The sequence below is a fragment of the Lonchura striata genome, chromosome 11 (assembly GCF_046129695.1).
Source record: "Lonchura striata isolate bLonStr1 chromosome 11, bLonStr1.mat, whole genome shotgun sequence".
Lineage (NCBI taxonomy): Eukaryota > Metazoa > Chordata > Aves > Passeriformes > Estrildidae > Lonchura > Lonchura striata.
The window spans coordinates 21879361-22010208 of record NC_134613.1 but is presented as its reverse complement, the minus strand read 5'-3'; the positions used below and the strand labels follow the sequence as shown (position 1 = coordinate 22010208).

Genomic DNA, 130848 nt, shown 5'->3' with positions numbered 1-130848 from the left:
TGTTGCTGGGCAAGAGGAGACATGTGTATGAGCAATGTTGTATCTGTTCTTTCCCACTCAGCAAAAAGTGGATGAAGACAATTTTCAGTAGATTAAAGACACTTTCCTACTTATTCAAGGCTTGCCAGAAAACCAACACACCTTCAAGGTCTGCCTCCCATCACCACCATAAACAAAGAGACCAAAGGAGTGTCTGATGAATAAATAGTTATCCCTACTGCAAGCCATTTCCACCACCTTACAAGAAGCCCTTTTTTTTGCCATTCTGGCATCAGGCACCCCCTGCTCTGTTAGCACTGGGTAATTAACATTGGGCAGAATGAGCCCAGGAAAGCCAAACTACAATTACGCATCTCATTGGAGTTTGGATGCTTCCTAAATGGCTCACACTAGTCCCCACCAGTTGGTCTGGGCTCCTGCAGTTCTAATTGATTTTTTTTTTCTCCCTGGGCTACATGTTTAGCATAAATAATAATTAGTACCAGAAGGGCAAAGGCTGGATACCCACGTGCAGCTCAACATCACTCTGAGTGCTGTGGCTTCCTGTGTTCTTATTGCCCAGCCCCAGCCAGCCTGCAAGGGCTGCTTTCCACCCCTCCAATTTCAATAATTTGTTAGCTGGTGAACTGGGAGACCAGAGCAGATCCTTTCTGGCTGATGGGGAGCCAACACCTCTTGGAAACAGGGTTGAGAAAAGGCCCCCTCAGTGCCCAAAGGAGATTTGTTTTCTTGAGGGGAAGACATCTCCCAGCTCCCTACACACGCAACCGCAGCAAGACAAGAGCTGTTTTTAAAACAAAGCTCTTTCATCCTGATAAAGTCCAGATGCTCATTCAAAGCTGCTGTTGGCCATAAAAATAGCCAAGGAACTGCCTCCTGCCAAGTCCAGAGCTCATGAGCTGTCCAAAGATTTAACTAAACTAAGAAAACAACAACCCACCTGGCTTAAAAGTAAATTTCTCTTCAAAAGCAAACCCCACATTTAATAACAATCATCAGAGAATGAAAAAAAGAAATAATCCACTATTTCTAATTACCTGGAAAGGACAACACAGTTAAATAAATTCATCTCTTCAACCCACACCCAGAGACTTCTGCCTTCACAAGTAGCTTTTGGCACAATGGTAGAAAGCAAACAGTCCACATTACTCACCACAGCTCAGGTGATCCCTCCAGAAGCCTTCATTTACCTCCATCTGGCACTAAAGGTCCTGATGGACCCTTCTCAGCTGCATCCCATCACTTCAGTCATTGGGACACCTCGAACAACCCCTGTGGGGTGGCTGCACCTGCTCTGCTGGGCAGAGCCGAGGGGCTGGTGTTGCATAGGGCAAAGCAAATGTGTCCATTGTGTGGCCTGCAACCTGCCAGCCTGTGCTCTGGGACATGGGGACAGAAAGGTCAGGGGGGCTGGGCAGTGTCGGGTCGGGTTCTCATTACCACAAATACTCTCTCTCCTGGTTTGCCCTGTGTCCCATAGAGCTGCTGTGTAATGATACGTCTGTCTGTACATCCCCTTCACACCAGAAAACAGTAGAAGGGACTGTTTTCTCTTCTGGCTCTCTTCAAAAGAGAAAAGAAACCTCACCCCACCCCACTGTGGTTCTTTGCACTGCTCTTGCCCGAGTCCCTCCCTCCCCACAGCACTCCCTGCCCACCATGCCTGGGGATGAATGACCCTGCATTAGTCAACCTCCAAATATTTAGATATTTCCCAGGGCTTGTCACATATCCAGGGAGAACCAGACAGGTTCTGAGTCAGGAGATCTGAAATTTCCAGAGAGCTTTTCCTACAATGGCTGGAGAAAACGGAGTAAAAGCCTGTGATCACACCTTTGCAGGGTGTGATCATCCATGCAGCTCTACAGCTGGGTGACACCATCCATGCAGCTCTACAGCTGGTGACACCATCCATGCAGCTCTACAGCTGGGTGTAGGTGCAAAGGGCACTTGAAGACCAGCCACTCCAGAGATGTGACCCTGGACCACAGAGGAGATGGTAAATTTCCTCCCAGACATTGATTCTGGAAGTGTGGTGAAGCTTGATTCCAGAATCAGAGCTGGAGCATGTTTCAGGTACAAAAAGGATGTTTTCTAGTTTTCACAGCACTGCCAGAATAGAGCAGAATGACCAGAAATACCCCCAATTTTTTTCACCCTGGGTACAGGGAGGAGACACATTCTCAGTTTCTGGTCAGAAACCCTCCCCCACAACAGCTGAGTAGGGAACCTCATCATGACAGTTTCCAAAATGGTCCTACAGGACAAAACAGTCCCAAAGCTGTGCCTGCCATCCCCTTGTGGGTACATCTCTTCATCAGACTGTGCTGACAGTTGTCCCATTGGAGCCCCCTGATGCCACCCCACCATTTGCAGCACCATCCTTTGTGTTCTTCTCTGAGGCTGAGATGGGTTTGTGTCTCTTTTGCCTGGTGATGGCTGTTTCAATGCCCCTGAGACACAGCTGCACGTCCTCCCGAAAGGAAGGGGTGTACAGTCCATAAATGATAGGGTCAGTGCAGGTGTGCAGCAGGCCAAAGAGGAAGAAGCTGTGGTTGACATACTCTGGCATCTTCTGGATCATGGCTGGCTGGAACCAGTACCACAAGCCCAGGAGATAGTAAGGGGTCCAGCAGATGATGAAGGTGGCAACAATCACTATGGTCATCTTGATAGTCTTCATGCGTGCCTTGGAGATGTGGTCGTTTTGATTTCTTGTCAAACCTGCCAAGGAGAGTCAAGAAGATAGTTGACAATAGGAGAAAACCAAGACAACATAACCATCCATGACTCTGCTTCTGCCACAGATGGAAGAATCTCATAATCTGCTCCATGTCCCACAGGAAGCAAAAGACAGCAAGGACTGGTGTCAATAAATTTGTGCGAAACCTCTCAGTTGTTTTATGCAAAACTGCTTAGCTTTCAAAGGATGTTGTGACACACTCAACAACAATTCCAGGATGGAGTTCAGTCATGGAAGACATTAAAGGGCTGGGATCTACTTACCTTTATTGACCTTTAGCTGCTTACTGATCTCCCAAAGGATCCGGATGTAGCAGACGATCATGACACTCAGGGGGGTGATGTAGAGGGTGGTGAAGGTGAACATGTTGTAGACAGTTTCCTCCCAGTGTGCTCGGAAGCTCCCATGAGTAACACACTGGGTGAAATTCCCTCCTGGGATTGTGTTCAGGTGGAAGAGGAAAAGCTGAAATGGAGAACCAAATAATAACTCAGAGAAGATTTGAAATAGAGCACCATATCCTGGAGATGCTGCTGGCTGTGCATGGAGAGCACCTCCCTGCTGGTGTCAGAATGGGAGATAGGCTCTGGGCACCTAACTCATGCCTTATTCTGGTGCTCGTGGAGTCCATGGATTGGGATGGACTTGTTGGGGATTTTGGCATGGAGAAGCGCTTTTCCAAAACCACCCCTGCTAGGCAAACTCCATGGGGAGGACACTGAACTTTACCTGGGGCAAAGCCAGGAGCACGCTGCCAGCCCAGGCAGCACGGAGCAGCATCCCATTGCGGTGGTGAGCACGGGAGAAGGGATGGAGGATGGCTGCGTGCCGGTCCAGGCTGATGACCACCAGTACCAGGGCAGCTGCATACATAGCAAAGAGCTTGAGGAAGTTGAGGATCTTGCAGGAGATGTCCCCTCCGTACCACTGCACTGTCACGTTCCATGCTGCATCCAGGGGCATCACCATCACTGTCACCAGCAGGTCAGCCAGCGCCAGGCTGAGGATCAGCGGCTGCACGTGGGATTTCCTCCTCTTCCTCAGCAGGCTGCCCAGCACCGCCGCATTGCTGCCCGCTGCCAGCAGGAAGAAGATGGCTGTGATGATCACACGGACCTTCGCTGCTTGAGTGAACCGGGGCTCCACCCAGTACTGGGGGTACACAGAGGCTGAGGCATTGGTGTCCTCCCGCGTGGTGGGGCAGTGGGGAGATGCAGGGAGCTGCTCCTCACTCATCCCCTGCTGAAACATAAGCAGAAAAGTGAATTCCTTCTTAAGGGCTGTGTAGAATGCTGCAGCTTCAACAAATGGACAAGTGGGGAGATGGTGGGATCTGCATTGGAGGTACCAGCAGCAGTCTCCCATTCTGTCTTGTCCCAGCCTGTCCCTGCCTGTCCCCTCTGCGTAGCCCATTTTGCGAAGTCACCGTGTTCCCCCCACCACAGTGACCCAGCCTGGCCACCCTCTCTGGCTCGCCCCCACTGTAACTACAGTGACTGCTCACACAGACATATATTTTTAGCTCTTTGTGAGGTGGCCAAGCAGCTGGGAAAGCAGGAATGGTGGCCAGGACCATGGAACCAATCACTGTCTGCCAGCATCCTGCTGGGAATGGGTCATACCAGAGCTGGCTGAGCCTGTGCTGGGGCAGCTGTGCTTGGTTCAAGGACTTGTCCTTCCAAAGGGGGCTTGTAGGCAGGGCTCAGCTTTTTAGAAACCCCACAGCCCTTTCCATTAGTGTGTTAATGATCCATCTCCAGTGCCAGATCCAGATCTGAGGTCATGGACAGAAGCAGCTGGGGGTGACCAGGCAGGAGAAGGGGCATCCCACACTGTCCAGAGTCTTACAGTGGCTCCTAGGAGAGGATCACAGTGGCATCTAGGAGCCTGGACCTTCCCAGGACCCAAGTAGCACCAGCACAACACCCCTGTCCCTTTCCCTTCTGGAAGAAAAGCAGGAGGAGGAGGGAAAGGTAGAACCCTCCGTAAACCAGGGGTGGCTGGGGAGTGATGAGCAGTGTGGTTGTCCCCCACGCTTGATTTCATTGCCCTTTTTACCTGAGCAGAACTCACAGGGGACACACACTTCTAACTCCTGCGGCCACGAGTTGTTTATAGTCCCAGCTGCAGGTACAGCACATCTCCTACTGTTTCAAGCACCTTCCTGTTTGCCGATTCCAAAATAAAGCATTCCTTACCCTTGTACAAATAACAGGAACAGCAGAGATCAAATCTGTCTCCCCAGCTCTGCAGGAAGGAGATGCCAACACCGTGCAGCAATGCGCCCTCCTCCAGCCCCACCACCTGCACCCCGAGATCCCTTCTCCTTGTTTCCTTCACCCCTCCCTCCCCAAAGACCAACAGAACAAACAAGCAGCAAAAAGAAAGAACAGCTAAAAAGTACCAAATTGCTTGTCTGGAATAAACGAGAAATCTGTGTGCAGGTCAGGATTTATCCCGGCTGATGGGAACATACCTGGCATACGCATGCCCTGATGCTGAGAGAAGATGCTCCGTGCCTTTCCCACGGGTCCCTCACCGCTGCGGTGCTGAGTCAGGATGCTCCAATGTTTCCTTGCATCAGATCCCTGCAACAAACCTTGAAGCAGTAAAATTTCCCCTTGCCAGCAGGCAAGCCAGGAGCGACGCTGCTGTTAGCACAGGCATATGCAGGCATCTGGAGATGGGAATGCTGCTGCAAACACCCCCTGCACCGGCAAACCAGGAACGGGGCACACCGAGGCTGGCACCCATGGGCAGCCTGGCTCAGGCAGCCACCATCACCCCTGCCCTTGTTAGCTTAATGAGCTGCCCACTTAATGAGCAGGCAGCAGGGATGATGACAAAGCTGCCGTAATGCAAGAAACAGCCAAAATTCAAAACGTTGTGGCCAAATGTGGCTCCATCAGGGATAAGTGCCAACAGTCCCTGTACTGGTTTGCTGTAAATACAGGAAAATGAGTTAATTATCCTGGGAGCTAGTGATGAATGTCCCGTTGCTCAGACAACCGAGAGACTCGCAGACACGCGCACACATGCACCTCAGAGATGCTCCTGGACCACATAGGTCCATGGAAGCATCACAGGTACATGCCTGGACTAGAAATGCTGTAAGGAGGGAATTAAGAAGGAGAAACGTGGTTCATTTTGCCATTTTAATGGATACACTTTTTTCCTTGCAGTCTATTAGTTCCCATCTTGTTCTTTCTGTATTTCTTGCAGCGTAGCACAGTGAGAGGGAAGGACCTTGGGAGGGACAAAGAACTCAAAAGAGCTTAGAAAATATGAAGTGCAATGCAAGGACAGGGAGGGAAACTGAGGACATCCTTATCTTCTGGCCAGCAAAGGAGCTGTGGGGGTGAAAGAGGGACAGCCCCAAGCCCTGCGGGGGCCAGCAGTGGCAAACACACTCCCAGGGGCTTTTCTGAGACTTTAATGACATGCAGATAGACCTTCACATTTTCCAGGCTATTAAATTAAAGAGTATGTGGTATACAGGTCCCTGCAGATCCTGGGCTGGCAATGTGGCCCTGCATTGTTCTTCAAGAGGAGGAGATTCCCTTTCTGGAATAGGTTTTCCATTATTAAAACTACTCCCACTTATTTCAGGAGGAAATGCCTGAGTTCTGAATGTAGTTGCACCATCTCTGAGGCTGCTGTGCTGGCAGGAGTGATGCTGGGCACAAGCAGAAAAGGTATTTTCCCCATTTCCAATTTGACTCTTAAACCTTTGTGGGTTTAAGAGTCAACTTGTGTGGCAAAGGGACCAGATCCTGAGACCCAGGAGATGCTACAGACACTGGACCATGTTTGCCCTGGAATACCCTAAACTTTCCATCACTTCTTCATGGAGCTGCCAAAAGGAATCGGGATGGAAACTCTCTGCTCAGAGCCACAGAGGGCAAGTCCTGCATCTGAAGTGTTTTCCATACAGGGGGAAAGAGGAAAGCAGACCCTGCTGGCATTGCCAGCGAGCACCAGCCAGCCCTGCCACATGGGATAGGACTGTCCCCATCACCTCCTTACATGATAGGGGCATCACCCACCAGTGCCTTGGAAATGAGCCTGGCCCTTGGGGGACAAATAGCACAAAATCTTCATAGAAGTTGGGTGGAAGCCTGTTTGTTCCAGCAGCCACCTCCTCCTGATATTAGGTTCCTGCTTAAAGCTGAGATTAATTCAGCCACACGCACTCATCCTTATTTTCCCTTTCATTTAGCCCTTTGCACCTGCACAAAAGCAATTAAGTAGCAAGTAAGGAATGTATTCCCTGTTTGTCCTTCATCCTGGCTGATGGCCTTTTCGTCTAGAAATGTCCTCTCCATCCCTGGCTGTATGATGCAAAAGAGGGACAGGATTTTTCTTGGGAAGTGTAAGCCTTGTTCATGTCACAACAAAGCCTTTAGTCCCAGTTTGGAGGGGATTTTTTTAGCATACCATCACACAGAAATGTCCTGGGCATGCATTAGCAATATGTCTTATTTTAAGGGTGGGGTCCCTTATTGAAATTACTGCTTTTCTCCAGCATTTGCACAGTAACCCCCTTGTGTTTTCTTCTCTTTTTTTCTTTTGCTCATCTCCTCAAAGGTCAGTTTGGATGTTGTCTGCATGGCAGCTTTCAGCCGAATCTCTGAACACTGGTTTAACGATCAGAGGACTTTGGTGTCCAGGATTAGGAAACAGTGCTGGCAGGCAGGGCTTGTTTCCATACATCCCAGCTTGGCTCTTCCCGAAATCTCCTCCTCTTGGGATGCTGCCCCAGTACATCCCCAGAGCTGCAGTCCAGTGCTGGGTCATGAGGGGACAGAGCATCCCTCAGCATCCCCAAATAGGACTGATCTCCCCAAATCCATATGGATCATCCTGGATGCTGGAGAAAACAGAACTCAGGAACCACACTGGGTAATACAGTCTGAATAAAAATGCAAGCACTGTGTTTTTCCATCAGACACCCTGTATATACTGGGATCTATCTCATCAAGGGAGAGCAGAGTGGGATATAATTTCCATTAACCTATAGAAAACATGGGGCAGGGAACCTGCTGCTGCTTGTCCTGATAAATCACTGCTGGGGGCTTGGCTTCCCAAAGAGAAAAACTTGTATTTTCCTCTCTGAGAGAAACTCCAGCTGCTGGTTGTTGTGGCGGGTAAGGATGGGTGATTCTTCTGCTGGATTCATCACCTGAACCCTCCCCTCAGACAGGTGCTTCTGCCAGGCTGGGTGCCCAAAAATTTCCCTTTATTCAGAAAAACCTCATGATTTCAGAGTGTTTTTAATGCTGATTCTTTTTTTCCCCCCTGCAATTCTTCTCCTCCTTCTCCAAACTTTGAATTGTCTTAGGAGCAGCTCATCCAAGGAAATTTTTGTCTCATACTGGACTCGAAACAGAAAGTCTAGTCAGGGACATCTGACATGCAATGTTTTTGTGAGTAAATACCAGCGTCCATGAAGTCATTTCCCGGGGTTAGAAATGAGCTCACCTCTGGAACAGCTTCTCTTCTTACCCAAAGTTCACAAGTCAAGCAATTGGGAAGCTCCCAGTTTTCAGCCTTTTCATTAAATAACAGCATCATAAAAATTAGCATGGTGCCACTGAGTTTACAAACAGGTCTGAAACAGGGCATCACCCAAAATTTCCCAAACTCTCTGCAGCAAAAGACAGAGACACAAAGCCCAGTGATCACCGGGGATAAACCAGCACCTTATTCTGCCTGCTCAGCCAGCCCTGGCCACTCTGATCAACCTGCCAAGGAGGGATGGTAATTGCTGCCCCTCCTAGGGATAATCTGCGTCACCCCATCCCCCTCCTAAAAACCTGTGTTTAAAGCAGAGGAAGACATCTGTTCTGCCTTCCAGGCTGTTACTTGGTAAACTGTGCCTTTAGACCATTTCTTGGTGAGAGACAATGCTCTGTTTCTGATTCATCTTTGTATATTAAAACCTCACTGATAAAAACCCTTCTCAGGGGTATCACACTGTTGGACAGAGATACTGGGGAAAACATGCTCAAACCTGCTGCAATTCCCACCTTTTAATACCCTAGGCTAGTGTCCCTGATGCTGCTGAGCTCAGATGTCCAGAGCATCATTCCCAGTGATTCCCCAAATTTACACTTTCCCATGCAGAGCAGCAGCTCTCAGGGTCTTTCCTCCAACTTTCATCAGGAAATGTCAATCTGAGTGACACCCCCCTCCTCATCTCTAAACTGGAAAAGAAAGAGGATGGAATAGACCAAATCCTGAGGTCATGCCCCAAGAAACATGGTGAGATCTGGTGCTGAGCCCTTTCTGTTCACCACCAAGCGATAAAACCTGACGTGTGTGCATCACTGCCCCACTCAGCTGAGCTTCCCCACAGCAGCTTTGCTTTCCTGCCCAGGCTGGAATTTATTTAGGGGGGAAATTATTTGGGAACTTTCACCTGGAACCTCAGTCCCCAGTAAAGCAAGAAAATCACCCACAGGGACAGTGGAGGGTCCATAGGTCCCCTTCAGCTTCAGCACGCACTGACCCAGTCAGGGCTCTCACTGCCCTAACGGGGTATTTTTTTTGAGCTGGAAGAAGTTATGAAATGCCAATGTTTTCGTTGTGACTAACCATGGAAGTGAACAATTTTGCCCTTGTTTTGGGACAGGGTTTAGTTGCTCTCCTTGCCTTTGCCTTCTGTGCCCTCTTTTATCCTCTGCTTTTTAAATTCCCTGTGGGACCTGTCCATCATGTTGCTCCAAATATCCTCCTCCCTCCAAGCCCTCAAATAGGATTGTGCATCCCAAGGCCATATTTTGGTGCTCCCTTTGGATGCGCCTTCCCAAACATTGGCCAAATTCAAGGGCTGCTCTCCTTTGTTGCAGTGGGGGAGAGGTGAGATGTGGGGAAAGCTGATATCCCTGTGGGACCCTTGGCAGTTACACAGCGCTTTCAGGAGCAAAAAGCAGTGAACACATCCCCTGACTCCTCTTTTCCATGAGCTTCATATCTCCAAGCAGTTTTCAAAGCTTAAAGATACTCCTGGGTGAACGTTATGCAAGCACATGATCCTTCTCTATGCTTTTAGGAAAGGATCAGGGGTGAGGCATCATCAATGCTGAATTTGATGAGACAGAGGGGTATAATTTATCTCCCCAACCCTGCTTTTACCCTCCTACAAGAAATCTGCTCTGAGCCAAGCTATGGGGCTGCAGGAATCCAGTGACTATCCCTTAGGATGAGTATCAGTGCTGACATCTCCCCCATCCAGATTTGGCTTCCCAGGGAGGTGTTTATGGAAGCCAACATCCAAGTTGCTCCTGCTGTTTCTCTGCAGAAGTGCTCATCTCCCAGGCTGCCTTTGCAATCTGCTCCCAGCAGTTTTTGTCTCAGATGGGACAAGAGGCTCACACTAGGAGCTGCCAGGCCTTCCTTCAGCAGCTCTTGGCCCCACCAAACCCTCTGGTGTGCTCCCGGCAAACACACATTTACCCTCCAGTGAAAGCTGATCTGGCCACGTATTCCAAGGGGAATCCCAGCAGTGCTGGAATTAGCTCGGCAGAGACCGGCTTTTCCAAGCATGTCCTTGGCATAGAGCATGAGGTCATGAGATATTTTACATCTCCGGTCGCCCCCATGACCACAGGCACTCCAGGAAGGGGAGGCATTTCCATGCTCTCTTTTGCCAGTGGGAATGCTGGAAAACCCTTTTGGAGCTGAAACCTGGGGGTGGATCAACCCTGATTACCCCAGCCCAGGCACGGCTCCACATTGCTCAGTGCAAAAATTAACCTGATGGAAATTCCCACATGGTTCAACAAGGAGTGCCCACTACCCTCAGGGCTCCATCTCTCTGTCCATTCCATGTAGAGGCTTGTCTGAACACTAAACAATACTTTTTAACTCAAAGCTTCACTTTCACTGCCATCACTGTTGCCTCTGTTCTGACTTACACAGCCTACACCTCTCCAATGTGCTGCCAGTGCAATCCCTGCAAAATAGGACAAAAACAAACCGGAAGAACCAAGCCTGCCCCTGCACATTCATGGATCAGGCAGGATTTTGCTGGTTTTTAGGGAAAACTGGCTGACGTTTTGCTGGTGTAAATCACTGCAAACCTGCCCACTTCAACTTGGTTTATAGCAAGAATATGGAAGGCACAAATGAGACCAGGGATTGCCATCCCATGTGTGGGAGGCTGCTCCCCATGCTAACATGGATGCACTGCCTGGATTGCATCCCAGCCCAAAGCCAATACCCATAAACAGGAGCAATAAATCAAGGAGCTCTTCAGAAGCAATTAATTGCCCAAATCAACATGGACTTTGACACAGGATGGTCTTTGTCCATCCAACCTTGTCCAGAGCTAAAGCAAACAGCTGGTGGACTGTGGGTTGGAGCTCAGCTCCTGCCCTTCCTTTGCAGTGTAAATGTCCCCATTGAGGTGCTGTCCTGGCTTGGACCTGGCCACATTCCCATCACGCCTGTTCCCATCCTGTGACCGCTTTTACATCATTGATCAGAGGTTGTGCAATAGCTCAGGCCCTGCCACATCTGTGGGCAGGATGTTCCCCACACCATGGTGCTGCTCGGTCAGTGTCCCTGAGCAGTTAATGCTCCAGGTAGAGGCTGGGATATCCATTATTCATGAAGAGCTTGAAAATAATGGCCTTCTCCATCTCAAAGAAAGTTTCTAAATGAGTCAGTATTCTTATCTTAATTTCCCCAACTCAGACACTTAATTAAAAAGGGATTCGCTATTGAGGCACTTCTGGTGCTCTCACAGCATCATGGTTTCTGCCTCTCCAAGCTCTGACAGGAAGGAGAGATGGTAGATATAGCCATGGCACCTAGAAGGGAAATACCAGTGGGACCCTTCTGCAGTCCAGGACATCACAGTGAGCAGTGAATCCCTCCCCAGGATACGTGGGTCTATGTGTGTGCAGCAGGGTGGAAGGTGACAGTCCCTGGGCTCTCCAATAGCAAACATGCCCTGCAAAAGCACTAGCAAAAGCCCTTTTCCTTTACAGATGGAATAATGGAACAGAGGGCACCCTCTTTTGCATGTCAGGAGTCAGTTGTGTTGTGCTGGTGCCAGCAGACATTTAAGGGCTTACCCTGTGGAACAGACCCCACAAACAGCACAGACACTTACCGTCTCCTCATTCCTGGCTCTTTCACCACTGCAGAAAAATCCTTCCTGATCTCCAGAGCTAAAATCAGTCTTTTCCTGGATCCTGGCTCTCCTGGTGTCCCCACTGTGTGCTGCCTTTTGTGTTTGTTCCATAAATGATGTTTATGGAGCTGAACATTACTGAGTCCCCATAGAAGTTTTAGCTCCCAAGCAAATACTTCCAGAGGGGAAATAGGTCCACTCGCTCCTTTTCTCCCAGTCATAGCCTGTAAATCCTCATCCACACAATGAAAACAAATTCCAGTAATTCATTTTTCTGGCTCTTTTCCAAAGATTTTAGGCAGCTGGAGTGCAATTTTGTGCTGATGAAGCGGTGGAGGAGGGGCTTAAGTGAAACAATATTGAGGTTTGCTAGTGTTTCAGAGCTCAGAGGGAACCTCAGGGACCTGCTACATCTCCAAGTTCTCCTACAAACCATGGAAATCGCCACTCCGGCTCCTGGGATAGCAAAACAGGATTTTAAAAAAACAACATTAGCCACCCCTGGAGCATGGCTGGAGAAGTGCTGGGAGCCAAGTGCTTAATGAAATCCCAGCTCCCAACTCTCCCTTCTAAACCACGCAAACTTCCCCAAAGTGTTTGGGATGGAACAAAGTCATCAATCAGTTATTTTAACTCCCATCTCCGTAAACAGAAGCAAGCCCAGAAACATGCAGCAGGGGAAAAATAACCGTCAGCTCCCTTTGGCGGAGTGGAGAGGGCACAGGGAGGGAGGACGAGGGCAGCCGGCAGGGAATTATGCATGGCCTTGGCCCAAAAGGGGATTTATGGGCCCCACAGAGCATTTTGCAGACCCCACAGCCTGTAAATTCCACATGCAGCCCTGAGAACAGCCCCTCCAACCCTACTATCCTTCTGGCATGGTGCAGTTGGCTTTTGGAGATGGCCACACAGCCACTCTGTACTAGAAATGGTGGGAGGCATGAAGAACCAGGATGAGCATTATCAGCCAGTTTTCCCCTGGATTTATTAGATGAACATCAGAAAAGTTATGGATACAACCACAAAGAAGTGTGGGGAGGGAGATACTGCTGGCACCATCTGCTGTCACATTCCCCTGACACTGCCCCAGCCTCAGCATTAAGCATGGCAGTATTCACATAAATACCTTATAGCTTTGTAATTACACATCAGTGATGAAACCATGGAAAAAAACTATGAGATTTGGGTAGGCTCCCCAGCATTAATCCAGAAGGGGAATGAGTCCAAGAGGCTGTGGATCTGCTGCTTTCTGATGGGAAGGAGCAGCCTTAGGCAGCTGAAGCCACTGGTTATGGGCAGAAAGACAGGAGCAGTTTGGTCTGGGATGTGTCCTTGTCACTGACCACAGGTACTACAGCCCTGCAGAATACGCCAGACATGGGGCAGCCCCTGACTTGTCCTCTCCACCCCATGGGTTGGGGCATTGTTCACCTCCAGGCAGCTGGAAAACCTCTCCCAGAGCTGGTGGTGCTCAGCATTGGGAGCATCTGTGGCTCTTCTCATGCTGTTCCCTCCAAGGTCAGCCACATGTCAGAGCTGCAGCAAGGGATGGTCAAGCCAAGAGAAACTGTGCAATGAATTGTTCTAGAGACTTGGGGTTTGCATGAACTCACATGTCCCAAACGTGCTCCTAAAGCCACACACATGTCTCCAGAGCTTGTCTTGAAGGAGACATGCTAGAGAGAAAACAGACATGCTGAGGAGGCTGCAAAATCCCCTGCAGAAATGCCTGCACCTGCACTGGGTTAGAACTACCATCCCACTTCCATAATGTAAGGAATAATAGTTTATTCCCTTTGTAGAACAGCACATTTCCTTACCCAGCAGTGCGACCCACAGGAATTGATGCTAGGATGTGGGCAAGCAGCCAGTGGGACTGGAGATGTCTTGCCAAGGCACTGGTGCTGTGCTTAGTGTGGGTCAGCCATGGTGGGAGGTAGGTTCCATCTGGGGAAGACAAATTCCTTGCTCTGCCACAGCACCTTTCCCACATCTCATCTTCATCACAGAGGGGAAACAGAGATTATCTCCATGTTTATGTCAGAGGTCTGCAGCTTCCAGCTCACTGTGCACTCCTTGCCCACCAGATAAACATTCTACCATTTTTGGCAGATCTCAGGTGTTTTTTCCTTTTCCCTCGTAAACATAAACAGGAGCCAGTGTAGGTCATCACTGACTATTTTTTATGTGACATCTTGATCTGTGTTCCTCCTGCACCACTCCCTCTGGCAGCAGGGCTGACAAGGATTACTGGGAGGTGGCTTGGGACGCTACTGACCCCCCACTGGCTGCCCCAACACCCATCCCCTTCTGTTGGGGGTTGCTCCTACAGCACGTGCTTTCACACCACATTCCTGCAGCAACCATCTGCACAGTCCAGTGGCGCCAGGGCTGCATGCATGGGTGGCAGTCACTTGCACAAGGCCACATGCCTTGTCAACACCCAGGAGCCCTATGTCCACAGACCATTTGCCACAAGTTATATGAGAAAAATGTGGCTGCAGAGGGGGGGAAAGCCTGGAAGGCTGAAGCCAGACTGGGGCAAGCAGGAAACTCTGGTGAGGGTCGTTGCTAGATCTCCCCACGGTTCAAGATGCAGTCACATTTATTTACAACGGTCCTGCCTCTGCAGCTATGAGCTACCACGGGTGCTCAAACCAATCCCACTGGCTTTGTCCCACATCCTCACATCCCCACAGCATCCTCATCTGACCTCTGCCCATAGCACAGGGGCAGAGGTGGACAGGCAGTGCAGGGAACAGTGCTCAGCTGAGCCCACACCTGCAAAATGGGGCAAATCCACGTGCACTGCTGGGTGGGCACCACGTTTGTCCCAAACCGGGTAAAGCCGAAAAAGCATCCCCAAAACTCATTGCCTGTTCGCTGTATCTCCACCTTCAACACTCAGCAGCATCTATTTCAGATCCAGACCCTGGCTGAACCCCTAACAGTGACGATGCTGTGCTGGGATGTGGTGCCCACACCAGGACGTGGTACCCACACCGTGCCCTGTCCCACCACCAGCAGCAGCCGCCACGCCGTGGCATCGCCACAGGTTTCTGTTTACCATCACCTTATTAAGGGATTATTCAGGCTGCGGTTTCCTCGCGCGTCCGATCTGTTTGTGCTCGCGGCCGGTGGCTCGCTGCCATCCCCTAAGCTACACGCCGGGCTATATAAGCGACCTCGCCGCCTCGGCGGCGGGAGGCTCGCACACAGCCCGGCTCCGCTCGGCGCAGGGGAGGTTTCGGTAAGCCGCAGTTCTCTCTTCTTCCCTACCGGCTGCAAATCCCTGAACACGCAGCTGAAAAGCCCTCGTCTCGCCCGCGGATCTCAGCTCGGCTGGCGGCTCCGCGGCGGGAAGACGGGACTCGCCTTAAGTGGGGCTTTTATGGATTTTTAGGTAAGAGGAAAAAACCCAACTCAATCCTGCTTTTTTTCCTATCTGCGGCAGATAGTGGTTATAGAATTCTGTTGTGTTAAGGCGGCGTAATTAAGAGCGGCTGTGATTTAAGGTGAGGTGGAAATTAACTAATGGGCAGATGACGGCACAGAGGCTGGAAAACATCGATGGGGATGCGGTTCCCTGCGTCCCGCTCCTCCGTTCCTCGTCCCAGCTAGTGGGCTTGGGGAAGAAGGGCTGTGGGACAGCTGGAGCGGGGGTCTGAGGGGCTTTGCTCAAGTGGGGCGATTTCATCTCCCGCGGCTCTATCCAGCGCTGGCTCGCACAGCCCCCTGCCAGACAGGGGACACAGGCAGCTCCAAACCTTCCCTGCTGCAAGATCCGGCCGCCGGAACCCCCCTTTCCTAGCATCGCGTGTCTGGGTACAGAGGCATGTATCCCAATACCAAACCCAGTGCTGAACAAGTTGCAGTCAGATCCAAAAATAGTTGCCAAGTAGGAAACAGGGTTAATTTTTTCCTGGTTATTGTCTGGCTGCGAGTTCACAACCCCACCGTAAGCCCACAAAATACCGCTCATGTGTTGCTTGTTATTTTTGCTTGACTGGGATTTGCTGAGCCATAATCAAAGTATTTCCTAGTCCCACATTCCCTGGTCTCAGAGGGGATGGTTAGTACCACTTACAAATAACAAAGTGTTCTCGCCAGTGACTGCTCTTTGTCAGCCCCATTTTATGGGTAAACTGAAGCACCAAACAGCTGGGGTAATACTCTTCCCTCCTCCCAGTTCATTAATTTTGGGTGCATAAAATAAAGCACCTGGAATTCCAGCTGATGGTCACTAGGGATAGCATCAACTCCACAAGTACTTTCAGAAATTAAATACCTAAATGCTTGATGCTCTAGGGCAAAGGTACTCACTGAAAACAAAATCTGAAGTGGCTGAGCTGGTGAAGAGTGACACAAAGCCTCAGTCCCACATCCATGCCTGCAGGAAAAAGAAAATATTGAGCTTCTTGCTACATTTGCAGGAAAGACTTGGCTTGCACATGGGTTTTTCTGTTTTCAGAAGTGCTCCAGAGCCCTCCCTCTCCTCACACTCTGGGATGTACTGGGATAAGATGCTCACACTATGCCCAGTTTGCAGGCAGAGGGATGGAGGCATGGGGCTGTCCTTGCTCCTGTGGGGAGAAGAGCTAGGTGCTGGGGGACCTGCAGAGCTGCGTGGGTTGTGAGAGATCCCTGCAGAAGTATTTAAGCTGTTCCAAGGCACGTTAAGGAGATTCTGTTACAATGTAGTATTCTGCAGAATAGATTTGGGCTCAGATTTGGGCACAGATGAGAAGCAGGGGGAATGCGAGCACAGATGTGGAGCCCCTGCTGCTTCCCCCTGGGGGAGTAAATGAAGAGCTGCTGGGGATGGGTGAACAGGGGATATAAATGCCCCTGTGTCATGTTTTGGAGTGGCTCAGCCTGGGAGAAGCTCCCCAAAAGCAGCAGGATCTGGGTGAGCTTTGACACGGTCGGGTTTGTCTCTGCAGGACTGGGGAAGGCGTGGGACGGCTGCAGAAACTCCAGGAATCCCCTGGTCACCTCTGGAGACAGCGATGGTCACCATGAAAGGCTGGATCCTCCTCCTCCTCTGGGGTGCCACTTCTGTTTTAGGTGAAGGTTAAACGTTTCCATTCTGGTCACTGTGCTGTCCCCTGCCCGTGCCAGTGCAGGCACGTCCGTTGGCAGCTGCTGAGCCAGCAGACACAGCCCGACATCGATGCCGGGTGCTGGTCTGGGTCACTGCGGCGCTTGCCCGGCCAGACAACTCCCACACAAGGACTGGCTCCCATCCAGCCCCCAGAGTTCGAGCAAAGCCTGTCTGAGAGTCAATAAGCCTCTGGTTGACCAGGGATGAGCTCCCCGGCCCACTGGTCATGCTAGGACCATCCCTGCCTGCTGTCTCTGAGATCCCAGTGTCTAGTCTGCACCCAGAAGAGCACAGGGGCAGAGTTGGGCACAGGGGAGAGCTGGTGCTGAGGCACAGCTCTCCAGTTTATATGGGACTGTTCCCAGCAAGCAAACCAGGAACCAGCCACGGCCATCAGCTCCCATCAGGCACGCAGGTGGCCAGCAAGTTCAGAAACCAGCTCCTGTCCCATAGAAACAACAAATATTAATCCACCTTGGATTAATATTTCCTTGCACATGGACAGGAAGGACATATTTTATCTCTCCAGCTATAAAAAGATGAGTTGGTCTGAGCTGCTCCAATACAGAAAATATAAAAAAGTTTTTCTTGGGTGATAAAGAGAAATAGAAAACTTGTATCATACTTGAGCTGCAGTGATGCTGTGGGACATATCCATTGTGTCCTTCTCTTGGCATCTCCTGCACTGCATCCTACAGGAGCTCTAACCAGCCACAGTCCAATGGGAAAGCTGTAATATTGAGCCTAAGGATGTCAAATTCCTTGAATCTAATTTATTCTTTCATTCACTGACCCTTAGGACAAAGGATTCTGAAACCAGCCCTCACCAGGGTCCAGATAGGACAGAGAACCTTCAGCCCGCTGGTAATGCTCAGCTTGGAGAGTAAGTTAATTCCCACCTTGGGTGGATTTTCCTTACTGGACAATTTTCCCAACAACTTACAACTCACCAGTATTATTTGAGTAGAAGAGGACATTAAGGGTTAGAATCATTCTATGATTCTATTATTTAGGCAATGGAATAAATGTTAATCATCCACGACCTCCTGTAGGGTTTTGGCTATCACTGACAAATGCTGTTGGCTCCTCTCCTGGAAAAGGGAAGGTCAACGTGTGACCACAGCCCCAGCTCCTGCGGGAGGCACGCGCGGGCTGGGAGGGTGAGAAGAGCCCAGGGATGGGCCAGCACATGCTCTGACCTGCCTTTACCCTGCCCAGCCTGCCCCACACCCTGGGCAGTTTGTGACACCATTCCTTCAGAATTAAAGTCTGTGGGGAATTAATTAACCTGCAGAGACCACTCTGCTCATTAATCCCCAGGAAATGCCCTGACCTCTCATCTTCACTGTCCAGGGCTTAGAATTTAAATTCCAGCAAGCACTGAAAGGGCTGGCCATGCTGAAGGATTTGTGGATTTTCCCAGCCTTTTCCCCAGCTCCCAGCAGCCCTCTTAGCCACTGAGAAGAATCAAAGCACTGAGAGGTCCCCTCCACTTACTGAGGGGTATTTTTTTGAGAACCACGGGTAAAATAGTTTCCCCTTGAAAGTGGATGGCACAAGGCAGTGATACTGGGGCTGGCTCCCTGGCTGGCAAACCCTGCCTGAATCTCCCCTCTGCCCACAGGTACAAGGAGCAGCTCTCGCCGGGGAGACCCAACCTTCACCTACGTCAGACGCAGTACGTTCCTGCCAGCCAGTGCCACGGGGCAGCCCTGTCCTTTTCCATGTCCCACCAATGCTCGATCCCTCAGCTTCTCCCTCATCCTCCACGTTCTGCTTTTTCTGCTGTCAAAATGCTACCTGGAGCCATATAATGCCATTTTCCTCCACAGGATTCCCCTGTTCATTTTCTATAATCACCAGCCCTGCAGATTAAAGCAGCTGATCCCAAACAAGCTTAGGATCTTGCTGAGATCCCACTTTAATTTGTTGCACATCCAGTTTTTGCTTGGGGCAAGCAAAAATAGGCATTTACCCATAGGATGTGACCTCATCCCCAAGCCCACCTCCTCCTGCATGCCTCAAATTACTAAATAATAAGTCATGGATCCCACTACTTGGGATGCTGAACTAGAGATGCTGATGTGCCAACAGATTAAAACCCTGCCCATTTACGCCAAGTGGTCGCTCCAAGCCAGACATGACACTTCCATATCTGCTCTCATTTCAAGGGTCTTTCCCACCCACCTGCTTTTATGAGCCAGGATTGGTTTCAACCACCCATTCACAATTTGAACAGTCCAGCCCTGTGCCTGTCTGCCTTTCTAGGAAACAAATCAACCTGCTCTATTACAAGTTGGGTGGAAGAATAGGTATGGGAGATGACATAGCACACGTCTCCAAGAAACTTCATTTTTAGAAACTTTAGTCACTAGTCCATCCTCATAAACATTATTAGAACACTGTCATTTTTTTAAAAGCCCAAACCACAGACTTGGAGTGGATCTCATCCATTCAAAGTAGCTTAAATTAATAACATCTAGTAGCCCGATTAAAGAAAATACTTTAAAAATATAACCTCATATTAAACTCCCAATGTGTTTTGCAAATTTTCTGTTTTACCAATCAGCTGGCTCCTGACATGTTCAACATGCTTGGTAGCATCTTAAGCTTCTGGTTTGCACTCAGTAAAAATGGTGCTCACAATAGGACACACACTGCCCCTATAGAAAACATATGTTGAAATTTGGTTAAAGACATTTAACATGATCATACCAACAATTTTACCCTTTTTTGGTAACTATTTAACCATTCTAGCTTTTATTTAAACTATTTACCACATTTGAAACAGACAAGCATTGCCCCGCAAACAACATTTAAATGAGAATGTGTGTTTGATTTCCTTAAGCCAAAGTTATTCAACACTAAGCATGAGCTGCCTGCACTTTGCTCCCCTTGGGTTTATCTTAATCATCCTGAATTTGGCAGCCTGAGAGGAATTAAGTCAGAAGCCTTCAGACGCCTTCTCATGCTTTAATTTCCAGCTCCCTGAACATGCTTTGACTTTGTTTAATCCATGTGGTACGTAATATCCAAATGTATAGTCTGAGCTCTATAGAAGCTGCTAAAACCCAACTGGCCGTTTTTGGGCAGCTGTATGTGTAATGTGCGTCTCAGTAACACATCACTGATGTTATTCAAGGTCCACTGGTGCAAGATTCAAAAAGGTTTTTGTCTCCATGGTCAAAATGGAGCGAGTGCTCAGCAAAGTGTGGCCAAACCGGGGTGCAGAAGCGTACCAGATCCTGCCTAGCTGAGAGCCTCTGGGGCGTGCACTGTAATGAAGCAACTGAGGAAGGGCGGCTCTGCATTGGACATGTTTGCTCAGGTGCTCCTATAAACTCACTTATGGGCAGGGGAAGATGTCGTGGTCTTACCACTGCCCAGGTGTTGAACTCCCTTTGCTGTCATTTTATCGTCTTTCTCTCCTTTGACAGAATTTAGTGATTCCCAAGCAGGGCTGGAGATCACAAAGAGCAGAGGAGGGCGAGTTTATAAACAAACAGAAAGATAACAGGGATTCACAATATCTTGGGGATATAGAAAAAAAACCTCATTAATCTTTTTATAACAGCAGCACTCAAGGTGGAGTCAGTGACTGCAGACAGCTGCCTCCATAAAACCTCCAGGAAAGAGATGATTTGGGAATATCAAATTGCCATAGTCACTGCTGAAGGGGCTTGTAATTAATTATATTATTCTTGTAATCCCCTTTTAACCAAATAATTCTGAAAAAAATCTGAAAATACATTTTGTGCAGAAAAGTTGTTTCAGGTTTTCCCTGATTTCTTACATTTATTTTCATCTTTGAAATATCAGATAGCTCCTGTACAGTGATGCTCTGTGATTGTAAAAGGAATGGCCTAAGTCTTGAGAAAAGACAGATTATTATTTAGGATTAATCACTCTAGGTAAATGAGAACAGAATAGTATTTGTGAGCCCAAATGTTAAACCCATTGGTAATGCTAACTTGGAAATTACCCCACATCCTGCCCAAGCCAGGATACCATTGAAAAAGGGGAGACAGCTTTTGGGACAGACCAAAGTCAAAACTTCTGGGCATGCACTGGTAACAGAAACCTAGAAATTTTATGACATTGAATTTGTAATTTTGCCAGGGTTGAGCTAAGAGCTCACATGCTAATCAAATTCCCCTGAAATTCAGCCCTTTGGGGAAGGTAAATAACAGTTCCTAGCTGTAATTATATCCACGTGGCTGCTTTCTACTAATTGTCAGGTTCAAAATGACATCGCCCTGACTTTCTAATGCACAGCTGTGGGTAATCAGGAAAAATATGTTTTGGATACAATTTACTCCTTATGCAGTATTTGCCTTATTGCATCTAAATGAAAAGCAGATGCAAGAACATGCTGTGAGTGTTGTGGGGACTTGTGGCTATTTTTTGACCTGTCTGCTTTTCCTCCAGCCTGCAACATCACCTGTCCCATGGGCCATGTCAACGCCGACTGTGACACTTGCATGTGTGAGGATGCCACCCTGCACGGGAAGGTGTCTCTTGAGGATGGGTCACCTGCTGCTGATGCTCGGGTCTACCTGCAAGCCAAGAAACTCAAGCTGTTGACAATGGCTGATAACAGAGGCATGTTTAGGATCCCAGGGGTTTGTCCTGATGGGAAAAACACCCTTAAAATAAAGAAAGCCAAATATGCAACAGCAACTGTCACCGTGCCTGAGAGCAACCGGAGAAACCTGGCAATCCAAGTGCAGCTGCACCGATCAGGTAGCCCCAAAGAGGGGGGGGTCTAAGAAGCTTTATGCAGACATCAGAAATAAACTGTGGTTTTATGAGAGGAAAAGTAATGAGATGGCCTTTTCCTTCTCCTGCAGGCAAACCCTATGTTTTCAGGAGCCCTGAGGACAAAGCCAGGAGAGTGGGACAGAGCGTGTCACTCTGCTGCGATGCCCGAGGGAGCCCAGCTCCTGACCGCTACCTCTGGTAAGGAGCTTGAATTTGATCTGCCAGAAGTCTTAGCTGTCCCAAGGATGCCAGTTTTATCTCCTTACCATCTCCATAAATGGGGGCTTAGTTATAAAACAGTTAAATGCGCTGAGAACTGATGGCTGCAAGCGATGGCTTCCTCAAGATGGCACAGCAGTGTCATCTGCTGAAGGATTCACTGGAAAAATACACAAAGAGTTAAAAAACCTCATCAGACACAACTGGCAGCTCTGTCTGCCTGCAAGCTGTCCAGCAGCCACATCACAGTACTGCCTGGAATAGGGGAAAAATGTTTAGGTGATGCCACTTAACCAAACTAAAACTTCAGGGAAACAGGGGCAGGAAATCTGGCAAAATCCACATAGTAGGATGCAGGATTAGGCCATTGCTGTGCTCCAGCCAGATGGTGAGTCTCTGTCCCTTAACTGTTCCTGGCAGGTACCACAATGGCTCACTGCTGGATCCCTCCTTGTACAAATATAAAAACAACCTGATTCTGAAGAACCTGAAGAGAGAGCAGTCAGGAGAGTATTTCTGCAAGGCCAGCAGTGCTGGGGGGTCAGCAAAGTCCCAGGTTGCCAAGCTGGCTGTCATAGGTAAGAGAAAATGTGCCTGATGTTCTCCAAGTAACTGGGGAGGTGTTGGTGTGCAGGAACCAGAAACTGTTATACATCTGGTAAAGGAAAGTCACAGGAAAAATTCTTGAGGTTTATGTTATTCATCTGTTTGCAGACAAGCTTTAGTGAGCTGGTTATGAACCAGATGCTCCCTACAAACGAGAGCTCTGGATTGCAGGTGGCCTATCAACCTCAACCTGCTGCTGTCAGGAGATTTCTCACTGACTTGCTGCCTGACATGGGAGTATTTCTGCTTGTTTAGGGTTGTCTTTAAAGTCTTGGGACATAGTCTTGCCATAGTCAAAAAGCCAGGCAGTAGCAGAGCATCTAGCTGAGGGTGGGCTGGATGACCATAGTGGATAAGCAGGAGCAGGGAGGATCCTGCAAGCAGCTCTTAATCAGGGTCCTAAAGCTAAAGCTGAGCTACTTGCTTCACTGAAATGAGCTAACCAGCTCACCACTCCTGCGAAAACCTCACTACTTTTAGGAGCAATGTTTAGCTCGGAGGTTTCAGACAACATAGCAATAACTGTACAATTATTTCATGCTGCTCATTAAGAAATCTATTCAACAGGAAGACAAGAGGCAGCCTGTGATTCCCAACCCCAAAGCCACCTCATCCGACTTCCTCACGATTGCTTCCAAAAAACAACAAACTCCTTCTATTACGACGTGGGCAAGTGCCCAGCAAAGACCTGTGTGGGGAAGCTGGATAAGGGACTTAGGTGTAAGGACAATGTCTCCTACTGCTGTGGGGTATCCAAGATGGAAACCAGGGACATCTCCTGCGATGGCTACACGCTCCCCACTAAAGTCATTGTTGAATGTGGTTGCAAAATATGCACTGAGACTAAAATATTGGTTCGAGGCAGAGCCACAGCAGCAGATAATGGTGAGCCACTGAGGTTTGGCCACATCTACATGGGGAACAAGAGAGTGAGCATGACTGGCTACAAAGGAACCTTCTCCATCCACGTCCCAGCAGATATGGAGAGACTGGTTCTAACTTTCGTGGACCGGCTGCAGAAGTTTGTGAACACAACAAAAGTTCTACCCTTCAAAGAAAATGGAGGTGCTGTATTTCATGACATCAAGCTACTAAGAAAGAAAGCCCCTGTTACATTGGAATCAACCGAAACCAACATGATTTCTTTGGGGGAAATGGAAGAAGATGATCCAATTGCTGAATTAGAAATTCCTCCCAATGCATTTTATAGGAAAAATGGAGAGGTATACAGTGGCAAAGTGAAAGCCAGCGTGACATTTCTGGACCCAAGAAACATCTCCACAGCCCCTGTGACACAAAGTGACCTGAACTTTGTAGATGAGGAAGGAGATGTATTTCCACTCCGCACTTATGGCATGTTTTCTGTGGACTTCACGGATGAACAGGGCACTGAGTCCCTCAATGCAGAAAAGGTGAAGGTTCATTTGGATGCTGCTCAGGTCAAGATGCCAGAGCATGTGCAAGAGATGAAGCTTTGGTCCCTGAACCCAGAGACAGGGTTATGGGAGGAAGAAGGGGACTTTAACCTCGAGAGAAGCACACGGCGCAAAAGGGAGGAGAGAACCTTTTTGGTTGGGAACATGGAGATCAAAGAGAGGCGTCTTTTCAACCTGGATGTCCCTGAGAGCAGACGGTGCTACGTCAAAGTCCGAGCCTACAGAAGCGAGCGATTTCTGCAAAGCGAGCAGATCCAAGGGGTTGTGATTTCTATTATAAACATGGAGCCAGAACCAGGGTTCTCCTCCAACCCCAGAGCATGGGGCCGTTTTGACAGTGTAGTCACTGGTCCCAATGGTGCCTGTGTGCCTGCCTTCTGCGATGAACAAAACCCTGAAGCCTATGGAGCTTATATCTTAGCAAGCATGGGAGGTGAAGAGCTCGAAGCTGTGCCCTCTGCTCCCAAACTCAACCCTACTGCTATTGGGGTCCCACAGCCATACCTCAACAAGCTTAACTACAGGAGAACAGACCATGAGGACTCCAACATCAAGAAAACAGCATTCAGCATTAACATGGCCAAGCCAAGCCCTAATTCACCAGAAGAGAACAATGGCCCTATTTATGCCTATGAAAACCTCAGTGAATGTGAGGAAGCTCCATACACTGCTGCTCACTTCAGGTTTTACAGGATAGAAGGAGACCGGTATGACTACAACACTGTTCCCTTCAGTGAAGATGACCTCATGAGTTGGACCGATGACTACCTGGCATGGTGGCCCAAGCCCATGGAATTCAGAGCCTGCTACATTAAAGTAAAAATAAATGGACCCCAAGAAGTGAATGTAAGATCTCGTAACATGGGTGGGACACACCCACGCACCATCGGCAAGCTCTACGGCATCAGGGACGTGCGCAGCATCCGTGACCCCCAGCAGCGGGACGTGTCAGCAGCCTGCCTGGAGTTCAAGTGCAGCGGAATGCTCTTCGACCAGGACCGTGTGGATCGCACGCTCGTCAAAGTGATCCCACAAGGTAACTGCCGTCGAGTGAGCGTCAACAGCATGCTCCACGAGTACCTGGTGAACCACCTCCCCATGGCCACCAACAATGACACCAGTGAGTACACAATGCTGGCACCTCTTGACCCGCTGGGACACAACTACGGCATCTACACAGTCACTGATCAAGACCCAAGGATCGCCAAGGAAATTGCCCTGGGGAGGTGTTTTGATGGCACATCTGATGGCACATCCAGAATCATGAAGAGCGATGTCGGCGTTGGGTTGACTTTCACCTGTTCAGAGAGAAGCACAACAGAGCAAAGCATCTTCCAGTCTCAGAGGAACTTGGGCCAGCAGTCTCCCAGGGAATCGGGCCGGCAGCCTCCGAGGGACTCGGGCCGGCAATCTCCAAGGGACTCAGGCCGGCAGTCTCCGGGAGACTTGGGTCAGCAGTCTCCAAGGGACTCGGGCTGGCAGTCTCCAAGGGACTCAGTCCGGCAGTCTCCAAGGGACTCGAGCCGGCAGTCTCCAGGGGACTTGGGCCAGCAGTCCATCCTGGTTATGCCAGGGCAAAGCCCTGTGTATCGAAGGCCACCAGCAAGCCGCCATAACAACCAAGCCAGGATCCCAATGACAGGTCAACGTCCCACCTACTAGAGCTGTATAGGAGCATTGGTAAAGTCACTCATGCTCAATTCAATATAATTTGAAAGTAACATCAACCTGCTAAATAACGTAATTGAAAGCTGGTAGGTGTCATTATTTATGAGACATAATTAAGGTGCCATTTTTTTTTCCCCCACCAGAAAGGAAAGACGTAAGGCGAGAACTGGGGGCCAGCAGAGGTAGTGAGTTTGTGTCTTATTAAATGCATCCATAAAAATCTTCTTTCTGCCTGACATTAAACAGCTTCACATGATAGCCTAAAGGGAAGACTAAATACAATTCAATTAAGTGATGTACATAAAACATTCTTCTGTTCTGCATCTGCAGACTTTGCCAGCCCAAGTACTTGTACAGTAGTTGGTTAACATGAAAAGGAATAAACTGATTTCCTCATACTGAATTCAACTGCAAGGTTTCGTACTTGAAATGTAAGTATTTTATTTATTTCTAGCTTGTTTTAGAATTACTGTATTCAAGCTAAACTACTGGCAGCTGCATTTCTAAGAACTCACATGCTCAACAACACAGAGAAGCCATGTGGATTTGTAGGCTCCACGTAGATACAGCTAGAGTTTGCTCTTGCTTCTTGCATTATTTGACAAGAAAATCTATGCTCTATGATAGGGTAGGTTAATAAAAAAAGTAATTTTGTAACTTTGACAATGTGTGTCACTTTTGTGTTTGAAATGCCCAAGTAAATAAATCACATGTAGAGCTGATCAAAGAATAATCTGCAGGATTTCATCTTTCTGTTCACAAACAGGTCACAACTTTATTGGTGAGACTGATCCTGGATATGGGTGAGGGCATTTGTGGATGCTCTGGCTCTCCTGCAGCTCCAGGGTTTGGCCATGGCATGCTGCAGTCAGGGAATCTCTCCGCAGCTTGACATGTGAAAGTCAGCAATGGTTCTGGGAGAATCAGAGCAGCAAGTCTGGGCAGGGGTGAATTAAGGAGTGGCACAAGATGGAGGGAAAAGAGAGCTGGGAATTTGTGCTTTAATGATGGTCAGCAACCAGGCAATGTTGATGCACCAGTGCTGGGTGGAGACAGGGAGAAGATGGGCTCCCCTCCACACTCAGCAGCAGTGAGCATAAGCAGCTGGCAACAAGGTGCTCTTAGCTAAAGGCACAGCAGACCACAGAAGGGGTCAGTGATCCCTCTCCAAGTGACCTGTTAAATTGTCCTTTCAACTCCCCACCCTTCCTAGAGTGAAATCAAGGACCTCACAGCACAGAAGACATTGCAAATACTGGCAATAAACTTTTGGGGTGCAGACAAACCAGCAAGTCTCTGACACCAAAACTCCCACCAAGAGAAATCATAAAAAGGTGGGCAGTGCAATTGGTTGCAAACTGGAATTCAAACACATGCTCCAACATGGGTTTCCCTCTCCTACCTAATCCCCCCACTATGGATAAGAAGCCAGTTCTAGGCCAATGCTGCCATACCCACTGCCCATCAAGGGCATAGGGAATCTTTCAATAGCGTTTAGCAAGGTTGTTCTCCAGTCTGACAAAGGGCAGGCTGAATTATGCCTTAACAGGTAAAAAAACCCTTAAAAATCCACTTTTTAATGCAAATTGACAGTTATCAAAGAAAAGCAGAAAAGGAAGAGCTGTGGAATACTCTGGCACATCCTCTTCATACCAATGAATTTAGACTCAGTGTGTTTTCTTTTGTGTCTAGTCTGCTGCAAGGGCTTGGCAGGAGCTGGAGCCAAGGCGGCCAGTGGGGAGCATTAGCTTGGACCTTCCCACAGAGCTCTTGGCTTACGCAGAGAAATGTCTCTTCCCTCTGCTCCCCTCCTCCTCTGCAGACAGACAGCCAAATCCCAAACTTAGTTTCATCACTTTGAGAGTGAAGTAACACAAATGACTTCTACAGACTAACCCAGGAGATAGATGGATGAAAGCAGGCTCAGGATCTGATCCCTGTGCTGCATGTGGGCTCGCCAGTCAAACACAGCAGACTACAGGGCTCTTCCTTCTGGGGAGAAATGTGTGTTTAACAGCACTGAAATAGTCACGGCCCTACAGCCTGGAACAGCCAGAAGCTCTCCAAGTTTCCCCGAACTGTCCCCCTCTGCAGCTTAGCACTGACTTGGAGGAACAAACTAATCTGTGCACTCACTGAGTCCCTGAGCTCTCCCAGGAGGCTTCTGGCAGACTGTGCTGGACGCAGAGCAAGACACAGGTTTCAAACACGGGTGCTTAAGCACTACCAACAGAAAACAACCATGACATAACCACCACTCAGCGCTAACACTTCACCGTTACTGATGAGCCACCATCCCAAATACATTAAGAAAAGTTTATATAGGAGCAAAGGTACAGCAGGGTCCTGGCATCTGCTACTCACACAAATTTTATGCTACAGTTCAATGTCAGTTCTGACTCCTCCAACTTGTTTATGGTCGGTGTATGGCAGTGTCCCTTTTGCAGCCTGAAACCCAACACACACTCCCACATAACAGAGAGCATCAGCTGGAGGAATGCGGGAAGGCTGGGACTCAGCTCCTCCCTTGGCCTTAGCCTTTGGACCACCAACCTTGAGGAACAGGCTGAAGGAGACCTGGCTCCTAAACATCGGCAGGTTTGTGGCTAATGGCAAAGCATCTCCCATTAAGGTCACTTTGTTTCCAGTCCACAGATAAATCCAGTGACCTATCCCTCCTGTTTTTGAAGGAAACTATTGCTTCCCAGAAGCTATCACGACGCTAACAGATAGGATAAACAAAAGGAGAGATATTCTTGTCTGGCCTCAACCAGCAAATTATTGGGGGATTTTGCAAACAACTTTATAAAAAGGCTCAAGTACTTCTCTGATTACTCACTCATACTTTTTATTTATTTGTAATGTATTCATAAAACAAAAATAAAGAGGTTTCCTAGGAAGCAGGGGGAGTAGTAAGGTTGCAGAACATGAAACAGATGCATCTAATTGTGAGCCACCAGCATCTTAGGAAGGATCACTCCCTCTACTAACATTTATTTGAAATCCATTATGAAATCACCCCTATCCCACACCAGAGCCCTTCTGGTGCCCAAATATTTTGCAGTTCTGTCAGTGATTTGGTCCCAGTGATGTTAAAATGAGCCATAGTGGACAGTGGGTCTGTGAATACCTCTGTTGCTTTCCCTCTCTCCTCTGAGAGAAGGACAGCTGTTTTATTTTGCTAAGATCCTGTTCCAATGGCCAGGGTAGCTGTACTCAACCTCATTAATGGTACTGGGGATCGAATCACTGTCTGTGTTCCAGAGTCAACCCTGACATGCTATTCCACACCTCATCAGTGAATGCCCCATTTTTGTTTTGTCTGTTCTGCAAAAATAATCAGATTTTCATTACTTATTGAGTTAAATCCCTGCAGAGCCAGGTGAAAGCAAAGTTTCCAAAGAGACATTTTGGCTAACAGCTGCCTGGGGAACACCAATTCCATTTAAAACTTCTCTACCATGCCAAAAATAGCATGCCAAAGACTTTCTCGATAAAAAAAATAAATTAATCTTACCTTCTTTTGCTCCATAAAATGGCTTGGGTAAAGTTGTGCATATTCAGAGCTAGGACATTAGCTGTTAAACAACACAGAATGGTCTAATCTTTTATAACCTCTCACACAAAAAGCAAAAGAAGCCTTATAACAAACTCTGCACAGATCAAAAGATTAAGTTACAAGTATATGGGATCCTGGCTGAAATATGGTTTAGACGTTATTCACTATTAAACAACTAACTGAAGGCATTCTGTACCAGATTTTCACCAACTTTTGTCCAGCTGTCCTTGGTTTTCACCCAAAAGGGATGCAGCGAGCTCCATCTACAGGGATTCTGGGCACAGGCCACCTCAAACTCCCCAAAAACACAGGCAAACGCTTCCTGTTGCTTTATGCTTTAGTGGGAGCCAGATTATTGTCTGCCAGCAATAGGTCTCACACCGGACGTGACCTAAAACTGAGGATGAAAGATACACAAAGGAGTTAAAAGAGTTTTCCTCATGTCACTGCTAGGAAGAAGCTATTGATTAAACTGTTTGATTATCTAAAAGCTTTTAACTTGGACTCTTCTGCCTGAACTTTTGACTGTATTCTTTCTGTGGGAGTCATGCTGCACTGCTCATTTTGCTCAAGTTATAATGAACAAGAACTAATTTTCCAGTGCCTAGGGACCTGGAATATCTAAAAAGTTGGATCCTGAAACACTGAAATTGTTGAGTCCCAGTTAACTAAAACACTTAAGTCCATAACTCTTTACCGTTAGTGCTTAAAATTATCTCTAAATTGTGGTGGTGGGGTTTTGCCATATAGTGAGGTAGCAAACCCCAGAAAACTCTCCAAACCACCCGCTATCTCCACAAACCACTGAAAACTCACTGACCCACCCACCCTCCCACTGGCATAAAGCTGTTACTAATGTTTTCAGATTGATCTGAACAGAATAAAAACAAAGCGACTCCAAAACTTGCACTTACAAAAGGTAGCAGGGAGCAAAACACAAAAATACATCATTTTCTTGGAAGAAAACTTGCCAGATTTAGAATTTCTGCAGCAAAACTGCACCGAGTCTGTGGTCAGGAACAACAGGAATTCTCTACAGGAGCCTGACTTCCACCTTGCTGTTTGCTTCTAGTTTTTGACTCTGATTCATAGCCTTGGATTTCTTGGAGGACCATGTGTTTTGGAAAACCTGTCAGAGGTAATTAATTGATGGACTAACAGCAGTAGAAGAAAAATACTGCAGCAGCTGCTTTAACAGATGCTTCTTCAGAAACATTTTAATCCTTGTGATATGACACATTTTTCTAGATTTTTTGCTTTTACTTCAGTAGAACTCAGAAAAAGCAGGAAAAGTTAGTAAATATTAGAACAGCTCCCAAAATATGGCCAGTCTTTGCTCTGCTGTTATACTCAGTGCTACATTACTTCTTCTAAGACAAGAAAGTGTGAGAAACACAAGTTTTGGGATTCTTGACATCAAATACTCCTTGTATATGCAACTAAGCAAAGACACGTTGAGGAAAATCTTAGATTAGATTAAGAACTCCTCATCAGGTAAAAACCTCTGACATCAGAAAGTGAAATAGTAGAACATAAATTTCCTGGATGGAGGGCACAAAAATTTTAAATGGGATGTATCCCAGGACATGAAAACAGAAAGGGGAAGAAAGAAAATCATGATGAACAGGAAAAGGTTCTTTTATGTTCCTAGCTAAGTTATTCACCTCGATGCAGGGATACAGAGAATTTTAGGATCCACAAGAATATCAAACTAGACAGTCTAAGTCTTGGTGAGCATTAAAAAAGCTCACTGAATTTTAGTATTTCCATATTAAAGTAATTATCCAAAACTTATGCCTGAAGAAGATTATACCAAAGTCCTAAAAAAACCACCCTAAAAACGTTGTATAAAAATAAATTTATTTCTCAACAGTGGAAATGGATTTATTCAATATCTACAGCACTCATGGAGATTCTCCTCCTTAACAAAGAAAGAGAAGAAGTATCTTCAGGAACCCACCATGAAAACATGTGGGTGACAATAAGATCAAACACTATGGGAAGAAATCCCCTAATTAAGTTCAATGTTATAGGTGGGCTTTGAAATATTTTATATTAACTTACAGACATTGAAAAATACATTTATGGTTTTATATCCTGTGCCAATGTTCCCCTCTCTTTCAGAGTCTTTTTTGCCATGCTAAGTTTGAGTGTTTGAAATCTACATTCCCGATGAACTGTTCTTGGATTCTGCTGGAACCAAGAGTGCATATATCCATTGTAGAAGTCAACTGCTGTAAGCTTCTTCTTTAAAATGACTGTTTTGATTCCAACCCAGCCTTCCTAAATATAAAAAACAACAAAAAAAAAGGCAGTAAGCTCCTTCATGTTTAGAGCTATCTTTAGCTCCCATAGGCTGGCTTACAGAAGACATTTAAATCAATGTCATCAGGCTTACAAGTCAAATTCTTGCTTGCAAATGTGCAAAGCCTGTTAATGGAAATTAAAACTTTAAGGTATCAAATAAAACATCTGGTGCTGATCTAAACTAGTACAGAAACTAATAATGGACAATTAAGATAAAAGTTATGCACCACACAAATACTAAAAACCTCATCTTTAGTGCAGTGAATATTAAACAAATAAAGAAAGCCTACCTTGCAGCGAGCTATCAATGTTTGGGACTTTTTATGGAACAGCACTGAACCAGGAACAACTTCACAGTCATTTTGTATTTGATCTAAAAGCAAAGAAGGATCATCCTGCATTTTTATGCCAAAAAGTACACAAAATTTTGAACCACTTCTGTTCCTTTGAAGCATGATAACCATCTTGAGTCACTATTTTGCTGAAAAATATTTTATTGTATTCTGTGTTTTATTATAACCAAATGAACAGAAACAATCAGAACAGAATTATTCTCTGGCACTACTCCATATCTGATCCATGAACACTCACTAAACCCTGATCACAGTCATACACCTTGGCCCACATTGCACTCAGATTCTTAAAGAAAATGGTTTAAAAAATTTAATAATTTAAGAGTAAATACCAGAAAAACCAGGCATATTATCCACTTCCACAAAATCCAGGAGTTTAATGGCAGTACCCTTCCAGAGTGTCTGCAAAGGAAACTGGAAACAGAAACAGATGACACATTCAGAATATTTTCACATTTCCAGGCTATTTTTTCCTCAAGCAAAATACCTGTGATACTAACATTAAGAGAAAATTTAGCTGTATGTCTAGATAGGAGATTTTTCTTATCAGACTTAGTTTTCCTGAGTCTTCCTCAACTTAAACCATTAGTCTATGCAGAAATTAGTTAAACAATTAGCTACAGCAGCTCTTCACTGTGGATGTCTGCACTGTTTACTGCCATGCAGAGATGTCACTGTAGCATTCCAAACCTCCTCAAATACACCAGGGAAAATCTCAGAGCTAAGGAAACAATATAAAATATAAAATTTTTGAGCTGATTTGGGATCAAGTACATGAAAATTCCACCTCTAATGACAAACTACCAGGATTTTAAAACACATGCAAGGTTACAGAGGCTAAAATAACTAAAATTGAGGTATAGTGATTAGTTAAAATATCTACACCAAACTCAGCCATGCTACAGGACAAAAAACAGTTCCAAAAAAATCCAGTCTCACCATACTTCCTATTGCACGATGCAGTTGAATTATTTGTGCAGCTGTTTGCTCTTCCCATTTTATACAACTCTTTGCTATAGAGATTTTCGGAGCTGTGGGGAAAAAAAATTATAAGACTTCTTATTTTGCTTTATGTCTTTTAGCAAACAGCTGTACTACTTTATCCTGTTTTAAACTTCGTTTTTTCCTGACCAAGTGTGGGCCTATCATTCAGCCAAGGTACCTCAGAAAAAAACTGGAGAAAAGATTTTATAAACATCTAAATTTGGATTATTTTTTATTCTCAGTTGTTCTCTTTATTTACCCATTGCACTGCAAACTTGTATCATGTTTTTAAGTACAGTTCTAACCCTTCTATCTGCATTACAACAATGAAGAATAAAAAACTCAGATCTTGTGACATCAACAGTGATTTTTGATATTGTACAAGTAACTGAAAAAAAAATGCAGTAAGTCTGAAGAATTCTAAAGCATTTTTTCTCCTGTGTGACTTTTTTAAGCCAGAGAAGGTAGTGAAGAGAGCACATGGAGAAACTAATCTAAAAAAACCACAATGCAGCATGGCAGGAAACATTAATTTTCCTGCTGATAAAGGAAAAAATTAACAAGTCACACTGAAAAAAATGTGTACCTACCAAATGTTACTCCTTCTTTTGGCTGCTCTTTTTTATTTTTTAAACTTTCAGGTAAGTTCTTCAAAACTGCTAACAGCTGCAAAATTAAATTTTGAACAGAGTATTAATCAAGATAAGTTTAAGCAATAATAAACATAGTAAAACCTAATTTTTCAACAGTGAAACTGTCCTGTGAGCTTTCAGGAAATTGGCTCAGTATATTCAGAAAATGCATATCCTTGACACAGAGACAGTAAAGATATTCGTTCCCACTGAATCACAATTATAAAACTCAAAGGTTTTTTTAATGGATGATCACTTCTCTGATATTAATCCCAGAACACGACAAAAGCCGACTATTAAAATAAAAAAGCAGAAATTCATTTAAAAGAAAGAGCCTGCACTGTTTCCACAGCATTTGGGTTCTTCACTGTATAGAAACACAACAGCAACATACAGGATTGACACTGACACCTGATTACAGACCACTGAGCTCTCCTCTCAAAAAGGCAAAGTGCACACAAACACCAAGTTTCACATCATCCTCCTCCTAAATTTGAAGCCAGCTGAGAACAAGATTAGTAAGAATTCTGTTTGCACATGTTCAAAGCAAAGTACCAGTCAGAGGTGACACAGCTGGCAGGACTTTACCATGCTCGCACCCATCTTTGCCAACATCCCTTCCAGCTCCTGTGCTGTACAGCGGGGAGGAACAGCAACCTCTTCTTGCTTAATAATTGGACCTACATCAAACCTGCAAGGTAGAAAACAAACCTTACTGGAGAAGCTGAAGCTTAATTAGCAGTTCAAAAGTCTGCATTCAATACATTAGCTCAGTTACTAATTATCATTTTTTATCCCCTCTAAAACTATTTTTCATATGTCATTTCACATTATCAAATGTTTGGTTCACAAGACAACACAAAGAAGAGAATACTAATCTTGGCAGCAAGATTCGCTTCAGCAAGCTGAGACTAATATGAACACACAATTTACAGTTCAGAACATGAGATCTAAGAAGAAACAACTTGAAATACTTAAGATGAAATTTGCTTCACAATTTCCTGAGATCTATTATTAGACAAGCATCTAAGAAAGGAAAGTAAAATAATGTATTTTCACAAGCATTTTAAGCCAGAGCTTGGGCTGAAACTAAAACATATCACCTTCCCCATGCCTGGACAGGCAATTTCTTGTTTTCTGTCCACTTGCAGGACATTACAGACGACTCTGAAGTCTGAAAACCAGATCTTTTCTGTCCTGTCATACCAAGCCTATTGATAAAACTGTGTGACTGCTCTCTGTTCCCTGTGGTAATGCTAACAATTAGAAACCAGGCCCAGAGTGCAAACCACACACTTACTAAAATACTGTAATTGTGGCAAATCTCATATAGTTAGATGAACATTTTTAAGTGTTTCAAACTTTAAAATGAATCACATATATTTAAAAAATTGTGGTTATGTAGAATGAGTTAAATTATTACTTCAGCAGTAATTATTTAAAGCCCTGAGAGGCAACAGCAATGAGTCATCTGCCAGGCACACCAAACCTACCTTTTTGGCCTTATTTCCATGATTGTCACCCCTGTCACCTTATCATCGTGAAGCACTGTGTGGACTATGGGTGCAGGACCACGCCATCGTGGGAGACAGCTGGGATGGACATTCAGCACGCCACTGGAATGAAATATTCACAAGTTAGAACAGGAATGGTACCTGAAACATACCTAAATGGAGTACAATATATATTACAGTGAAACTACTATCTGCACATACATACGTTCTCATGTGTTACTGGCTTAAATATGCACTTGAAGGAAAATTCACACCATATAGACTTCAGTTTCTCAGCGAACACAGAAAGAGATGTGAGGAATAAAGGCAAATATTCTGCTGAATATTTGCATAAATTTACACGCATGTGTCAAAGAACACTGAATTTCAAAATGACAGCAATAGGGCTTAGGCTAAGTATATGAACACAGGGAAGCTGACCTCACCTACTGCACATCACAGATGCTGCCTCAAAACAAGAGTGCAGCTTTGCTAATGAAGCAGTGACAGATGTCCAGTCCACGCACTTACTATGGGAATTGGAGAATGAGCTCCTCGCTTAGAAGACGTCCAAAAGAGGCCACCACACCCACATCAAACTGCCCCACGGGTCCCGTGTGTGGCCACTCGTGCACAGGCAGCTGGAGCTCCCTGGCACAGCTCCTCACGGGCAGGTGGGAGGGCAGGCGGGAGGGCAGGGTCACCACCTCCAGCCGGGACACCAGCGAGTCCTCACTGGGCTCCCTGGGGTGGACAAGGTGTTGAAGGCGTAGAGCAGGTAGACTGAGGCGAGGGCTGGGTCACCTCCACCCTCGCTGTGCCCCTGTGCCAATCCCCACAGTCTCTGTAATCCCGGTCCCTGTCCCAAGCTCAGGCTCCTTCCCGCTCCTTTCTCTGTCATCCTCCCTGCCCAACCCACGGTCCCTCCCGCGCGACTCCACCTCATCCCTCAATAACCTCTGAGCCTCACCACCGGCCCTCATCTCCCATCCCTCGGTCCCCACCCCCTCTCACCCTCCCCAGCCCCTGCTGTGTCCCCTCAGGCTCCGCGCCTCTCAAGAGTAAATCTCCCCCTCAGAGTCCATCGGGGCCCTCAGGGTCCATCTCCCTCTCAGAGTCCATCACGCCCCTCAGGGTCCATCTCCCCCCTCAGGGTCCATCTCCCCCTCAGAGTCCATCACGCCCCTCAGGGTCCATCTCCCCCCTCAGGGTCCATCTCCCCCCTCAGGGTCCATCTCCCCCCTCAGAGTCCATCGTGCCCCTCAGAGTCCATCTCCCCCCTCAGGGTCCATCGCGTCCTTCAGGGTCCATCTCCCCCCTCAGAGTCCATCGTGCCCCTCAGAGTCCATCTCCCCCCTCAGGGTCCATCGCGTCCTTCAGGGTCCATCTCCCCCCTCAGGGTCCATCGCGCCCCTCAGAGTCCATCTCCTCCCTCAGGCTCCTCCCTCACGTCCCCGCCTCCCGCGTCCCCTCTGCCCCCTCTCCCCGGCGCCCGGGCGGTACCCGGCGGCCCACAGGGCGCGCAGGGTGGTCACGGCGAAGCGGTCGGTGCCGAAGAACAGGACGCGCCACGGCGGCCCCGCCGCCCTCACGCCGTCGCGGCAGGCGCGCAGCACCCGGGCCCGCATGGCGGGGCTGCGGCCGCGCGCGGCGATGACGCGCCGGGACCCGCCCCGCGCCGGGGCCGCCCTCAGCGCTGAGGCGGCGCCGCCGTGCTCATAAAATCATAGAATTGTTTCGGCGAGCCTGAGTTGGAAGGGACTCAAAAGGATCGATGAGTTCAACCTGTTATTGGGGTGTCCTGCCCTGCGCAGCACACCCCGATAATTCCACCTTGTGCCTGAGAGCGTTGTCCGAACGCTTCTTGAGCTCTGACAGCCTTGGGGTCCTGACCATTCCCTGGGAGCCCCTTCCAGAGGCCGCTCTGAAATCTTTTCCTGACATCCAGCCTAAATCTCCCCGGGCTCATCTTTATGTCGTTCCCTTGGGTGTTGTCACTGGTCACGAGAGTGAAGAGAGCAGTGTCTGCCCTTCTGCTGCCCCTCAGGAGGAGGTTGAAGACCACGAGTGACAAAATAAGTGCCTTTAGCTGCTACTCACACAGCTTCCCTTCCACACTTTCCCCATCCTCGTGGCCTCCTTTGGATGCTCTGTAAGAGCACAGTGCCTTCATAATGTGGTTAGCCTGGAGAACACTGACAGGGGATCTCTTTAATGCACAAAAATAACTCCTAGTGTGCTAAAATGCTAGTGCAAGGGTCTTTTGGGTGGTGCTCAGCAACAGGATGAGGAGCAGTGTCCATAAATAAAAACACAAGAAGTTCCATCTCAGCCTGAGGAAGATACTTGTGTTGAGGGTGGCAGAGCACTGGGACAGCTGCCCAGAGAGGGTGCGGAGTGTCCCTCTCTGGAAATGTTCCAAACCCATCTGGACACGGCCCGCTGTGTCCATGCTCCGCATGACCCTGCCTTGGTAGGGGCTTGGACTGGGTGGTCTCCAGAGGTCCCTTCCAGCCCTTACAATTCCATGATCTTGGTGCGGGGTGGTGGGAGCCATCAGGGCGGCCCTCAGGGTCTGTGCTGCCGATGGCTCCAGCCCCACAGTGTCGATGCTCCTGAGTGGTGTCACCCGTGGCCCCTTAACTCTGACCAGGAATTGTCCGCGCTGCCTCAGTGCAAAGATAATGCAGAAAAACGTCAGGGACTGAAAGGGGTGTTGACCCCACAGCCACTGATCTGGCTCTGACAGCATTTGAAAAACAGAGTTCAGTTTCCGACTCCATGGACAGCTTCATTTTAACAGTGACAGTAACTCAAAGAATGTTTTCTTATAAACTATGGGGTCCGAATCACCACTTAAAGAACTGTCTACTCCCATAACGTAAGTATGAAAATATTTTATCATTCTGCTAAGTACATTTTTTCTCTCCATGGGAAGATGGTTTATTTGTGTAGCTTTTAATGTACATCACATACATCAATTCCCTGCACATCTAAATCACAGTCTATCCTACAATCTTTGACACTAGGAATTTCTGCAGCATGGGGTATGAGAATTTCTAGATGTCCTATATGCCAGTGGAAATATGTAAATTACTTGGAAAATGGATGGCAGAATTTTATGTTGGATATATGAAGGATCAATTAAAAAAAGTGAAATTTTGTATCGCACTAAGCAATGCTGTATGTATTCCTTCCCTTTTTCATGTCTGTTTTCCCAGCATTAGGGTTTTCTTCTTTCAGCCATTGTTTCCTGTGGTGGTAATAAGGAGAAAAAAATGAAAAATTGCTGTTACTGGTAAAAAAAAAAAAAAAAAAGTCAGGCCATCCTAACTGGGGTCTTACATTCCTGCACCCTGAGAAAAGGAGAATATGCTACCAAATACTGAGGTAATTTCCTAATCAGTATGCAAAAATCAAATGCTCAAAAACCTTTACAATTCCCTACTAACTGGGGAGTCCCATAAAAATACTTGTTTTAGTCACAGGCAGTACACTTCAACTCTGGTTACCTCATCTTAGTGCATAAATGAAAGGTGATAGTAAAAATAAAATATAAACAAGAGGCTAGCAAGGATGAAGGAATGGCTTGTGCTTGAGAAGAGATTAAAGCTCCCAGCGTGGTTCATGTTGGAAAGTGGCTTGGAAAGAAGGGAAGGTGAACAGTCTGACTTACAATAAACAGGGAACAATTTGTCATTGCACAATAACTAAGTGATTACAGGCACTCATGGCTGTCAGGCCCCAAACGCGAGGAGCACTGTTCAGCACAGAGTGTAATTTCAAGCCTTATCTCTTATGGTGAAAAATTTGACCTCATACTATCTCAGATGCTGAAAAATACTCATGGTTTACAGAGGCAGTGAGGGTGATTGCCGGAAGAAAGGCTGGAAGGAGATGTCCTGCGTGGTGACCACAAATACCAGTTCTCTGAGGTCTTGGGTGAAGCCCTGGATTCATCACTGACACTTCAGAAAGCCCAGGGACGTACGTGTATATCTGGATTGCCCAAAAGTTGTGGGTTTGAACCCAGAATCCAGCTGCTGCTCAGTGTTAATTTCCAGGTATCAGATCCAGGCACTGAACATGTCACTGAGTGTTGAGTTTCACCTGCTGTTCCTCCAGGACTTAAGCCCAGAGATGTATTCTCACTTCTGGCTGTAGTTAAGGCTCCTGGAAATGCTGTAACTCCATACTGAGCTTTTGCCAGACATATGCACAAAGTGATTAAAGTTTAATTTGCAGTGAGTTTTTGAAGTGGACTTAAATTCCCTCCAGTACACTTGCTCCCACGTAATTCATCCTTAGCTCTGCTATGACAGCACATTTCAAACACATTATGGCTGTTATTTATTATTATGCCTTCAACGCAGTGTTCCTGATTTTTAACTGAAGATTTATTTTGATATAAATTTTTTCAGAATGAAAGCAACTAACTGATTGTTTCACAAAAATAAAAAAAAAAAAAAATTGGCTTTCCTGCTGCATTTGAAGTCTGCTTTTCTACATGGAAAGAAAAAAAACTCCAACCCTGAATGTTTAGTTATTCTGTAACCAGGCATTTCAGGTCAAAGACACTGAAGGGATCAAAAAAGATAAGCAAAATTAAAACACCAAGGTCAGACAAATTCTTCCCAAGAGTAGTGAAGACAAATCCGAGAAGGAAACAACACAAATCAGATCTTATCTCCATTCTGCTTCCTGGCCAAAGACGCTGCAAGTGTCTCCAAGAAGTAAAAAGATATCTCCCATTAACCAGTGCCAGTGTTGTCAGGAGAGACACAGAACCAAATACACCCTTGCTGGAGAGGAGCACTCCTGAGCACATCTGTGGTTCTCTGGGAAAGAGGATTACTGGGCACAAGAGCCAACTTTAACCAGTGGAGAACTGGTTTTATTTCTGTGAACATCATGCTGAGTCCTAAACATATCTCAGCCACCTACCTGTATCCTGATCATAGATATATACATCAAGCCATGTAGAAAATTGGGATGAAAAGGAACTTTCTGGGGTTTTGCAGTCACCATCCCTATGTTACAGTCACCTCTTCATCATTGCCAGTGTCTCCAGCCCCCTACTCATAGATTGTTCTGCAGGGGCCAGTGTCTTCTTTGTGCTTACCCAAGGCCAGAGGGTTTAATTGTGAGACCACTTACTGCCCTATCCCTGTTCACCCTTTCCCTGGCAACAAAAAGTTCCCAAAGATGCTAGAAAAGTGTTCCCCACCATGGTGGCACGCCTAAAAAGATCCAGCTGGAATTGAGAAGGAAACACAGCACAATTTACCATGTGGTGGGATGTCCTGCCTGGACATGCCTCCAGCAGCAGGGGTCAGCTCTTGTTTCCTGGGGGATGCATTTCTGAGCTCTCATCTGATCACTGCCAGGCTGAGGCTCAGTAGTGAAATATCTCTGTTTGGGGAGCACACGTCTGCTGGGTGATATTTCACAGGGGCTGCCCAGGGAAACTCTGGATGTGAGATGGGATTCAGAGAATTAATCACAATGGAACAAAGCTTCAATGCCAAAGATCATACAATCATAGAATGGGTTGGGTTGGAAGGGACCATAAAGATCATCTCATTCCAATACCCTTGCCATGGGCAGGGACACCTTGCACTAGACCAGATTGCTCCAAGCCCTGTCAAACATGGCCTTGAGCACTTTATTTCAAGCTGAAAGCCTCCAAGAACAGGACAAACATATGGATACTACCTACCATCTGTAGTTCAGCTGGAGCTAACCAGAGTTAGCTGTGTGTCCCAAGCCCATCGGTGAGATGCGTCTCTCTTGCTTTGCAGTGTGCAGCTCCACCATGAATCAGGTAGTTCAGGGGGAGGAATCCTCCTTTCCCAATGTAGCTGTCACAAAAAGTAGCACATCAGTCTGCAGAGCCTCTTAGCAGACTATTGACTTGGCCAGGCATTACCAGTACCTGTGAAACTAGGATGGCAGAATCTCTGACTGGTGCTTCAAGCTTTGCATTCAAAGTAGTTTGCTCTGGTAAGATGCTCTGACAGCCTTAGAATGGCCATTCATTAAAAAAAAAAAAAAAATAAAAAGGATACTATCTGCTTTATCAGGACATGCTTCCTGTATGCAATGTGGACTGAGCCAAGCAGAGTGAACATTATCATTTATTTTAACTGAAGGGTAACTTATTACTGAGTGTCATTCTACTCAGCGTGCTCTTTTAATACTGATTATGCCAATAACTTGAGCAAATAAACTGGAAGTTGCTACAGCTCATTCTTTGGCAAAAGGTCATTCACCTCGTGCTGTAAATGGTCCCACTAAAGAGGTGTGTTTTTTCAGGGGCTGGAGTGTACCTCACCTGTTGAACTGGCCTTCACACATGACTCAGGAGCAGAGTGAATCACAGCTTGTAGCATACCCAGAGCAGGAGCACAGGGAACCTTGTATTACCACGGTGCTTGGAGGAGATGTCTTCAGATGACAGGCCTTGAAGAAGAAATGTAGCTTCCTCCCTGCTGGGAACTCCACGTTTCTGGTGAGTTAAGCAGAGATTAACGGGCGTTCCTGCTGCACTGGCTGCTGGGTTAATTTATAGCTATCTGTAAAGAAAGGCTTATTTATTTATTCCAGTTAGAAAGCTTGAATCCTTGGAAATTTTAAGTGAAGGCAAACTTTTTAAGGAAAGACTGTCTGAATAGTGAGTAAGAAGCAGACTGAGGTAACTCCTGCATATTAAAGGAGTCAAAGGAAAATGTGTAATATAACTTAGATTTGTTCTTTAGCTTTTTTTACTTTACAGAGGTTAAAAAATAGCACAGACTACCTTCTTGCCTAAATATTTTAAATATTAAACAATTCCTTGTGTTCCTTAATGGAGTTCAGACCTTAATGTACCTTTATAAACCATACCATCCATTTGCATGTCTGTGGTGTGATACTGTATATATGTCCTCTATGAATCCCAAAGACAGGACATCCCACTTTACTACTGTATTTGAAATAACTGACCCATTTTCATGCAATCTGCTAAGATAAGGACAACCACCAGAAAGAGAGTCTGATGACAGGAGGAGACTAATTTAAAAAGACTGAGATATTCTAAATGCATTGTCCCATATTGTGTAGTGAGTTTTGAATATAGAGCCCAGAAGGACATTATCATCACAGCAGAAGCTGTACTTGATGTCTTTCCAAAAGATTTCCCCCCATCTTTACTTAGACCAGTATAATACGTATCTAAAGACTTCTCATTTGCAGAATGTGTCTTGGCAAGGAACTGTGAATATCAGAGCTGACAAAAACCAAGCACAGGGTGGATTCACAGCACCACGTGCTGTGCCCTGGCTGCAAAGAGTCCACGTGCAGCTGTGGACGTGTGTGTTCCTATGTTCCCACATGGCACAGCCCCCATGCTGGATTATGCCAATCTTTAGAGCACCAATCCCTCAGCTCTGCCTTCTGCATGTGATATGTCTCAGAACTTGAAGGGCTTCCATTATGAGAAAGGTTTTTACCATTAAAGTGGTGAGATCAATGCATAGAGCAAAAAGCAGTCCCTTGACATTTTCCTGTAATATCTTGAGATTTCATTGAATGCTAGCAAAGTCCACAGATCCACAGGAGGATTTGAAATAGCATTGTTGTGTGACTCTTTGTTCCTGAAATACATAATACTGTACAGATTTTGCAGCTTTTGATGTTAAAAATCCCATTTGCAAGAAGAAAGAAATAACAAAGATGTTCAGGAGTCAATATAAACTCAAAATAACACAGGTAAAATGTTTCTTGAGAGGCACTGGCCTCTTTGTTCTTTCTGCCTCTTTCCATATGAGCATAAAATGCATGAGCTCTCTCTCATTTGAGCTTTCCCTGTTGCATCCAAGCTGGGAAGCAACCTCAGAAAGGGTCTTGGGTGCCTTCAGTGGGAGAGGAGACCAAAGTGCACGCTTGGAGTTGCAGAAACCTGGATCTAAGGGCTCATCCTTGTCCATCAGCCACCAGAGCCACTGCTGAGATGTGCAGGCAGGGGAGCAGTGGGGAAGAACATCTCCCACGCTGTCCCAGCTGGTCTCGTGGAGCAGGGCTTGCCCACACTGGGATGTGGGCAGCAGGACAGAGCAGCTGGGTGGCAGAGGCTGGAGGAGATGCCTTTAACAATCTCTTCCAGGTTGGAAGATCCAAACTCCTCAGAGCATGTCCAGCCCAACTCTAGGAGTCACTGTTTTCTTACTGGGGAAACTGGTGATTTAGGCAGAATTCTGCTCAGTGTCTGCTGGAGTAGACACACTGACCTGAGAATACTTTGCTTTGTAGCTTTCTGAATTAAACTAAATTTGTTAATGTGACTTAGATATAAAAGATCTCTAAAATAACAGAAGTTGTAAACTCTTTTACTTAAATGTCCTGTTAATGCACAAGAAGTATCCATTCTGCTGCTGTGTTTTACCCACAAAGTTCTGGCCTCCCATGTCTGGGGAGATTTGGCTGCTGGTCACTACTTGATGAAGTAGCAAAGTACTTCCACCAGCTTTCTAGCATCCCTGCTGTGCACAGACACCAGGAGGTAGCCCATAGCTTATGAAACACCTTAGGGGAAAATCAGCAACATGCTTGTCAAATATTCCTCTTTGAGCAAATGATTACTCAGAAGCCTTGCACAGCAAGATTTAACACATTCAAGTGCCACTTCTTATTAGGGTGCAGCTGACTTGTAACTTATTTTCATTGGCACCAAGACTTTATTTCCTCCTTTGTGAGGGGTGATCCATGTAAATAAGCTCAAGGTTACCTGGATGGAAGGGTAATTGGCACACCTAACTACAGGGAGCAGCTTTACCCATATTTTCTGAAATACAGAGTGGACTGCATAGTTGAGAGTCCCCTCCTCAAAGAATTGCTAGGAAGTGGTTTTCTGGCAGCAGGGAGTAAGCCTGAATGCCTGGTTAGCTATAAAATGTGAACTTTGAATTGTGAAGACATTGAGAATGGGGGGGGAAATAGTAGCAATCATTAGGTCTATAACCGACAGGACAAATGCTTCCCAGAGGAGTCAGCAACTGTGCTGTTGACACGCCTGGCACAGTGGAACATGCTTGGGGGCAAGTTTCAGACAGCACCAGGCCACACAGCAAAGGCAGGTAAAAGCTGGGAGTATCAGACTGACGTAAAAGTCTTCATATAATAATTAATGGCCTGTGGGGCCAGAATGTCTGAGGGGTGCATGTGTGTTGTGGTGTCACTGACCTGCCAGAGGGTGATGGCCAGCGAGCAGTGGGCTGGGGAGAGCCACCTCAATGTCTCACCAGGACAGCCAGGAACCCCTGGTCAGGGCAGGTCCCTTCCAAGGACTCCGAAGAACTAATTTGGACAAGCAGCCATAAAAGTTGGATTGATGCCACTAATAAATGAGGGACTAAAGGTCAAGGAGGACTTTGTGTTTCCCGGAGGGATGGGAGACACCACAGCCTCAATGACAAGCCAGCCTTGCCTCCTCCTGGAGCTCAGCCTTCCACTTCCTCATCTCCACACCCATATTCTGCCATCCATGGGTTGGCAATAGGTTGTCACATGCAAAGTATATGTTCTCTGGAGATTATGGCAGGGGAACAAGCAGGGAAGCTTTGTTAGCTGGGGAGGGGCTGGCTCACAGCAGCTGAGCTCACACCTGTACAGGTTCACCTCGCAAGGGGTCCAACCTGGGCAGCAGACGCTGTGCCAGACCCCCTCTGCTATCACCTCGGTGGTCCAGGGATTCCTGCACCCTGTCCTGGCAGGTCAGACTCATGTTCTCAGGAGGAAACAGATGCTGGAGTACATGAGATCTCCTCTCTGAAAAGAGCTGAGTAGGGAGGGGAATCAGGTTCTCTCTCAACTCCTTAGTTTTTCTGTATTTTGCAGGCATCTCCACGCTGAAGAAATACTGTGAAGGTGTGATCCATCCCACCCGCATATACAAATATGAAGTTCTTCTGGATAATCCCATTTTTCCTGCTGCAAGGTAGAGTCTTAGCTTAAAGGATAATGGTGTGGGTAAAGTAGGTCATATGTGTAAAGACCTTAACTTCCTGGAAATACAGTTTCTTTCTTTCTATGGGGCTATTTTCCTCAGTATACACCAGCAGCAGCCTGACTGAGCCAAGTAAAAAATTGCACCCCAGTTCCAGAACTGGGTGTCATTCCCATCTGCATTCTGTGTGTATGTTCTGTGCCTGGGGTTGACCACATTTATATGTTGGTTTCTTTGAAGACACTGAAGCTTTTTTGATTAAAAAATGCTAGAGTCAAGTTGTGTATACAAGCCAGTCTGATGAATAGGAATTTATTGCTGGAGGACTGTGGTCCAGAGTCAGATTTCCAGGACTGGTCTTGGCAAGGCAACTCTTTGGTGAATTGTGGCACACGAAGCTGCCTCTCCTTGATGGGAGATGAGGAATGTGGAAAGGCCCTACCAGCATTCTGAAGTCTTTGCAGCCCTGCTGCCTCACCATAATGGGGTCTGCAGCCAAAAACACTTTCCACTTCCCACTGCATGAGATCAGGCTCAGTGCTGAGTTCTGCCTGCTTGGAGAGATGTGCTGGGCAATCCTGGGAGTGAAGGGAAAGGTCACTTTCAGTCTGAAGGGCTGCATCTTTCCACCACAGCTGAGGCAGAGCACAAGTACCTCCCAACCACCATGGCCAGCACACACGTGGATGAGCACGCAACAGGCAACGTTACCCTTCCACTGGGCTTGGAACAGGAACAGCTGGAGGAGCTGCTCTGGTTCTTCCGCAGAGAAGACCGTAAGTCCCATTGGTGCTCCTGGGCTGAGGCACAGGCTGTTAACTTTCTTGCCTAACTGAGATGCCTGAGGGCACTGCCTGAGGAGGTGATTTACCCCAGACACACAAACCCTCAGTCTTGCCTCTGGAATAAGCAGGCCATAGGTGAAGACAGTCAGGAGGCTTTGCTGAGATAGTGTCTCTGGGGTTCAGCCTCTTTCCAGGCAGAGCCTGCCAAGAGAGCAAAGGTCTCTTGTGATTTTGGCAGGGTGGAGGGAGCAGATTGACATAGCAGCAAGTCAGCGTCATGAGGATCAACTTCAAAGCTACAAAAATTGAGGACAGAGCATCTTGGATGTCCTCAGAAAACCCCTGGCCAGGCTCTGTGGGTCACACTGTGGTGCCTGCTAACACTGTCTCTCTGCTTTCCCTCAGCCTCAACATGGAATTATTCCGTTCTTGCGCTTTCCCTTGCGACCATGATTTTGGGTCTTGTTCTTCTGACCATTAACATTGTGCGAAACAGGTGAGACAGGAAAATTTGAGAATCTTTTGGTGTGTGGTGGTGCCCTGATAGCCTCCCAGGCAAACAGACAGAGGGGTTTGGCAGGGCAGGAGAAGCCCTGAGTAATGGAGAGAAGAGCAAAGACAAACTCCCTTTGAACCATTTTTTGTTATAAAAGCTTACCTGATGCCTGCTCACTTTGTGTCACTTGGAACAAGCCCCTTCTCTGGGCCCTGGATCAAATAAAGGTCTGCAGAGCTCTGCCCAGCCCAACAGGGCTGCTGGGAGGGAAGTGATGATAACGGTGGTGTGAGATGCTCTCCCCTAAGTACAGGGGCTCTGGAGTAGGACTCCCAGCCTATCCATATCCCCACACAGTTCCCTGGTTGCTGCACAACCCCGCAGATGAGAAGAAACTCGCTGTTTGCTAAGGCACGAAAACTTAGCACTGTGTCAGAGCTGCCGTCTTCAGACGAGAAGAGCTAACGCTGCGAGCCTGCCTCGCTCTCCCTCTAGTGATGGCTGGCTGCGTGCTGCTCCTGGCGTCAGGAGCTGGGTGCTCTCCGAGTGCGAATCCCACATCTGTGTGTGCTCAAACACTCCAGAGCACTTACCTTACACAGCTCACCTGGCGGCGTTTGCCCACAAGCAGCTGGCGTGTTCCAGGAACACCGTGTAAATTGATGGCTGTGACCCTCACCAGGCTGGGTGCCCTCAGATGTGGGCTGGGCTTGCTGCTCCACTTTGTGTGTCCTTGTGCCTTCCCTGCAGGAAAAGGAAGATCCTTGTGAATGGAGAAGCAGCACAAACCACACAGGAGACTGACCTCGATGCCAAGCAAGCCCTGATGCCTGTGCAGGAATACAGCCAGGTTGAGCCACTACAGCAGCAGCCAGGGCCCCAGGACCAGAGACCAGGGGATGTGACGGTCCAGTGGAAGGATGGGACTGTCACGTCCCTGTACACAGTGATGTCTGAGGAGGCCATATAGTGGCAGCTGGAATCATCCCATTTAGGCCTTAAGGAGGATATCAGAATGTCTCAATTCACAGAGGTGCAATTTTAAAAATGCAGTTTAGCCCGGAGAAACAAAAGGGTGAAACAAGAAAGCAGCAGAGTTGCACCTGCAGGAGGGGCCCTGGGCTCAACTCCTGCCTGGCTGGTGTTCCCCCACTGCTCTGGCTGCTTCCAGCCTTCCCTCCAGTGCCAGCTTCATCTCCTTCCCCAGGTGCTGCAAACAGGTGGGAACTGAGCCAGGGAAGTAAGTGGGAAGCTTGGCCTGCAGTCAGCCAGGGAAAGCACCCTCACATCCCATCAGGAAAACAGCAACACTGAAGCTGAGACATTTTTCTTCTTTTCAGAATCCTCTTTATTAAAATACTTTCCAAAGTGGTTGGTCAAAATGCCATATTAAATCTCTCTGTCAGTAAGGTCATATATATATATTTATATGGCTATATGTACAAATATACACATGGATATTTTACTCTGCAAAGCAACTGCAACTCCATGGAGAAGCAGAACATTTACTCTGATAGAGCACCTAAAACCAAATATCCAGCCCTTGACCCTGGCTTGGGCACAGGTAGAGCCTGGTCTGCTCCAGGATTCCCTTTGTGTCCTCCACTGGGCATGTGTAGAAGCCATGAAATAATTTAGGACATTATTGGAAATACATCAGTCTTTTAAACACGGGCTTTGCAGACCACGTCCTTGTCAGCAAAGCATCTCTTTGCAAAGACTTTGGAAAGGGATGCTATAGTGTAAAATAGCTGAGCAAAAAAGCAGCAATTTTGGTGTGACTTAGCTTGATGTGCAGGTATGAGTTTCAGGCCACCTTAGGCCTTTAAGCAGCTGAAACAGTATCTGCACCTTTTTTATCTGGATTTAAAAAAAAATAAAAACTCCTCCTACTTATTGCTTAGTAGGGTATCTGTGGGATGAACGAGACGAGTGCCTCCATGCTGGATTAATGATTAGTTCGTCATTCCTGGGCTCCTGTAGCTGTGGGCCAGGTGCCCAAGCTGGCTGGTGGCCATGGGGTTGGCCCTTCCCCTCCCAATGGTATCCACAGCTCTGGCTCCTTTGGGAGCTTTTGCATCCTCACAGAAAACTGGGCTGGCCCCAGTGGCAGTGGCAGGACAGGGTGCAAACACCACAGCAGCATCGGGCAGGGGCAGGCAGAGCGATGCCACAGCCCATGTCAGACCCTTGGCACTCTGCCTGCTCGCCAGGTTGCCACTGCTGGCTTTGCCCCGGCACGGAGACCGGGGCCACCGTCTGCCAGCAGCTGCTGTAGTGCCTGTGAGTCCATCATAGAAGGTCCCAGCTGCTGTGGAGCTGGGGGGTGGATGAGGGTCTCTCTTCTCCCTCTCTGCAGCCCACAGGGATGTTGTCCTAAAATATCTTGAAGCCTTTCAGCAAGGTGAGCGTGGGAGCCTTCCTTTTGCTCTGAGCCCGTGAGGACTTGACGGTGACCAGCTTGGCCTGGGCCACCGAGGGGATTTCCTTGTAGTTGACAGGGGAGAGGGTGTTGAAGGTGCAGGTGGCCAAGCTGTGGTGGGTGGGCAGGGCCACCGGCGTGGCCACGGGCAGGCAGGGCCGCTCCTCAGAGATGAAGAGTGGCCGCACGGGGAGGTTCCATTCCGCTTGGCGCCGCACCTCCCGCACGGCCTCGTGGAAGATGTGCTGCACCCGAGCGAAATCCTGGCACGCTGACACCTCATGGAAGAGGCACCCAAACCTGCTGGCGAGGGACATCCCTTCTGCTGAGAGCACCTGCCTGGCGAGACGGGAGGGGATGGGTGCAGGATCCCTTGGAGCACAGCAGCCACCCAAAAAAGGTGCAGGTGACAGATCATGCATCCCACGCCTCCTTCCCAAAGAGCACCAAGGTAGCACCTGCCCATCCCTGCCCTGGGACAAACAGGTACATGAGTCCAAAAGAGTTTTGCCTTTCCCAAAATCCCAGAGTAATGGCTTCTTTGTGTCCCTGGGGAATCACATATCTTCTCCTGTGAGGGATGTGTCCCAGGAACCCAGGGGTGAGTGTGATGACAGTGCACTGGGAAGCAAGGAGGAGGAGATGGGGCAGGTCCTTGCTGTGGGGAGGGGGATACCTCCATCGTGGGAGCAAGGGGGTTCCAGCAATGCACGTGACTCAGGGGCCCGTGGGACCACAGAGCAGCACAAAAGGCCAGAAAAACATATTGGGCACATCCAGTCCTGACAGTGGGGCTGGAACTAGAAGGCTCCAGGGAAGGGAAGGGCATGTCCAGAGGGGCTCCTCTGGCTCAAGCCCTGCAAGGGATGGTGACGCTGCCTCACCACTCAGCCAAAAAACATCCTACTGAAAATATCAACGGGCTCAAAATAAACACATCAGCCCTCAGGCAGGAGAACAGCAACTTTAGGGATGTGGGAGGATGTTGCGAATACTAATGGGGGTGGAAATACCCGTGAAGAAATCAGATTTGGGTTTTGCATCCCAGCATGAGGGATGGGCATCTGTGAGCTCTCTCCCACGGGGAGCAGGCAGCCTTACCACGTGCCCGGTACCTGTACTGCTCCATGTCCAGCTTGTTTCCCAGCAGGAGCACGGGGCAGCGGCGCTGGCAGCCCCGCGCGTGCAGGGCGAGCACCTCCAGGTAGCGCTGGCAGCCCTCGAAGCTCTTCCTGTTGTCGATGCTGTAGACGACCAGGAAGGCGCTGGCCCAGCACAGGTAGCGCTCGCAGTTCCCGGGGCCATCCTGGGGGTGAGAGGAGTGGCTGAGCTGCAGTCCAGTCGTGGTCAAGCCATGGTCCAGCTGGTCATCACCCCCACAATGCCTTACCTGGTCAGCAGTGTCCATCACCTTCAAGAGCACAGGCTGCTGGTCCACCAGCTCCTCTGAGGAGTAGGTGTCCTCTGCAAGAAGAAGGGTGGTTGTGAGGATGGGCTGGCACATTCTGTCTTCTTCAAGGCCATGCAAAGCCCAGGATGCTTGGGACACCATGGGAAAATTTCAGCCCTGATGAGAAGCATCCTCCCACCAATGCCTCCCACCTTACTCCCTCCTGAGATAACTTTATTTTGGGGGACTGGTGGTGATGTTGCTGGGCAAGCCTGGCTAGGAGCGCTTATTTCTCCCCATGTGCTGCAAGTGTGGGCTCCCACAGGAGAAGGAGGGAGGGGAAGGAGCTTGGCACAACAACCACTGCACCCAGGGCCTGGCCCTTATCTAAAAGCCACGGCCTGATGAGATAAAGCAATCTGGAGGCTTGACATGGGACTGTTTCCCAATAAATCAAGAGAGAAGAACAGTCCTTTCTTTTGGAAGGAAGGCAGGCAGGGAGAGCCGTTGAGCCATTCCCCCAGGAGAAAGATGTTTTCTTTGGGCCAGCTTTTAACGGATGCGTTTCGGAAAGGTTTTGACATGGGAAGATGAAACCACATTCCCAAAAATATCTAAGGAAGAAAGGACTTATCCTTCTTTCTAAGAGTCACTGAATTATTAGGGGCTGGAGTTGGTTCTTGGACAAGGTCCACATCTCCTTAATGTCCCCGATAAATCATTTATGGTTCTTCCCCACAGCCTGGAGTCAGGCCTAGGAAAATAGTTATTAATTTCTCAAATGAGTTGAAAAAAAAATGCCCAGAACTGCTCACTGCAAAACTCAGCCCCAGGGTCGCCTGCTGTGCCCGTCCTCATTTCTTCAGCCTTTCCCCTGCGCAACAGACATGAGATGCTCCTGAAAGAGCCTCAAAAATTCAGCTTTTGGTTTTTTGGGGGCAATGCAAGGAGCCAACGTTCCCATGGGAAGTCCCCCTAGAGAGGGCACTCCTTCCACCTCTGTTTTTGCAGATGGCTTTGGGTCAAATCCAGCTCTTCTTGTTGTTTTTTATATAATTTTGGGTGGGTTGTTGTTTTTTTTTTTCTCTTTACATGCCACATTCATGGGAAACATCGGAGATGGGAAGAATGCTCCATGGGATAAGGACGTGCCTTACTTACCCAAGTTGGGATCATATTCACTGATGAACCTCTTGGTTAGAAACTTCACGGTCAGAGCTACAGGAGGTGAAAGAGGCAGGTGAGGCAGGTGCCACGCAGCTCCCCGATGCCCTGCCCTGCCCTGCCCGTCTCACCTGACTTGCCGGCCCCTCTGCACCCCAGGATGGCCACGTTGCACTCGGGGAGGGGACTCTGGGGCGGCCGCTCGCTGCTGTTTCGGGGTTTGCCGAACATCGAGGACATCCTCGGTCCTGCGGGAAAGAGCGGGGGGACATGGAGCACCCGCTGCCAGGTCGGACAGGGACCTCCTCACTGTGTGGCTCGTGGGTGCCCCAGCCTGGGGTAGAGAGCGGCTCAGCAGCGCCAGGGTGGGCGATCCCCTCTCTTCCATCCGCATCCTGGAGCCAGGCTGGCATCCTCATCCCACAGTGGCAGCCAGCACCCCACCGAAAGAGAAGGACCCCCCCAGCCCTCTGCCCGCCCATCACACCCCAGAAAGAGAAGAGAAAAGAAACGTACCTCCCACCTTAAAACCCACGGCCGGAGGGGACGCGGGGCTCTCCGTGAGCGCGGGGCCGGGGCAGCAGCGGCCCCTGCACGGCCGGGGCTGCGATGAATGAGGCAGGCGGAGGCGAGCGCGGCTCCCGCTGCTCGGGCTCCAGCCAAACTCCTTGTAAGGAAAGCAGCCACGCCGCGGGGCTGGACACGCTGCCCCGGCCACCCCGAGGACGGTCCCCCCGGCAGAGCACAGGCGGCACCCCGAGCTCCCCCGGCTTCGGGCAGGGACCCCCGGGCCCGAGACCTGCAGTGCTTCGGCTTGGTGGCCACCTCGCCATGTCCCGGTACCTTCATGAGCCCTCAGCTCCTCGCCGTGTCCCCAGCAGCCCAAACCTGGTCCCTCTGTCCTGTCTGAGGCCGGCGAACTCATCACACCTCCGGCAGGCAGGAGCAGCGCCCGGAGCTGCCTGTGCCATCCCGCGCACCACCTGCCCGGCTCCTTCGGGCGCGGTTAAGCACCGACACCTTCTGCTCCCGGCAGAGGCTTTCGAGGCAGAGATTTTAAATACCCTTTTCCCAACCAAAAGACTCGGTCCCAAGAGGAAGAGGGAGCCCGGGGAGTACTCACCAGTGCCCGTAGCAATCCATCAGCCGGCACCCAGTGGCTCTGAGCCCGAGTAGGTGGCGGAGGCTGAAGTCAGCGTTGTCATGGTGATCACAGCCATTTGGGATGGGGCTCGATGCCCGGGACCACAGGATGCGGCCCCGAGGGACTGCGGGGGGGCCACAGCCGAGGCTGGGGGGACAAGGCTGCTCCGTGGCCATGCGGGGCTGCTGCGCCCTTGGGAATATTGCCCGTTAATACAGGCAGGATATTTTTAAACCCTCCCAAAATAGTCTGGGAGTGTGGAAGTCCCTGCAAGCCCCAGGGATGGGGAGGATGGGGATAACTCCCCTGCGGGAAACAGAGCCCCTCTGAGGACCCTTTACCCCAGACCCCCTTTGGTCACAGGTCTAGGATGCTTAAAAGCAATTGGAACTAAACATGGTATTTTAAACTGGATATCCATGAGGATCAATGACAGTGGTGCAAGTGCAAAATTCTCCCATTCTCCCCTAAAGTCCGATTTTTGGGAGAACCTGCTGTGGCCATGACTCTGAGGCAATAGCTTTGCCATCATGCACTGCTTGGAAAGTTCCCAGCTGCTGGGATGAGGGCGTTAAGGAGGGAGCAAAAAGACCTTCAACAGGATGAGATGCTCAGGTTAAATTATTCATCAAAAGAAAACACCAGCTGCAAACTAATCAGAGGTAGTAATGGGGAGATCCAGGAAGGAGCCCCCAGGTGACCCCTGATGTCAGCCTTCCTTGGCACTCCATGGCGGAGCTGAAATGGGATTTCTAGCCAGAAAAATCTGTGATTAGCACACAAACAAGTGATGTGACACAAATGACACTTTTCTTCACTCTCAAGCACTGGGTCAGTAAAGAGAGGTTTATCTCTTCCCACAGCCAGGTATTATGGGGAGCTGGACAAGCCCTGAAGCCAGAGGAGAGGATTTTTGGTGAGAAGAGGTTGCTGCACTTCCTTTTTCTCACCATGAGATCCCCAAGTGAAGCACAGGCTGGCTTATGGCTCCTTGCAGCTGGGATGGATGTTGCAGATGCTGCTGCTATAGGGAGGGTCACAAAGGAAGGTCTCTCCCTACCCATGGCAACACCTGAGAAACAGCCAAGCTCCTTTCCCATGGCCAAGCTGGGTGGCAGTGAGATTTGCTGATGTTGTTAATCTCCCTGGGCTGTAAACTCTATGTTTTAAAGGGAAAAAAAATAGTGTGGCCAGATGTTCTTCCCAGCCATTCAAGTGTGTTGCCCTCCCCAGGTTGGAGACTGTTCCTTAGGGCATCATAAGGAGGATCCCTGAGAGAGGAGACAGCAAAACCCGGTTTCTCCTGAGTGGCTGGGCATATTTTATGGGATGATCTAGGCACCTCTGCCGTGCCCAGTGCTGGCTGGTGACACTGGAACCCTGCCTGAGTTTGGGGGGGGCAGCTGAGCCTGGTGGATTCCTTTGAAGGGCCCTGGTCACGAGCTCAGCTATCTTTAGCCCAAGGTATTTATATTACAAGGCTGCCGGGCAGTGAAGCAAAGGCATCAAAGGGTGGAGAAGGCCGGAGAAGGCTGTGGAGGGGCACAGCACCGAGGGGCATCAGTCCTCCCCCACCCCTGAGAGCTGCTGAGGTCCCAGGCGAGGATGACCCCAGAAGAGGAAGGTTCCCAGGCAGGATCCTCGGAGCGGGTGCGTATCCGGGTGGAGGAACAGTCATTCTCGGTGGAGAAGACCTTGCTGGTGGAGAGCAGTGAGTACTTCCGTGCCCTCTTCCGCTCAGGCATGAGGGAAAGCACTCAGGAGGAGATTGGGCTGGGGGAGCTGAGTGCAGCCGGGTTCCTCGCCATGCTGCGGGTGCTGGCGGGCGAGAGGCCCGTCCTTGGCAGTGAGGAGACCTTCCAGGCAGTGGAATGTGCTGCCTTCCTGCAGGTGAAGCCCTTGGCCAAGTACTTAATCCACTCCATCAATTCTGACAACTGCATCCTGCTGTACCAAGCCGCTGCCATATTCGGCCTCCTGGATCTCTTCCACTGCGCTGCACTCTACATCAGGGACAGCTACGCTGAGCTGGAGGAGTACCTGGACTGCCTCCCCGATGACCTGCTGGCCTATGTGGAAGCCCTCCTACCCAGCACCTTTGTGGCAGTGGGTGCCCACACACCCACCTTCGAGTTCTTGGAGGACCTCTCCAGGACCATCTGCTACTTGGACGAGGAGACCAACACGTGGAGGACCCTCTCCTGCCTTCCGCTGAGCGCCAGCACATTCCTAGCCGGCATGGCAACCATGGATAATAAGATCTACATCGTGGGTGGCGTCTACGGGGCCAACAAGCAGGTGGTGGAGAGCAGCTTCTGCTACGATGCTGATGCCAATGCCTGGAGCGAGTTCCCCAGCCCTCACCAGCTGCGCTACGATGTCAGGCTGGTGGGCCACGAGGGCTACCTCTACGCCATCGGTGGCGAGTACGAGAAGATCTCGCTCAAGTCCGTGGAGAGGTACGACCTGGCCTCCAGCACCTGGACGTTCGTCTCTGACCTGCCGCAACCGAGCACGGCAGCGCCCTGTGCCCAAGCCTTGGGGCAGATCTTCGTTTGCTTGTGGCAGCCACTGGACACCACTGTCATCTACGAGTACGAGACCCAGCAAGACGCGTGGCTTCCCGTCACCGAGCTCAAGCGGCACCAGAGCTACGGGCACTGCATGGTGGCCCATCGTGACAACCTCTACGTCATGCGCAACGGCCCCTACGACGACTTCTTACGTTGTGTCATCGACTGCTTCAACCTGACGTCCCGGCAGTGGAGTGCCCTGCCCGGGCAGTTCATGAACAGCAAGGGAGCTCTCTTCACCGCCATCGTCAGGGGTGACACCATCTACACCGTCAACAAGATGCTGACGCTCCTCTACTCCGTGGAAGAGGAGACCTGGAAGCAGAAGAAGGAGCGGGCAGGTTTCCCACGCAGCGGCTCCCTGCAGACTTTCCTCCTGCGGCTGCCAAGGCGTGACCATGACATTGCGACGTAGCTGGTCCCCCATCCCATGTCAGGATGCTCTTCTTGCACATGGCCTCAGCTCTGCACTCACTGCCCCCCTTGGCTCCTCTCCTCCCCCATGGAACTGTGCTCAGGTCCAGGGATGCATCATGTTGGACCTTGGAGGTGACATTAGACCCCGCCAGAGGGAAAGGCAGCTGCTGTCTGCCTCTTCCTGCCCTGCACGGGCACAAAGTCCTGTTAGCCATGAGCTCACAACCCAGCTGTGTGCAGGACATTGTGGCTCCTGCAGAGGACAGATACCACAGAGATGCAAACATGGGATTTATTTATTCTGACTGTGCTCTGAGGGTGTGCAGCATTCCACCTCCTCTCTGCCTTGATGGGAAATCATTCATTACATGCCGGAATTAAAAGGAAAGCTATAGAAAAGCTTCTCATTGCTGTGTTTCTCATTTACTCTTGTGGATTTTTTTCCTCCCGTGCTTCTGAAGGAAAATTCCTCCTAACAGAGATCTGTGTCAGGACTCGCTTCTGCCCCCAATGCTTTTTCAGCTGCGGCCCAGTTTCAGAGCCTTACGTGGGAGTGCGGTTCCCACAGAGCCCCGCACTCCCCTGGGAATTCTCTGTGGCTGCAGTGGGGTCCTGGGAGGAGGAGGGGAGATGGGGAATGAAGGAAAGCAGCTCCTGGGCTTCAGGTGCTTAATGTGCCAAGGGTTTTCTGGGACCTGGGAACCATCAATCACCCCCCTCAAGCCCCAGCACAGACCCAACAGGGTGGCAAGTGCTGGCTCTCACCAGAGACTTGCTTGAGCCAAATCAGGGTCTTTTGAGGACATGGCAAAGCTTGGAAGTACAGAGAGTGCCAAAAGGGAATGAGGGCTAGGGAGGCATTACATGGTGATACCAGGCTTGCAGAGCTCCACAGCCAGAGGATCTGTTCCCATCACATACCACTACCTCGTGTTGAGGGTTCACAGCCCTCAGCACCAGCTCTGGGGATGGCTGGGTAGCAGAGAGCTCCCCTTTGTGACCACAGGGACCAGGGCAGCAGCTCAGCTGGTTTCCCATCCATGGGGCAGGCTTTGGGCTGCCTGTGCTGTCCAGGCAGGGAGGGAGCAGAAGGGATACCAGCTGGGATGCCTCAGATATCTCCGCTGCTGATCCCCGCCAAGTTCTCAGCATTTTCAAAACAGTTCCCGCATTTGAGAATAAACCCACTCAACACAACTGCAAACCAAAACAAACCAGAAAACCCCAGCTTGCACCCACAGCCAGATGGAAAACCACTGGATGTGCCTTGTCCCCATTTGCTCTCTGCCACTGGGCCAGGCCACCACTCCGATGTCACCCATGAGGGGACTGCTGCCAGTGGAGCTGCAGGTCTGGTGGTGGCACGGGGAGGCAGGGGACACTGACAGACCTGTCCCAGCTCTGCACTGTGGGCACTGTGAGCTGAGCAGCATTGCAGTCCCCAGGTGGCATGTTAGAGCAACCCATCAAACCAAATCATTGTCCCCTTCCCAGACAAAGCCAATTAACATTTCACACAATTCACAGAATTCTGTGAATTAACATTTCACATTGTCTTCTCCTGAGAGCAGCACATGGAAACATGTTGCTTTAAAACAATTTTAAGCTGAACAAACAGCTTAAACATCCATTAAAATGAAGTTAAAATAATTCTGTTACTAAAATATTTATGTTGGGTTCCTGTGGCCAACCCTAGACCACAGAACTTGGCAGGCTCACCCGAACCCTTCAGCTCCAACACCAAGTGATACAACCTTCTCCTCACCTCCACATGCTGCTTCTTGACAGTTTAGGGGTTTACAAAGAAATTTGTCAACAAAATGCAAAAAGTTTTAAGATTTTAAGTGTAGCACTTGAAGGTAAGAGTCTTGGCAGGCAGCTGAGTATGGCATGGATGCTCCCCAGAGCCATTTGTTGCATCCATCAATCCAGACTGTGATCCAGAAAGAAAACCAAAATAATTTTAGGTGCAAAGGGAGGTAAAAAAGATACATTTCTTACCTCTGCAAGAAATTATCCAAGATCCAGGACCAAGCAAACTAAGGAGGGCGAGAATCTGCTCAGCCTTTGCACAGTGAGTTGGCACAATGCTGCCAGGGTGCTTTGCTCCACCAGAATTCAGCACCACTGGCACCAGCACAGCCCCCTTATCTTCTCCTCTCCATCCTCACGGTGTTTGCTCCGCCAAAGATCACAGTTCGAGGCGACGCACTCTGCCTGATCACAGCTTAACCTTTTGCAAGTCTCGTTTTTAAGGTGACATCATCTTGGCAAGGGGGAATGTAAGGAAAAGCTGTCTGTAGATGGACTTGCCTTATATGGGCCGTATCAAAAATAAAAGCTTGTATAACCAAGGGAAAGCAGGAGGAAAAACAGGGCTGGGAGTTCAGAAAAGGGCTCCCCAGGAATATATCCCTACGACATACAGGGTACCACATTTTCTGTTTCAATGCCATTAAAGAAGAGCAGGAATAAAACATCCTTGGGGATGGATGGGTCAACTCCCCCAAATCATGGATGCCAAGTTTCCTTGTTGCATCCAGGCAAGAATGAAGGCAGCCATGGAGAGCTGTACCTTCCTGTTGTTGTCTGGCACCGACCTGGAGATCCAAGGAGAAGGGACATAGTGTTTTACCTTGATGGAAGCACATTGCACTGGGAGATTGTTTGGAAGGGCACAATGGAAAATGGTACGAATACAGCTAAGGATTTTCTCTGCTGGGTTGTGCCAGTTGGCATGCTGACAGAAAAACAGAAATGTTGCAGAAGAACCCCCCAAGCATCTTTACTCAAAGAAATTACATCTGTTTCTAATTCACAAGAAAATAACACACTTTATGTGAAAACACTGTCCACTGTTCCACTGCCAAGCCAAGACACACATCCTGTACAGTGATCTGGATCTCCCATTCTCTGTCCTTCAGTTACACACAAAAATTCCCTTGGGCATCCAGATGTTCCTGATGCTGACATTCATGCTTCACTTCATTTGGAACCACTGTCTTCACAGTTTAGGGAAGCATCCCCTGAATTTTCCTGATTTGGGCAGAGCATGAGGGCAGTGAGCAGTTCCCCATCTCTCTGTTCTGACCTCATGAAGTTGCCTGAGGACAGACCTTTTCCTCCACCAGTTTCCATTGCACTGGATAAACCTCATGTATTTCAGAGCAAGGGCAGCTTGTTTTCTTTCTTTATCCACATGGAACTGTGTATTTTCCTCATATTTCTGGTTTAAAAGGAGAAGCTAATATGATCAAAGTGGATTTAAATTACAATATTCAACCATGACTAAGTCAGCTGAGACTCCTCCCAAGCCAGGACTAACACATGTTCCTGCAGGAGCCTTCCGATTTTAGGAAAACAATTTATTCTGTTGATTTATATAATCTTTTAAGAATCCCCACTTGATTTTAGCTGAAAACATGACACCCATCACCCCAGGTGGAGGGAGAACACTGGTTTGGTTTGGTTTTTGCAAAAATCTAAGCCGAAGGCAGTTTGGATCTTCTCTAATCTGAATAGCTGAGATGATCAAGGGTGGGGATGTGTGGGTGAGGAGATAAACATTCCTGCTATGCACTCAGTGCCTGAATGAAAAACACTCTTAGGATCAATGTCCATAAAATGAGACACCAAGGCAGAACTTTGAAGTTGTGTGTCTGGTGCTTCCAGGGGCGGGGATGGAGCAGCAGAATCACCTGAGTCCTTCTGGTCTGATGTGGAGAGGGGAAGCTGTGACTGCTCCAGGATGCTGCTCAGTGGGTTTTCATCACAAGCTCTTCCAGTGCCCTCTCGCTCTGATTCCCACAAAGCAAAAGAACTTCTTTGACTTCATTTTGCTGGAAGCCCATATCATTAAACTGAGCCAACAGGTGCAAGAATTCAGCTGCCTGAAGGAGGAAGGAGGAGAGAATGATGTTATCATGGATCGATATATTGTGTAGTTGCAGAAAAAGCAGTGCTGTGGGACAAGGCTGCACTCAGATCTGGCTGAGTTGTATCACTGTGACAGCAGATTGAGGGCACACATATCCCTGGTAGCATTGAAGCTTCTTAAATAAGAACTATTTAATAAAGCCAGCCTCTAGCTTCACTATTCCTTACACTATTTATATAAATTCTATGCTGTATTTGCCTGCATTATGAAGAGAGCAGGGAATGGCAGTGAGCACAGCTGGAATTCATTTGTCCTGCTCCCCTGCTTTGTTCAGGCTGGGCCCCAGCACCACAACATCATCTGGAGCCATGTCCTTAATAAACAAACCCTTCCCTGACACTCAAACCCAGGCATCCTCCCACTGCCACTGCCCTAAGGAGCGGTGACACAGCAATCCTACAGGTATCAGCATCCTGGCAAACGCTGCCAGCCTGGATTGCATGCAGCTCTGCCTTCCCAGGCTCTCCATTACCACCACGGGAGACTGATGATGGAGACAAATGCCCAGTTCTCCTCCCTGGGGGTAGAAGGGAGAGCTGTCAGGGCAGGAGACAGTGTGAGTGTTGGTGGGCTCGGGACGGGATTCCCACACAAAGGGCTGAGTGAGCATCGTGACACACAACAGTGAGAAGAAGGGTGGAGAAGAGTGAAGGACCCCAGGGGTCCTTATGGTGACACTGCCCTAGGGGTCTGGCCCTCCATGAGGCTGCAGGAGGGCCTGTGGAGGCAGAGGGAGGTGCGAAACCCACTGAAAAAGAGAGCCTGGAGGACACAGCACAGAGGGCTGGGCTGTGCCATCCCATTCTGACCTTTTTCTCTGAGTACTGGAACATTTCCATGGCTTCCTCGACCTGCCCTTCCTCATAGCCCTGCTTCAGCAGCCGATCACAGGCACCCAGGTAGCTCAGGAACTGCAGAGGAAGACAGACAGGTTAATCCAGCCTTGCAGGCATGGGGAGCAAGGCCAGTCAGGAGCCCCCTTGTCACCTCCCAGGGACACACCATGGAGGGTACATGAGCCACTTGCCAGTTCCCATCTAATGCTCAGCCAGGGAGGTCTGTCTGTCTGTCTGCAGGATTTCCAGTGGGAGACAACGTCTTGGTCCACCTTCACCCTCCCAGGGTGGGAATGGGAACAAGGAGGAAACCAAACATGTGAACACTGGAGATGCAGAGCGATGGCCTCCGGGGTGAGGCAGAGCCTGTCCCACTGGGATGACTTCACTCAGCTGACCCCGCATCCCTTTGATGCAAAGGGGTTCAGGCACCCGTGGGTTTGCTCCGAGGTCCAAGTGCAAAGCCCACCCCAGGGGAGACCTGTGTGCTGTCATTACTGAAAGTAAACAGTTATTTTTGGCTTTCCTGTTGTTCTTGGAGTGCTGACAGCACAATTCCCAGCAGCACCTTTTAAATATTGCAAGAATCACTCACTGTCCAAAAACATATGGGACAGGCAGTAATAAATGAGCTATACAATAGCAGGGGGAATAAAAACATCCCATAGGTCTCTCCAGAGCTTCTCCAACCAAGGAGAAGCTGATTTATTTCTCCCCGGATTTACCAGCACACAGACCTCCACCTTCCCCAGCACTGCCTTAGACAAGGAGAAGGACTCAGTGCAAGGCCATAAAATATATGAAAAAGACAAAAAAGTCTCTCAAACATTGAGTTGATCTATTTTGGCTGAACAGTCAAGTAGGGATTTTCAGAAATATCAGCCTTAAGGCTGTTACATCCCAGTAACTCAGAAAGGAGACAGTCACTGGTCATTTGCATTCTTCACCTCATGTTTTTTCCCTTGTTATCAGGCTAATGACAACCCCAGATCATTGCTGTGTTTTCTTCTCCTCTTGTGGCAGAACAGCCACTCACGCACAGCATAACACAGATAGTCCTGGCAGCCTGGTCAAGCCCAGCATGAAATCAATGCCTTTGTTAACTCAACTTATTTTATCACTAAAAATATTATACATGTATATATATATATATATATATATATATATATATATGTGTGTGTGTGTGTGTGTGTGTGTGTGTGTGTATCCTCAAGACTAAACAAGAAGAGTTTTTTTAACACTGACCAGCTACAATTTTTGTCATGTCTCAGCTTAAATGTACATTGAGGGCTCCATGGACCAATGATGCATTTTAAATTGATCATTGATCAAAATGCAATGGTGCCTTTTTGGCCATGACATCCTACATGATGAACCTCTGGCATGCTGAGGTAATTAATCCTGCTTGAGACTTTCAGAGAAGTTCTTCCACCAAAATTAGGAAAGCATTGCTTCTAAAGAAGGCTACAGAAGGCCTTGCCTCCTCTATTAGAGTGGGCTCTGCCAGTTTCACTTGACACTGCAAGGAAGTTGAGCAATTTTTGGCTACCATCCAGTACTTCCATCAGTCCTCACAGTTTAAGTCGTCATTGTCACACATCGAAACCTCAGGTATCAACAGCAAGCAATAAAGAGCACAGGTCTTCCTTTTAACTTCAGCTGGAACATATTTTCCAGGAAGATTTAGACTACTTTGGTAGTTTGGTACTTGTAAAAGATGTTTAAGAATCATGCTTTATCTTGGCTGCACTGGGCATAAATGGGAACTGCTGATGAAGAAGGCAGACCTTGTCTTTTGGTGCAGTAGGGAGTGCTGCAAGGAGTGGGAGTCCTGGTGTTTATATGAAGGGAACAGGCTGTACCCATTTCCACCCTTAATAAGACACACTGCTTCTTCATTTTAAAGCCAGCAGCTGCTACAAGACGCCCTCGCATGGCTCTGTGAAACAAGATGGGCTGGGCTCTGCCTAGCTGAAACCTCTATGGACTGAAGACATAAAGCTTCCCTTCCCACCTCAGCTCACCTGAAACTCCAGCGAGCTCTGGGGAGCTGGTCCAGCTGGGGTGAGTAAGGAGGGAGCTGGAAGCTGCAGGATGACCCAGCCACAGAGCAGCTCCGTGGCCCACGCAGCAGAGGCAGCTCCCAGGGGAATGGGAAGGAGACTGGCAGCTGGCAGCAGCTGCTCAGTGCTCTGCCTGCTCATGTCCTGCCAGGATCTGCTCCTGCTCCCTGGCTTGACAGCCTCATGGATATTCTTCTTGCTCAGCTGTGATTAAGACCCTTCTCTCTTTGCAATAACTACTTGGATAATTTAGCCCTAAATTCCTCTCTGGGATGGGCAGGTCCAGCCCCAAGTTTGCCAAGGGAGTCAAAGGCAGCAGCTTGCCTCATGTCATGAGCCTCTGAGGCCACCTGGACCTTTCTGGCATTCATCTGGACAACCAGAGACATTGGGAATGAGGATGCAGCACAGCAGGCAGGGATGTACTCACATACCAGGGGTAGGAGGAGGCTGCAGGCTAAGTATTTTCAATAAATTTCAGGTTATTTTAGAGGGTTCCTTGGGAAAAGAGCTCTGGGACTCCGCTGCAATGTTTGCAGGGATTCCCTGCTTGCTCCAGCACAGGAAAGTTGTGTTTTGGAGAGAGCCCAACCAAATCTCCAAGGTATTCCTACAGTCCCGTTCTGACAGGATGAGCCATGGCAATAATCACACGAATCCAACAGCTGGGAAAAATGATGTGCAAAAAGTTTCCATATATGGGGGCAAAATTTGTGCCTCAAAAGGACATGATGCTTCACACAACAGATTGAACAGATAACAAACCAGCCGTGATTATGCACTGAGAAGCTAAGGGCAACTCATTGCTATTTTATTACAGCAAATGTATAATCTCTTGGAAAATCCTGTCATCTGTGGTCTGACACCAAAGTGGAAAGGCAAAGCCTTCAAAAATCTACCCCACAGAAGACAGCCATTCCTTTCTCCATGAAAATCAAGCTTTCCTTTACCAAAAGTTTCTCACAATGCTGTGCCAGCTCTACCAACCTGACTTAAGCTTTGCCTTCCTGTCTTCTGGAGGGTGAGGATGGCTTTCTGGGTGGGGTAGCCCAGGGCTATGACGGGCTCGATGAGGTCTCTCTCCTCTTGGCTCAGTGCAGAGAGCAGGTCAGCAGAGGAATCTGGCTGGGATCTGTGGCAGCTGAGAGGTCGTCCAGGCGTGGAGGCAGGGGGGAGGCAAGTGTAGGGGCTGAGGGACTGCAAGGAAAAAACCAGATGGTCTTATTGCCCCAGGTCATGGAATGAGCTGAAACAACCCAGGGTGAGGCAATGCTTCTGAATACTGATGGTTACCTTGCTCTCTCCAGAAGAGGAAAATAGCCATACAAGGAACATCAAATAAGCATCAAATGAGACTGGATTAAATCCAGGCTCAGCTAGAGATACAGGTCACAGAAGAATGTTCAAGGTGGGTGTTGTACAAATACATATGGGCATTTAATCTCTCCTTAATTACTCCATGTCAAATGCAACTGCATATAAATAACCTGGTAATTCAAGTGTCTAATGCTTTTATTGCAAGTTTTCAGTAATTCATCTCCTACATCTCTCAAGCAGCTGAATTAGATGCAATTTCTTAAAAGCAGGGTGCAATTCAGATTTAAGTTGACAGAGTACTATTTACTCCATCCTTTCACATCACTGTCTCTATCACTAAATGATCTGTATTTATAGTAGGACTATGAAGCCCAAAGTTTCCTAGAAAAGACTGTAAGGGGACATTTTCCTATAAACCCCACTTTTATCTGTTAGAATGGGATAATGTAGCAAAAAGAGGACAACCCCTCAATATTTCACTCTTCTTTTAGCGTTTCAATTGAAAATCAGATTAGACCCTGCTTGGGAAAAACACAGATGTTTTGGACAGAGAAAGTAAATGTGCTCCCAGAAAGCTTCTTTCAACCTCAGTGGCAAAATCAAACCCTTTCTTCACTTCTCATGAGAACTTCAGCAATTCCTCATGGGTCCAGTGTTTCCAAAGCCCCATTTTGCTTCCTTTTTGCTGGCCAACCCTCATCAAATGAGACCAATTCGATGCCCCCCACCTTGCTCCTCTCCCAGTGATGAACAAAGGAAGCTTCTCACCGGTACTGTGGGCTTGTGCTGCTTGATGGGAGGAATCGGTGTGGCTGTGGCCGGATGAGTTGGCACACTGGTGCTCTGCTGGGACACATCAGGATCTGGCCCGTACTTGACGCTGTGGTTGGTGCCGGGGCACTGGGGCAGCAGCCTTGGCACCAGGATCCCCCTGCTCCCTGTGGCAGCTCTGTTCAAAGGATGCACCAAAGCAGCCAGCTTCCTCCTGGCAGCTCCCAGCTCGTTCTTCATATTGTTAAATATCACCATGGATCTTCTCTGCTTGCTGGGATCTGGGCTGGCTGGGCTGTGGATGTTGTTCTCTGGTGAGGGCTCCAGCAAGCCGGGCGATGTCTTTGGTCGGGTCTGGTAAAAGCCAGGGCATGAAGACACACTTCTCGCAGAGCTTCTCCTCCTGGAGAGGAGCGTTTCATCCTTGTCATTCTCTTCCCAAGAGGTGGAGGAGTATTCATCATCCGAGTACTCGCCCTCCTCCGAGTGCCAGGTGTCACTCTCGGTGTCGGACAGGACCGCCCTGCCCTTGGCGTGCCCGTAGGAGCTGTCGGCAGCGCTCAGGCTGATGGAGCGCCGCACTGCCCCGTCCCGACCTCGCCCCCCGTAGCTGTCAGCGGGGTCCACCAGCAGCAGCCAGCACGGGGGAGCCGTGGGGACAACTTCAGAGGTGACTCGATGGCGGGAGGTTTGCTGCTGAGAGGCCACCTCCACCCAGTACAGCACTTTCCTTTCCAGTGAGAAGTCGTGCTGCGGAAGAGCGAGAGGCAGCGGGTGAGGACATGAGAACCCAGAGCGCGTGGCATGGAGCAATCCGTGCACTCCACGAGGCATCTTAAGGGCTGCAGCCTTCCCATATCAGCTCCTATTTCCCTGAGCATTAGGGCTGGCAGTAGGATTGGGTAGTGCCAGCCTCATCTCTGTAGGGAATCCCCAAATTTATACTTCAAAAAAGTCTTATCTATGAAGTCACTATTGTGAGTTGCACCTACAATTCTTTGGAGAAGTATTTTATGCTTGGAGGTGTTTGTGTCCCTTTGACTGTGGGAGGCAGAAGTGTGCAGACATCCCAATTTTAGGCAGCTGCAGAGAGGCACCGCATCCAGCCATAGGCTGTCCCCAGAATCGTGGCAGAGTTTGTTTGTGACCCACTTCTGAGCCACTTCAGGGGCTCAGAAGCCAGCAAGAGGGAGATGCCACCTCAGGCAGAAGCAGAACCAGCCATGAGATTATATAGTGGCGCCAGGGTCTCGGCTGGTCCCCAAACAGAGTTGTCATTTCCACATAGTTCAGCTTAAAATATAAGTGTGTTTGTGACTGAAATCTGAGGGTTTTCCTGGAACAAACAAGCCTTGCCTGTCCCAGAGCTCTCCAAACAAGGTCTCCTCCTGACAGGCAGGCAAGTACATTCACAGCCCAGGAATGCTGTTTTTACTGTTCTTGCCACTTGGGTCAGCTGTGGACCCAAATCAGCTTCCCCAAGGAAAACACCCTCACATCCCTCCATAAGGATCAGGCTGGACCAGCAGCACAATGGTTTAGCCTCAGAGGGGAACATCAGATCATCGCTAAATAGGGAGAAATACCGGGTGCATATATATATATATATATATATATATATATATATATATATATATATATATATATATATATATATGCTTCCAGCACAGGTAGTATTGCTTGCTTATAGCTGGTAGATTTATTGGTAAATATTTAATAAATATTATTAATAAATGAGACAGTGATAACTCCAAAGTAGAAAACAACCCCAGAGCAGAGCCTGAAGTTTGTCCTCCTATCCCAGAAAACCCTAACCTTACTTCTTGGAAAGGATTTTTAGAAATCAACCCCAAACCAACCCCATCATCACTGCCACACACCACTAATCATCCTCACCTCCTCCAAATATTGCTGCAAACCAGCCAGTGAAGAGGTGATCAGTTAGGTGGTTTCCCTTCCCTGCTTTCATGGGAACACTGCTGACATCCCTTTGAGCATCCCCCAGCAGTGACTTGGGTGTGGACTCACCATGGTGCTCATGAGGATGTCGGTGCAGTCAGGGAGCTCAATGTCTGGGGCAGTGACTAAAGGGATTTCTCCCTCTGAGTCCCCATTGAGGCTCATGGCTGTCCGGAAGGGAACTTCATCCAGGTAGTTCATTGCTGCTGCCTGATTTCTTGCTGCTAGAGGAAGGGAAACAGAAACTGTAAGAGCATCTCTTAAGCTGGCTGGAAGGAGAGAAAGACGAGCTGGGTAAAAACAGATTGGCAAAATCTTAATTACTGACATCAGGAAGCTTTGTCTGAACTAACCTTTGCTATTCTCAGCTTGAGCCAGAAGGACTTGACCAAGCTTATGGCTTCCTTTGGCAGAGATCCTGAGCATTTTTCTCCTCCATGCTTGCCCTGCTGCTTCCCATCGCTCCTGTCTCTCCCTCTCCCTCTAGTGCCATTGCACGCTCCCTTCCCCAGGCTGGGGATGACTGAGCACTTTTTCCAGTTACAGAGGGAGAAAGCACAGCCAAGGAGGACACCTTGCAGGTGTCCCATGTCTGCACAACCTGTGGTGACAGAGCTCATGCACATGGCCTCGTGCAGCTAAGCCATCATACAGAGCATCCCGAAGGAGCTGGGTGAGGGCATTCCTTCGGGCACTGCAGCAGCTTACTGGGAGCCAGGCAAGCAGAAGGTGCATCAGGCAAGCTTGGGAATTAGAAGGATGTCAAGCCATTTCTAAGATTAGCTTTTAGGAACCATGCATTCATTTTAAGTATGGTGATGGTTTTAGATCAGGAATTGCAGGGGAGAGAAAAATTGCTGGTGAATTGGGAATGCTCTCAGGGAAAATACTACTTCAAGTGTCGCCATCAGGTCTCTATAAATGTCTCAATTTACTGAAAAGCCATTACTTGCTGCATGAAGCCTCGAGCTCTCAGCTTCCCAATGATGACAGTGTGTAAAATCACTTCTTTTATAAACTGTTAGGAGCTGGTAGCCAGTCTTCCACCAAGTTCTGGTACTAGCAGCATGTGCCTGCTCATCCCAAAGTCCTCAGCACTCATTCTCAGGTCACACAGTAAATATGTGTGTGACATCCCTAAGTGCTTTTCCCAATTATGTTTTTCCTTTAAAAACAAACAGCTTCTATGACAACAAGAATAAACATTCCACTAAAAGGAAATATGCAGAAGAATATACACAAGGATGATAAAACTGCCTGTTTAAAGCAAAAATAAAGAGCCTATAATGGGAGATGGGGTTCAGGGCAGCTTCCTGTGTTGACAAAGGACTCACAAAGAGCTTCCAGGCAGAGAAAGTGACACACACAATCAACATGCACAATCACTTGGGCAACTCAGCTGGTTGTACCAGAATAACAACAGGGTTGTCACTTTGCCTGCTTACACCAGGAGCCTTTGATATCCCTGCACAAGCAGAGCCCCTAACGAGCTTTGTGCTCCTGCACATGTCCTGCCACTAATATGCAACACAGGCAACGTGTTGGGATCCCACGTGGAGCCAGGCCATCTGCTCAGCTTAGGAGGGCTCAGCCTAAGGGACAACCCACGTCAGCACTGACAAAGGTGATGCCTGAAAACATCTGTAAGCAAAGCCACCTTCCCTCAGCTTTCTGCTGCTCCCTGCATGCAGGGGGGGACTGACCTTCCCTGCAGCTTGGGCTGTAAACTGGCTCTTCCCAAAATCCCAGGGTGCTGAGGAAAGCTGTGTCTCAGCATCTGTCACCCAGAGTGGCTCCACTCAAGTTCAAATGATACTTTAAGGGATGGTGATGGGTAGTGAGTGTGTTTGAAGCCACAATAAGGAAAATATCAGAAGATGATGGTATTGTACCTCTCTGTATTTCACTGCCTAAATGCTGTGCTTTAAGAGAGACTCACACAAGTGTTAATTCCCAAAACAACAGTTTAGAAAACAGGAAGTACTTTGGGGCAGGAGTAACCATGACAAAAATGCTACTAGAAGAGGATAAAAGAGGGTCAGTCATAAGCACCAATTCCCACCTGAAGGGAACTCCTACAAGGGCTCTGACCTCATGTTCTCCACACCAACCCTGCCCCTTTTCACATCGACACTTGCCAGTGCACAAACCAGTTCACATCAGGAAGAGGATATACCTAAACAGCAAGAAAACCACAAACTGCACCAAGACCAGGAGAGGAATAGGATACAAGTGAATCTTGGAAACTCACAGCCAACCTCTCTCTTCTTCTGAGCTACACTAAGTTTTTAAAATTCAAAAACAGTGGGTAATAATATACTCAGAAAAATGGGAATTGAGTCTGTACACACACTTTTTAATTTAATACCCTGTGTCCATGTATTTTAAGAGTTGAGATTTTAAATGTTCCTCCCCATCTATGGCTTCAACAACTTCCTCACTAAAGCCATTAAACATTTTAATGCAGACATCATCAGACAGGAGCAAATATACAGAACACACCTAAAGATGGATCCTCCCCTGGCATTTTCAAGCCCTATGTTTATTAGCAATATGAAGCTGTCCTTACCATCAGATGAACTCATGGAGCTCTCTCCTTGCAGGACAGGGAGAACAGGGCTGCTGCTTTGCTGCCTCCTTATCTACTGCTCAGCTCTTTAAATTCCTGCAGTGTCAGACAAGCAGCTGACTTGGACAGCTTTAAGATAATCATAGCTTAAGCAGTTGGCCTGTTCCATCAGACATGCTGATGGGATAAAGAGTTTTGTTTAATTGTTTAAGCAGAGCATCCTCTGGTCACTAAACTGCCTGAACTGAAAGTGCTGAGTTTGTATTGTTTTATGCAGTTGTTTTTATTTTTATATTTGATCTTGTGTGTTTTCATCAGGGAAGACTCCCCAGGATCTGACTCAACCTTGGGTTTGGAGTAATGAGATACTAGAAGGGACATTAGGGATGGGAGGATGTAGAGAGGAGCAAATCAGAACACCAACTGCAGAGAACTTCATGGCAATCTGTATTTTGGGGTGCTACAGGTGAGCAAGAACTGCAAACTTCTGCACTCATGTTCTATCAGGAACTACCAGTTAATGTCTCTTACTGACAAAAACCAGTGCAAAGGTTCAGCCAGGACACCACTAACATGACACCTAAGGCCCAAGTACTGAATTTAGGCGATGACACACGTGAATTACGCACGGTTGTGACGCCCAGAGGCAAAGCACTGGAGAGATTAACTCGATTCCCACACACTGGAGCTAAGCAAGAATAAGGACTGAAGCTCTGGAAAGGTGCCACAGCAATCTGTGCAGAACAGCAAAGCTCCAAATCCATATGGCCCATCACAGTTCCAAGCAAACTGTCCAGAACATGGAAAGCTTTGATATCAGGTGTCACCTCTGTCACTTTGCAGGAGGGAGTTCCTTCACACAAACCTTTTCCCAACAATTCTCTCCCTGTTGGAGTTGTATTCGATGCAAGCATTCAAACAAATCTATTCCCTAGCATGAAAATGCTTTAAACAAAAATCCATTTTTCTCTACTTGTTCTGTACAAAACAACCAGCTTACAAAATAAAGCTGTTATGTTTAATCAAATATGATAGAGATTATATGTCCCTATACAAAAATATCTATATAGTCAAAACACAGTAGGTTAGACCTCAGATTTTATTAGGTTTTTTTTTCCAGCAGGCTTATTCATCAAATTTGTATTTATTCACATGGCTGTCTGACCTATTTTACCACAACTGGGAATTTTTTCCATGTTTTGGTATCAGCTTTAGTCCACAAAAGTAAAATGTCAACAGCTGCTTTAATCAACCTTGAGAAACCCTGTCTTGTTTGTACTTTAGAATTAGTTTAAACTTGCAATAGGTTTGTTTCTACACCCCAAAATACAGGAATTATTTTGACAGTGATGCTTGTCATGCTTCATTTCAGAAGAAAAACATGTTTACTTAATGACCTCTTCTTTTTTTTTTTTAATTTCTTCATTTCTGAAGTTTTCATCATCCTTTATAAAGATAATAGCCACTAAAAATAGGATGTTAATACTGGCACAAATACCACCATCAGCAATGTTCCTTTATTAAGATTGAGATTTAACACGAACTCGCAGCTGGAATGTAATTCCACACCATGAGAGGCCTGGCAGCTCTGGGCTTGCTCAGCTATCTCCCTGCACAGCCAATCAGCAAAAACAATTCTTAAAACTTTTTTTCAAGATGTTGCAGTAAAGACATTCCAGTACCTGGCTGCTGAAACAGAGGACGAGACTTCCTCTTTGGACCCTCTCATATTTACACGTAATTATAACGAAACAATCCCCCAACGTTGGAATAATTTATTGCGAAATTATCTGACAGCAGTGGCCCAAGTGTCATTGGTGGGGAGACTTGGGAGAACCCATCCTGGAGGGATGCAGCTTCCTTCGGGGTGGTCGGCTGGCACCAGGTATTGATCCCATTCATGCCTTTAACAGAGAAAGTGTTGTTTGAGAGGAGAGCTGGGATTAATTTGGTGGTAAGACTTCCACACCCACATAGACGTTACTGATCGATACAAAATCCACAATACTTGTACTCTTAAACTTGTTTTTCAAAAGACAAATGTGAAAATTCAATGTTCTGGTGTTAAATGGAATGGTTATGCATGGAAGTACACTCTGCCTCACATGGGCATCTGTTGGATATGACTCAAGCATGAAACTTGAAAAAAACCAGAACAATCCATTGCATAACCATATTTGGAAGCTGACAAACCAAAAGGGGCACTGAATTTACAATTGCAAAAAACAGTGTTTGTCTTCCCTGATGATAAAATACTTCCTTTGGTTTTACCTGATCTGGATTAGAGCTGCTACTGAATGTTCAGCTTGTAAGTAGTAGTCTCTGAAAGGCTGCAGTAGATGGGCGAGTGGGAATTCAGCTGTAAAAACACAGACACAGAAATTGTTTAATAATCCAGAAAAACCTTCCATTCTAGCCCATAATTTGCAAAATCATTTGCTACTGCCCAGATGTAATCTGACATCAGGTCCATAAGTAATATATGAAACACTGTTTATGTGTTACACATTTCCTGCTCTGTACCACAGCTGTCAGAGGAAAGCCAAGACTAGCAAAACCTCCTGACTCCACCATCTAAAAAAGGGGAACATATGAATACTGAATCTTTACAGATTACCTGAGTTACACTTACCAAAGCACTAGCTTAAAGCATCTATGGTTCTGGAAGTATTCAATCTATTCTGTTTATTCTCACTTCAGTTTAATCTACAACCTCTTCTTGCAAAACAACATGAAACCAGCTTGAGAAGTGCTGCAGTCCATGTTGAAGAGTGCAACAGTTCCTCTTACACCACAGGTGTTAACAGAACTATGTTTATCCCTCATTCTAAGACCACAAATTACTCCAGTGGATGATTCCTTTCTCAACTAGATCTGTGCCTGCATTTCAAATCCAGTGTCTGTGAGATGGGGATGTGATGTGGAAAAACACTGTTAAGAACAGGAGGCAGAATTTACCTGGATCCCCAAACAGCTTAGAATCAATTTCCAGTTTCTGCTGTAGTAGTCTTTCCCTCTCCTTCTTCTGTTTCTTTTCCATTTCCCTCTTCCTTTCCTCCTCCTGTTCTCCCTCCAGCATAACCCTTAATGCTCTTTCCTCAGCTTCATAAAGTTCTGTGCGAGTTTTGAGCAATGTTTGGAGACTCTCCACCTGATTTTCAAATGCTTCATCTGCTGAAGGAGGTGGGCAAACACCTAAACAGAAACAGAAGTGATTTTAAGTTTTCAGATTCAGAAGGGGGCTTGATACCAGACTTGAGAGCAGAGCTTGCAAACTGGCAGAGGAACATGAGCTTAACCTTGTTAACAGACAGAATTCGCACTGGAATAATCCTTCTTCCACAAAGAGCTTGGAAACATATGAACACAACCACTGAAACCAGCACTTTGTACCTATTCTTGTAATTAAAATCACAATGAAGACACAGCTTTTTGAAGCTGTGCCTTGCTAGTCAGCACAGGGCACCCTCATCTTATTTCCTGTGTGTGCAATTATAAAAGTTTAGACCAATCTCGTAATGAACCTTTCCTGGCAGCAGCTTCTTTCCTCAGTTTCCGAAGCTTTTCCAGCCCGCGCAGGATGTCCATCATCCTCTTAGTGTCTGCTTGTTTCTTCCGGACTTCAGACAGGACACTGTCAGCAGCAGCCTTCAGCTCTTGCTCCTAGGCAAGGAAGGAAAAAAACAGATGAGATGTGTGAAATATTCCTCAAAGACGCAAATAAAATGGTATTTTCAGACATTAGCAAAGCACTGAAGAGCAGAGTGACTTCACAATAACAGAAACAAGTCAAGTCAACCATCCAGCCCTGACTTTTTATGAAAAAAGGCTAAAATACCACAGACTTCAGAAAAGAAATAAATAATGCTGTGGGACTTATAAATCTGGGCCAAATCACAGAATCATGGAGTTGTTAAGGCTGGGAAAGATCAAGTCCATCTGTCAACCCAGAACCACCACCATGGTCACCATTAAACCATATCCTCAAGTGCCACATCCACACATTTTTGAACACTTCCTAAATGATTTATGAAAGCCTGAGAACCTTTAACCAGAGAAATTTAGGGCAAATACTTTACAATAAACAGAAACCATCCCAATTCCACAGTTCTGCAATTAAGACCATTAACCTGCCACAGTCTGACCACAAACCCTTCCTCAGCAGCTGCTCTGGACCATCCCAGCAGTAGAACAGCAGAAAAGGGAGTTTAGCCAAAAACAAACAGAAAGGTGCCTACAGCACTTCCCAGTCTAATTTGAGGCGGTATTTTTTGCTTTGGAGATGTTTTACTTCCCCATGAGATCAAAAATCTTGTAAACCACAAGCCTTAGAGGGATGAAAGCAGGAAGCAAGGCTGATGGATACTGAAACAGCACGGATCACCACAGGGTAGCTGTGTGGACAGGCTGACACTTGGGACCAGAGAGGAAAACCTCCAGGAGTTCAGAAACAACTTAAACCCCAATTTCATGTCAAGGCGTAGAATATGAGGATGGCAAAACCGAGATGCCCACCAAGACTTCTAAGCAAGAAGCAGGGCTGCAGACCTTGGAAACAGCACGTCTCTCAGTAGGCTGAAGTCGTGCAGCACCTCAGTGAAGCAAGGGAGTCAAAGGCAGGTGTGGGGCAGGCACAGCCCGCCGTGACCCCACTACCGGCGGGTCAGCCCTGCCCCACCGCGCTGTCCTGGAGCCCCGGGGAGAGGCAGGACCAGGCACTGGGGACCATACCCGGTTCTTTTCTTCCACCTCCTGGATGCACTTAGCCCGCCACTGGTCGATCTTGGCCTCCCGCTCGGCGGCTCGGGCCGCCTCCTCTTCCCTGGCCGCCCTGGCTTCGTGCTTCCTCCTCTGCAGGCGCAGCCTCTTCTTCCTCGCCCTCTCGGCCTTCCTGCGCAGCGCCTCGCCGTACCCGGGCTCCCGCAGGGGCCTCACGACCTCTCGCAGCTCCCGCAGCGCCGCCTCCGCCTCCTCCCGCGCCCGGGCCCAGCCCGGCTCGTCGCCCCGCTGCTCGCTGCCCCGCAGGGCCCGGCAGAGCGCGGTCAGCCGGGCCACCCGGCGCAGCGCCGCCACCGCCAGCGCCCGGGCGCTGCTGGGGCTGGCGGCGGCGGGCGGCGGCGGCGGCGGGGGAGCGGCGCGGCGGCGGCCCAGGAACTGCGAGAGCCACAGCTCGTCCTGCTGCCGCTGCACCGCCTCCTCCTCGGCCGCTGCCCGCGGCGCGGCCGCCGCTAAGTAGGGGACGCCCGGCGGGAAGCGCGGTCCCCCCTCACCCGCAGGCGGCGGCGGCAAGAAGAAAGGCGGGGGTGCCGCCGGCCCCACCGCGAAGGGCGCTGGGCGGACGGCGGGGCCGGGGAAGGGCGGCGGGAAGGCGCGGAAGGGCGGCGGGAGGCGGGCGGGGAAAGGTGGCGGCTGCGCCATGATCCCGCCGCAGCCCTCAGCGCCCGCCGCCACGACAGCGCCGCCTCAGCGCCTCAGCGCAGCCCTCAGCGCCTCAGCGCCCGCCGCCACGACAGCGCCGCCTCAGCGCCTCAGCGCAGCCCTCAGCGCCCGCCGCCACGACAGCGCCGCCTCAGCGCCTCAGCGCAGCCCTCAGCGCCCGCCGCCATGACAGTGCTGCCGCGGCCACAGCGCCCCCTGGCGGCCCGGAGGACCCGCCCCACCCGCCTCTCGCTCCGCTTAAAAATTAAGTTCCTAAAACTCGAAATACCTGGGGATGGCGTCAGGGATGACAACTCGCTACTGCTTGAATATTCGCTTTTATTCAAACGCCAGAGGTGAAGTACAAACTGTAATTACATGGCATTTTTGTTTCCTTAAAAACAGTTCTTGGTTACAGAATTCCAAACAACTTTCAAAACTAAGTTGTTGAACAGTTTCACCTAAAATGTGGTGTCTTTTCTATCTGTTTAAAAAAAGGATTTGAATTAAAGGATTCAGAATTAAAAGCTGTTATGTTTTTTCACTCTACAAAAAGGAAAGTGAAGATGCAGTTACAGATAGTTCACCACAAACTCCCATTTTGAAGGGACCAAGCTTTTAGAAATATCCTCGACTCCAAACACAGCTTTTTCTGAACCATTACTGGGTCATTTAACCTGAAAAAAAATCTGTAATCCCACGGGAAGTATCTGTTGCACCCGGCTACAACTGCATGTCACACTGCTGCTAGGGAAGAACACAAGTATTACATAGAATTTACATGACAGAAATTAATAACAAAAATAGGGTCAATAGATTTTTCAGTATCCTTTCCTGTCCTACAACAGCCACTAGACTAAAAAGAAGGATGAAAGTTTTATTTAAATAGTGTGAATAAAGTTTTAGGGAAGCTCAAGTCCACATTTTCACCAAAGGACAAAAACTTTTAAGTGACGATTTTAATTCCTGAAACATATCAAAAACATACAGGTCCTTTAGTGTTTTTACAAAGGCTTTCCTAAAGGATTGAATTTATTTTGATGGAGAACAGAAGAGGGAAGATTTCTTGCTGTGAGACTAAAATCAAAGACAAATCCACAAGATGCAATACTAGCATTTGAGAATATAACTTAAAAAGCACTGTCATGTGAACAATCACTACTGATTACAGCAAAAATATTATACATTTACTTCTTTCATCTCTTAACATTATAAGATAGGTTGGGCAAATACCTGGCACCAAAAAATTGATGCATGATAGTTCCAATACGTTAAACAAAATGTACTATATTAGAACATTAATATTTAAAAATTTATATTGACTTCTCATCCAAATTTAGATGGTTTTACTGCTTCCTAGGAATCTTTACCCCTCTGGAAAACCAGACTTCACCTTCTTTCACAGCATCCAAGGTGATTAAAGCTCCCAATGGAGACGTGAAGGATATTACTGTTGGATATTCAAATGACTGTAACAAACCAGTGTCACATTTTAGCAGGATGTCCCAGCAGTGTCACAAAGTGTGTCCCAGTTTTTCCACAAGGGCTTCCTCCCCCACCAATGTAACAAGCCACTCCAGCGCCTGCTGGGTTACACACACCAACAGGACTCTAACACTGACCTGAACATAACCCCCTGTGAGCTGTACCAGGAGCTAAGATAAGTTTACGCACCCTCTACTAATTATTAATTTTGATTTCCCACTTGTAGAGTAACATTATTGTTAAATCTAACTATTGGCAGCACCTGTGCTGCTGGTTTAGTTTCTGGCAAGGGCAGTGCAGGTGCTGCTGCATTTGCTATACATTTTAATTGAACAAGTGTAATATACAATTCATATTTGAACATTATGCTATCCCAGTCCACACTCTGTCCATCAAATCAATGTGATGCTGCAATAAAATACACGATCTGATTTAGCTAATGGAGGTCCTCATCATGAATTGTATCCGAGACAGATCTGGTGCCTTTGGGGACAGGCTGGAGCCAGAGGCAGCCACAAGGAAAGAACCGAGTGAGCTTTTTGCAGGTGAGAGTTCTGACAGTGTTTAATGGTTTGCAGCATCTGCCTGTCGAGGCCAGCCTTCCTCCTCCACTCCAGAGTCATACTCCTCTTCTGATGAGTCCTTGGTGGGAGCCCTAGGATTGGAAGGAATGATCAGATACTTTTCCATAGCTTCTGACAAACATGTCACATGCACAGTGCCCCGTGACAAAAGTTCTGACCTTCTGATCTGGAAATGCTGCTGTGCACATTTGCAGTGCCACCAGCACACAGGCTCATTAGCTGAATTCAATTAGCCTGACTTTCAGTAAGTTGTTTGATTTAATCAATAACATTTAGTATTTCTGGTGCTATACAGAATTACTTCAAGCAACCATCAGTGTAATACATTTTCACTCCCTCCAACCACACAAGGTGGAGCCAAGCTTCAGCACAGACAAGGTGCTGGAATGAGTAAAAGTACCTTAGTGGAGGAAGCCATTCAAACAACATTGTCAGTGATAGAAACCAAGACAGAGTTCCTAAATTTCAGGCCTGAAATTCAGAAATTAATTTTTTAACCAGTTTTAACCTGACCCATTCTCTCTCAATTCCCTCCTTCATTCATGGAAATGGTTAGATTTTTTTTTTTAAATGCAGATTTGTCCAATGTTTTCAACATTCTACATCATTACCGTACTCTTTACAACATTAAATTGATTATTTTAACAAGAGTTCAGCAAATCAATAAATGTGCCTTTGTGGCTCTCCACTGCTGCAAGAGTAATGTAGAAAATTGTTGCAGCCTGGAGCTTGTATAAAAACCCCCACATCTGTGGTAAAAAGTAGGAAGAAAGAAACAGTTTCATTTCAGAAATTTCAGTACAGTCACAACTGAATTTAAAATTTTTACTGTTACCTTAAAATTTACTTCCATTTCTACAGGTATACACACATGAAAGTAACTTCATATATGTTTATTTTAACATTTCTGTTTAAAAGTGAAAGCAATACAAATCCAAAGTCTCTAGGACAGAACAGGCACTAATTCAGCTGTGTACAATATACAGAGCATTGAATCTTTTTTAAGTTGTGTGCACTGATTTGTGCTCATTCCATCAGAATACCTGTCTAGTTGTATTACTGGTCTGTTCTGCTACTTCTGTTACCATTTTACCTAATGTATCCTGGCTCTTTTTTGCCTTCTACAACATCTTTGTCAACTTCCACACATACGATGTCAGAATTGGGCACTTCAAACATGGGCTCCAGCAGCAGCTTTTCCTACAAGAAAATAGAGGGAAAATATTACTCTATGCCCTCTTCTACATAAACAAGTGATTTTCAGAGAGTCTTCTTGGAAGAACTCTGAATACTCACAGCTTTACTGTATCCATGTAAGGGCCAGAACTAAGTGTGGCTTTAACTGGAAATGGTCAAGATTAGGTCCATACACACAAATCCAGAAGCTTCATTTATTGTTTATAAGACTTAATTTACTCACCATTATAGATCGAAGACCTCTGGCACCAGTTTTTCTGTCCAGGGCCAGTCTGGCTATAGCCTTCAATGCATCTTCAGTTACATTTAATTCACACTACAGAGAGAAAAATAGGAAGTTCAGTTAATCATTGAATTTATAACTCGGCATGGCGAGTGCAAGCATTACTGAAACAACATTATTTATAAAAATGAACACCCAAGAGTCATCAAATAAAAACTCAAACCTTATCCATGCTGAATAGTGCCTGGTACTGAGGAACCACAGCGTTCCGTGGCTCCGTGAGAATCCGTACGAGGGTTTTCTCATCCAGGCTATGCAGGGGAACCACAACAGGCAAACGTCCCACAAATTCAGGAATCATGCCAAACTCGATGAGGTCCCTGGCTTCCACGTGCCGCAGCAAGCGATCCTTCTCCTCAATATCCTCCTGTGGGTCAGACTCCCCGCTGATGTTGGCAAGATCAGCTGCTGCTGCAGCCCTTCTGCCTTTCCCCATGTTAGATGGTGTCCCAAATCCTAGGTACTGCAAGAACAAACATGTTCTGCTTAGAGAACTGTAATAACTGAATTTTCTTACTCTCCGTGAGTATTAAAAAATCTGCAGTGATTGGTTAGGTCATTACATACTAATTCGAGCTCAAGAAACTACTTAAGAGTAAAATTAGACCCCTTGTATACAATCAGGTTCTTACAAAATTGAATTTCCTCAGTAAAGGATTAATACATCAGAACAAGAGCCATTTTTTTCTTAAAACAAAGAAGGTTATCAACATGTTCTGGTCATTTTACAAGTATCAGTGACATTTCATAAGCAAAGCAAATGCAGGCAAGTTTGCTTACATGGGAAGCTACATGAATTAATATGAACAATAACTTAAACTTAATAACTTAAACAGTCACTCCTTTAGTGTTAGAGACAGGGAGCACATTTTGTCAGAATGCTGCAGCCAGAACCCTGTCCCCAGACATTAATCTATGAAACAGTGAAATGCAGGACAAGGTGTTTTAAGATGATGATGGTTTTGGCACCATTTGCTGAAATAAAGAAATTTAGTGTGTTTACAAATACAGCAAGACCTGTAAAAGTCGGTGTTGTGAACAGTAATCAAGATGATGATTTTTCAGCCTGGACACAGGCTGATGCACTCACTTTTTCATTTTTCCTCCTGCTGATAATTCTGTCAAGACCATTAAAAGCACCAGAAGCTACAAACAGAATGTTTGTTGTGTCAACCTGCACTGTTTCTCCACGTAGTTTCCGAGAATTCTTTTCTGGAACGTTTACTATTGTGCCTTCAAGTAATTTTAACAAGCCCTAAGAAGGAAAGAAGAAATAAGCAATAAAAAATTCCCATTGTGTACCATCATATAAAAGGGCACAACATGATATGTTCACATTCACAAATACACCTGTATTTTTTGCTCCCTTATACCTTTACAGTAACAGTAAGTGTCAAAAAAAGTCAGTTTTCCCTATGAGACAGCCCCACTCAAGGATAAAAACATCCCTTTAATATGGCTCCCATGCACATTATGCATATAACGATTAGCTGCATCAAGAGTTCTGTTTAAATGGGAAATGTTACCTGTCTTTGTAACTGGTTATCTGAATATTATGAACTGGCTGGCTGAATACTGCAAAGACATTCTTGAACTAAAATGCTTCCATGAGGATGCCTCAAACTGCTCTTGAGATTATGTTTTTTAATGAAGTCAAGAGGAAAGACTCACCTTTTGAAGGTGAATAGCTAAGGAACTGAAGAACTGTGACTCCATGCTTTTTGACATGACAGGATCCTATGTCCTGTTCACTCAAGAAGTAAAATCACTTCATGGAAGTATTTACCTGTTGAACACCTTCTCCCCCAACGTCCCGTAACTGATGGATACCAGGAACACTGCCAATCTTATCTACTTCATCCAGAAAAACAATACCTGCAGTTACAGAAAATGGGTTTAATGACAACCCTACTTTTAAAGAGAAGCAAGAGTTTACAGAGAATAGTAAAATTTGAGGGAGCAGCATCTATTCTACTTCCTCTCTGCAAAAACTTGTGTAATTTTATCCAATTGTGGACAAAACCAAAAAAATACACGTTGAGCTCTCTTCAGGTTTATTCTACCTGATTTAAACTTTGGGTACAGGCAGCAGGACATGAATTTCAGGAGTACTGGTGGTCTCAAAAGCTTAGAGTACTTCAACAAAATGAACAGTCTCTGTAACACACAGTGGAAGTTTACCTTGCTGTGCCTTTTCTATGTTGTAGTTGGCATCTTGCAGGAGTTTTGCAATGACAGATTCAATGTCTTCCCCAACATAGCCAGCTTGAGTCAAGGTGGTGCAATCACAGATGGCAAAAGGGACATCTAGGCATTTAGCCAGAGTCTGAGCCAGCAAGGTTTTACCTGGCAAAATAAAAGCTGCATGTTAGAACTGACCCACATTTCTCTTAGAGCACACAAATCCAAGTACTTGGACAGGGACTTTTAATAAGGGTGAGGAGAGACAGGACAAGGGGGAATGGCTTTAAACTGAAATAGGGTGGCTTTAGATGAGACATTGGGAAGAAATCCTTTTCTGTGAGAGTGGTGAGGCCCTGGCACAGGTTCCCCCCAGAGAAGCTGTGGCTGCCTCATCCTTGGAAGTGTCAAAGGCCAGGTTGCACAGGGCTTGGAGAAACCTGGGATAGTGGAAGGTGTCTCAGCCCATGGCAGGGGTGGAACAAGGAGAGCTTTAAGGTACCCTCCAACCCAAACCATTCAAGGATTTACCACAGGACCATCATTACTCTTATTAAACATTCTGAGTCATACCAGCATCTTAATACAAGAATATTTTCCAAGGGAGATAGCTTTCATAAGCAGTGGTTTTTACATTGGCAGGCTGTATTTCTGGTTTTAGTTTAATAATATACATTTAAGGCAGCTTGAAATGCATACAGTATCACAAAATGTCACACAATATAAAAACCATAATACATGTACTTGCAGAGTTTAAAGATTAAATAAATCAGTAGTCCTTTGCAGACACTCAGGGTGCAGTGCAAAGTCCAATTGCTCCTGCTTTGAAGTTGGGAAGAAACAGAATTAAAATACTGTTTAGTGAATGTTCTTCCAAAAAGTCTGCAAAATGCCATCACTTCAGCACAAACACTCCCAAGTCTTATGAACATACAAAATTATCTCTCTTTCCAACCCCCTGCAATTAATCTGTCCCAGAGGTGCAACAGCACTAACTGCAGCATCTCAGCTTGCCAGCTAAAGCAGTGAAATTATAACTGCATTTTGTTGCAGCTTATTCAGCATCTTTTAGTCAGTCAGTAAATATAGGCATTAAAAAAAAGAAAATCACACAAGTACACCTCATTCTTTTTTAAGGCCACTAGTTCAGCATGTTAACATGGCATGAAAGCACTGGAATCCAATCCAGTTTAATTTTTTTATAAAGCTAATCTGAGTAATCACAGAAGAGGAAAATCACCCATTAACAACAAAGTCCATGAAAAATAGGACACCTATAGAAACATGCATCCATATACCTGATCCAGTTGGTCCAAGCAGCAAAATATTACTTTTTTCAAGTTTAATGTCATCATTGGGTGAATCTAGTACTTCTCCTCCCCGTTTTTCCTGAGGTATCTGCTGGTTCATTTGTTGCTGCATTGATGCTCCCAAAGCATTACCGTGTGGACTGATTCCAGCAATCTGCAGGAGTTCTGAAGAGAACAATAACAGCACTGTTTGAGCACCAACCAGGTCTGTCACTACTTTAAAAAGACAATAACAGCAAGGTTCTTCTGCAAACCTAGCATTCTCTCTGTACAGAAGCTTACAGAGAGGGAAGCACCAGAAATACAGCACAATTTTTACTCGAACAGGAGTTGCAGCCATACTTTTGCAGAGGTATATAGGAAAAGAATTTCCAATGACAGAGTAGATTACCTAAAAGTATTCCTTCTACATTAAAAAGCAAGAGAAAATTTCAGTCCTTATAAATTTACTAATTTTATTTTATTTTTTAACATATGAGAAGAAAGAAACCCAAGCTGTTGATTTCCATGACAAAAAAAAAGTACAAGCACTGGGCTTCACCCTCACCCAACATTTCAAACTAGCAGTCACCAAAGACTGTTCTCCATGTCATAAAGGTAGATATTGCAGAAGAGGACATGAGGAGAGGGTTCACTTACTTGTAAATCTGTACTCATCCTCCCGTCTTCTGATTTCTAATTCTAAGAGAGAGGATGAAAACAGTCATAAAAAACTAAGTTTATAAAAGCTTATAAATTCTCCACCTCTTGCCCTCTTCTGAATACATCTCATCACTTCCTATGAATGTATTTCTAACAAGAAATCCCCACAAGAGCTATTTTTATTGCTGTCAAAATTAACCCAAAACCCAAACTGCACATTTTTGAAAAGCCAGCTAGCTATCTACTTCTAAAAACAACAACAATCTATTACCTCTAATTAGATTTTCACTTTGAAACCAATTATAGAAGGGGAAAAATGGAATAACAATTTTGGTTTGAAGAGGATTCCTTTAACTCTCCCTGAGTGTTACAATGTTCTTTGTTCTAAGACAGAACTCTGAAATATGTAAACATTCACTGTCAGTCTCTGTGGGTATGGACCATGTTGTTATCTCCCTGTGGAGGGTCAGGAAATTCCTGGTGCCAGGTACACAGCTGCTCTCTTACCATTACCAGAAGAGTGCTACTAATGTTCCCTCTTCATTTAAGAGACTTAGGTTAATTCAAAAAAATGAAGATTTCTGTGGTAAATTTTGCAAGACAGAACAAAACGGTTAAAAAAAAACCACCCAAGGTACACTTTGAGTCAGAGATGGTAAATTAATCTTACTTCTAAAAATAAATTAGATCTGCATAGCTACACACTTACTCAACAGCAGAAGTACTGCCAAGAGTAACTTCATCTACACCTGCTAGATGTGGGACAATACTGTGGTGACCAGCAGATGCTGCCAGCAGGAGCAAGGGAAGTTAGAAATCTAAGTACTAATCAATTCACCTGTGCAAAATATCACCTTCCTGATCTGCATTGCTGCTTTCAGACTCAGCAGCAGATTTACCATTAAGTAGTAAATGAGATTAGAAAGCAAAAATTAGGAGACTCACTTTAGAAAGTTAAAGGACAATACCCCATAATATGTATCAGTAAAAAGGGCTAAGCATTTAATATGGTAAGCACCATAAACCCTTTGATTTCCATTTAAATATATCACAGAAGTTCACAGTGAAAACTATATTTAGTAGAAATTCTTATAGATCATTTCAATTATAGAACATCTAGTGTCAAGGTAAAACCTTTCTTACATTTCCCAAGTTAGGGCCTTGAAATGGTAATTTATTTGACCAGAAAAAATACCAAATATCATACAAACCTCTTGGTGTTAAAGAAGACTGTTTCTCAACTTCTGCTTGCTGTCTCAGGTTAGATGGAATATTATTGTAAATTCTTTTGTAATGATTATACACAGCAACTGAAAGCACCTTCTTCGCAAAACACTGACCAACAACGTATTTGTCGAGGTAGTTGTAAATCTGAAAAATAGCTTAATCTTAGTAACACTTCTAAATCATCTTGCAGCAGAAAAGGAAAAATAATGTATTTGCTAAATACAGACTTTGGTCTGAGTCATTACCTGAGAAACAGAAACTAACATCTAAAATACAAAACATATTCCTGTCGATAAATTTACTTAAACACTCAATTCACTTACACACTCATTTTGTGTCTCAGTTCTGCCCTGCTAATGTATAAGCCCACTGCCATTTTCACCCAAATTTTTAAGAGGAATAGAATTTTTAAGAGCACTTATTTTCTTAAAAGACACCTATCAAGGAGCTGTGTGCAGGTTCAGAAACCATTCTAGTCCACAAGGAACTGAGAAACATAAAAGGATTACTCCCTAATCTCCAGAGGGAAACCAAGTGACTTCAGAAGGATCATGGCCACAAGTTAATCAGCTACAGCTCTCACCCAAGCCCACACCAAAAAAAAAGGCTCTGCAGCTACAGAAAGAAGCTGCTAAAATAAACATACAGAATGCAAGGCCACAGTGAGAAAGAAAAATTACTATGGTTGGTGAGGGCTAAGGTCAGCCTCAAGGTCACAGGAGAAAAATGAAATCACAAGACAAAGACAGAGGAAAACAAGCTCCGATAACTTTATTGGATCTACTTGTTCCCTTTATCAGTGCTCTGCTGGGTCACACAGCTCACAAAGGTTTAATCTTGAGCTAATCATCTTTATTGTTTGTTGCTCCGTCCCAGCAGCCCATTACACACCTGATGCAGATTAAAGGAAGCATTTCTCCATGCTGCAACTCAAGGGGACTCTGGGTGGAATTAAGAGCATACCTTTTTCGGTGGAGGTGGTGGCTTCTGCTGGAATGCCAATTTCACAGCTTCTGCTGCTGACTCGGGCTCTTTAATGATGCTCTTTTTTGTGTCTGCCTCTGACAGGACAACAAAAAAGTGGTGACACTTTTCACACTTCACAAAACGGGTGGAAGCTGCAGAAAAAGTCAAACAAAACAGTAAGAGGAATTGCTTCTGCCCAAGCTCATCACACAGGACAAGCACCTGTAAGATAGCACAGCCACTCTGTGTTTACACAACACTTCTCTCTCGATCACCTTAGAACTTTTAAAAGCCTATGGCCTATGAAACTTGACACAGAGGGAACATAATTTGCCCCCAAAAAATCAGAATGCTGGGCAGCAACCAGAAAATGGATTTAACACAAAACTCTTTTTGATATTTATCCAGTAGCATCACACTTCTGAGAAAGACAAAATTAATGAAGCCTTTAGCTATGCAGGAAATGTTCCTAACTCTCAAACTGACAGCAAAATAAAATATTGTGGTTAGGCACAGACTAAAGTGCAGGGAAGCAGTCTAGAATATCAAAGACAGCATTACAGGAGGGCTCTGGCAGCTGCTGCTCTCTGCATCCCTCTGGCTTTGGAGCACTGTGGATCAGGCCTGAGTCACCCAAGCCCAGGACACTGAGCACAGGGGGGTCACCCAAAGGGCTCACCCCAACAAGAGGCAGCTCTGGTATGCAACAGACCAGCAAGGACTTTGATGTTTTGCAAGATCTTCTGCTTATTTATTTTTACTGTCAAGACTAGGACAAATATCTTTCAAATTCCAAAAGCTAAACCCTCCTACTGCTGACTTTGTGAACTATGTCCCAGGAAATCTGCATAGGTTGGTTTCATAAGCCTGAAAATGAGAACCTGCATTGCTCTTCTTTTCCTTTGGCAAACAAGTTGAAATATTAAAACAGACAGTACAGCAGAATAGAAGTAATTCAGAATAGATCCTTTCTAGCCATATTACTATGCTACTAGATGCAAATCATGAGCAATAGGATAGATTTAAATGAAATATACTAGTAAATGTATTCAATTAAAGTAAGTGTAGAAAAACAACCCTGTGCAAACTTCAATGTCAGAACTTCTGAAATGATAAAAAGGTTTTAGAAAATGGCTTGAGCACTGTAGCACCAGCTGACTCTAACAACACCCTCTAGCAATAAACAAGCTGCTTATTTATAACTTGTTGTCTCCCACAGGACTGGCATCAGCAAAAGAGGAGTGGGTGGGGTTTTTCTTACCATTAATCCCACTTTATACCTGAATAAGCAAGACTAACAGATTACTTTAAGAATGTAGCAACTAATACTGCAACCAACACAGATTTATTAACTTTTCTTCAAAGAAATCTGTGTAACAGTGTGAAAGTTCTCCTGGCAACCTTCCAAATTACTGTTATCTGCCCCATGGAAATGTGATGGAAATCCCACTTGCACAAACCCATTCCACTTACGTAACTATTATTTAGAAACAATATTGTAGGGAAAAAAAGCAACCCAACCTTCCTCCCAGGGCTCACTCAAAACACCTCTGATATTTGTTATGACTACAGTGCCATGAGGTTGTTCTCCTTCCTTATACAAGGCTTATTTAGGATAGAATAGCCATAAGAACGGTTGGTCCCTTTACAGAGCCACATGAATCATTTAGAAACCCCAGAAAATAATGAGTGGAGTGTAAGAGTGCTATGGGGGATCTTTAAAACTTCAATAAAAAAAATCAGTATACAACTGAGTTGCAGGCAATTTTGTTAATCCTAAATACTGGCATGTTTTCATATGTTATTTTAGCAAACACATAAAAGCACGACAAAGAACATCCACGTCAAGTTACCTCCCTGTCATTAAGATGTCTGCAAATATTTACAGTGTGCCAAAATGCAAGTCAAGTACTGTTTTTGATCAGACAACAGTGCCACAGAGGCAGCATTAGCAAAGGCACATCTAAAGTCTGTGTGAGCTGACCTTGCCAAAAAGAAATGCCAGGTTTTTACAAAGCATACAGGAAACAGAAACAATCAGAGGATTAAAATTGAAAGGAGTTGTAGAGTTAAGATAATGGGCTACTATCAAATTGCTTTAAGGTAAAAAATAAACCTCAAAGCAGGAAAAAGAAAGCAGGGAGGCTTCTGAGTATGTCCAACAGCAGGGAAGTGCTGCTTTGGAGGGTGGAGTAACCTGATGGCATCAGGTGGAGACAGTAAAAGCAGCATCCAGATAAAGCTTCTTATGTCAATCAGCTTTACAGCTATTGGATTTCACTCCACATCTGAGGATCAAGTCTTATTTCACTGATCACAAACTCTCTTTACAGACCTTCGCAGCCCAAAACAATACAGGAACTGCTGAGAAAGAAGGGCAAAGCAAAATGACTTTTTTGTTTGCCTAGTATTTTCCCTTCATTGTTAATTACTGGAAAATCATTGCCAAGCAAATCTTTCTGCAAGATTTGCAGATACAAAGAGAAGCTCCATCAAAAACAAACTCCACTGGAAAACCAGCCTGTCACACTGCAACTCACTGGCAATTAATTTTCTAAGGAATTTGCCTTTTATTCAGTATTTTGCTTCCCTACTTCTCTAAAAAAAATGACTGAAAATCTAATATCTAAACTGAAACAAATGCTAATTGCATGTTTTCCTTTGGTTTTAGATATTTATTTAAGGCTCTGCAGGTTGGCAATTCTAACCAGAACTATGGAAATTCATCATTTTTCCTGACTAACCAACAACAAAAATATCAAGTTACAGTAGACTGAATACAACTTCCAACCCATTCATTTTGGGCAGAATGGGATAGATTTCTTTTCCTTAGGTTTTTTTTTTCTTTTTTTCAAATAAATTTTAAGATAATTAAAACTTCTGTTTTCCAGCTGCTTTATAGAGTGTGGTTGGGAAGCAGACTGCTCAAATTAACATATTAAACCAGAATGACACAGGTCCAGAAAAAACTTCACCAGGACTCACAGGAGCTTTGGAAAAAAGTGTATTTCCAGTCCCAAGCTGTTTACAGAACTTGTGTTATTCTGATGCTGCAATTCAAGTGGGTTCACTACCTGGGAATTTTAAATTGCATCTATCAAGATATGTCCTCCCATAGTGTGCGTATGAATAAATCATGTTCCCAAGGAAGTTTCCAGGCATGCTGAAGTGTTCCCAGCAACACTGACAAAACACTAAATCAAATCCCTGCTTTCCAGGGATTGTTCTGGGACAGTGCTTGAATGGCATTTCCAGACAAAAGCACAACCTGCAGTACCAAGGGAAACACACCAGTGAAGTGTGAGAGTTTCAAAAACATCTCTGCCTGCTCATGAATCATCAGAAGGTAAATGAGATTAAAAATCCTTCTGCTGTTTCCAACCACACCTACTCCAGGGAGAGACCACACTGAACACCAGACAGGATCAGATTTCCAGTTCCAGGAGCTGGTGCCAGGTTTTGCAGAATACCTTGTTGCCTATAGTTTCAAACAGACTGGAAAAACAACCTTATTTATGGGGAGAAGAAGTTACTGAGGACTGATCCTTTCTCTAAAGAAATATATTGTTATTATTGTAGAACTGTCTTGTGACATTTGATCATTTTAAATACTATTTTATACGAGTAGCAGCAAATTACAGCACATCCACTCATTATTTTTGCCAGCATTAACAACTGATGGAACACATTTATGCTGATCTTGTCTTAAGCCTCTTAGTGCACAAGTCTGATTATGACTTGATACTTCCTCCTTGAGCCCCACCAGCTAACAATGGGTATTTGCTTTCTGACAAAAGCTCTTGTTTTCTAAGCTGGTCTCATAAATGCTGAAATAAGGTAGGAAATATCTTCAAGACTGATAGAACCTAAAGAATAAATAGCATTAATTGGGATTATACTTAAAAAAAAAAAAAAAAAAAAGCAATTGCAGCTGGAGAACAAGCATTTTGGTTTTTCTAGTTGGACTTTCCAGCCTGCTATTTGGAATGTATTACAGCTTTGACTTTGCCATGGAAGACTGTTCTAGTAAGCCATCTGTCAGATACTAATTCCTCTGCTGGATAAGCACTTTGGTTATAGTACATGCAGGATTAAAGTTATATTCTTTAGGAAAGAAAGGACAGACATTACAAATGTACATATATAAAGTATATACTTATATAACAGAAATAGGAAAGTATCTGTAGTTCAAATTGTATTAAGTATAAAATGCCATGAACTATTTTAAAAATGCATATTCACAGATGCAATGTGAATTCCACTACCACATCCCCACACATCATGGGAATTACACAAATGTACCCACAGAGACAATAAATGTTGGTTACACCAACAAGGCCAAACTAAGCATAACAAAATTTCTGACACCATGTAATTAGGTAGGCTAACACATAGCTGTCAGGACTATGTTAAATCACAAAGTCACATCTGTGCCTATTTTAAAAAAAGGAAGTTTTAAAGAATACTTACACACAAAGGTCTCCACGTGTGTGCACAAGTCCCCACACTTCGGGCAGCGCAGTTGGTTCCCTCCTTTCCCAGAGCTTCCAGAACTTGACTTTTTACCACCACCCTCACCAACAGATTTCTAAAAGAGATTTCCAGATAATTAGCCCCAAACAATGGAGCTGGTATAGCAAGCATTTAGCAGTGTGCTTATGGAATCAAATAATTTGAATTTTTCAATAGCTGAATAACAAAGTAGCTATTGTCAGGATTTTTTTAAAGGCTTTGGAAATGTAGAAGAATGTGACAAACACTTGGAAGTGTTTTACATTTAGAAATACATCTGCATTTCCCAGGTCTGCCAGTCTTGGATGCCCACAGAAGAGCTACCCCATACCTGCATTAGAGCTGCTTGTCTGGCACTAAACAATAACAAGCTCTGTCAACAGTGTTTTAATAATGTATTTTAATGTTTTAATGCCAGACAAGAAAACAAATAATTTTTAGAGAATATTTTATTATCTCAGCTGTGTGGGTTCTAAGGATTTCTGAAGCCACAGCTCCTCTCACTTCCTTGGCAGGTGTAGCTAAAACATTTGTTTCAAAGTGCTTGGAAATACTGCATTTTTTACTTGTATCTGTATCTATGCCTTCATACTGTGATTAATACACAGTATTATTGTATTGTTATTATATTGTAGAAAACAACAAAAAAAATCTCTCTTCCTATTTCTAAGACATTCTTCATTGTTTAAACCTGTCTTGCCTACTGATTTCTCCTTACCTTTCTTGAACCCTTTTCAAGAAAAAAAAAAAATTTAAAAATCTTTATTTATTTTTTAAAAGGTTTAATTGCACCTTCAGAAGAGACCTGTGTTACCTGGACAGCTCCTCAGGTTCACAACACACCATCCTAAAGGAAAGTTATTGCCTGTAAACTCTCAAAATGTTATTTGCTGACTAAAGAGCAGTTTTATTCTCAGGTAATCATTTATCTGAAGAAGCTGTTTATTAACTATAATTACAGAGAATTACTAGGATAAAAATAGACTACAACTGACTAACAAGAAGTGAGCTCATGTCCTCACTGTCTTGTCTTACTTAAGACAAACCAGTTCTAAACCCAGAAGCATTTAAAATATACTTCAACTTGGAAGCACCAGCCTTCTGAAGGAGAATAGCTCTGATTACTACTCTTTCCTGAAATCCTGTTCTTGATTTATGACATTCAATAAAGTTTTCAAGTTTACACTGAACAAAAAGAGCTATAAAACTGGGAAAAGCATTGTGGGATGTTTACAAGCTTTATCTCCTAAAAAATTCCCAATACAGTTTATTTTTTCTTCACTGCCAGTTGCATCAATTTGAAGGACTAGAAATGTCAGGAGTTGGCCAAAATTTCAAGATTAATTTTAAGCAAAAAATAGAAATGCAAGGAACATTTTACATAAACTACTGAAACCCCCAGTGTGTGGAAATTACCTTGCTTCCATCTCCAGAACCATCCTTGCTTGCACCATCCTTTGAAGCAAAATATGCTGGTGTTTCTGAAAAGTTTCTAAGAGGAATTCGTTTTAGAGAACAAGTTTCAAAAGTCCCAAGTTTTCCTAAAACAGGGATGCGTGTACGACCACAAGTAATACCTAAAAAAAAAAAAAAAAAAAAAAAAAAAGAAAAAAATGTAAATACTAAAATACTCCTGTTTTAATGCCATTGCCACCAAATCTCAGAACTGATTTACTTTAAGTGCAGCTTAAAGATTTTGGCAACAGAATTCAGCTCTGAACATACAGATTTTAATTATCCAAAATAGATGATCTTTACCACCTTAATGTTTACCTTGTTGAAAGTTACTTTGGTTGTCCAAAAAAGACCCCAAAATAATTTCAGGTCCTCTAACATCAGACAACTGAGAGTCCTGTTGTGGCATGAAATAGGGAACATCTCAGTTATGAAACTGATCCTCAGAATGATAACCACAATCGACTTACAGCTTCTATTGTGAAATAATTCAACTCCCCGAGAGAAACTTTTGAAGAGTCTCTTTATTATGCAAAGATTAGGTGTTTCAGACTCAATGACTGCACGTCTGGATTTGGCTTTCACTTGGGAACTCCATTAAAAATTAGTTTCCAGGAATTTGAGGCACCTCTTGGCACCAAGAATTGTGCTGAGGAAAACTGAGCAGCCGTGTCCCATTTGGCACTCACCGACGGCCGGCACCGGCAAGCTCAGCGTAATCTTAACTTTGCTAAAATATTTTATTGCCAATATGAAAAAAACCCTCACTGAGAAACTAAACAGCCTTTTCCTCCTCTTGCAACACGGGCAGGATTGCATTTCATGGCAGGGCATGACGTGAGCCAACCTATGTTGTGCTTGTGATTTCAACATCAACAACAGCCTGGAATCTGTATCTCATCTCTCGCATTTCAAGTGGCAAATTTCTCACTTGGCTCGCTGGTTTTGATCAGGACTCTGTGCTCTACTGACAGCAGAGCTATAGAGCAACAATGGCAACTACAGACTTGCTGACAACACATAGTTATAAGGATAAGAGAATCCTATGGAAAAATCCAGAAACTCTTCAAAAATAAAAAAGAAAAATTAGGAATGGCAAGAGAAGCACAGCTCATTTGCTCTGAAAGAAGAAGCAACAACCAAGAGATGGGAGCTTAGCTGAAAGAGGATACTCTGAAAATTCACCTTGTTACTATAATAAGAAGGGAGAAAAATAAAGAAGAAGGAACTTAATTTACCAGGAAAACTCTTACAGGCCTCTTCAAAGTCACAATAAAGATGACAGTCAAATGAGATTTGAAGCTGGTTTATTAACTTACATGCTGCTTAAGATTCCTTAACCTGAAGATGACTTGTACTATTTTTAACATGACTAAAAATTAACCTTTTAAAAATCTCTTTACAGCATTGCTTCTGTCTGTAAACGTGAGGGAGGAATAACAATCAATGAGCTTCCCCATTTTAAATTCCTCTGCTGAGTGCCATTGCAACACATTTTAGATTACAGAGGGTAAGCTATAAAAACAACACAGAAAACTTGAAAACACTGGCTGGCTCTCAGAAGCAGTTGTATTTTTTAACTGAATGTGCAGAGAACTCTGACAACTCTGTGTGCCAAGTGCACTTGTCAGTAAAGAACAAGCTTTGGTGAGTGTTTACAATGCAATAGTTGTTCTGAGCAGCTTAGAAACTGAGAAAAGACCCCTTAAAAATGAAACAATGACCACCTCTCCTCCCTGGAACAAAACCTAGAGTCACACAAGTAACACGGGGGGATTTGACCTGTGGAGAAAGGCTGAAGCACTAACACAAAAGCTGAAACATTTCAGTCCTCATTTTAATTCAGAATGCTCTTGTGAGACAGAAAATGCACTGAGAACTGTATGGGATGAACTATGAAACCTTACACAGCACTGACTACTGAGCTGTGAAGCCTAAACCAGGGGAAAAACATCCTAATACTGCTACGTCAGCTGGTGGCTAAGCGTGTGCTTATTGTGAGGTCTGAGAGGTGTTTTTGGACAAAATATCATGGTATAATTCCACAGTGAAGCAATAAGAAAGTTATCACCACTACTTCCTTGAGTCAATAAGCCCAGAGGGAGATTTCCAAGGGAAATCAACATTCCAGCTCAATGCCTGGCAGCTGCTGCTGATGGATCCAGACTCTGATAAATGTTCCAGTATGTAACAGCTGGCAGGATGTGCTTACACACCTGGCAGGGTGGCTCAGGTGATGTTTTTTTTTCGGAGCACCAACTTCAAAAGATTTGTCCCTGGCAGCCATGGAACCAATCCAGGCGCATTAAGAAATGATGGGAAGCTCCTTAACACCTTATTAACCTTTAATTGATGCTTGACAGAATAAATACTGACTTTTGGGGCAAGCCTGGGGGATCCTGGAGGTATCTACTGCTCAGGAAAGTGACAGGGAAATTGTGACAAACTGTAACTGTCCCACATAACACTCGATTGATTTCACTGATCTGTGCACTCTGAACTCTCTCAAGTTTGCAGCAACCAGCAACAGCAAACAAAGCACCTGGCAGAAGACAAGATTTAATACAAATTTAATATGAAAGACACACTAAAGTAAGATACATTTATTTTTAAACAACTTTCATTGAAAGCTGGTGGTTAAATAATTGTATAGCTCTATCTACATTTTATTCTTATTTGCTCTTTTACATAATCCTTTTGAATCTTAGTTCTGACCAAAAAACCCCTCAAACTTAACAAAAGATAATTCTGTAATGAATTTCAAACAGTGCTTGCTTTGAAGCTGATTGTTTCAGAGGGATTGCGTAGGGCCAGACAGGCTGGATTTGAAAGTACAGGTTAGAACATTTCAGCACGGCTGGTATTCGAGATATAAATGTAAAGTCACCTACAAAGAGTTAACTCGCCTCTTAAGGGCAGTAAACGATCTCTGACTCACCAGGCTATTGCTGAGGGTAGAGTGATTGAAAATATTGTTGCAAAAGTGGCAACAAAGATGTTTTTCAGCACTATTTGGGGGTGCCCTGCTTTCCACCCAAAGCAGCACATTGTTTGTCTGCTCTCAGCACCCCCAAGAATACAAAAAAAAGGGTAAACAAGGAAAAACAGTAAAAAAATAACCTCCCACAGCCCTCAACTTCCAGCGAGCAGCTGGCACAGTCTTGTCCTTCTACCAAGTTGAAAATAATTAATTTTGCTAACTAAACGCATTTTTATGAGAAATATTTCAAGTTTAGGCTACCACACAGGTAGGCTTTTAATTAAGTAAGGCAATTAAGCCATTTTTAAGCCCATGAAACACATTTACTCCCACTGCAGAGTAACACACACTGGCCGACAGCTGCCGAGCATCACTTCTGTAGAAATAAACCCTATTTTCGCATCCCACTTCCCCACAGCGAGGGCGAATTCTCCGATACTTCACAGCGCGTAAGGCTGCCCTCACCCCCACCCGCACCGCACCAGCAACCGGCAAAAAGGAGGGAAAAAGGGGGGAAAGGCCGCCGTGCCCGGCGCTGTCACAGCGCGATAAGGGCAGCGGCGGGGCCGGGCTCCCTCAGGGCCGAGCGCGCCGGGCCCGCTGAGGGAAGGCGGCGGCCGGAGCGCGGTTACCTCTGCGGGCGGAGGGCAGCGTGGAGCCGAACAGGCGGGCGGCGGCGGCGCAGCTGTGGCAGGCGGACATGGTGCAGCGGCCGCGGGCCCGGCCGGCTCCCCCCGCCGCCGACAAGGCCTCGCTGGCGACGGTGCGGCCCCGCCCGCCCCGGTAACGCCTCCGTGACGGCACCGCGCGTCACCGAGGGACTGCAGATCCCAGCGGGCATCGCGCCGCGGCGCGCCCCGCGGGAACGCACTCGCCTCGCGGGGTGGCATGGGAAGTGTAGTCCCAACAGTGAATGGGTGCGTGGGCGCCGCGTGGCATTGCGGGAAATGTAGTCTGCGATCGGCAGCGCCCCCCCCGGCTCTCTCGGTCTGTCCTGGGCACACCGTCCAGGTATGTTTATTCCCGGTGGTTCCGCCCTTTAATTCCTCTTTCCAAATACGATACGAGAGGAATATTTCCCTTAGATCACAGAAATGTGTTTTTTTTAAAGCCTTTCGTGAAAAGATCAGGCTGAGACAGGAGCAAAAAAACTTCAGGCAAACTGAAGCGATTTTGAGAGCGAATGGAAAATGATGCCGTGTGTTGTGGGGCGGTCTTCAATCAGGGAAGAGTATTGTAAAAATACATATTATCTAATTAAGTGTATTCTTTAGGCACGCCTTTGATATATATATAGATATATATAGGTATATATAAGGCATATACACACACCTTATATATACCTATAACTGCAGACAACTGTAGGTCTGTTTCTTTCAGCTCACCTTCAACTCCTATTTATTAGATAGCAATTAAACGGGGCTACTTGACTCCAGCTGTTCATTAGAGGAATGACTCGGTATCACCTGTCGCTCTTCTCAATTAACCTGAGCTGCCCCGCAGCGAACAGATTGCCGGGGAAGCTGCGGCCCATCCCTGGAAGTGTTCAAGAACAGGTTAGACGGGGCTCGGAGCAACGTGATCTGGTAGTCCCTGATCGTGGGCGGGGGGTTGGAACAAAACGACTCTTAAAAACTCCCTTCCAAGGCGAATCATTCCCTGAGTTAACGCGGCTTCCGCCTCGGTAGCGATGGCGGCGGAGCCGCTTCCGCCCCGCCCCGGTCACGTGGGCGGCACGGCGCAGCACCCGGAAGCGGCGGCCGGCGGGAGCTCCCGGCGGGGCGGGACAGCGGCGGCGGCCGCTGGCAGCTCCCGGTGCCGCTGGCAGCTCCCGGTGCCGCTGCTGCTCCCGGTGCCGCTCCTCGTCCCCGGGCCCGGCCAGCCGGTGAGCGCCCCGCAGCCATGGGAGAGGCGGGGGTCCCCGGGCCTGCCGCCGAGCTTAGCGCCCCGCACCGAGCAGGGAGCTCTGAGGGGCCGCGTGGGCGCTGAGGCGAGCGGGGCGGCCCCTGAGGGAGGGAGGGAGGGATGGGCGAGGGTCGGGACGCGGCCCCGCAGGGAGCCCGAAGCCCCCGGGGCCCCGTTTGCTGGGGGGTCTCTCAGGGGAAGGGGCTGCCTCAGCCTGTGCTGAGGGTGTGGGGGTTTGTCCCCTTCTCCCTGCAAAGCTGGGGAGCCAAACGTGGTTGAGGAGGGGGAAGGAGCAGGGGCAGGGTTGGTGGGAGCAGCGCTGGGGCAGAGGGGAAGGTGCTGCCGCCGCATCAGTTAGCCATAAATCTTCTTATGGTCTTGTAAAATCAATAATGAATGGAGTATGTCATTAGTGTAGTGAAATTACTCACAGAGAGACTATTACCAAATGCTCTGAGCACGTCCATAGGTGATTCTTCCAGAGGAATTGTTTTTAAAAGCTTGAAGTTCTTCAGGTTGTTTGGTTTTACGAAAAATGAAACTTGTGTGTTTAGAGGCTGATCATGACCAACATCAGGCTCTTTGTGGTCTGAGTTACCTTCAGTAGCTGAATTCCTGTTTTGAGTTCATGGTTCAGCTTCTCTGTGGCTGGAAATCACATGTAGCTGTTGTTAATGTCAGTTATTTGTGTGTACAAATTTAATGCTGCATTTCTGTGCAAAGGAGAAAAAAAAAACCATTTCAGTAAGAGAACAAACAAGTTTCTTCTTGTGTGGAAAGAAAGGCAGCCCTTAGGAGTGGTGATCTCAGATGCTCCTTCAGAAGAAAGCTGGTGGCAATCAGCCCTGGTGTTAGTGGCCAGTGGCTCACTTCCATGAGTGGTAACAAGTGAACAGGGAAGTTCAAAATTTGCGTTTTGGATGGACTCTAAACTCGCTGTGGTACCAGACAAGGTACAGGGCCAGCACAAAATCCACCTGCACGCTGCCTTTTCCTTATCAGCTGTAATGGCACAGCTCTGTGCTCCCTGCCCCCAGCCATTCGCTCAAGGGTGCTGCAAGACTGAGGTGGCACAAGCAGCGAGGTGATCCCGGCAGGAAGAGGCTGCCAACCCTCTGCAGCAGGAAGAGTCTCCCTCTCCAGCGTGCGGGGCCCTGACCAGGACTTCTGCTTCTTGGTCCAGGGCAAGAGAATGTGTGTTTTAAGGCATTTCCTGCAATTTGTCTGCCATAATTTTGTCACACTGTCGTTTGCTGAAGAGCTTTTAGGAGGCCATTGATGTGTGGTTACAGAAAGGAATTAGTGTGAGCCGTGGTTTCCTCGCTCCAATGGCTGCAGGCCCCCAGCCCAGGAAAGCATCCTTGCACCTGCTCTGCTTTGCAGGTTATTGGAATAAATTCATTTTACCCTTGCTGCAATTTTACCTGCTGCCAGACTTTGATAGTGAGCAGAACAGTTGGTGCAAGCAGCAAAGTGAAACCACACAAATTTGAAATAACAGCCACAGCTGAACAACCCATCTCAAACCTTTGTACATGGGAGGTGTAGCACGTGCTCTGTGGAAGGTGTGTGTTTGTCCTGTAGTTTAGAAAGTATTTTCCCTTTTAAAATTAATATTTTCTTCACTTGGAAGATGGCAAATGTAGACTGAAAGATGAGGAAATTGTAACTCACTGATAATCCAGCTGTAACCCCATAAACTGGTTAAGCTGTTCACCAGCAGCTCTCCTGCAGGGACAAATGAATTGGAGTGACTCACAGAACACAACGAGGTCTTATTTTATGAAGAATTAAGAAACAAAACCTATTGATTTAGACTTGGCAACTGTTAAATAACAAGCGCAAAAGTTTCTTTTTGTCTTTTCACGGTGCTGTGTGTGAATTCATGAAAATAATCTCCCAAGGCAGCTGGCTTTCAGGGTGAAGCTATTGAGTCTGCAAACTTCAGAAGTGTTTGATGACATTTGTTGTATAAATGGAAGCTAATGGTTTCTTGCTGCTTAAAAAAAAAACCCAAACAATTAAATCTTGGAGCTACGTCAGTGTTTATTACTAATTAATGGAGTATTATAAGATACTCATTATGTATGCTTGGACATTCTGGCTGGGGAATGAATTAGTAGCATTCCTATGTGGACCCAACTCAGAATCAATTTGTGCTGTATTAATTGGTGTGCTTCAAGTATTTCTTCATTGGTAACTCCTGACAAGAGCCTGCTTCCATGTGGATAGAATTAAAATTTCAAGGATTTTCTGTAAATTAAGCCTCGGATCAGGTGATGTTCCTGATGTGCTCTGGGACTCGTTTGGATCAGTTATACTCAGATGGAAAAACGAGACCTGAATACTGAGTGGGTTCATGAAATAATGTCTGTGGTGTGAATTCCTGAGTGAATTGTATGAATATTTATTAGCTATAAACTTGGAGTGCCTTATCAATTTAAAAGAAACCAAGAACATGCTTTAGGTTTTTTAGCCACTTACAGCCTGAAACACAATTGACTTTCTCTGCAGCTGTCACACGGGAATGCTTCTACAGAAACATCATCATTTCATAATTAGGTTGGTGCAGTAAGGCAGTCAGGTGACTGCCTCCTGGGAGAATAATTGCATGGTTTGAGCAAAAGTGAACTTGGTGTGAGTCAGAGGTAGTGCCATCAACTGATAAGAGCAAATCAGCCTGCACTGCTTTATTTACATAGCACAGCTTTTGAGAGTGGCCCACGGTGAAACTGTGCTATTGATTTCTCATTCTCTCTCTTTTCAGGCTGACCCAAACTGAGATTTTTCTAAACATCATGGGAGAGATTAAAGTCTCTCCTGACTATAACTGGTTCAGAAGCACAGTTCCTCTTAAAAAGGTATGTACATCTTGTAGGTGAAATATCCTCTCATGTTTTAGGGGGAGAGACTCAATGTGATTAATGCAGAGCAGTTGTGGCTGTGCTGCTGAGCTGCTTTATCTCCTGAACTGTTGTCCCACATGTCATGTGAGTGCATGAAAGCACACCCTTCATCTTCACATGCTTCTTGGAGGTCACTTCTGCCTGTGCTGGGGAGCAGAGGCTCCCAGCTGTGAGCTGTGGCAGCAGTACCTGCCATCCCAGTGCCAGCCCTGCCTGAGGAGGGGGCTCCAAGGGAGTGCTGCGTGCTGGGCATCACATCTGTGGCCTCTCAGAGCTGCCTGGGAGCACTGGACTGAGCTGCCAGAGCCACCTCCACTGTTCCTGCCCATTGTCCTCAGGCCAAAGCAATGTCCAAAGGCAGCTTCCCAGCAGTCAGCTGCACACAGAGTCCTGAGAGTGGAAATAACTTTAACCATGGGGGAAAAACCCAGACAGTTTCTTCTGCTTAATCACACTGTCCAACCACTTTCTCCTGTTGCTTGGATTTCCCCACAGCCTTTCACTGAGCCACAGGAGAGTGTTTAAGGTGTGCAGGGCTCCAACTTCTGCTCTCTATGTGCCGAGTGGCAGAGGGCATTCAGTGCAGTGTGTAACTCCTGACCCAGAAAAGCACCGTGTACCTTCTGCGGGTCAGGCTGCTGGGGCTGTGGTTACAGAGTGACCTGCAGCAGCCCAGACTGCTGCCAGACAGAGGGACAGCCCTGCCTTTACACCCTGCTGCTGTGGCTATACAGGCTGAGCAGCAGTGTCCTGGCTAGCCTCAAGTGTGTTACAGTTTGATTTTGGGCTAAGCTGACTTTGGTGTGGTTCCCTTGCCTGGATGACTGTGTGGGCTGCAGAAGCACCTTTAGGGCTGTAGCATTCTCATTATTTTTTGCCAGTTTGTGTCCTGCAGATAAGAAAGTTGTATTGCTGTTGACCCCATCTTGTTGCCTTCAGGCAGTGCCTCACTGGGTCACCAAAGCCAGGGCCAGCAGAAAGATGTGTTGGTGCCCTGAGACTCTGCTTGGTGGGATGCAAGGTGGTGAATGGAAGGAACTGGAGGTTTTGGCTCCAAGGAAACAGGGTTCTGCTGCAGCTCAGTGCCAGCACCCACTGCCTGCAGCTGCTGCCGGTGCTCAGGGTTTCACAACTGGGGATGTGTGTAAGCTGAAGCTGATGGTGACCTGGTGACCTTCAGCCTGAGGAATGCCTTACCCTCCTGAGTGCTTCTATCTCCTCAAAAGGCAAATGATGCCACAGGGCTGAATGTGGCCTATGAATACATAAACAAACTAGTCCTGGTTATTGGAAAAAAAATTTTTAAAAAGCCCGATTTGAAAATGCAATTAATCTCTGAAGCAGTCTTTGGGAATACATTTGCCTGCATTATTCCCCCAGAAGTGCAAAGCATGTGCAGTACAGAGGAGGGAATGACCAGCCTTGGTAACTGCTGTAAGATCAACTTAAGGAAGCAGAGCCAGAGCAGTTTGTTTGAGAATGTGCTGAGATGTTTGTCTGACAGGCACAGGAAATACACAGGTCCATCCTCCTTCCTGCCCATGTTAGATATAGGAAGTACAGCTGAGAAAATAACATTTGTAAACCAAATCTCCTGCTTTTCCTGTGTGCCTCCATTTGCATACACCACTTGCTCTCTTACCAGAGTCCTTCCTAAAAGTTTTCATCAAGGCCCTGCTAGAAAGTTCTGCTCTTTGTTTTGAGGCAGTGCAGGTTTTACCTTCTGTGTGAACTGTAGCTGATCTTGATTGATCAAACAGAACAAGAAAAACCTTGGTGACCTCCCAAATCAGGAGTTAACCACACTGCTGCCTATACAGCTCAGGAGTTGGAGTTAAACTGTCCAGCATGTGGCTAGAAATCAACCAGAATAAGAGCTTAAACCATTGATTCACTGTCTGGGCTCAAGGAAAGAAACAGCCTCAACTGTCTTGGCATGAACTAACTTTGGTGTTGATTTTTCAAAGACTATGGTGTGCCTTTGGAAATGCTCTTAAAGGTAAACTTGGTAGTAGCCACCCTGAATGGATCCAGCATTGGTGATGGAATTACAGCTGAGAACAGCAAGGCCTGGAGCCCAGGGGTTGTGTGCAAGGAATTGTCGTGGTGGGGATTGGGAAGGCTTTTGTATGAGGTTTATGTTTAAATGGTTTCAGTGGTCTGGAGGCTCTGGTATGCAATCTGTCTGTTTTTATAAAGACTAGAAAACAACATTACCATGTGATTCCTCACATGCTCCCAGAGCCTGAAATACTGGCTTTATTAGGAGCAGATTTGTTAGTCAAGCAAATCTGATTTGTAATACACTGTTCTCTCTGATTGCTGAGAAGCTTAACTGCTGGGTTGGAAAAGCAAATTGTGCTTGTATATTACTGTTCAAAAAGCTATAAAATCTCAATACATAGGAGATGCATTCTGGATGCTTAACTCAGGCTTTCCCCCAGGGGTTTGTGCTTGTTGATCTGGTACAAGATGAAGCTTCTGCTGGGTTGTGGAATTGAAAGAACATCTGGAGTATAGAAAGCAGTTTCTGGTAGAATAGGCCTTGTCAAAACAAGTCAAGCTTTGGTGCTGCTAGGAAAGAAGACCCAATTCTTAACACTTCTGAAGGCACTAATTATGCTAGGACTTGTGGTACTGTATGAGGAGCTGCTCATTAAAGAGAGCACCTTGTGTGTGAGAAATCTCCCTCAGCCAGCCATGTGTCCTGGGCAATCCAGTGCTCCTGAGATGCTGACAGGTGATGGAAGCATTTTTCCCTCCAGGTCAGCCCTGCAGTGCTGCCCTGGGAGTTGTGTGTCTCTGTTTCTGGCAGGCAGCTGTAAGTGTTTCAGATCAATAATTTGTGGTGCTAGCTGCTTAATTCCACAGACCTGTGTGGTTCCAGACCTGTAACATCTTCTGTCCATGGGTGCAAGTATCAATGGCTGTTTAAAAAGCTGTCCCTGGGGCAGTGCTGGCTCTTCCAGCCTCCAGCTGCTGCTCTTGGTACCCTGAACTGACCTCCTGGGCCTCTTGTGAGCAAGGTGGCTCCTTCCTGATGTGCAGTTCATTATCCAGCTTATGTCACTATGCACAAAATATTCAGTCTGATGGTGTGTGGCCACAGTTCTGTTCCAAGTGTATCCACATTATCATTCCAGTTAGAAAACAGCCTGAATGCTATTGTGAAGAAGAGTAAAAGGCCTTGAGTATTATAACATTTACTAGAAGTTGGAAGTTTCTAGAAACCATCCTGGAAGCTGTTGAAGAACCTCACCTGCCTTGTGTTTCTCCTCTCCTCTGTGTCTCTCTCTCCAGATAATAGTAGACGATGATGACAGCAAAGTCTGGTCACTGTATGATGCAGGGCCAAGGAGCATTCGCTGCCCACTCATATTTCTCCCTCCTGTGAGTGGAACTGCAGATGTGTTTTTCCAGCAAATTCTGGCACTGACTGGATGGGGCTACAGAGTTATTGCTGTGAGTATTCTCAGTTCTGTGTCAAAGGTGGTGTACTTGTGCTTGTTGCTCTGATTAGAGGTTGGATAATGAACTGCTTAGTTTTGACTTAGGGAACCAACCAAAAAACTTTGTGCTAAGTTGCACTACAGAGTAGTTAGCATATGGATCCAGGCTGGAATCTGCTGTATGTCCACAGCAGCATTTACCAAAACCATGTTGACTTCTCAGCCTACTTTTCTCCTTGTGTGTCCTGGACACAAATATTTTTTGCCTTCAGCTGCATCTCTGTTAGCCCTGAGGCAAACACATGAGTTAGTTCAGGGTTTCCATGTTTTCCTTTGGAATGGTGGATAACATGGTTCTCAGACTATATAATAGCTGCAGATTCACACCTTACATCCTTCCAACCTGCTTTTCTGGGGCTTCTCAGCTCCTGAGCTGGAGTGTTGATTTGTACAATATATTAAACAGCCTGGCTTTAGGAGTACCACTGTCTTTTGCAGCAATTAATGATTTCTGTTTGTTACACTCTACAAAATCACTGAAGAACCATTCCAGTCTCCACTCCCACTGATCACAGAGTGAGGCAATGCTGCACTTTCCCCAGCAAACTCTGCTCAGTGGCACTTTGTGTTTTTGTGTAACTGAGGGGGAGGTGTTGGCACCCTCAGGCTCTGGGGACCTTGAAGAGGAACTTCATAACATGGGAGAGGCAAAGCACTGTCTTGAAACCTTGAATGTGAGAACTGGTACAACTTTGAAGCAGATTGATCTCGGCCAGTTTTTTCTAACTTTGTGCTACTTCAGTTGCAGTATCCAGTGTACTGGGATCACCTTGAATTCTGTGATGGATTCAGGAAACTCTTAGACCACCTTCAGCTGGATAAAGTGAGTGCTCTGAGACAAGGCAGTGGACAAATTGTTGCAATAAAAACCTGATATTTGAAACAGTCTCATTTAAGAGCCAGTGTGAACAATAGGATACAAAAATACAGCATATAAATAAAGAGGCTGTGTTGCAATTTCATATTTGAAACTAGTTTATTTTTGAAGGTGAATGCCCTTGGAAATTGTCATGCTTGGCCTAAATTCAACTGCTATTCCAGGCCTATTAAATTGTATGGGTTAACTTCATTTTTTGTGAGATCCTGTGGAAGTTATCTTTCTTAACACACATAGTACAGAACACCACAGTTGAGTCTATTGGGCTGGAATAGCTATAGAGAACAAAGTGAAATGTTTGAGTTTTTTCTTAAGCTTGATAAACACAAAGAAATTAGCACTGTGAGTCTTTGGAAAACATTTCCTTTTTTTAGTATTTATCACATTTATATTACGCATAAAACCAGGAGATGAATGGAACAATGATTCTTTCAAAAAATGGGTTATAAGGACAAGCTAAGCTTGAATGACCTATTTTTGTAATGAAACACTGCTCAAAGGTCACATTTCGTCATCTGTTTGGGTTTTTTCTTTCCCTTGCATTAGGTTCACCTTTTTGGAGCTTCTCTGGGAGGCTTTCTGGCTCAAAAGTTTGCTGAATACACACACAAATCTCCCAGAGTCCAGTCTTTGATCTTGTGTAATGCCTTTAGTGACACTTCTATTTTCAATCAGACATGGACAGCAAACAGGTAAAGAAGACAAACAAGCAGACTTATGGCATTAATTTTTTTTGCAATGAAATGTTACATTGATTAGTTGGATATATGTCTAACCTGATTCTGGCCTGGGGAGGATGATGTGGGATGGAATACTTGTGACTTTTAAAAGCACACCACAAGGAGAATGGAAATGTTAACTATTCAGAGTGTGGAATTAAACAAATTGTTCTGTGATCCTCTGTGTATGTGTGGTCAGATTTAAGAGCTCTGCCTGTTGTCTAACAAAACCATTTAGAGCAAGAAACGTGTTGTTCACCATGTTTAAAGTATACTTTTGCCATGTAACTAGAAGTTTCTTCAAGGATTTAATTTGAAGTTAAAACACAAATTCTCTGCAAGGAAAGAAAGCATTTACAATACAGCATCTTGATGTTGAATCCTTGGTGCTTGAAGATACTGTTACATCTTCTTTCTGTTTTAGCTTTTGGCTGATGCCTGCTTTTATGCTGAAAAAAATTGTCCTTGGGAATTTTGCATCTGGTCCTCTAGATCCTGAAATGGCCGATGGGATTGATTTCATGGTGGACAGGGTAGGTGTGCTCTAATGGCTGTGGTGTCACTCTGTACTCACTGAGTGGGAGGTTGGAGATATTTCTGCTGCTTTCTTCAGTCACTGACCCAGGAGGGAGGAGTGGGAAGTGGATCTTTAGCAGGTGTTGTCTGTCACAGCCAGTTACTGAATCGCTTTAACTGATTCAATGACCCTCTGCCTCAGTTCTGTTTATTTGTGTCAATCAAGAGGAGTTAAGGAACTGAGGTGGAAAAGGAGAAAATGCTGGGATAGAGCTGTAGGCCATGCTCTGGGGGCAGGAACAACTTGTGGAATGTGGCTTAGGCATTTGTCCCATGCAGGGTAATACTAAATTGGAATTACAACCTTCCTCTCTTAAAACTATCATCTCTTTGGCTGTATTATTAATATTTCATTAACTTCCTGCAGTGAAATATGTTGTTAATCAATGTTTCTCTCTACTGCAAGCTGGAGAGCCTGGGCCAGAGCGAGCTGGCCTCGAGACTCACCCTCAACTGCCAGAACTCCTATGTAGAACCTCACAAAATCCGAGACATCCCTGTAACCATTATGGATGTAAGTGAATCTCAATTTTTTAATTAAACACTATTTCCTCCCTTTGGCAGATGAAGCCACAATATTCAGTTAGCAACTTAGCAAGCATTTGCAGCATGTAACTTCCTATTTAGGGAAGCCTTCTGCTGACTGGGCAACACTGTGACTTTCCTGTGCCGCGTTACGAATTAGATGTTCTGTGCCATATGTTTCAATATTGCAGTATTGGCTTGGTAGCTGTCAGCGCCCAGGTTTGCTTGTTTCATTAACACCATTCCACAAAGAAGCTGAGGGTCTCCTCCAGGAGCAGCATGCAGCCAATCTGATGTAACAACAAATCTGAGGTTCAGAACTCACTGCTGGGACTTGTTCCACAGGTGTTTGACCAAAGCGCACTTTCAACAGAAGCAAAAGAAGAAATGTATAAGCTTTACCCTAATGCCAGAAGAGCTCACCTCAAAACAGGAGGCAACTTCCCCTACCTCTGCAGGAGTGCTGAGGTCAACCTGTACATTCAAGTGAGTTCCTGAATTCAATCTATGAATGTGTTTAGCCACAACAGCAGAAGGAAACTCCCACTGAGCTTCTTTTGTTTCTTAACTTCCCTGTGCTCTGTGCTGCTGATACCAAAGGGCAGGCTGGGAGCAGCTGTGTCCATGCTGGGCCAGGTTTGGGGGTTTTCTGGCTCTCAACCTTTATGGTCCAGAGCCATGGTTTCTATTCTGTGCTCCTACACCTGTTTCTGTGTTATTTCCTTGTCCAACAGATCCACTTGCTGCAGTTCCATGGTACCCGGTACGCAGCCATTGATCCCTCCATGGTCAGTGCAGAAGAGCTGGAGGTCCAAAAGATCAGCCTTCACAACAGCAATGAGCAAGAAGAACAGTAGGCTTGGGAGTGCCAGTGAAACAGAGGCATTGGTTTGGTGGTCTTCCTGTGTACAATCAACTGTTCCCACTCTGCCTTTTCCCTTGTGTTAGCCGATTATCACTGTGTGATTCCAACAGGATCAACAGTCGGTGAACTACCTGTGACAGCAACCTCCAGCAGTGTAATGGGATAGATCTGTTTAATTTTTAGTCTTTGGATTCAATGAAGCATCCTAGAAGACTACACTTTTAAAAATAAGACATTTTTTTCTACCAAAGTCTTCACTATATCATGTTCTTAAGCAGAACGGTATTTCTTTTTATATTTTTCACTTGGCTGTATATATTACCACATGCAGATTGTGTACTTAAAAGCTGACATATATTTTTGTTGAATTTTTGATTTAAAAGATGTTTAAGTGTCAATATTGCTATCACTTATTTGCTTCGTACATTGTGTTGTAAGTTAGTTTGTTTCTATTTGAAATAAAGCATTTGAATTTTTAACTTCCTTACTGCTTAAAAATGGTTTTCAATAAAACTTCACTTTCAGCAAGTGTCTCTTGTTTTGACTCCAAGAAAACAGCAGCCAAGCTCACTGGTTTGCCTCTACAAACACCTCTGGAAATGAAGAAAACAACCACCACCTGATTGAATTAATCTTAAGCTTTAACTATAAGGTTTACTGTTTTTTCTCTAAAAAAAATGCTGTAGTGTTTTTTTAATAAAGATGACAAGATAAAACTTGCAACTTTAAAGGATAAAATCTGGATTTATTGAAATACAGACATTATTTTCCCCTTGACATGCTGTAAAAACTAAGTATGAAGGATTACATGATAAATGAAAAGATGTTTTGAAAAGGTCAGTCACCTATTTGATTTATAAACATACACATTAATGTACATTTATAAACAGCATATGTTGATATTCTCAAACTTTTTGTGAAGAGTCAAAACATTAAAGATCACAACCCCTCAAGTTCCAAAAGGACCAAAGAGGAGCTTTGATTTTGCTTAAGTTCTTCTCTTAGGGAGGGAATGCATGAACATGCCTAAGACATGAGACACCCCCAAATAAGTAAAGAGCATTCTCATTAACTTAAAAATTTGACAGTTGAAAATGTATGTACAAAAATGTTCTGTAGACAAGTTTTACAGTAAGACTGCAATTTCCTGATGCAGTACGACAAGTAAGGCTCACTCACCAAACTCATTACAGCGCCCAGACCATTTGAAATTGCTGATAAAAACCTCCCTTCTGTGTAGAGATGTTTTTGACCATGAGCATTTGCTTTACCCTTGTCATTTCCTGTCCAGAAGGGTGCAGCAGTGCCAGCAGTTTGTGACAAGAAGCCCTTAGGTTGCATTTGCCTTCTCAGCAGCAGAGAAGTGTTTCTCCTGTGGCTGTGAGAACAGCTCCTGGTATTACATTGCTGTGCACTTTCGTGGAGAGGTGGAGTCTGCATTTGCTTTTTTCCTGATACTTTCTGTAAGAGAGAATTATCTACTGCACAGAACAATAAAGCCATGGCAGGATCTGTTCATTTATCAAACCCAAGAGAAAGAGATTACATGTAATGGAAGCAAGGGGGCAGAGCAGAGGCTTTCAGCTCGTGTGAGTTGGCTTCCCTGAAGTTTTCCTCTGTGTATTTGTCTAGGTGCAGAGTTTGGGCAAATTAATTCAAATAATGCTCAGTTTGCATTATTTAAAGGAAGACAAAAGTATTACCTGCTAAATCTCTTCTCCCAATCCCCACCAGGCCTTCATACAGTCCCTTGATTGGATTTTCTCCTGCAGTGATCACACCATGGAGCCAGATCAGCAACATTCTGTGGCCGTGTTCCCTGTAGCTTTTAGTGCCTGGCAGGATCAAACCACAGATGAAATCCCACACTCAGAGTGCACAGCCCTGACCAGAGCAGACTTCTGCCCTGGTGTGTTTGCACACCCCTCCCTCCTCTCTGGATTTTACTAGGAGGCTGTAAAGCATGGTTTTAATTCCTGGTTATGATGTGATTGCTGGATTTCTGTAGAACTTAATGGAGCGACTATGGCTGAGTTTGGGTTTGTTGCACAGCCTTTAATGGCAATTCAACTTCTGCCTTCAGAGCACAGCTTGCCCCTTGCTCACATCACCCAAACTAGAGTTCTTGCAACAGCCAGAACTAGCAGTGATCTGTTTCTGGCCCTCGGACCCTGCTGTTGCTAATGTATTTCTTAAATTCTAAAGAATTCATTTCACTGCCTTATTGCTACTCAAAAGAAAAAAGTAAAACCAGCAAGTTTCTTCTGTTCTATAGAACAAGAATTGTAGCAAGAACTTGCAGGCCTGCCAAATGTCTCCTAAGGAGTGAGCAAAGAACCACTAATTCCCCTGCTTGCATGCTTTATTCCTAGATAAATTACCGTGTATAGGTAATTCCACATTCAGTAAAAGCAGAATTTTTAACCTAATATTTTAGTTGCTTCAAATAAACCAACTGGCTTTCTTCATGCTTTCCTCTAACTGCAGCTTTATCTCCTAGAAACAAAGTCCAAGGAAAGAAAGGAAAAATAGCTGGGAAGCTTTTTTTATACCTGTCCATTGTTGCTCAATGGCCCTAATGTGATCATCTGTGAATTTCCAGTAATGTGCCAGCTTCTTCCATTCCCCGGGTTTGAGGTACTTAGTGGCTAATCTCCACGTGACTGAGCGAATGTGCTGTGTTTCCAGCCTGTGATCCTGCTTAAAGGTCAAGTGCTTTGCCACCCATGAGCCGGAGTCGCTGTTCAGGTTGTCCTGCAGAGCCAGAACAGGAGTGCTGCAGCAGTGCCTGCAGCTCTGCAGCCTCCCACATCCTCAGCTCTGTGGTCCCTGTGAGTTATTTCTGGCACAGTTATTTTTTTATTCCCTTTATTCTCATTTTACTCTCTGTTCATCATGGTTAGAACGCCATTAATGGCCACTTCACTGGAAGCCCATGCAGATCACTACTTCCATTTCTACACTCCCTTTTATCTGTGGTTTGGGGTAGAATCATTTCATTAAATCTCCTGCTTCCCTGCAACATCAGCTCGTGCTCACAGTGCTTACATGCCAGACTGCAGAGGCTGCATGACATTCTCTAGGGCTGCATGGGAAGCCAATGCAAGGGTCTGATACACTGAGCATGACCCCCGAATCCGCACCTGAGCCACAGGCACATGCCCTCCTTTCATTCCTTCGCTTCCCCCTCTAGAGCACTGCCATGGGAGGACAACCAAAATCTTAACATGCAAGGGATGTGGCATTGGGCTGTACTTTCAGCTCACTCTGCTCAGCTTGGTCTGGGCACAGGCTTGGGGTAGGCAGGGTTTCAGAGGGGAGACTGGGGCTGAGAGGCTGCACTTGGAGGGAGAAGTTGGTTGTATGACTCCAGTGAGAGCTATCTCCTTCCACTGCTGAAAAACTCTCAAAATTCCATTTTGGTGACCTGAGGCCAAGCATTTTTTTGCTCAATCTTTCAGTTTCTCCGTCTGGGAAAAGGAATTAATTCTATCCCCTTGGGAGCAGCTGTTAAATAATTTTTGGAAACCCCTATTCCCATCAGTGCTGCCTGGGATTTCTAACAGCAGAGGCCTTTTCAAATAAGGAAAGCCTTAAGCAGATGCTGTTGGCATGGTGAGGACTTCTGTTTTTCTTAAGTAGGGGAATGAAAATAGAGGTCAGGCTGTCACAGGATGTCCTGTATTTCTTTTTCTTTGACAGCTGGTATGTGGAGTCTCAATGAAGAGGAGAAAGCAAAGGGGCTGTTGTGTAAGCTGCTCACCTTCTTCCATTTGTAAAATCGATCAGCTTTGATAATCATGTCCACCAAGATGATGTGATTGCCTCGGGCAGCAACGTCCAGAGATGTTTTCCCTTGCTGAAATTAGAAAGGAAAAATGAGCTGGAAAAGACTTTGCACCTTAGGAGGTACCACCTCCATGGCCACCCAGCATCTGCAGCAGCTGGCACATGAGGTATTGAGTAATGCACCCACCAGGACCTGTTCTCCCCCTGTGAACACTACAGATGTGAGCTGCTGTCAAGCTCTTGCATTCTGGGCATGGGGAGTGGTTTTCCAGGCTCTGCAGCATCTCCTCTGTTGCTACAAGGGATCTGCCTGTTTTGCAGGAGCCACTGGAAATCTTCCTGCAACCCACCAACATGAGAGCTACCATCACAGGACCAGCTCAGCTCTGCAGTCCAAGGTCTTCTATAGCCTTTTGCACAGCAGGTTTGCTGACACATGAAACCAAAGTGATTTATACAACCTCATTAACTTTACAGGCTCCAGATACACATGATTAAAAATGGTCTCCTAGGAGAAGCACAGGCTGATGAGGCTATGAAAATGTGGCTATGTTCATTTCATGAATATGATTTTGGATTGGGCAGGGGAAGATTTGTATTTCTATCTAAAATCAGAAGGCAGAGAAGAACAAGATTTGAAAGTTGCATGAAGGAAAGCGAGCCAGCTCAGGCATCAGGCACAACAGGAAGAACAGTTCTAGCCTCAGATGTGAGCAGAAACCCAATTTCATACAGAAAAGTGTGAATGTGTCCCCTGTGCTGAGTGTCACAGCAGTTCCACAGAGTGCTGAAAGGTGACAAACATTCACCACAGCTGAAGGCCAGTTCAGAGAAGTGGCCTCAGGTCTGCACTTGCTCTAACCCACTGTAATGGCAAACACTATTTTAATCCCTGCCCAAGGGCCTCCAGCATTTTTTGGCACATACTACATTTTCAGGCCTCTTGAAATTAATTCTGTTGGTTTTATTACATGCCAAAAACCCCAGAACTGTGCCATATCTATACCAAACAGATCCTTTTAACATATGAGAATAAGTGTGCTGTAATTTTTCAGGTATATTACTTACCACTATTTGAGGAAATCTTTGATATTAGTGTTCATGATAGTACAAGAAGGAACTAGAACAACTTTGAGAAGGAAATTGTTGACATTGTGTTATCTATTTTCTACCTGTCTAAGAACCAGTCACTTCTTTCCTGGAAAACACATCAAAATAACCTACTCAGCTGTGTTTTAAGAGCTTATCCCTGGAAATATCCAAATTTTAATATTACTAGCCTTCCCTGAAAATTATGAAAAACATTAAAAATTACCTTCTGTGTATATTTTCCCTCCATACTCCCACAGAACCTGTTTCACCCATGAAGACCTTTACCTTGTCTGTTAGCTTCAGATTAACTCCTGCAATGAGAATCATCTCAGCAATGTCCTGCCTGCCGTGCTCTGCAGCGATGTGGAGTGAGGTCTGCTGCCTCTGCAGAAGGAGGGAGAAAGGACTACACTTCAGAGAAGGACAAGTGTGAGTCTGGAAGGACAGAACACTACCAGGAGGAGCCTTGGGACTGTTTAATGGAAACCAGTAAAACTGAATATAAAATTGTCAATTTTATGGTATCATCAGTAGAGAAGTATGAAGATTAACTGAAACAAGCTACACGAAGTCCCTCATTCAGAAAATTACAGTTTGGTGAGACAACCAGCTACCTCCAGGTTTGCCTCCTATTCTCAACCTTCCAAACATTTTTCGGAATATATTCCATCTTGAAATTTCTCCTACTTGTTCCAGCAAGGACAAGAGAGCCTGACTATTCAATGTTTCAAGGGACACAGGACTGCCCTAATGTTGAACACTATCAAGTGATTACCTCACTGTAACACTTAGAATAATTTCACAGGTTTCACATTTCCTAAGCTGCCTTTCCAGGTTCTCCACATTTTAAAGCACTCCTCTTTAATCCTGTCCCCAAGGTAATAAAATCCCCCATGAAACTGGTTCACATTTCAAACACAAAGAACAGGAGCTGCAGTCTTACATTATCTGGAATGTCAAGGTCACACTCTGCACTGATGAAGAGCTTCACCATGGCTGGGAAGTTCTGCAGGACTGCGATGTGCATTGCTGATGCATTTTTCTGTGGAAAGAACACCCTGCACTTAGGGAGAGCTTAGCTCATAGCACTGATAGGACCATGCTGTGCCCAGCACGTCCCATTCTCAGCTGCCAGTCACTGAGGGCTGACGAGGATACTGCAGCATTGGTGCTTCCAGAGTTGCTTTGTGCTCTTGAGCAGCTCCACAAACTGAATTTACCCTTTTTTTAGTGGTGAGAGCATTGAGAGGGACTCACATGATTGAGAGCATCTGTGTGGATTCCTGCATCCATGAGGATCCTGGCTATCTCCTCATAGCCGTGCAGTGCTGCATAATGAAGGCAGTTCATCTTCTTCTGAGAGGCAAGTCAGAAGACAGGAGTGTTACTCAGGGATTCTTCCCAGAGGCTGCAGTGGTTACAGACTACCCACAAAGAACTCCCTGCCCCCTCCTGCAAGAGTCCTATGGCCCAGCACTGACAAATTCATGGAGATTGTCTCCAGCCAAACCAGTCCAAGAGAGCTTCACCTGCCTCTTTGTACCATGTTTGCCTTTCTCTAAACTCTCTGTGCTATTCCTGAATAGCCACATGACCTCTCTCTATAATGGGTGACCTGGGAAACTACAGGTCTGGGCATAAATCCACATAGTAAGGTTTGGGAATGGAATCAACTCCATGGAGCTAACCTGGCTTTGGGCATTGACATCAGCACCCACTTCCACGAGCAGCTTCACACAGTGGCTGTGTCCCCCCTCAGCAGCCAGGTGCAGAGCCGTGAGTCCTTCCTGCACAAGGCAAGAAAGGACACAAGCAGCATTTCTGTAGACAAGGCCGAGACAGAGCAGCGGAATGAGTCACAGACTCTACCCCGTCTTCTGAATCCATGACATATTACAAACCAGTTCTGAGTGCCAGGGATCTCCAGCTGATTGTTACAAAAATAGAGGACACAATTATCTGCCCTGGACATACCAGAGTACTGCTCTGTCCTTAATGTCACTGGCTGTGGGCCACAAGACAGACATTGTATTCACTATCTTTCCTCCCCTCCAGCCCATCAATAAACCAAGAAGGATTTCACACGGACAGTGAAGACAAACCATTTTCCATAGCTCAGAGACAGAACTGGAAACCTGTGACCCTCTATCACTGGTTTTCCCTTCCGAGGGCTGCAGCTCATTTCATTATAAGAAAACAGAAGCAAGCAAGCAGAATTCCTAAGTGATTTCATCTGGTTTTATTATTGCTCTTTGCACAAAGGGCAGCTCATGTGAGCGTAGACAAATGCTGCCAGTTACCACAGAAGGTGGCTCTCCCTTTCCTTCAGATCTTAATCACAATCAAATACACTTTTTAAAGACAGTAACCAAATAAGACTAAAAAAAATGCTGATAAACGTAATTGGGAGTGTGCCCTGGAATAAATAACTGTGATACTAAGCCAATATTTGCTATCTAGGTCATTAACTGTGTTCCAGCCACATAATTTTCCAGAGTGGATCTGTCAAAAGAGAGATCTCAAACAGAAGGTCCATATGTTCAGTGACTAAGTCAATACTTTAAAGCACGATGAAGTTTGGTTTAAAACACACTCAATAACCATTTAGGCACTTGAATGTACAAGGGTCAGGGAGAGAAAGGGAGATTAAATGGAGTGATAAGGTAGGTGTGCAGATACAGCAGGAAGAGAAGGCAACACTTTAAAGCCGGAAATTGGTCCAAGACGGATGTCGCCTTTCACTAATACTCTGCAAGTGTGACCTGCCTTCACCCACATCGGCTTTAGATAAAATCAGCTATTTTCTAGACCTCTCCTGTCAATACTGGCTTTCCAACCTGATGACTGTGGCAGGAGAGAATTTCTAGGGAGAAAAAGGGCAAAACTGATGTGGTTTTGATTAAAGTGTACTTACTGAGTTTTTTTCATCAAAGTCCACTCCAACATCTATAATCTTCTCCAACACAGAGAGGTGTCCATTTTTAGCAGCTAAATGCAATGCTGTATTTTCTTCCTGAAAGTAAACATTACTTTATAAACATATGTCTCACAGGACTAAGCGATCATATACCACAACCTTGCACAGAGTATATCCAGTGTGGCTGAAAAGCAGGTTGTAACCAGCAGCACAAACATGAAGCAATCTTCCTATGGTTGCAGCAGCAAGGGAAGAACACCTCCTACCTCAAAATGGAGCATGGTCCACCAGGCTTGTTGTGTATCCTGCCTGAAAAGTCCTGGAGAGAAATCATGAACTAAGCAAGAAAATTGCTTGAAGCAGATAGGGAAGAAAAGCCTTGACATCCACAGCCAACATAACAACTGTGGACAACTTGCCTGCCTGAGCCTCATCTGGAATTCTGTTTCACATCCCCTAACCCTTGGACTTCACCTCCCTGGCATGTGGTTTTGTGCCCCTACCTTGTCTTTGGCATTGTGAGAACAACCCAGTCGAATGAGGAACTCTACCACCTCCAGCTGCCCGTACTCTGCGGCCAGGTGAAACGCTGTCCTGTCCATCTTTGGAAGGAAACAGAGAAACACAATTCAAAAGGCTCAGAAAGCACAAGATCAGATCATCTGCTGCAAGAAGCTTGACCAGAGCCAGAATTCCTATCATCCCCAAGCTCACTCTGCAGGAAGACTTCTGGGAGTAGTGTCTGACTCTGATTCTCTTCCCAAAACCAAGGGCAACATTCCTGCTAAGCTCAGCAGAGCAGGACCAAACTTCATGAAACAAAGCTGTGAAAAGTCTTTCTACCTTGTCTCTCTCATCCACACACATGTCCTCCAAGTCCTCCATGATAAACTCCATGACCTGGATGTGGCCCCTCTGAGCTGCACAGTGAAGCAGGTTCCTGCCATTCTGGAAAGGAGACAAAGGACTGCTCATTCAAAGTCCAAGACTGTGGTCAGTCTCTTTTGACAACCTGCTGCTGTTAGCAAGGGCCCTCCCTGCACCTCCAGGACTAAACTTCCTTCTGCTGCAGACAGCAAGTTATAACTGAAATATTAATCCCCTTTTTCCCAGACAAGGTCTGTTTTAACATACAAGGAGTGCCTATTCACTAAACCAATCTTCCATTTCTGTAACACCTTCCACATCAGCACTGCCCAAACATGAGTAGAGGAAGATTTATGCATCTCCAGAGCTCCAATTATTACAACTGCTTCAGGGATAAGTCAGAGTGCAGATGGCAGTCCCCATCAGATGCTATCACACACGACTGAGCTCACAGGTAAACCTCCCTCTATCCCCCAACACTGTCTAGAGCCAAGTGATGGATCCACACAGGAGACCCTCACCCTATTGACACGGTTAATCTTGGCCCCAGCATTGACAAGGATCTGCAGGACACGGAGGTGGCCAAACCAGGCAGACAGGAGAAGAGCATTCATTCCAAACTGGGCAAAAAAGAAGAAAGATATTTACAGTTAAACTGCAGCCACCACCATCCCCATCCTGGAGAGAAAGCTGTCCTCTTAGCTTAATGAAGTTTTCCAAATCCATTTGTTTCTCACTGGTATATTTTTTAGTTGCACTTTTTCCAATTATTATTATTTCTGTCACAGATATTCACAGCAACTGAGCAGAGACCTGCTTCTTGGCAGCTACTACCTATTTAATGGTGTGTATTAACCTGGCTGCATGGAGGAGAGAAAACTTTTTAGCTGTCACTGTCATCCTAAAGCCCCACCATCACAATCAGAAGAAGCCAAACATCCTCATGCCCTGTGGAAAACTTCAGAGATTTTACCAGCCTATTCCAAGTCACTGCAAGGAAAAGGCCAGAATTCAGAGCACAGACACACGTGCCAACAAGGTTTGCTCCAGCCCCTTGCCCACCCTGTGCCACCCACCCAGGGCTAAGGTGCAGTCTGTAACTGCTGGCTTAGCACCCAGTCCCCGGCGCTGCCCCAGCACCGAACACATCTGCAGCACATGCAAAGGAGAGTCGCCTTTGTACAGTGTCTTCATCATCCACGGGGACGTCGTGCTCCAGGAGCAGCCTCACAGCATCCACACTCCCTGCTCCCGCAGCCCAGTGCAGGGCAGTCCGCTCCGCCTGGAAGGGAAGCACAGATGCAGGGAAGGACAGAGGCAGGGAAGGCTGATGTATGCAGTGTGTGCATCCACCAGCCCTTCTGAAGGCCAAAATATCCTTGACCATCTACGGAGCTAGAATTTCTCACTGTGCAGTTTTCTTTGGATGCAGCCCTCTGTCTCTGCTCTCCTGCCAGGCAGACAGGTGTCAGTCACCTTCTGCTCAGGAGCTGCAGTTCTGGATTATAATGACAGCACAGAGTGAAGAACACTGCTGACCATAAATGGGCAGATTGAAACACTAGGGATGGGAGCAATCCTGTGTCTCCATGAACCTACCAGTCAACAAGGAAAGACCTGCACCAGAAACAGAGTTTGTCCCATAGTCTTACTGTACAGTGACAGGAAAATCAAAGCCTTTCATAGTAATCATGTCTATCTGGCAATTGCAGCTTTCCAGTGTGGCGAGGATGATAGCGCTGGAAGTCAGTGTGTTGTGAAAAGTGCTTGGTTCCCACAGGCCCCATTTGGCACTGGGTGTTGTATTTTAAATTTTTGACAATTTAAGCAGTTAATGAGAAGAGTAGTATTAAGGAGCTGCAGTTCTGAAACACATCCTCAGCACTTCCTGCAGCATGGAGGTGGAAAAACCCAGGACTTACATTATTTTTGGCTTTGATATCAACTCCTCTCCTGATGAGTTCCTCCATCCTGGCTGTATCATTTCGCTTCGCTGCGTCATGGAACTCCTTCTCTGACTGAAGCACTGCAGCAGAGCAGAAGAGTGAGCATTATAAAACAGTGCTGGCAAGGGGCATGGAGCAGCATGCCCCAACAAACCTCCCCTTCATCTCACCGGCCCCCATGGCTTCAGGGAAGGATGACTGCAGAAAAGACTTCAAGCAAGAATCCCAGACGTACAGATGCTGACATGTTTACTGGATTTATATTCTACCACTGTCTCTCCTTCCCTGACTACCCCTGTGCCACATCAGTGCTCTTCCAGTCCTACCCACTTCTCTTCTACTTCAGTGTCGTCCTCTGCATGGATTTGCTCCAGCTGCAAAACCTTTTGATCCATGAGGTCCATATCCTCTGGGTACCCTCTGAGGCCCAGAGTCAGTGTGAAGGCTCTGAGATGACACAGACCCTTTCCTCCACCCTTCCACCTACAAGGAGGCCTTTACACATGGTCCCCCTCCAGGCAACATGAACCAGCCAAGCAGCACAAAACTGCCAGCCTGCCCTGTGATTAGTGTTGCATCTCTTAATAAATCATGGCAGTTCTGCACATTATTTACCATGACTGGCAATATTTGTCCTGCACAGTTAGGCACAATTTAAGAATGTTTACTCTCCATGCTGGGCCTTGCCCCAGCAATCTTCTCCTTCATCAAATAAACCTTCCTGCCAAGAAACAAGAGCAAGGCTGTGACTGCCACAGCCCAACAGGGAGGCTCTGAAGGCTTTTGGCAAGGTTGGTGTCAGCGTTTGTTGGGCTCAGTCTCTGTCCCAGTGCTTTTGGGGAATTCTTTTAAGAAGTGCTTCAGTCAGACCCTTGGCCTGTCACATCCTACTGGAGAGCTGGCCCAGAGGCTCTGCTCTCTTCTACACTTCTCCAGAGCCCAGGCTGCAGTTTGAGGGGCTCAATGACTGCGTATCACCCACATGCCATACAAAAGGCATCAAAACATATTATTGTTCCCATTCCACCACACTGAGGGACACAAACAGGAGACTTGCTGCCTAATTCATCTCTTTGTAGGGCACAGAAGAAAGGCATCCCTACCGTGGACACTTAGAGCAACAGAGGTATAACCTCATCCTTCAGTTTCCATTCCCCTTGCCTTCAAACAAAAGAACTTTAGCTCAAGAAAAATGCAAATAACACAAATTTTAATGCTAGACAGGTTCATTCAATAGTGTGTTTATCCACTTAACAGCAGACATGGTCATCTGAGAGTGTGTATTCAAGAGTGCTGGACCTGCTGCTACAATGAAGGCAATGGGATTTGGACACTGATTTCTGCAAGAAATTGGATTTCCTATGCTGTATACTAAGACTCTCTTATCACCTTTTCAGCTGTGTTAACAGGATTGCATTTCACCCTGTATGGACCCTTCCTTTGAGAGGAAATATCAAGAGAACTGGTGAAAAACACACTGAGATTTTGTTAATTATTAACACCAATGGCTACGTGCATACCACCTCCTTATACATGCTTATCTCCCTTCAGTGGAGTAAATCCTATGTTTCAATTAAGCAAATGCTGCTGACCCTGCTCTCCAGGTGACAGAAATGTTTTCTTACATTTCATGGACACAAAAAGCATCATTTTCAAGAGATGCCAAACCACCTTAGTTATTTTTTGCACTAGCTGTGAAGATGCAGTAACAAATCTGGCATCACTAAGGCTGCAGAAGCTGCAATTTATTTATTTTCAGCAGCACATGAGTAACAGTTTGATGGTCTGAGTTTCCTATTTAAGACCCACAGCGGCTCTGTAAGTGCACTCCTCATCATGGCATGCAGCTGTCCAGCAGCAACATTTCCGTGGATATTCAGCAGTGTTCCTTCTCTTTCAAGCTCAGATTCCAGGGTACTTCATAGCTTACTGAATAGGAATTCAGTTATCACAGTGTGGAAAACATTTTAAATTATTTACCCTCAATGCAGTGTACCAACTCACAGGCAGTTTATTATGCAAGCGATGTAGACCAAAACCCATCCACCGAGCCCTACGTGAGGCTGCAGGACACAAAGACAACTTGGGGTGGGGACCGAGGGGGCCAAAAACCCCAAGTGCGGGGTGCCAGAGTTATGCGCAGCATCTCAGCGGCGCAGGATGCTCTGGGGCAACAGCAATCTCGATTCCCGGGTAGGTTTAACCACCTGCTTTGTTTCCGAGCGGGTTTTCAGGCGTTATATTTTAGGGGATGCCAGCTCTGCCCCTCAGGCCCGCCCGCCGAGCCGCCCCTCACGGCGCTGCGCCCCCGCCCCGCCGGGGCAGCCCCGGCGGCCGCGGCCCCACTCACGGCTGTCGCCTTCCCACGCCAAGTCGTCTCCCATGTCGCGACACGGCGGCGACACGGCGGCCCCAGCGCCGTCCCCGCCGCCTCAGAGCGGGCTGACAGCCGCGTCCCCGCCTCCTCGCGGGCCGCCTCGCCGCCGCCGAGCTGCTCTTTTGCCGCTCTTTAAAGCAAAAGATCGTAAAACAAGCCCATTTCCAGGCGAACGCGGTGTTTTCGGGCCGTTTGGGGAGGACATCCAGCTGCCGCCATTTCGACCAGGTGCCGCCTTTCGCCTCAGCGCGGCTCTGCTGAGTGCTGCTGCTCCGAGGTGGTGGGTGGTTTAATTTAAGATTAGTTTAATTCTGTTTCCAGAGCAGTTGGGGAGGAGAGGGATTTCTAAGCAGTAGGAAATACGGGGGCTTTTTTTTTTAATTTTTGTTTTTGTTTTCCCCTCAAAGCAAGGCTCAGGGGTTGATGTTTCCTGGGAATTAGGTGCTCTTGTTACCACACGTCCCTCAGGGGGTGCAGCAGGGGGCAAAAGGGCTTTTCCCTCAAAGTTTTAGTGAAATCTTCAGTTTCAGCGTCTGGGCTGGTTTTATCTTTTGTTTTGTTCTCCATTTTGATAGTATGATAAGAAAGAAACCAGGGTGAGCTGAGGTTGCGGGGATAATCAGATCTGTTTCTGTGGGTCCCCCACAGTACTGCTCCCCTGTAATGCTGCTTCCATCTCTGGGACTCCCCCACATAAGAGGGACATGGAGTAGCTGGAGTGAGTCCAGAGGAGGCCACAGAAATTCCCCAAGGGCTGGAGCACCTCTGCTCTGGAGCCAGAGTGGCAGAGCTGGGGGTGTTCAGCCTGGAGAAGAGACAGCTCCGGGGAGACATTATATGAAGCCCCATCCTGGAAGCATCCAAAGCCAGGTTGGGTGAGGCTCGGAGCACCCTGGGATACTGGAAGGTGGTGGAACTGGATGATCCTTAAGGTCCATTCCAGCCCAGACCATTCTGTGATTCTTTGCTGCTGGTCTCAGGATAGGAGAGGTGACATCAGGTTTGTATCCCGTCCCTAGTCCATGCTGGCCCGCAGATGGTCTTTATAAGGATTCCCTGGAGAAGTGCCCCTGGAGCAGTATCTCTCTCTGTACAGCTGATTTTGGCTGTGAGCTCACTCTGATGCCTGTCACCACATGAGGGTGCCAGTGCTGTTCACCTGCTGCGACTTCCTGCTCTAGCAGTAAAGTCCAGGGTGCAGATGGGGCTGTTCCCTGGGCTTGGGACAGTTTTGGGATACATCCCGATCTCGAGGACCCTTGTGTGGATCCGTGATGCTCCTGTGAGAGAGGATGGGGCATTTGTGTTGGGAGATGGGGGGAGGCAGATAAGAAGAGACCCTCTGCTTCTCCAGACATGTCCCTCTGTGCACACAGGTATGCCAGAACTGTCTCCAGGGCAGGCAGACAGTGGTTTCCACTTCATTGAAACCCATCACCCACGGATTCAGTAGCCAACTTGCTGATGCAGTTGGACCACTACAGCTTGGCCTGCCCAACTGTGAAATGGGTAGGTGGACCCTAAGCTCTTGAGCAAATACAGAATGTGTGGAGGTTTATGGATAGTTGCTGCTCTCAGAGATTTGGATTTATGTTTTGTTTGTCTTTTATTCAAGCTGAAGTTAAAAAAAAAAAAAACAAGGCACTCTCTCTGGTAGGAAAAGTGAACATAAGGTCTGTAGGTCTGCCTGGATAAAGGGGAAGCTCTTCTTTTGTACAATAGCTTAGCGGGTAGAGCATCCTCCCCGAGGAAAGGGGAAAGCTGGGCTTGATCCTTGTTTCTCCCGGAGGGGAGATGGAAACCTCGGGCCACACAAGACCCCAGAGAGTACTGTATACAACAGGCAGCAAGCATATCTGATGCAGAGAGTTTTTCTTGCTTTTTCCTGTTACTTTAAATAATTAATGATCTGATGGAGCAGGGAGTGGAGAAGGCAGGTGTCCTGTTTCCCTGGAGAGCAATCTGTGCACCCGGCAAGACAGAGTCTTGCGCTTTCTCGATGAATATTTAAGTGTCTTCAGACAAACTGGAACGGCGCCAGCAGGGATGACTGAGAAGGGCTGAGCCCTTCCCACTGGGTATCCTAGTGCCTGGGGGCTGGGGAACAACCCTGAATAGGGCAGGGAATAATCCCTGCTTGCACGGACTATGGAGGTGCTGTGCATCCCAGCCTTGGATGGGACCTCGGCACTTGCTAGCCTTTTGTTATGCTATAAGAGATCCTTGGATGGAAAGCTGTCTGGATTTAAACTGCCACTGTTAATGTCATTGTCTTTCAGAGCTTGAATCAGCCAGGACTCATCACCCACGGCTCTCCTGCGGGTTAATGCTGATCTCAGAGGAGGAATAGCGCAGATGCACTGAGAGTTCGCATCTGTTTGTGAGCTTGGATGTTTCCAGCAGGCAGAAAAAACGGCAATGTAGGCAGTTCCTTCTGTCCTTCCCAAAGTGGTATGTGTTCAGGGGTGGAAGGGACCAAGACTTTCTGCTGATACTGAGTACAGAATGCTGCGACAATTTATTAATGACACTGAACATTCGCCTGGCGATCCATTTATTAGCTAACAGACTTAAAACAGCTCTTGGATTTTTCCACTAATGTTGTAGCACAAAGGTGGTAATTTGACCCCTTTTTGCAAAATATTGCAGACATTGACCCCATCTTCAGAATGGCGTTAAAATCTTTGACTTTATTTCACTTGATGAATAATTTTAGCTGAGCCAGCTTTGTGCTCTTTCTCACTTAGAAGTGAAGCTCTCTGTCAGAGAATTTTGTGCTCTTATTTTGCATGCACAATTTTTTTGGTAGTGCTTTGGGATAATCATTATTTTTTATCACATTCAAAAATCATGAGCCAGGCTGCTTAAATCCATGTAATTTAAAAATGTGCCTCTGTTAGCTCCCTGATTTAGTTGTATACAGTGTGATTTTCAAGCCAGTCAGATTTGCAGTTAGCCATGTAATACAGCCCACAAACCAGTGTGTGTTTATGCAGAAACAGTTGCTTACCTAGAGGTTTAGCAAATTGGACTTTAATTTATAATCTTCCTTTGGAAGCAAAACTGGAAGGTGACTCCTCCTGCCTGCAGCTGCCTGTAATTTGGGAAACCAAGCTTCTGCTTCTCTGGTGCTGCCCATAGCAGGGGAGCCTGGTTTGAGGAACAACCCCCATCCTTGGAGGATTGTGTTTTTCGGCATATGCTGCTACAGGCAGGAAATGGAATATTGCATGGGAGAGGGGATGACCACTTTCCTCTTTCAGTGCTGATGGACTGTTTTTACGTGACAAGGTGTCAAACTTCCCAGTGTGGTGAGATAGCAACCATGGGCTCTTGCCTGGCAGCACCTGACCCAGATCTTTGGGCATTGTGGTACACAGCTGCCATTGATGAGGAATTGTATGTTTGTGCTTCTTCATGTCCCTGCTGTGGGTATCCACAAGGGACCAACCATGCCAGTTCTGTGCTCTTTCAGATATGTCCCATTAGAATGGAACACACGTTACAACTCTGGCTACGTGGCTTCATGTGTGGCTCCAGCTTATTTATTTTTTGTCTGGGTTTGGCTTTTAGTTGTTCTGTAGACTAGGTTATTTTTGGTGCTTTCTTTGATAACTCTGTTCCTGTGACATGCTGCGGAGCCAGAACTCCTTTGGGAACATCCCAGAAATGCACACAAACATCAGCCCTGTAGCTTCTAACACTCAACATATGGAGCTTTCAGAAGGCTGGACACCTAACGGGACTCCGCAAACCCACTCTGGAAGCCTGAGAAGGGTTCCAGCAGTTTCCTCAAAGGCTGCATTCATTTCCTTGCAAGGCTTCCACAGAGGAACAGCTTGTTAGAGGGACCTGTGGAGCTTGGAAGTTTTGCCAATAATAATTCAGGCCCAATTCTGAAGTCAAATATTTAGCTAAACAGAGACTGTCTGATGGCTGGATTAAACACAGACTGCATCTGAGTGGGCTCAACATTTCAGGTTTTTGTCAGTGTCCATTTCACGAGCCTCTAATTCCATTTTTCCTGTCTTCCCAGACTCGGCTGATGCTGTGTAATGTTTCAGACAGCACAGAATGAGGTATTTCAGCAGAGCTGTTGCTCCTAGCTCAGGAAACAGCCTGAATCACAAAGTGATATTCTTTGCTTTAGGCTTAAGAATAATCCAGTATTATGGGATTGGGAGGAAATCATGTTAGAGAAACTGAAGGTTTTGTTTGTTTGTTGGTAAGAAAAAGTCTCAAGGAACCAGGCAGAGATGTCAGACAGGGCTGGTGAGTGAGCCTTGCCAGTGTGCTGCATGGTGCTGACACAGATAGCTCAGTCCATATTAACAGCAACTGGAAGTTTGAGCTGGTGATTTGGCACTTCCCTCTCCTGTCACTCTCACTTCCCAAAGCCGATAGGCCTTTAAATCCCTTGTAAAGATAAATGAGCTTAAGCTTCTATGTAGCTTTGAAAGTGAAGCTTACATGTAATTAGCGCTGTGGCAGAGGGTGTTCCTGATGGGTCTGGCCACTCCTGTTGACCCCTGACCTCCACATGGAGCTTACTGACGGCCACTACATCTTCCAACTCCATATATTCTCCTTCCAGCTGTGGAGAATTGGGCTCGCATCTATCCTGCAGGAATATGTGAGAGGCAAAAAAATACCCCCCCAGTGTCTTTTGTACCTGAATGATACCTTAGAAATAAATGTAGGAGAAAAAAAGTGTTATTTCTGTGATGCTTGGCTGAGGGAAGTCTGAGCCCATTGCGTTCAGACTTTCTTAGTGCCTGAGGACTAGGTTTGACCAGTAGCTGGGAGATTACTGGTTTGACAGTCTGTGTCTCATGGTGGTGATCAGGTAGCAGTGGTCATTCTGTCTGTGCTTTGAACTACTTGCCTTACTGGAATCATGTAACCTGGTCTTTCAAAGCCAGGAATGTAACAGTAGTATGGTCTTAAAACACCTACTGTAGCAAATGTAGCAGGAAAGGAAAGGATCTAAAGGCAGAATATTCTTTCTTGAATTTAAGAAGAGAAATGGTGTGATGGAGCTGGAGTCACTGCCCTCCCTCGTTTGAATGTGTTGGTTAACTGAGCAAGTGTTTGGATATGGGAGGTGGGAACGGCTGCCTTGTATAAACCAAGCTATAATCGGGACACTGAATCCTAATCCCCTCAGTGACATGCCTGCAGGCAATGTTTTTATTCTCACTTTACTGCATGTGTAAAAAGAGGGAGGATCTTCTGCTTCCTGTGCCTCTGAGGATTGTCTGGCTCCTAAAGGCAATCTCTCCCTCTTCAAGACAAAAATACAGCTGAAATGTAGGATCTTTTAACCATAAACCCAAAGTGATAAAACCTACTTCCAGAGGCACAGCCCTGAGCTGCTCTTATGACATGCTGAAGGACTCAGTGCAAAACTTGAAGTGAAACAGAAAATTGTGTTTGAGGATTTAATAAAAGCTAAGTGGAAGCAAAGTGTTGCTCAGTGATGCCATTGCTCCCTTCTAATCTGACCCCCATGCAGTCCAACAGGAGCAGGCAAGCACAGTGCAGCTTTGGAAGTGTTTCATTTCTGTCTCTCAGCAATTTTCTTCCAGAGCCCAAAACATCTGTCTCTGCCTCCAGCCACATGCAAGTGCACCGAGAGCGTTTTGTTCCAAGCCTAATGAGTGATTTTATGGTCTTGGAATTGGAGGCACGGGGAGGGGGCTGGGACAGCAGCTGGAGTCATGTGTTCTACAAGAAGCTCTGTGATGTCAAATTGTAGCCTGATGATTTTTACTTTACTGCAGCCCATCAGGCTTCCCTTTAAAGTCCTCTGCTGGAATTGCTGGTGATCGTGCTCTGACATGGGCTTCTTCACTGCTGGGCTCAACAAGCAACATGGAAAATAATGACACCAGTGGAGAGGAGGTGGGGGAGCTCAGCTGGGCATCAGCTCCACTCTGTGTGTGGAGAGAGCACACACGTGAATGCAGAAAGCACACTTTGCCTATCCTGCCTCTGGCTTCAGTGCTCAGGAGGGATGAGGGAACAAACAACCCCGGGAAGATGTGTAATCACATCACTCAGGTGTTGAGCAGATGGTGCTGAGATGTGGTGATACACGTGGTCTGAGAAAAGGTACGGAATTAACTGACTCAAATTGTCACTGATATCAGCAGCATTTTTAAAGCATAACCCCAGCTTTCTCTTTGAAAAGGACATGGTTATCTGTAGAGAGAGATAATCTGTACACAGCACAGGAAACAGAAGGCAGATGTTGTCATATGTTTATCATATATTTCCACCATGAGGTCTTCCTTTGGGACAGGCTTGCAGATCCTAGGCCCCGGAGCAGGACTTAAACACGTAGGGACTATGCTGTGTTTATCCAGGGCAGATTATACAGTGCTCTTCCTCCACCTGCCCAAGTTCTCTTGGTCTGAAAAGCAAGTTTATATTCACTCACTGTGACTCAGCCATAGAGTCTGACTCATTTTCTTGCTGTTACTCATAGAAATGAAAAGCCAAATGGCAACCAGTCTGTGCCTGTAGCCACCTGTAATTCTCCAGCTTTCTGCTGCTTTGCTCTGCATGAGTTGCTGTTTATTGACACTAACACACTTACCTTACTGAAGCTTTTAATACTTCTTTCTAGAGAGGAAGAAGACTGATTAGAAAATAAAATTTTCTACCTCTAAAGTGAAGAGGAAGTGTGCTGAATCTCCACGGCTGCTTGCGGAGTTCCTGAAATTAAACTATTTCAAGTGGACACTTCACAAAGATAGCAACAGGATGGGACCGGATGGGACCAGATGGAGCAGCTGCAGAATTGCTGCAGCTCCTGAGCTGACCTCTGTGGTCTGGAGGAAGTTGCTGGTGGTCTATCTCTTAAAGGTGTTCAGTACTAGGAGATTCTGCTTCCAGCAGTGATGACGTGTTGGTCACCAGAAATCTGTCTCACCCCCTCTCTGGGTTGGACTTCCTACTGCAGTGGAAGGACTTGAGCTGCCTGGGGTTCTGTGGGCTGCCTGTCCTTAAAGAAAGGAATGGTGTTTTACTCTGTGTAAGCCTCTGTTACACTGCTATCTCAGGAGTCTGCTCATTTCAGACCTGGCTGTTGCTCACTTCCACATATTTTGTCCTCTCATCAGGGTGCAGGGGAACACCAGGCCCCAGTTCCTTCTCTTGCAGTGTGATAGGTGGCTTATTCTGTGCTAGAGACTGGAGGAGCATGAGTCAGAATTGAAAACCTCACCCAGGAGAAGCTTTAGCTGTGAGATGGGAATTGGTGCCTGCCACTACAGCTGGGCCAACCCCAGCCTTTCCTATTCCAGCCTCATGCTGTGTAAAAGCTGCACAATAGAGCACAGTGCAAAGCTCCAGGTGGGTGGGCTGTCCAGACAAGGAGGTATCCTGGGTATGGAGCAGGGCAGTTTCCTCTTGGTTATGGGAAGCTGAGGTTCAATACAACAGGTTGAGTCTTCCAGAGGGGAATTTGGCCTTAAACCTGGCTCTCCTTTCTCAGTGGTCTGCTGCTGGGTGAGAGGCCACCACAGAGTTCTGCTCTTTCATCATTCTCCTGGATCCCATCTTAAGAGTTTTGGTAAGAATTGTTCCACAAACTCTCAAATGAAAAGCTGGGATTTTGGTTATTTTCTGGTGGAAAAATATTTAATTGGAAATATTAGTTGGCACACTTTCAGCTGGAACACTGCCTTCCACTCTCTGAAAATATTGCTCATTTTAAGTGCAAATCCTTCTTGTGTGGGTTTTTTTTCTTGTTGCAATCCCTTACTTGGGTTTCTTTTTGCCTTAAGCAGATGATGGGAGTTGGCATCTTGTTCCGTGGCACTGAAGTGACCTCCTGGGGCTGCCTGCATGTCCTGCTGCCCTTCATGGCAGAGAATGGCTGAGAGAGGCTGCAGTAGTTGTGGCACGTAGGGAGCAGGCACTGCCCTGTTGCTCCTGGCTGTCTGCTCTTAATACCCGCCACCGCCCCCAGCTCTGGCAGCTGGGCTTGCAAAAAGCTCTGCGGGCAGTGGAAGTGAGCTGGTTTCTTCATGACAATGTAGTTATCCTTTTAAGGGAAAATTCCCTCTGGGAGCCAACCCTCAATTACCTCCTGCTCCAGTGCCTTCTTGCTGGAGATGGCTTGTAACACAGCTGAGTTACAGCCACAGGAACTCAGCTGAGTGCCCAACCACTTGGAAAAAAAATCATAATTAAACTCTGTTGGCCTCTGTTGGTTGCTGAATCTAGAAATTGGGGTCAGAACCCAGTGGCTGGCTCTCCTCATCAGTGCATTTGTGCAGAACCAGTCTGTGGATGCTACATCTTCAAACCCAGATGCTTTCTATTCCCACTGCATTTCTGGTGTGTGCAGACCCCTGTGTGCTTGTTCTTCCCTAAAGCAGTTTGTTGCAATATTTGGGAGCTCTAGGTAGGACAGGACTGGTGACAATTAACTAATGCAAGTATATGCTAAATGCAGGGAACTGGGCTAGGCAGTGGCTGCATTTCAATTTGCTGTTATTCACTGTGGTGAATGGGAAGGGTCCTCCAAGGGTCCTGATTTGGAGGCTGAACAATTCCTTCTATTCTGCTGACATGTCTCACAGTCCACAGGAAGGATGTCTAACCAGGATGGGGCTGCTGTGGATGTTGCCCTCTGCCTCTGTCTCAATGAGCAGAACAGGAGCTGTAGAGAACAGCCTGTGCTCTTTCTATTCTATAGGAGTGGTGGCCTTGGCTGCAAGCCCCCAAATTTACATCTCTTGTGTTTAGTGCTGAAAATACTTTAATTCCAAACAAGCAGCTTACTAGAAGAACATGGCATTCTTGAATGCAAACTTGTCACAGGAATGAGGCTAGACTCCTTACAGACGTTCTGGGGATTCCTTTTGATGTCTGCAAATTTACTGGGATTGTGTGGGCATTTTCTCTCATTTAAAAAACCAACTCTGTACCTGTGCAGCTACTGTTGTCTTGAGACAAAATAAATGGACCACAGCTCATGGACTGCCTGGATCATCTCAGAATGAAACAATGCCTTTTTCAGGAGCAGATGAGCCAGGCTGGAACCTTGTGCCTCATTTTGAATGAAATGGACAGGAATCCTACTTTGCCTAGATTGGACTGAAAAAGCTTTCACATCTTCTCAGCTTTCCCAAGGGCTTAAATTTTCTTCCCTTTATCTAGAGCAAGGAAAAACATTTAAAAAATTTTTAAACTTTTGTGAAAAACCAAGAAGCAATCACAATAGCTCCATCAAAATATGTAATTTCATATTTTTAAAAATGCTTGGGTTAGTTACTTAAGAAATTGTAAGCCAAAGTGTTGAAATCATGTTTTTGAGCTGCAGAGCAAAATTGTCACCTTTTGAAATGTCAGCTTCTCAAAATTATTTTTTGTAGTTTTTAAACCAGCACAACTTTCTATATCTGGAGTCCTCTGATAACAGCCTTGCATTGCTGTTTTGACCAGAAAATGTTTTGGCATAAAATTTCTCACCAGCAACTCCCATGAGGTCCTGTTTCACCCTAGAAGGTGGGTGGTTTTGAACCCACCTGGATGGAAGACCAGAAATGTGGCTAAGCTGAGAGCAGTCCTGCCCTTTGAATACATGACTATTGTTTGCACTGCTGACCTTTCACAAGTTCATTAGCTCTTGGCCATGGAAAATAAGTGGAATATATTTGCCTTGCTCAGGAAATTCAACCCATGCTGTTGAAAATTCAGCGTTGCTCCAGAGCCTGTCGAAAGCTCTGTGGTTGGAGAGAAAGGTTATCCACAGGCTGGGGTATCTCCTGTGATCTCCCATATGACATCTGGCCATGTTTTTCCTTTGAGCTTCCCCTCACCAGTCTCTTGCAAAGCTGTACAATACATGAAGAGCTGGGCAGTGCTTTGCTGTCATGGTGATGTGGTCTAAACAAACCCAGAAGACTTTGCCAGCATTTCAAAACTCGCCTCTTGTTGCAAATGAAATAGCTGAGGAACTTGCAGTTTTGTTTGCACAGATCCTTGCCCAGTTAGTCATGCTGCCTTGCATATCTGTTGGACTTCTGGAGATCTTATGTTTTATCAGTTTCACTGATCAATATCCCAGTGTATGGTGGTGTGCTAGATAACTTGTATCTAAAACAGATTAGAAGTTGTCCTCTAAGGGACATTTCTTTCTGTGCAAGGCACGTTTCTCTGAAAGGAAAAAAATATCTTTCCTCCAAAGCTAGAGTTTTTGTGGAATGGAAAAGGAAAAATATTAATATGGTTAAGAACTTCACAAGCATCTGAAACTATTTAGAGACCAAGAGGGAATTAAATGTTTCAATAAAGGGTAAAGGAAAGTCAGTTATCAGCATTCAAATATCCTCATTTCTGGATATGTCCTGCTGTGTAGTTCTGTGGGGAAGGAGAGTTTGAATCTGTTTGCATTGCATAAATGTCATATCCTTACCCATGAATGACAGCTAGTACTTGGCATTGCATTCCCACGTCTTGCCCTCTTCCTGCCTCTGACCTCTTCTCTTGATAGTCTCTGCTCCACATGGCTTTGTTTTTCCCCCCAAAATATCTCCAAAATATTTCAAGTTCTTATTTCTTGTTTTAAATGAATAATATCCTCGATATTGTAGATATAGACAGTATTTTCATAGTATGTCTTATCCACTTATAGCCTGGGAATACAAGTTCTTTAACTGTCATATTGTCCAAAACAAGCAGAATTTGGAGGTTCATCCCAATCCCTGTTAAGGGTTAGAAAAGTCATCAAAGGACAAGTTCTCAGAATTGGCTTTGTTTGTTTTTTTCTGTTTTTAGAGGCACTTCATGTGGTCATCGGATATTCTGATTATTCAATGTTTATTGCAAAATGTCACTAGTTCACCAACTAAAAATAAAAGTATCTGCTGAAGGAGAATGGGTTTGGAATCCACCTCTTCAATGCTCTGTGCTTTTGCCTTCATTCTGAAGGGTGAGAGGCTCTGTCATCCATCCTGGGTGCACCACAAGGCAAAATGAATTCATGGCTACAAAACACCTTTAGGTCTTCGTACCAGAAAGCACTATAAAAGAACCACCAAGAGAGGTAGTTCTAGCTTTGAACATTTTGATCCCTTTTATTCATTTATTTTTAGCTAGTAATTTTAAAATTAATTTCAAGAATGCCTATGTTCTGAAGCACAAACATCCTTCATGGGCATGGGGTGGAAATAGGAAATGTAAAAATGGGGATTGTAGATGCAAGGGATTTAGAAACTGGATTGTGAATCTCATGATGGTGGGAGTAAGGATTTTCCTGGCAGCTGCACAACCAAAACTTTTGTAAAGTTTCTGTCAACACAGTTTTGAGCTTTCTAGAGCTCAGTTGCTCTGGCAGAGAAGGGGCATGAGATAGAAAAGTAAGGAAAGATGAGAACTGAAATGTAGAGCAGAAGAGGATCTATTTTGGGAGAGCAGGCCAGGCTGAGGAGCTGTGAGCAGGGTCTGCAGAGGCACCACATTGATCATCTCACAACTCCTCACTGAGAGGGAAGCCAGGGCTAAAGACATGAATAGCCTGTGAGATTTATCATTCCCTGAGTCTGTTAATGTTTTGTAACATCTCCTACCAGTGGCTATCACAGAATATCACAGTGACTTCTAGCTGTGAGGTAAGGCTCTAGAACACAGTGACTAAGTTTCCTGGAATAAATTAAGCACTGGCTTTTGGAGTGTGTGAATTTTCACAGCATAACAAAACAGTGATCTCCATTCTCTAAACAATGTGGGTACCTTTTGCATCTACAAATTTTCTGAGTCTTAAACTGGAAAGGGGAAGTGTTGGAGAGCTTCACTCTGGATGACTCATGTTTAAGATAAAACACACATTTTTTAATAGCAAGAATAATTAGTCATCAGTGTAGACTAGCTCAGGTTGTAGTGAATCTTTTGGCCCCCTGGGACTGGAAGAGATCTTTCTGCTCCTTTTCAGTAGCAAATTATTGAGTTCTGTAGGGTCACAGTAAGGAATCTAGGACCTGCACTGTCTGTTTCAGAATTTATTGCACAAGACAGTCTCTTTGAACCACTAAACCATAACTATCCATTGAATTAAGAGCAAGTCAGACAAATTATTCATATGCCAATACTATGTATGTTTTCTTTTGTATTTTTTTACATATTCTATTGTTTTGCATAGTGCTAGATATTTCCCTTTCTTATCAACACCAATTTCAGGCCAAAATGTGATGTGTTGTGTGTTTTCTTAATGAGAGTGCCTTTCTCTACAGTGTATCTTTAGAAATCTCCCTGTGTTTTGGAGGTTCCTTTGAGGAACAGCCCTTTTCCCAACAAGGGGTTAGAGGGTTTGCTAACCACAATTTTTTACCCAAATGAATGCTCTTATTGTGCAACAGGATGGCACGTACTCTTGCACTCTTTTCCCTGCTTCCTTGTAACTTTTGAACCTACTTCTTACCTACTTTTGGCCAATTTCTGACCAGTTATTCCAGAAGGGAAGCAGTCACTGTGATACCACCCCCTTCTCTTGTTGCAGCTTCCTGGCATCTGGGCAGAAGAACAAGGCTCTAGTGTTGCTCACCACCAAGGGAATGAGTGCTGAGTGGGCTCCACACTCTGTAGACACCAGTGAGTCCACATGAAGGCGTTAAGAGCAGCCCAGCCAGCTCTGCTGGAGACTGCACTTGGTGAGGTGATGCTTCCCACTGCTTTCCAGAAGGAAATCCTGGCCTCAGCCATGCTTTCTGGCCAGGGCAGCCAAGCTGGCAGGCAGGGATGAGCCAGGAACTGCCCTATGTGCAGCAGCAGCTCCAGCTCTGTGCCAGCTGCAGCCCCTAGCATTTCTCCTTCCTCCTGTCTTGTGGTTAGCACAGCACCAAGCTGACCTCAGCCTGACCACAGCCTGTGCAGCATTCCCTCCTTCAGAGCAAA

General features: G+C 46.2%; 12 protein-coding genes across 23 annotated transcripts; 5 read left to right on the top strand and 7 right to left on the bottom strand.

The window, feature by feature from the left end:
- Positions 1-2317: 2317 nt before the first annotated feature.
- LOC110482996 (gonadotropin-releasing hormone II receptor) lies at positions 2318-3979 on the bottom strand. The gene is made up of 3 exons (XM_021552616.2): positions 3473-3979; positions 3007-3208; positions 2318-2724 (listed from the first exon to the last, which is right to left on the bottom strand). The coding sequence occupies exons 1-3, from the start codon at positions 3977-3979 to the stop codon at positions 2318-2320; spliced, it is 1116 nt and encodes a 371-aa protein (XP_021408291.1).
- Positions 3980-14990: 11011 nt separating this feature from the next.
- Positions 14991-26345, top strand: CILP (cartilage intermediate layer protein). Of its 3 annotated transcripts, none has more exons than XM_077785940.1 (9): positions 14991-15288; positions 16829-16952; positions 17789-17872; positions 18614-18667; positions 20132-20317; positions 21418-21732; positions 21840-21948; positions 22390-22547; positions 23143-26345. In XM_077785940.1, exons 2-9 carry the CDS (start codon positions 16895-16897, stop codon positions 25671-25673), a joined length of 3495 nt encoding a protein of 1164 aa, XP_077642066.1. In that variant the 5' UTR covers positions 14991-15288; positions 16829-16894; the 3' UTR covers positions 25674-26345. The 3 variants fall into 3 exon arrangements, with proteins under 3 accessions (XP_077642066.1, XP_077642067.1, XP_021408282.2); XM_021552607.2 differs by having other exon boundaries at positions 15106-15135; XM_077785941.1 differs by lacking the exon at positions 20132-20317.
- A 2165-nt stretch (positions 26346-28510) lies between these two features.
- Positions 28511-36642, bottom strand: MTFMT (mitochondrial methionyl-tRNA formyltransferase). Of its 2 annotated transcripts, XR_013340681.1 has the most exons (11): positions 36511-36642; positions 35539-35751; positions 35008-35130; positions 34103-34205; positions 33473-33548; positions 32838-32929; positions 32231-32312; positions 31836-31918; positions 31303-31521; positions 30153-30367; positions 28511-29635 (listed from the first exon to the last, which is right to left on the bottom strand). XR_013340681.1 is itself a non-coding variant. In XM_021552562.2 (9 exons), the coding sequence occupies exons 1-9, from the start codon at positions 36633-36635 to the stop codon at positions 31321-31323; spliced, it is 1098 nt and encodes a 365-aa protein (XP_021408237.2). In that variant the 5' UTR covers positions 36636-36642; the 3' UTR covers positions 31082-31320. The 2 variants fall into 2 exon arrangements, 1 of the variants encoding a protein (XP_021408237.2); XM_021552562.2 differs by lacking the exons at positions 28511-29635; positions 30153-30367 and having other exon boundaries at positions 31082-31521.
- A 1116-nt stretch (positions 36643-37758) lies between these two features.
- SLC51B (SLC51 subunit beta) lies at positions 37759-47638 on the top strand. Of its 3 annotated transcripts, XM_021552656.2 has the most exons (6): positions 37759-37888; positions 41323-41518; positions 44881-44980; positions 45625-45765; positions 46180-46270; positions 47021-47638. In XM_021552656.2, the coding sequence occupies exons 3-6, from the start codon at positions 44941-44943 to the stop codon at positions 47238-47240; spliced, it is 492 nt and encodes a 163-aa protein (XP_021408331.2). In that variant the 5' UTR covers positions 37759-37888; positions 41323-41518; positions 44881-44940; the 3' UTR covers positions 47241-47638. The 3 variants fall into 3 exon arrangements, with proteins under 3 accessions (XP_021408331.2, XP_077642064.1, XP_077642065.1); XM_077785938.1 differs by lacking the exon at positions 37759-37888 and having other exon boundaries at positions 41236-41518; XM_077785939.1 differs by lacking the exons at positions 37759-37888; positions 41323-41518 and adding an exon at positions 43591-44120.
- A 40-nt stretch (positions 47639-47678) lies between these two features.
- RASL12 (RAS like family 12) lies at positions 47679-52424 on the bottom strand. 2 transcript variants are annotated; one of them, XM_077785936.1, is made up of 6 exons: positions 52370-52424; positions 51378-51494; positions 51244-51300; positions 50083-50156; positions 49808-49998; positions 47679-49165 (listed from the first exon to the last, which is right to left on the bottom strand). In XM_077785936.1, the coding sequence occupies exons 2-6, from the start codon at positions 51484-51486 to the stop codon at positions 48667-48669; spliced, it is 930 nt and encodes a 309-aa protein (XP_077642062.1). In that variant the 5' UTR covers positions 51487-51494; positions 52370-52424; the 3' UTR covers positions 47679-48666. The 2 variants fall into 2 exon arrangements, with proteins under 2 accessions (XP_077642062.1, XP_077642063.1); XM_077785937.1 differs by having other exon boundaries at positions 47679-49031.
- Positions 52425-53887: 1463 nt separating this feature from the next.
- KBTBD13 (kelch repeat and BTB domain containing 13) lies at positions 53888-55779 on the top strand. The gene has a single exon (XM_021552652.3). The coding sequence runs from the start codon at positions 53996-53998 to the stop codon at positions 55376-55378; it is 1383 nt and encodes a 460-aa protein (XP_021408327.2). The 5' UTR covers positions 53888-53995; the 3' UTR covers positions 55379-55779.
- Positions 55780-56909: 1130 nt separating this feature from the next.
- On the bottom strand, positions 56910-70620 carry UBAP1L (ubiquitin associated protein 1 like). Of its 2 annotated transcripts, none has more exons than XM_021552651.3 (6): positions 70515-70620; positions 66333-66487; positions 64302-65054; positions 63204-63413; positions 60127-60228; positions 56910-59270 (listed from the first exon to the last, which is right to left on the bottom strand). In XM_021552651.3, exons 2-6 carry the CDS (start codon positions 66462-66464, stop codon positions 59136-59138), a joined length of 1332 nt encoding a protein of 443 aa, XP_021408326.2. In that variant the 5' UTR covers positions 66465-66487; positions 70515-70620; the 3' UTR covers positions 56910-59135. The 2 variants fall into 2 exon arrangements, with proteins under 2 accessions (XP_021408326.2, XP_021408325.2); XM_021552650.3 differs by lacking the exon at positions 70515-70620 and adding an exon at positions 66617-69835.
- On the bottom strand, positions 69914-74250 carry PDCD7 (programmed cell death 7). Its single transcript, XM_031505707.2, has 5 exons — positions 73564-74250; positions 72357-72495; positions 71791-72027; positions 71104-71191; positions 69914-70736 (listed from the first exon to the last, which is right to left on the bottom strand). Exons 1-5 carry the CDS (start codon positions 74248-74250, stop codon positions 70619-70621), a joined length of 1269 nt encoding a protein of 422 aa, XP_031361567.2. The 3' UTR covers positions 69914-70618.
- A 319-nt stretch (positions 74251-74569) lies between these two features.
- CLPX (caseinolytic mitochondrial matrix peptidase chaperone subunit X) lies at positions 74570-93865 on the bottom strand. 2 transcript variants are annotated; one of them, XM_021552559.2, is made up of 14 exons: positions 93705-93865; positions 90054-90214; positions 88596-88713; positions 84123-84277; positions 83144-83303; positions 81930-81971; positions 81279-81455; positions 79981-80145; positions 79586-79674; positions 78890-79054; positions 77963-78262; positions 77740-77832; positions 77413-77519; positions 74570-76390 (listed from the first exon to the last, which is right to left on the bottom strand). In XM_021552559.2, exons 1-14 carry the CDS (start codon positions 93772-93774, stop codon positions 76300-76302), a joined length of 1893 nt encoding a protein of 630 aa, XP_021408234.1. In that variant the 5' UTR covers positions 93775-93865; the 3' UTR covers positions 74570-76299. The 2 variants fall into 2 exon arrangements, with proteins under 2 accessions (XP_021408234.1, XP_021408235.1); XM_021552560.3 differs by lacking the exon at positions 81930-81971.
- Positions 93866-94865: 1000 nt separating this feature from the next.
- SPG21 (SPG21 abhydrolase domain containing, maspardin) lies at positions 94866-105478 on the top strand. Its single transcript, XM_021552587.2, has 9 exons — positions 94866-94957; positions 97745-97838; positions 101184-101345; positions 102135-102215; positions 102816-102961; positions 103413-103521; positions 103971-104078; positions 104435-104575; positions 104824-105478. The coding sequence occupies exons 2-9, from the start codon at positions 97776-97778 to the stop codon at positions 104944-104946; spliced, it is 933 nt and encodes a 310-aa protein (XP_021408262.1). The 5' UTR covers positions 94866-94957; positions 97745-97775; the 3' UTR covers positions 104947-105478.
- A 197-nt stretch (positions 105479-105675) lies between these two features.
- On the bottom strand, positions 105676-118240 carry ANKDD1A (ankyrin repeat and death domain containing 1A). Of its 4 annotated transcripts, none has more exons than XM_021552585.3 (15): positions 117916-118240; positions 115542-115645; positions 114803-114901; positions 114141-114239; positions 113596-113700; positions 113256-113354; positions 112750-112848; positions 111524-111622; positions 111093-111191; positions 110779-110877; positions 110121-110219; positions 108718-108813; positions 107507-107708; positions 106658-106789; positions 105676-106415 (listed from the first exon to the last, which is right to left on the bottom strand). In XM_021552585.3, the coding sequence occupies exons 1-15, from the start codon at positions 117947-117949 to the stop codon at positions 106354-106356; spliced, it is 1527 nt and encodes a 508-aa protein (XP_021408260.2). In that variant the 5' UTR covers positions 117950-118240; the 3' UTR covers positions 105676-106353. The 4 variants fall into 4 exon arrangements, with proteins under 4 accessions (XP_021408260.2, XP_077642059.1, XP_077642060.1 ...); XM_077785933.1 differs by having other exon boundaries at positions 111093-111188; positions 117916-118069; XM_077785934.1 differs by lacking the exon at positions 111524-111622 and having other exon boundaries at positions 117916-118069.
- LOC144246942 (uncharacterized) lies at positions 117948-120532 on the top strand. Its single transcript, XM_077785812.1, has 4 exons — positions 117948-117971; positions 118015-118170; positions 119319-119451; positions 120222-120532. Exons 1-4 carry the CDS (start codon positions 117948-117950, stop codon positions 120290-120292), a joined length of 384 nt encoding a protein of 127 aa, XP_077641938.1. The 3' UTR covers positions 120293-120532.
- Positions 120533-130848: the final 10316 nt, after the last annotated feature.

Excerpts from the sequence above, each read along its gene's own strand:
- SLC51B (XM_021552656.2), top strand. The coding sequence starts at position 44,941 with ATGAAGTTCTTCTGGATAATCCCATTTTTCCTGCTGCAAG. Across the intron at positions 44,981-45,624 it reads CCCATTTTTCCTGCTGCAAG|CTGAGGCAGAGCACAAGTAC; the intron begins GTAGAGTCTTAG and ends TTTCCACCACAG. Across the intron at positions 45,766-46,179 it reads GTTCTTCCGCAGAGAAGACC|CCTCAACATGGAATTATTCC; the intron begins GTAAGTCCCATT and ends GCTTTCCCTCAG.
- PDCD7 (XM_031505707.2), bottom strand. The coding sequence starts at position 74,250 with ATGGCGCAGCCGCCACCTTTCCCCGCCCGCCTCCCGCCGCCCTTCCGC. Across the intron at positions 72,496-73,563 it reads AGGTGGAAGAAAAGAACCGG|GAGCAAGAGCTGAAGGCTGC; the intron begins GTATGGTCCCCA and ends TTCCTTGCCTAG. Across the intron at positions 70,737-71,103 it reads GCAGCTCTAATCCAGATCAG|GCATGAATGGGATCAATACC; the intron begins GTAAAACCAAAG and ends TCTCTGTTAAAG.
- ANKDD1A (XM_021552585.3), bottom strand. The coding sequence starts at position 117,949 with ATGGGAGACGACTTGGCGTGGGAAGGCGACAGCC. Across the intron at positions 114,902-115,541 it reads ATATCAAAGCCAAAAATAAT|GCGGAGCGGACTGCCCTGCA; the intron begins GTAAGTCCTGGG and ends CTTCCCTTCCAG. Across the intron at positions 113,355-113,595 it reads GTGTGGATGAGAGAGACAAG|ATGGACAGGACAGCGTTTCA; the intron begins GTAGAAAGACTT and ends TTCCTTCCAAAG.
- MTFMT (XM_021552562.2), bottom strand. The coding sequence starts at position 36,635 with ATGCGGGCCCGGGTGCTGCGCGCCTGCCGCGACGGCGTGAGGGCGGCG. Across the intron at positions 35,131-35,538 it reads CTCATTCTCCAATTCCCATA|TGGCGTGCTGAATGTCCATC; the intron begins GTAAGTGCGTGG and ends ATTTCATTCCAG. Across the intron at positions 32,313-32,837 it reads ATCGTGCAATAGGAAGTATG|TTTCCTTTGCAGACACTCTG; the intron begins GTGAGACTGGAT and ends TTCTGTTTCCAG.
- KBTBD13 (XM_021552652.3), top strand. The coding sequence starts at position 53,996 with ATGACCCCAGAAGAGGAAGGTTCCCAGGCAGGATCCTCGGAGCGGGTG.
- LOC144246942 (XM_077785812.1), top strand. The coding sequence starts at position 117,948 with ATGTCGCGACACGGCGGCGACACG. Across the intron at positions 118,171-119,318 it reads GCTGCCGCCATTTCGACCAG|GTATGCCAGAACTGTCTCCA; the intron begins GTGCCGCCTTTC and ends CTGTGCACACAG. Across the intron at positions 119,452-120,221 it reads CCTGCCCAACTGTGAAATGG|AGCTTGAATCAGCCAGGACT; the intron begins GTAGGTGGACCC and ends ATTGTCTTTCAG.
- RASL12 (XM_077785936.1), bottom strand. The coding sequence starts at position 51,486 with ATGTCCTCGATGTTCGGCAAACCCCGAAACAGCAGCGAGCGGCCGCCC. Across the intron at positions 50,157-51,243 it reads TGAATATGATCCCAACTTGG|AGGACACCTACTCCTCAGAG; the intron begins GTAAGTAAGGCA and ends TTCTTCTTGCAG. Across the intron at positions 49,166-49,807 it reads CTGGACATGGAGCAGTACAG|GGCAGGGATGGGCAGGTGCT; the intron begins GTACCGGGCACG and ends TGTTTGTCCCAG.
- LOC110482996 (XM_021552616.2), bottom strand. The coding sequence starts at position 3,979 with ATGAGTGAGGAGCAGCTCCCTGCATCTCCCCACTGCCCCACCACGCGG. Across the intron at positions 3,209-3,472 it reads TGCTCCTGGCTTTGCCCCAG|CTTTTCCTCTTCCACCTGAA; the intron begins GTAAAGTTCAGT and ends TCTCCATTTCAG. Across the intron at positions 2,725-3,006 it reads GCAGCTAAAGGTCAATAAAG|GTTTGACAAGAAATCAAAAC; the intron begins GTAAGTAGATCC and ends TCTCCTTGGCAG.
- UBAP1L (XM_021552650.3), bottom strand. The coding sequence starts at position 66,689 with ATGCTCAGGATCTCTGCCAAAGGAAGCCATAAGCTTGGTCAAGTCCTT. Across the intron at positions 65,055-66,332 it reads ACATCCTCATGAGCACCATG|CACGACTTCTCACTGGAAAG; the intron begins GTGAGTCCACAC and ends GCTCTTCCGCAG. Across the intron at positions 63,414-64,301 it reads AGCACAAGCCCACAGTACCG|TCCCTCAGCCCCTACACTTG; the intron begins GTGAGAAGCTTC and ends TTTTCCTTGCAG.
- CLPX (XM_021552559.2), bottom strand. The coding sequence starts at position 93,774 with ATGTCCGCCTGCCACAGCTGCGCCGCCGCCGCCCGCCTGTTCGGCTCC. Across the intron at positions 80,146-81,278 it reads GCTTGGACCAACTGGATCAG|GTAAAACCTTGCTGGCTCAG; the intron begins GTATATGGATGC and ends TTATTTTGCCAG. Across the intron at positions 78,263-78,889 it reads GCAGGAGGAAAAATGAAAAA|TACCTAGGATTTGGGACACC; the intron begins GTGAGTGCATCA and ends TTGTTCTTGCAG.
- SPG21 (XM_021552587.2), top strand. The coding sequence starts at position 97,776 with ATGGGAGAGATTAAAGTCTCTCCTGACTATAACTGGTTCAGAAGCACA. Across the intron at positions 102,962-103,412 it reads CAGACATGGACAGCAAACAG|CTTTTGGCTGATGCCTGCTT; the intron begins GTAAAGAAGACA and ends TTTCTGTTTTAG. Across the intron at positions 104,079-104,434 it reads TCCCTGTAACCATTATGGAT|GTGTTTGACCAAAGCGCACT; the intron begins GTAAGTGAATCT and ends CTTGTTCCACAG.
- CILP (XM_077785940.1), top strand. The coding sequence starts at position 16,895 with ATGGTCACCATGAAAGGCTGGATCCTCCTCCTCCTCTGGGGTGCCACT. Across the intron at positions 16,953-17,788 it reads GGGTGCCACTTCTGTTTTAG|GACAAAGGATTCTGAAACCA; the intron begins GTGAAGGTTAAA and ends ACTGACCCTTAG. Across the intron at positions 17,873-18,613 it reads GGTAATGCTCAGCTTGGAGA|GTACAAGGAGCAGCTCTCGC; the intron begins GTAAGTTAATTC and ends CTCTGCCCACAG.